This window comes from Schistocerca serialis, chromosome 5 (genome assembly GCF_023864345.2).
Source record: "Schistocerca serialis cubense isolate TAMUIC-IGC-003099 chromosome 5, iqSchSeri2.2, whole genome shotgun sequence".
NCBI lineage: Eukaryota > Metazoa > Arthropoda > Insecta > Orthoptera > Acrididae > Schistocerca > Schistocerca serialis.
In genome coordinates, this window is record NC_064642.1 from 104,031,463 (window position 1) to 104,175,641 (window position 144,179).

A 144,179-nucleotide genomic window follows, 5' to 3' on the forward strand; every position below is an offset into this window, starting at 1 on the left:
TACCAGAGTGAAAAATCCATGGTATTTCAGCTCATTCTCTGACACGAAAATGAACTTAGAGAAGTTTCAGATTCTTGTCGTTTTGTCGCAGTCGTATTTTTGCCTTCTTCTCATATCATTCTCTCACACGACCTCATAACTTTTAAAGGGTATCTCAGTGACACTCTCTTGCTCGATTTAATACTTCAGAGGTCGCAGGCATTACTGTTTTCCACGCAATATCTTTTAATGCATTGCTCTTTCCTGAAGAAAACTTAACGGTTATGGTTTATCAGCTCGTGTGTCGCGAGAGGAACTGTTGCAGAAGCCGTCCCTTCACATCACTACGCAAAATGCACTAGAATTCTAGTAAAGTCCGACATTTTGCATTATCCAAGTCGCACAATCTTCAATACAATAAAATAAGCTCTTACTCGCTGTGTAAAAGGTCAAATAATATTAAATTACGTATTTTATCAAATCTTCGAGCTATGTGAGATAAAAGGTCCACTCACATCGGGGAGAAATTAATCATATACGTCTCCTGAAGGTCAAATAACTTCTCTTGTTTCGTGAAGGACGAGACATTTTTTCAGGGATTCAAATTTATACTCATTTATATAGGTACCATCCGTTTCATTGAAGTCCACGTCAATTACGTTCATTACCGAAGGAAAAAGTAATTCTTGTATAACTGAGGTCGTTTATGAAACCATCGCCTATGGGCTACTACTTGAGAGTATCCCATATTCTCACGTGATACGTATCCTACACTATGTTACCGGCGTTCCTCTTAAGCCTTTAAGCGTTTTCCTCCGAGTGACAGCATATGGTCGCGTAATGTAACGACAGTCTTGAAAAATACTTCACGTTAAACTGTACCCAGGAGTAAAAATAAACGCTTCGCCTGCTGGTAAAGTTCTGTGGACTATCGTTAGTTCACACAGTGCAGTCGCTCAGCACCACTCATGAGCGCACAGCCGCTAGTGTTTGTGTAACGGTACATCATTAACATTATTGTTTTCATTAAAACCGTCTCGGTCGTTGAATATGTTTATTTGTATATTCTGTCATAATCGAAAAGAAACTCAGAAACTGTAAACTAATATTTTGTGTCAGTTTCAGTAAAATCTACGTTTTGTTGAAACTGATACTGAACTCTGATTTAAAAGGTCTAATTACTTTGAACGACAGTAGTCGAAACGTTGTCGTATACGAAGAATTACGTTAAGCGACCTAGACGGCTTTATTCTCAAAAATTCACAATGATAGCAAGATCCTTTGTTACCTAATTGAGATCGAATGGAATGCTAATATTAGAGTAATCATTAGTGACGGGATTTTCATTATTATAAAGATTCAGTCTGAGGAAATCTAAAAGATCTGGTATACGGGAATATTTTAATGTGCTTTTTCTAAGTATTTGTGTTCGTGTAAAAGACTAGGCTGTAATCAGAATCCTATGGCTCCTAAGATTCCCAGTTTTCGTTAATAGATTGTGTTACATGGGAATAACCACCCAATACGTTCAATGGTTGGCTGTTGTCAGGGGCCTACTCAAAGGTGAAAGGTGTTTTTATTTTCCCGGAATGTGGGACACTAGTTCCCCCCGAATTCTGTTATAGTCTCGCTAGATATCGCCAATCCATACATTAATATTCCGTTTATGGAGACTCTGCAGATCATACACAAAAATCTTTTGTAACATAGAAGGACGTGTTCCGGTGAAACGCTTGAACTGCTGGAATTAACATGTCTGTATCGATCTTTCAATTACTTTACTTTTAACCACAAAACATACTTTCAAAGAGAAGGCCATTCTGTGACTTGCTATCTATCAGTTCTTTGGTTGACATTTTCGTAAACAATTCACAGAAGAGTTTTTTCAAGAATAACACATCAGCTGCGATTAGTATTCTAATGAAACGCAGATATATTGATGATGTGTTTTTGCTACTTGGACGTTATGAGCATGATGTATTCGAGCTTGCTGAGAATCTTAGTCAATTGTGAATTGTGTCCTAATATTCTACTTACAATGGACGTAGAGAGCAATGGCTCACCAATACCTCAGTTACCCTGAAAGTAATAAGAGAAGGCACCAGCTTTGGGTTAGATATCATTCGAAGAACTACAACTAAAAACATAATAACTGGTGCGGATTCGTGCCAACACAGCTTACACAAAAGGACATGTTTTCAAGCAATGTTTCACAGCTGCGATTAGTATTAGCTAAACCTGAATACTGATTGCATAAACATAAAAACTGGATATTTAGATATGAATAATGTCAATACGAAAGATTCATCCGAGGCAATGGCAAAACCGATTTTGACAAACAAAACATAAGCCATACTCCATATGGTAGCTTCAAATTTGCTTCTGTTTCTCATTAGGGTCATTTGTGTGAACGAACGGCCTTTGCTTTCAGAGAGGGTTTCCGCGCGCGGAAGAAACTTATGTTCATTATAACCACTTCAGTAGACCAGAAAGTGCCAAAAGTTTCAAGGTCAGGGGACTACAAAATTAAATGTGGGTCTTGGGAAAGTATATACACTTCGTGGACAAAAGTATTCAGACATGCCAAAAAGGTACGTTTTTTATACTAGGTGCATTGTGCTGCTACCTGCTGCCAGATACTCCTTGTGAGAGACCTCAGTATTTATTAGACATCGTGAGAGAGCGGAATGGGGCGCTCCGCGGAACTCAACGGACTTCGAACGTGATCTGGTGATTGGGTGTCACTTGTGTCATACGTCTGTACTCGAGATTTCCACACTCCTAAACATCCCTAGGCCAACTGTTTACGATCTGATAGTGAAGTGGAAACGTGGAGGGACAAGTGCAGCACAAAACAGTACACGCCAACCTCGTCTGTTGACTGACAGAGACCGCCGACTGTTGAAGAGGGTCGTAATGTGTTTACGCAGACATCTATCCAGACCATCACACAGGTATTCCAAACTGCACCAGGATCCACTGCAAGTACTATGACAGTTAGGTGGGAGGTGAGAAAACTTGGATTTCATGGTAGAGCGGCTGCTCATGAGGCACACGATTTAGTTGCTCATGTTAAACGACGCCTCACTTGGTGTAAGGGGCTTAAACATGGACGATTGAACAGTGGAAAAACTTTATGTGGACTCACAAATCACGGTGCACAATGTGGCGATCCGATACCAGGTTGTGGGTATGGCGAATGCCCAGTGAACGTTGTCTGCCAGTGTGTGTAGTGCCAGAAGTAAAATTCGGAGGCGGTGATATAATGATGTGATCGTGTTTTCATGGAGGGGGCTTGCACCCCTTGTTGTTTCGCGTGGCATTGCCACAGCACTAGCGTACATTATTGTTTTAAGCACCTTCTTGCTACTCACTTTTGAAGAGCAATTCGCGGATGGCGATTGCTTCTTTCAGCACGATCGAGCACCTGTTCATAATGCACGACCTGTGGTGGACTGGTTATATGACAATAACATCCCTGTAATGGGCTGGCCTGCACAGAGTCCTGACCTAAGTCCTGCAGAACACCTTTGGGATGTTTTGGAACGCCGACTTCGTGTAAGGCCTCACCGACCGAATCGATACGTCTGTTCAGTGCAGCACTCCTGGAAAAATGAGCTGCCATTTCTCAAGAAACCTTCCAGCACCTAACTGAACGTATGCCTGCGAGGGTGGAAGCTGTCATCAAGACTAAGGGTGGACCAAACCATATTGAATTTCAGCATTACTGATGGAGGGCGCCACGAACTTGTCAGTTATTTTCAGCCAGGTGTACGGATACTTTTGATCACATATTGTATATGGGAAAGACACATCGTGATTTTGAAACCAAATTCATAGAGGACAATTGGCTGTCACCCCACGAGTGTGGCTCACTGCCTGGGACGTAATGAAAGTGCAGTCCCCGTCTTACACATTGAATCTCAAGTTTTAGATCTATACTTACTTGTAGAAAGAGAAATCTATGTACATCGTCCGAAGAATCCATAGAATGTCCTGAAAGAACAAACCACTTAAATTCGTAAATGGTTTTATGACATTTACAAGGCTCTCTTGGATGCATAAAGTTGGTTGTACTTTCTTAGCACTACCTTTGTGTTGCAAATGTGAGCTTATGTCAGCAAGGTTACTTTTAGCTATGCCTCATCCCTTCCCCTCGCTTCTTCCTACCCCTCCAGACCCTCCACACGAGCAGCCGCCCTCTACTAGTTCTATTATGGTTTGTTTCCCTTTCACCTTTAATCGTTCTATATGTATCAAGAGTTTGCTACAAATGTATTTTGATACGAGGTGGCGTTACGGCATTAGCATACTAGTGCTAAATGGTTTTATCTGTTATAACTTGTGTTACATGAGGTACTCACTTGTCAGAGTTAAAATTTAAAAATTTTGGCGTATATCAATTACTAGCATTCACTAACTGGTGGTATAAAATCCTTTCTTAGCATTTTGTGGTCTCCGTCCCCCCTCCCCACCACCATCCCCAAAAATATATCCTCCTCCCCTCCCATCCTTTTCCCCAACCTTCCCCAACCCTTTCAGTATTTCCTGTGCCGCCTCATGTTTTATTATTGATATTGCATTTTTCTTTTTGAGCGTATTATCCTATACTGGATATTGTACTTGTTTTGTGCTCCTTGCCCTTGTCGTAGGGATCACTGAGTTGGTTTGTAAATACAGTAGTAATATGCTGTTCCTTGTATACTCAAATTTTGTTGCCGTGTAGCACGTGTGAGCTCACCAGTACAGGCCATGGACGTTGTTATTGACGGTTCATTTTACTATGATACAATGAGTTGTTTGACATCGTATGATTATTTTTTGTGGTCAAGACGTGCACTTAATGTATTATGACGTTTGATTCATTCACCTCATACTTGGAATCAGTGATCTTGTAATTTAGGCACACATGTGTTACATATTTTATTTTCATAAATTATGTTTTTGCTCTTATTTTCTGTATTTTACATTTGGTATGCACTACGTATAGAAATTGCAACTGCACAGAGCACTGCTACTGCCTGAGCAAAACACATATTTCTTTATTAGCAGAAATAATATGGCATATTGCAAGCAACCTTTGCCTTTTTTTTTGAAAAAGTCTTTGTTCAAAAGTTGTCTTCTTTTCCTATTATAAATTAGAAATATTGTACTGTACTATTGTTATTCACAATAAAGTCTTCGACAAACCTGAAGGTTTGCTGTAACGCCATCTGGTGTTAAAATTTATTTCCTGTGTACACAGCTCAGGATTGTAGTTCAGTCTGTTAATGTTTGTTACGTTAATATCGTGTAACTATCAGGTGCACAATTGACCTTCAGTGCCAGCGTTTGTGCCTTATGTTTACAGTTAATGATTTATTACCATGGGAGCTACTCAACTTTCTACAGACTACTTACACAATACGAGAAAAGTTGGTAAATGGTTATTAACTGTTGTAATTATCGGCTCTTCGTTTTCCGCATCACAGTATCACTTGAGTAACTTTTTACAATACTTACGAAAGAGTTTGATACATTTATTAGGCAATATAGACTAGTTATTATATAGTTTAGGGAAGATAGACCAGTATTGGAACAGGAGATGAAAAGTGGAATAACGTGACGTTACCATATCTGTGGGACGGTCAAATATTTGTCAGTCACGGATTCTTAACAGGTGGAACAGAGAAAAAGCGGAAATTCAAAGAAGAGTAGGATGTTTCGTCATGGACTAGTTTGCCAAGCACGATGGTGACTCAGAAATCCCGATCCATTTCCAATGGGACAGGATTATTAAATCCAGTTTCGAGATTGTACTTTCCAAGAAAATTAAAAAAGTATAGTATGTCCCCACTCGTATATCTCGCGCAGTAACATTGATGGGAAAGTCAGATTCAGGTTCACACAGAGTCTTGCCGACAGTTGTTCTGTCCACGCGCCATTCTTAGCAGAAAGGACCCCGGGGAGATCACAACAAGGCGGCCATCAGAGAAACTGTATTAAGTATATTTCTGGAATATCACACTTTAAAATTATTTGTGACTGGTGTAATTCCATCAGTGAGCTTTTCGTGATAAAGGCAAACTACATGACCAGTTGAAACGTACCCTTACGTTATTTGATTTTCAAACAGCTGAGCAGAACAGAACGTACTCAGACATTTCGCTCTTTACTTACTCTGATCAACACTAAACTGACACAATATTTTTACCGCAATGCAATCTGACCTTCAATAATCCCCAACAAAAGAATGGGCCTGACTAACAATAACGTATACCTTTCATGAATCACTTACCTCACAAAAATCTTCGTTACTCGAACTACTGCAATACAGCGTGCGCCAATACTGCCATCTACATAAGAGATTCTAACTACTGAAGGGACTAACTACTGATAAGCATACTTAGCAAATGAAAGATTTAGCTTTTACCTTTTCCGAATACATGTAAACTTCGACACAAAGACATAATTGATTTGGCTATTAAAAATATAAAATATGGAGCAGACACAAGGAGAAACCTACACTTTAAAGCAAATGCAAAGAAATGATATACTGGTCAGAAAGTTCTCATTAAAGCTCATTCAGTGTCACATAAGAGGAAATACTTGAGTCACAAATTCTGTCTGATTTACAATGACCTCACAGAATCTGACGTATACCACATGATAATTGCGTTGAAGTTGAAACTCTGCGTACCAGAAAGAGTAAAGGATTGCACCACATTTCACATGTAAAACCGTTTATTGAGAGATAATCTGCCTTTTAACCTAGTCTTTGCTGTAAAATTTTTCACTTCACGTTACTAGTATGCTTTGTCACACATAGAAACTGTTAACATGCAACAATGTTTTGAAGTTAACTATCCAGTCTAGAATCTAGGGAACATATTTAGACAGTGACTACGAATGCATTGTTATAGTGAACAGAGGACATAGTGTTATTGTGTGTATATATTCTTGCTTGTTAGTTGCACGATTACGTAACGACTATAAGGCTCACATACTTAGAACATTTACCGCTACTGCTAATGAGATTTTAATGCAACATTTTGGTTTACTTGAAAATACAATATGGATTTAAAGTGCTTTCTGAGAGATGACACAGTGGTTAGTTTATTTGACACCTACACGATTATATCACGACGCTACTAATGAGTGACACAATTTATATTATTGCTTTTGCGGTGTATCTGTTTTATATCTGCTGAGTTTTTCTGTGTTATTCTGGAAAGTAAAACATGTTTTAGTAGCAACGTTTGTGGTGTAGCTACAACGAGACAGCCTTTTCCGTAGCACAACAGTACAGTACAGTTCTTTCTTGATCACGGTAATGTACGCAATAACTACGATTTCTATACGCATAGCATTTCGCTTTTGTTTATTACGAGGTAGGTACATTGACTTCTACAGAACTTTGCTTACGGACGACGATAATTATGACACTTGGCACATTTGTTACCCTTAAGTAATGACAGAGATTATCTTACTACAAGACGCACAGTTTAGCGCTGCAGTACACGTATTTGAGTGGTTAATTTTGTTCTTAAAACATTTATTTTTAAAGATTTTTTTAATTACAAAGATACGAAGGTTTTCCGTGATACATTTCATTCCATTTCTGTAATCTGTAACACCTGAGGGTATAATTACATTAATCCTCAGGGGGTACAGGCTTTTTTGTGTGCTAAGCGTGTAGCGAGCGCTAGGAGCCCTAGCTAATATGGTATTTGCTTATACAACTTTACACATATGCCATATTTCTCTAACAAAGAATTACACAGCTATCTGATCATTTAACAGAGAAACAAACATTTATTTACTACGTCAGTGACAGATGTTTTCGCAATTACACAGTTGGATAACTTCACACTTATGAAACTGTATTTTGTCTGTACTTTGTGAACTCTTCATATGTTTTCGGAACCATTGTGATAGTATGAGAGCTTTGAATGTTGTATTTGGTATGAGATCATGATTTTTAAAGTAAATTTGAGGTAGATGATACTACTGAAATGAGCAGAGAATTTTTTTTTTTTAGGTTTGTAATTATTGCAGAAGGTTACGACGTTTTTGAGATTTGACTGAGGTGTTATGATGTTATTATTAGACGACGATGTGTATTATGCTGTTGAGGTATGTTTATGATCAATAAGCTGATGCTATATGAGGAATCTGATTATGCTACGTATTTATTATGATGAAATAATGAAGAAGTGTCGACGAATATGTATATGAGTAATAAAGTAAGGAATAATGAGTAGTGGTTAGGGACGTTTCACTGTCAGTAATTACACATCGAACTTTTTCATCTCAAGCAAAGTGTATTTAGTAGCGAATATACTTACCTACCTGTTGCAACCAAACGTTTCTGCCTCATTGTTGGGAACTAATATTTAGTGCACTGTTGTGTTCATCAGCACAAGCCGCGAAAAGTATGTGGTGAGTGATCGTGACGGTCGGTCCCTGAAGAAGATTATGACGAAAACTAAGAGGACGACAGCTACAAAAGTCACCACCAAAGGCAACACGAATGCAGTTCCAGAAGCAGGAAATTGCAGAGGGAACTGGTTCAAATGGTTCAAATGGCTCTGAGCACTATGGGACTCAACTGCTGTGGTCATAAGTCCCCTAGAACTTAGAACTACTTAAACATAACTAACCTAAGGACAGCACACAACACCCAGCCATCACGAGGCAGAGAAAATCCCTGACCCCGCCGGGAATCGAACCCGGGAACCCTGGCGTGGGAAGCGAGAACGCTACCGCACGACCACGAGATGCGGGCCGAGGGAACTGGAATTCCAAAACCAGTTATCAATGATGAAAATTCCTGCGACAGGAAAGCATGCTCCCGAAGCTACAAAATGTAGGATGTACAGCAATGGAAGGAAATAATTTGTTCGGATGAATCTTCTTTCACACAGTTTCCAACTTCTGGGCTAACTTACGTCCCAAGAGTGAAACACAACAGAAGTCGATTGTTTCAGATGGTGCAAATGGCTCTAAGCACTATGTGACTTAAAACCTGAGGTCATCAGTCCCATAGGCTTAGGTCCACTTAAACCTAACTAACCTAAGGACAATACACACATCCATGCTCGAGGTAGGATTCGAACCTGTGACCGTAGCAGCAGCGCGGTTCTAGACTGAAGCGCCTAGAACCGCTCAGGAACAGCGGCCGGCAGAGGTCGATTGATGGTTCGGTATTTCATAAGCATTATGGTTACTTTCCTAGACTGTATAATTGTCGAAGAATATGTGAGCGTTTTGGCTGATTAGGTCCATCCCGTGATACAATGCATGCTCCCCAGTAGTGAGGCTGTGTTCGAAGAGGACGGGGCCCCTGTTCAAACAGTTCGCAGCGTCGAGGACTGGCTTTGTGAGCAATACGATGAGTTGTCAGATCTCCCTGGCCCGCCACAGTCACTCTAACGCAATATTACTCAGCCCTGTGGTCTGCTTTGAAGAAAAGATTGCTTGATCGTTATCCACATGCATCAATATTCCCTGAACTTGCCACTGTTTTGCAGGAATCATGGCATACGTTTCAGTCGAAAACCATGCAGGTTCTGTATGCATCCATTCCCGAAACGAAATTGTTTTCAATACCAACGAATTTCCTACACCGTATTACGTATGGTACTATATTGTGTTTCTTTTGTTTCCTAATTTGTGTCCTCCCCTGCATTTAATCTACAGAAGCTCAGTCTGCGCTTCTAATAGATGTTTTGTTCAGTCTCTGAGTGTGCATACCACTTAGACACTGGGAGTTTACAGTCCTACAATCACTCTTTATAGTGGCTCGCTATATCAGCGGAAACTGGTGACTTGTGCTGGCTGCCGGTAAGTGTAGACTGTAACTTTGCGAACTGGTGAATCACAACTGGCGAGTAGCGCAAGCTGACGATCTCCCAACTGACCAACTGGTCCGGTGAGTCTGCGCGTCTGCATTTGTCTGCAACCGGCAGAATAATCTGAGCGATCTCTTTGGTGGAAGCAGAAAGTAGTACTAGGTATTAGCTCCCTCTGTGGCGTCTGACATTACTATACAAGGATGTAGCGGACTATTTAAAGGTCTTTTGGCTGAAGCATAAGTAGCTTCCAGTTCATGGGTGCCAGCAGGGTGCGGACAAATCCGACTTCAGTAGCGCCTGGCTTGGAGAGTTTCTGGATGGTGGGGCTCTAAGATGATGCCGCTGTGCACCGTATGGCTGCGTACACATGTCCATTGTAGGAAACTAAAATGTTCGTTGTTTCACCCGAGTCGTTCTCTACGCTGCAGCTACTACCGTGCCGTCTTCGACGTTATTTTCTTATCGAATCAACAGAAATTTACGTACCACAAGCTCTGCGCAAACCTTCGAGAGTATTTGCCGACTCTTCACTAAGAATTCTCAGTAGGAACGAACTGTAATCGTAACATAAGAATAAATAATTGATTTTCCAACAAAGTCTGTACTGTTGGGAAACTTCCCGGCAAGATTATAACTGTATGCTATTCCGGTATATGAATCAGTATTCCTTAACTTCATCTACTTCGCAACCATAAATCCTGATGTTCTCATTCCTACTAATTCTCATTATCTTCATCTTCCTTCGATTTACTCTCAGTCCAAACTCTGTACTTATTAAACTGTTCATCCCGTTCAGCAGGTCATTCTTCTTCACTTTCACTCAGGATAGCAATGTCATCAGCGAACGTATCGGTGATATCCTTTCACCTTGAATTTTAATTCCCCTTCCGAACCTTTCTTTTATTTCCATCACTGCTTCCTCGGTATACAGATTGAACAGTACCAGCGAAAGGCTACATCCTTGTCTTACACCATTTTTAAAACGAGCACTTCGTTCTTGGTCGTCCACTCTTATTATTCCCTTAAGGCAGTGATAAACATTGTAATTGGCCCATCTCACTCTACGGCTTACCCCTACTTTTTCAGAATTTCGGTATCCTTGCACCATTTTACACTGTCAAAAACTTCTTCCAGGTCGACAAATCTTATGAACGTGTCTTGATTGTTCTTTCGTCTTGCTTCCATTACTAACGTCAGAAATGCCTCTCTCGTTCCTTTACCTTTCCTGAAACCAGACTGATCGTCATCTAGCGCATCCTCAATTTTCTTTTCCATTCTTCTGTATATTATTCTTGTAAGCTACTTGGATGCATGAGCTGTTAGTTAACCTGACTGTGCGATAATTCTCGCTCTTGTCAGCTCTTACCGTCTTCGGAATTGTGTGGATGATATTTTTCCGAAAGTCAGATGGTATGTCGCCAGACTCAAACATTGTTACGCCTTACAATCCATTATCTGATTTCGGAATCTCTGTCTGACTGTGATGTAATCTGACTGAAATCTCCCGTATCACCCTACCTTTTCCAAGTATACATCCTCCTCTCGTGATTCTTGAACAGCGTATTCGATATTACTAGCTGAAACTTGTTGCGAAACTCAATAAAACTTTCTCCTCTCTCATTCCTTGTGCCAAACCCGTGTTCTCCTGTAACCTGTTCTTCTGCTCCTTCCCCTACAACTGCGTTTCAGTCTCCAATGACTGTTAGATTTTCATACCCCTTCACATATTGTGTTACCATTTCAATATCCTCTTACACTTTCTCTATCTCTTCATCTTCAGCTTGCGATGTCAGCGTAATAACTGAACTTTCGTTGTCAGTGTTGGTTTGCTGGCGATTCTGATAAGAACAACCCTATCACTGAACACTTCACAGTAACACACTCATGCCCTAACTTCCTGTTTATAACGAATCCTACTCTTGTTATACCATTTTCTGCTGCTGTTGGTGTTACCCTATACTCATCTGACCAGAAACCCGTGTCTTCTTTCCACTTCAATTCACTGACACCTACTACACCTAGGGTGAGCCTTTGCCCTTCCCTTTTAAGATTTTATAACTGCCCTGTCACGTTCAAGCTTCTGACATTCCACGCCCCGACTCGTAGAACATTATCCTTCCGTTGATTAGTCAATCTTTTTCTCGTAGTAACCTCCACCATAGCAATCCCCTCCCGGAGATCGGAATGGGGGACTGTTCCGGAATCTTCTGCCAATGGAGAGATCATCATGACGCTTCTTCAATTACAGGCCACATGTCCAGTGGATACGCGTATTGTGCCTTTATTACAGTGGTTTCCATTACCTTCTTCATCCTCATATCGTTGATCATTCCTGATTCTTCCGCCTTATAGGGGCGGTTTCCCATTCCTAAGACAACAGAGTGTTCTGAACCTCGGTCCGTTCCTCCGCCCTCTTTAACAAGGCCGTTGGCAGAATGGGTGACTTTTGCCAGAACTCTTCAGCCGCCAATGTTGATCATTAATCAAAAACTAAATAGCAGCGCGATTCGATCCGTGACCAAATATGTTTTGATTATGAATCAAAGAGTTACCTCAAGGCCACAGGTACAATCCTCGCAGCTTACGACTTGCAAGAACAGTTAATGGAAAGTCAGCTTTTCGTGGGTAATTTCACAATATGGCCTCTAAGGATACAAAATTATAGATATTTGAGATAAGGTGTCCAATCAGGATTAATCTGTTGGTCGTAGTGGTTTCTTATTTACCGATTAGCTATAAAGAGTTAGAGCTTTAGTCAGGATTTACTCAGAAATATGTTCGGTACCCACTCAGGTATGCGCTGGGCAGACATGTAGAAAAAGGCCTCACATCTGAACATGGGATAATGGATAACGCAGATAAATAGGATCCACAGATTCTGTCCCAGGAGAGAGTGTTGGGTTCATAAACCGCATTTGGCTACCCAGTGGCGTTGCCACAATCCATATAATAGTGGTGACCCTGTAGAGACACAGAACAAGGCAAGAAAGAAGGGGAAGGAGAAGAAAAGTATCTGCCTTTGATTCACAGTGACCGGTGGAGGCCTGAACTGCTTCTGAAAACATGTTTGGATCCATCCTCGTAGTGTGTGTTTGATGAAGAGCGGTTCATCAGCCGGACCTTCTTGGTTAGCATGCTTCGACCTGTATTCTCATTTGCTGTTTCATAATGTAAAACCAGATATAGTCCACAGAGTATGGAATCTATTATTCACTTCTGGTATTATGGAAACTGTATTTATTACAACAGTTCGTAATAATGCTCACCACTTTACATTGATATCACCATCAGAACTAAAACAGAACAGAAAATACAGTGTAAATATTTACTATAAAATATGACTACAAAATGGCTGCATATTAGAGGGAACATAGCCATTCAGCTTGTTAAGTAGTAACATACCTCATAAATGATCACAAAAAACTAACTGCTTTCCTCGTTTTTGTGTCACGCTCATAACACAGCACCAAGTCAACGTATTATCATATTTTAAAAATTATACATTGATTTGAACAATTGTTTTGCATCTTTTATGCTTAGAAGGACTGTTTTACTCGTATAAAATTAAGATTTTACCTTAGTAGCCCATTCAGTTCCTGTTACTGCATTATGATTAGCATGTTACATGACAGTGTTATGTGACATTATTTTTAAGTGCTGGAAGTAGTAAGTGGGTACATTGAGGGTGGTTTGCATTTTTTATTGCCAACCCTATTTTGACAAATTAAGTAATTAATTATTAAAAATTAATATTATTTTTGAAAATTCTAAACTATGTAACAGCTATAAATGTATAATCACTACGTTTATTTTGTTGTGGTGTCGGTTTGTCGAACCCGAGACCCCATATGGGAGAGCTGATCCCGGGACCCACCTCTCCGTATTTTGTCAGGAGGCCGAGCACGTTCAAGAGCGTAAAGGGGCAGTGCAGAGTGGTACAGTGGTATCCAGTAACATTCGTTTATTCAGATAATTTACAGTACTCGATGGGTGAAGTGTAGTGTTGGCGTGCTGCCAGCGCATTGCACGGCGAATCTAGTCAGCTCAGCAGACTCCAGGTATGCCGACGCTGCTGCTGCCGTCGTCAAGGGTGACCCGCTGGAAGTTGGCCCCGCTAGAAGTTGGCCGCCCACCAATGTATTGCCACTTGCGCCACACAGCTGCCCACGATTCTGGAGACGCTACAGTCCCTGCTCCTCGCCACCCTCCACCCCATTTGGCCTGCTCTGTCCAGCCATGGGACGACCTAGGACCACCGCTGCTCCCAGGACAGGACCAGACTCGAACCCACGCCCTCCTGGATGCTGTGCCTCAGCTTGACACTAGTGGTGCTTTCCGGATGGCAACACTCGCCTCCGTCTCTGGCGCTGTTGCAGCGTTGCTGCGCCTCCCGCAGCATACACCTTGCCTGGACCCCGGTGTGCCAGGTGGGAAGTGAACGTGGCCCTTAGACTCGAGAGGACCGAGCCCCTCCTGGACTCACTGCAGGCCGCTGTCACTGCCCTCTTTCAGGCAGACCGTGCGATCTCCAAGTTCCAGGCTGCTGTTCCGTCCCGCCCCAGTGTTGTGTCCCTGGAGGTGGAATATAGCCCGAAGAAGTACATAGAAAACCGGACACAAGTTCATGCAGAATATTTATAACATTGTTGTCAGACTGGCACCTATAAGCGAAGACCAGCGTAAGTCCATCCCGACGCTCGACTGACCTGGCACTCTCTATCCCACGCTAAAATTGTCTGTCTCTTTATATCAGTTTTTCCCTCGCTTCTGACGTCGTGTTAGAGAGACAGAAACTATGTCAGGGATAAATTCCCACAAGTCACCTACATACAAATCGCCACTCTTGGCTCTGGCCTGGTGCCCCGCCTCATACATCGCAATAACTTAGAGCAATGCTGTAGTTTTCTGCCTCATTGTTGCTCCACTCAAAACAAATTGTGCGTGCAGTACTGCTGTCACAGCTCCGCGCCCGCGACTCCCATGTTTATCTTTCCTGGCCCGCTGGCTGTTGACTGACCACACTCTGCCAGTGGCCCCAGATTACATCGCCCAATCGTGCCTTCATTGAATTTCGACATAATTTCGATTTCCTTCGACTTGGAAAATTACTAGTGCAACACACCTCCCTCCTTTGAACAAGATCCGTCTGGAATCGAGATATAACCGACATGATCTGTGGCTGCGTAAACATACCTTGTTCACAAAACTTACATTCTATAGACTAAAACTAACGAGAACATCAAAACACCAACTCTACACCCGTACATTCTTTACACAGGTTACCCATGCTGTAGGTTACCCATGCTGCAGGCAACTCATGTGTTGGCACCTCTTCTACTGCCGGCCGGGGTGGCCGAGCGGTTCTAGGCGCTACAATCTGGAACCGCGCGCACGATTCGGTCGCAGGTTCGAATTCTGTCTCGGGCAGGGATGTGTGTGATGTCCTTAGGTTAGTTAGGTTTAAGTAGTTCTAAGTTCTATGGGACTATGACCTCAGAAATTAAGTCCAATAGTGTTCAGAGCCATTTTTGAACCTCCTCTACTGGTGCATGTTTCCACATTCTCCACAAAGCTATACTCAAGAAATATGCAAAAACGGCACACCCTGTGGCTGGAATGCTCACTGTCGTTATTCTGTCGCCCTGATGATGTTGTAACGTTCGAACGTGTTCCAATGCTTTATTAACCGTGATAGATCGTTCCTGTGCATTAATAATGCACGTTTCCAAAAACTCTGGGTTTAACATGAAGTATAAATATATCAGATTCTGCACTGGTAATATCTCTACATCCCCTTCCGGATAAAACAAAATGTGACAAAGCTAAAGCTGTTTCATCCGTACGTGATGCTGGAAGATGGAAATCCTCCCCCATAATCTCACAAACCTTACTTTTTATAATTATTCTACTTTCCTACAGTTGCAACCTCCTCATTTTTTCCGCTCTCTGGCTGGTATAACAAAAGACCGTCACCCATATCGGTGTAAGTACCGAATAGCCTGCCCGGTTAGCCGAGTTGTCTAATGCACAGCTTTCCAGAGCGGGAAGGAGCGCCTGATTCCCGGCAAGAATCCGCCATGCGGACTTGTTTCGAGGTCAGGTGAGCCGGCCCGTCTGTGGATGGTTTTTGGGCGGTTTTCTGTCTGCTTTCATGAATGCGGGCTGGTTACCCTCATTCTTCCTCAGCTACACTATGTCATCGATTCCTGCCCAGAAAAGTTCTCCATCATTACTCTACCACACAAACATAGGGGTTACACTCTTCTGGTGTGAGACGTTCCCTTGGGGGGGGGGGGGGGGGGGGGAGGAAGGTGGGGGGCACCGGGGGCCGAACCGTACAATAACCCTGGGTTTGGTGTGGGGCGGCGGAGGGGTGAAGTGGACTGCAGTATTCGTGGTGGGGTTGTGGACCACTGCAGCTGCAGTGGGGACGGAGCCTCTCCATCGTTTCTAGGTCCCTGGTTCACATGCAACATAAAACAAATATCGAATATAACCAGTGCCTCCCCACCTTCTGGAATTAGGAATGTGTCGATAACATATCTTTCTCACAACCTGAGCCATTTGTAGTGCCCAGGAACAATCCAACTTCGCAATTACTACTATCCGTAAAACCTGGTGTGTTATGGCAAATCATCACTCGTCCCTGCGCACAATGCTCCTACTCTGACAGTGGTAGTACTCTGTTTCTGTGTTCGCCGAAATAAAAAGTACGTCTCGCATCCTAACCCCATTTACTGATCTCCTTCCATTTCACTTGATATGGATGAATAGTGTAACACTAAGAACGCGAGTCAACTCCGACTACTGGAAAATTGACATCGATGTGAACTCGCGCCCCATCCGTCGTCACCTGTACCAATGACACATGAAAGAATATTGGTATAGTGGTCTGTGCTACTCCACTACATGTTCTATATCTGGTGGAAATTGCCTCTTCGCTAATTGTAATCCTTTCAGAAGATCGTCTGGCGAGATTAATACTGGACTAAGATGCCCGTTTACCCCAGGATATATTGATTCCTGTAACATTGTAACTTCTGTACGTGCGTCACTTAATTGTTCTGCTAATGCCCTGAGCAACCTGCGATAGCCAACTTAACACCCAATAAGTTTAATCGTTTCTGCAGAATCTCCAAATCGCTATTTATAGCTTCCTGTGTCCCTCCCGCATATCGAGTCCACTCCACCGCTGAGCTTCGGACGACCTTGGTGCTATTCAAGACCCTCGTTTCTAGGCTTGACAAGCGTGTTGCGTGCCACTCTATGGTTCCTCTAACCCCACTGACTGCTTGTTCCACCTACATTACTGACTGATTCAATGCTCGGACATCATTGTCATCTGCTGTACCAAACACCGTTTTCAATATATTTCCTCCTGCATTTATCCATCCCTTCTTGTCCCTAGTTACTGCCTGTGGCACACTCTTCAGTAAATGAGACAACTGCTTCCTAAGTTTACTGTAAGTCAACTGTAATTCTTGATACTCCCATTGTACTTCTATTAATATGTGATTCCTTTCCCCCTCAGTATACAATTCTGAGAATGATTGCTGTAATTTTCGTACTTCATTCCTGAGCTTCCATACCTCTATTGTTGTTCGTAGTGACCACTTATGACTTGTTACTAATATATGTGGCTGCCATGAATACAGTACCCTTGACAGCAAGGTCTGGATCATTATCCGTTGATGTCTGTCTCCACTGCTGTGACCACAGATCAACATCCCCATGGCTATCATCCAGCACGTCCACATATGTTCTGACCCTGCGAAGAAAAGGAATGAAACATGCCTGTACCATACGTTTTCCATTACAAGTTATTGCAACATCGTACAACATGCTGAAAAATTCCCGATCGTTCAATCTGCCCCTAAGAAATAGTTCCCCCATACAATGACAAAAAACTAAAACAACAAACAAAAAAACGCAACTATTATCGGACCCATCAAGAGAGAGAAAGAACAGATGCAAAAAAAATGCAAATGATCCCTTGATACAAAAACACAAAATGGAAACATGCCATACAATACTACACACAATAGTTTACTCCATCCTTGACCGTAATGCATACAGAAGTTAGGCGTCTGCTGTTTTCCTTCTGCCAAGGCCTTCTTCCTCCAATTGCCCTATCTAGCTTCTGCAGTCGGGTCACTTCCTTGTAATTGAGGTAATCCTTCCACCATTCCTTTAAAAGGCTTTACTCTACTCACGTGGATAATGGATGTTTTTGTTGGCAGCTGCACTTCAAAATTCACATGTGAAGTCATCTCCAAGACCTGGTACGGTCCGTGGTACTTCGTCAAGAATTTTTTCGTCTTTCCCTTAGGTGTATATGGATTTGTGATTAATACCTACTGACCTATCCCGTACTGTGGTGAAGTACCCAACTGCCTATTCAGTTCTTCCTGCCTCACTAATGCTTTCGTATTGGCCTTCTGTACCCTCTTCCCGACTTCCCATATTATCCATACAAATTCTCCCCCCTGCATCCCCTTTAGCTCCCGATTTTGGACATAGAGAGTCAAATGGCGATGGCATCTTTCTTCCATATACCACCTTGAATGATGACATTCCGACCCCCGAATGTATTTTAGTGTTATAACTCGATGCCATGTATGGAAGATAAACGTCCCAATTATCATGGTTCCCATTCATATAATAACTTAGCATTTTCGAAATTGTCTCATGCACTCACTCCGTTCTCCCATTCACCTGTGGATGAAATGGACTGGTTCGTAATTTTTTAATTCTCAATAAACGACACAACTGTGACATTAATTCAGGCATGAAGTTCATTCCCTGATCCATAATTATGGTATCAGGCACCCCAAACTTCAATAACCAGTTATGGACTAAAGCTTGTGCTACAGTGATTACCTGTTAGTCTTGTATTGCGACCATGGCTAGAAACCATGAAAAGTGATCAATTATACTTAAAATGAAACGATTCCCTGCCGATGTTGTGTTGAACGGCCCGCAAATATCTAGCCCGATGAACATGAATAGTTTTGAAGCCTCTGGTACCCGTTGCAATGGAATTCTTGCGTGCGCCACATCCGCTCACTGCACACACACCACACAATTTGCTACGTATGACGTTTTTCCATTCGTGCACCCAGGTTCGTCATTGAGTACACCATTGCGGACGCTCCTGTCTGTGATGCAGCATCAAGGGTAACTGCAGCCATGGTCTAAGAGCTGATAGTCCACGCTGCTTCAAACGTCGTCAAACTGTTCGTGCAGATGGTTGTTGTCTCACAGACGTCCCCATCTGTTGAATCAGGGATCAAGACATGGCTGCACGATCACTTACAGCCATGTAGATAAGATGCCTGTCACCTCGACCGCTAGTGATATGAGGCCATTGGCATCCAACGCGGCGTTCCATATTACCCTCCTGAACCCACCGATTCCATATTCTGCAAACAGTCATTGGAACGCGATCGCGATCTTTATCAAAGTTGGAAACGTGATGGTACGTATTTCTCCTCCTTACACATCACAAAAACAATTTTCTAGGCAACGCCAGTCAACTGCTGATTGTGTATGAGAAATCGGTTTAAACTTTCCTCATGTTGGCACGTTGTAGGTGTCGCCACTGGCTCCAACTTTGTATGAATGCTCTGAAAAGCTAATCATTAGCATATCACAGCATCTTCTTCCTATTGGTTAAATTTCGCGACTGTAGTCGTGGTGTAGCAATTTTAATGTCCAGTAGTGTAATTTTCTGCAGATGCAGGTCAAATATTTAGGTCATGTAATCAGTGAACAAGGGGTTCTAACAGATACTCGGTTAACAGAGCCAGTTCAAAATATTCCAACCCCACTTACAATGAAGCAATTACCATCGTATATTGGGTTATGTTCATATTGTCAAAAGTTTGTAAAAGATTTTACTAAAATAATCGACCCATAAACAAAGCTTTTAAAGAAAGGGGATAAATTTCAGTGGACAGAGGAGTGTCAGGAAGCTTTCGATAAATTAACACTAGAACCGCTGATATTTGGACATACCGAGAACTGTGACTGGGTCACAAATGGCTTGCGATCTTTTCCTTTATTTCCCCTGTGTCAGTGGGTTATTGTTACTGCCAATGAATCTATTGTTAGAAGCACTAGGAAATTTAGACTGAAATTAACAAAAATAAACAAGGTGTACGCTAATTACAATTTTATATTTTAAAACTTACATGTATTTGCTGAGTGTTTTTACTGGCTACCGTTACATAATGAACACAAATAATAGTCTTTTGGTGTACATTTGTTGCACACAGTTTTCTTGCAGATGTGACACTCTACAAACGATTTGTTTCCTTCACAGTTAGACTTTACATGGCAACGTGTTCGCTTTTTTTGTCTGTCAAAAATATCTTCAGGTCTGACAGGGACGCTAGTCTTTCTAGTCGCTGCATACTTCTCAGCAAGCTCCTCCCCCAGCTGCGGATGAAATCCCTGCGTTTCAATTTTTCATCGTTTAGAGAATTGAACAATACTCACGCATTTATCCCAGCCAAATCCTGCAAGTTGTAAAATGTGTGAACACTCCAACGTCTCGATAGTGCTTTGACAGACTATTTGCGAATCATTTGGTCGACCACGTCCACTCCATATTTAGAGCAGTTATAAAACGTAGCTATATCGGGCTTCTTTTTTATACCATCCTCAACTGTCACATAAGGATGCATAGTGCTCAGAATCAGGACACTCTTGTTGCTCTTACCCTGATGAACAGTCAGTGTGGTATTATCTTTTTTCAACAATACTGTGCTGTATAACTGTTCTCTTGCCTTCTTGATACAGACTAGTATTTCCCTGCGAGATCAATTTATTGTGCCCACAAGACTCGTAGAATTAGCTTTTAGTGTCTCACAGAGCGCTAAGGAGGTGAAAAAATTGTCACAAGTGACATTTATTCCTTTGTTGAGGTAAAGTTGTATCCATTTTTTTTTTTTACATAACAGTCACCAAGACGCTCATCACTCCGCCTAGTGTCATCCTTTCCTAGATAAGAGATAGCATTCACAATATATTTTGAGTCTTTATCTACCGCCATCCAATACTTTTGTCCGTATTTGTCCGGTTTTGAGGCCATAAACTGCGTGAATCTGCAACGGCACCTTCAAGGAAAAAGCTGTTCGTCGATTGTTATATATGGACCCGGTATGTAGCTAGACTGTGCATTCGCAATGAACTCATTCCAGATTTCTGATATCAAAGCAAACTTGTCTTCTCTTAGTCGTTCTGATCTTGTGGATCTAATGTCAAATCTGAGATAACGCATTATCTCTCTGAATCTGTCACGAGCCATTGTTGATTTCACAAAATTATTTCCCCACTTCAGTGACCACAATGTGTCTGGTTCTAAGCTCTTAGCTCCAGTAGCACCACGGACATACAATATAGCTATAAAAGATTCCAGTCCTTCAATTGTTATAATCCACTCATCTGAGCTCAGTACACGACGTGCTTCAGTTTCTGTACATTTTATAATATGTTTCAAAATTTTGTCCGTTATCATTAGATGCCATCCACTGTAACAGGTCTCATTCACGTTTCGTTTTACATGCGGAGATGGTCCTGTCCTATCTTTGAAAATATTCTGTTGTCCATATCTTCCAGCTGAACAGCCACCTATTTCTCCAACTTTCCAGTTTGTTCCATCGGGTGCTACAATATCGCTACCTGAAGGAAACTGAAGCAGCCCAGAACCCTGGGCATTTTGTTGTCCACGCCGACCTTGAGGACGTCCACTTCCTAGAGTTGACTTACTCTTTGTGGCAGTTTTTCCTGTAGTAGTAGTTATACGCTTTAGAACGTATTGTGTAATATTAGAACAAAAAAAACCTTCATAAATGTAATGTAATATATAACTTGTAAGAATTCAACGCGACGCAAAGTATAAACATAAGTGTTGCAATTGAAATTAGTGTCTGCGCGACATATACGTAAACAAAAATTATTATAAAACAAACACATAAACAAGCATACCTTTCTCATCAGCATTCACTAGAACCTTCTCAGTAGTAACATCGTCTTCTGATGAAGAATCCGGAACTATCTACGACGGAAATTCTTCCTCAGATGAAGACTCCAGCGGTTCGCCCTCAGATTCATTATCTAAAATCTCACTTAGAGCATTTATAATGTCCTTTCTGTGCGTAGAAATTTGGCCATAATATATTCGAAAGTTACAAGCACTATCTACACAGACAGAATCCACTACTAAACCCGTTTTCGTGGTACAAAACACTGGGTGCGCAATATCTGCATACAAGGTCAGACTTCTTTGAACATCTCTCCCTCTCGTCCCATGCTGAAAACTGGAACGTCAGCCGGAAGTGAAGTAAAAACGAGTTTTGCGATTGTTGATCAAACACACAATAACAACAGGCATGAAGCTACATGAAAAATGCGATTGTTATAACGACTGCGCCGGGCGGGTCAGAACTGACCCTTCCGCAGTTCTAGGTACATCTTCATATTTCCCTTTTATGTGTTCGCCATAAAATGTGAAATGAAGTATAATCACTAATTACCTTATTTCATGAAAAGTCACAGAAATGTAAAACTCTAGGCAATAAGACAAAAGAGTGACAAATAAATAATTATCAAGTGGGTCACGAGTGACCCCGCCGCGGTTCTAGTGTTAAAGATGAGATTAGTTTCCCGTCCAGTGTTGGTGTTTCCGAATGTGACGCTTCAAATGGCGCAGTAGGGTGTGTTTTGGGACAAATGTCGAAAGGACAGGAGCATCCGGTGTCATATGCTTCTTGACAGTTAAATAGGGCAGATCGGAATTATTCCACAACGGAAAAGGAGATGTTGGCTGTAATATATGGAGTAGCGTATTTTCGTTGTTATCTTTATGGTAGGACGTTTAAGACCGCGACGGATCATGCAGCATAGCGATGGTTACTGGGACTCAAGGATCCTTCTAGTTGGTTAACAGAGTGGGCTTTAAAATTAAGTGAAATTGACTTCGAAGTAATTCAGAAACCATGGAAGAAACACGGAAATGCAGATGCATTAAGTCACAAATAAGATGCATTAGAATTAATGGGTAAGAGTGTCGTGGATTGGCAAAGGGCACAATCAGAGGATGAGGAGTGCCAGGGATTTAGAACTCAACCACATTTCATTGTGGAGGGAAATGTGTTGTGTAGAGTTAGCAGGTATGGACCACAGGTAGTGGTACCAAAGAGTTTGAAAGAGGAAGTCTTAAAGCAGGCCCATGATCATATGATTTCAGGGCATAGCGGTTGTCAAGTAACAGAAAGACGAGTAGCAGAACGATTTTGATGGCGTACTCAGAGAAAGGATTTTTTCGGATGAATCCAGGTTCTGCTTACAGCATCACGATCGTCGCATCCGTGTTTGGCGACATCGCGGTGATCACACATTGGAAGCAGTGTATTCGTCATCGTCATACTGGCGTATCGCCCGGCGTGATGGTGTAGGGTGCCATTGGTTACACTTCTCGGTCACCTCTTGTTCGCATTGACGGCACTTTGAACAGTGGATGCTACATTTCAGATGTGTTACGACCCATGACTCTACCCTTCATTCGATCCCTACGAAACCCTACATTTCAGAAGAATAATGCACGACCGCATGTTGCAGGTCCCTTTACGGGCCTTTCTGGATACAGAAAAAGTTCGACTGCTGCCCTGGATAGCAAATTCTCCAGATCTCTCACTAATTGAAAACGTCTGGTCAACGGTGGCCGAGCAGCTAGCTCATCACAATACGCCAGTCACTACTCTTGATGACCTGTGGTATCGTGTTGAAGCTGCATGGGCAGCTGTACCTGTACACGCCATCCAAGCTCTGTTTGACTCAATGCCCAGGCGTATCAAGGCCGTTATTACAGCCAGAGGTGGTTGTTCTGTGTACTGATTTCTCAGGATCTATGCACACAAATTGCGTGAAAATGTAATCACATGTCGGTTCTAGTATAATATATTTGTCCAATGAATACCCGTTTATCTTCTGCATTTCTTCTTGGTGCGGCAATTTTAATGGCCAGTACTGTACATTTTTCTAATCTCAACGTTAACCGTGCCAACTTCAATCTTGTAAAGACTTCTCTTAAATGCGATACATGTTCTGGAATATTCTTTGAAAATACTATAATGTTGTTTTCAATCCCATCTAATCATCGCTGAATAGTTGGCAGTGCATTCTTCAACCCAAACGGCATTCGTTTCTACTGATAGTGTCCCCCATGAAAAGTAAAAGCTATCTTTGCCCTATTCTGTGACGCTACTTCAAATTGATGGAATCCACTCCATAAATCCATCGTTGTAAAATACTTACATTGTCCCAGATTGTCCAATGTGTCCGTGACGTTCAGAATCGGATATACGTCCAAAATGGTTTTCGCATTCAGAAACCTATAATCACAGCAAAACCTATATTTCATGGTACCTTCCACCGACTTCTTAGGTACGAGAACTCCGTTGCCCTCTAGTAGCCGTTGCATATGACGTGCTATCCTATATGGTTTCCTAAACACTAGTGTATGTGATGGTTTGTAATCGGTGTTGCCAGTGACCTACCCTCCGTTCAGAATAAATCTCTAAGTGTCAATAACAATTCCTCCAATGTGACTCTAACGTCTCCATGCAAATGCTATAATTTTCCCCTCAAATGCACTGTATCGACGTTTTGCTTATGGTTCGCCTCTAAATCCTCCCTATCGAGTTCATCTTCATGAAAAACTCCCAATGTGGCCAATAGTAACCCTTTCGACGTGCTAAAATCGGCTTTGCCGAAGTTATATATTCTTACAGGAATCCTATAATCTCCTTCCACATAGCTTGCGTGAACTCAACTCCTCTGCACACAACAGTGCTCATTATCCAACTCCTCATTACTCGAGAGTCGCTCCACCATGTGCTACATCTCCTTTGTTTGTCCGTATTTATCAAAACCCTAACTAATTTCCCTGTACCTGCCGGTATGTTATCCTGCTGATCGATCTTTAATGAATATTTTCGCAGTTGAACTGGCGTCACCTTCATGTTTAGTGCGCCTAGCAACATTCGTCCATTTGCTAACATTTCCCCCATGCGAAACATTGTTCCACCGAGTTACACTGTTTGCTGCAAAGATCATCCTAGCATGATGTTTGTCATGGAAGTCCAGTCCGAGGATCACCGAATACCCCTCATCTACACATGGTAACACCTCTACCTGCTCACTAAACTTAGTTCCTGCGATCACGAATTGAAGTACCGTCGTACCCAATGGCTGCACTTTATCTCCCAGCCCTTGCAACCTATAAAATGGTGGCTCAAGCCATCTTTGGATAACCAGGTCTAGACTAATAACAGTCACGCGTGCCCCCGCGTCAACCAGAAATATTTGTTCCCTTCCGTTCACCAAGTCTGATAAGCAGCACTCCGTCTGTGCACCTACAAGCTCATTACCTAATTTCACTGGGACGGCTCTCCGACAGTTGAAGGAAACCCGTTCTCGTTTAATGGCTGCTGCCATCGAGGTTCCCCCCTACTTTTGCTCCTGCAGTTCACTACCCGGTGACCCATTTTCCCACATGAGTAACACTGGAACTGACGTTGACATTGCCTCCTAATATGACCTACCTGGACACAAGCAAAATACATTCCGTAGCCAGAACGTTATGCTCCACCATTTGCTTCGTCGCATGATCTACCTCCTCTAAGTACGCCACAAGATCACTGGGATTCTCCATTTGTACCCGACGTCAAATCGCTTGTGATACTCTCTGCAAAAACACAACTAATGCCCTGTTCTCGGCCTCTTGTAAGAGCACTCTATTGGTCTCCCCATTCTGTGACCGTTCGAAAGTTTGCACATTCAGTTTTCCAGTCCTGTCTGAGAAAACCTCCACAGTCTCATTTCTCCCCATAACTAACACACTTAATTTTTCACGAAAAAACTGGTACTATTCTGTTTTTGGTGCATCTGGCGTAACCCAGCCTCAAGCTCTGGAAACATCCCCACATTGTTCAACGATTCATGGTACAATATGTACGAATTAGCATCCTCTATCAAGCGTAATTTCTCCACTCTCAACATTACAACATCCGACCACCCATTGGCCTCAGCCATTGTGATAATGTCGTTAAGGAATACCGACACATCCTCCATTGCTTTATCCGAAAAGGGGCTATCAATGCCGTGACTGCAAGGTCAAATGGTCTATGACACTCCACGACCTGTAATTTACTTTTACCCGACATCCCTTCCCCTACTTGCAATGCCTCAATTCTCCCTGCTAATTCTTCATATTTTTCCTTGTCCCTTATCCTCGCCTCTGATAATACTCGAATTTGCTCCATTAGAGCGGCTACAGCTTCCACTGCAGTCACTGCCACAGCCTCCGCTGCTAACTGTGTTTCCAACATTCTTGCTTATAGGCCTAATGTTACCATTATTTTCACTCTGCTACTCCTTAAAGTTAGTTGTTGCGGCGAATCATCGCCCACCTACATTCTAAACAATTGCTCGCGAACTTACCAAATCTATTACAAATAAGACAACTCTTTGGGTCCCACTTTGTACACAGTATTCCGTGATGTGTCAGGTTACAAAAATTACATCACTTAGGTGCTATGTTATTATGTCTCCCATTTCCCGCGAATCCAGATAAATCTATAGGCCCCTCAAGCCATACAAAGGACACCTCTAAAAAGTCTAGTCTAATTCACACTTAACCCTTAAAAACAGAAAACAATGACACATAAACAACAAATCAAACGTCACTCAACCATCCACATTGTGCTCGTGTGCAGGTGAACAGTCCCGCTTTCCTCCCTATACTGGTATGGACGAACACCTCCCGAACGACAAGACGTAACAGGAAGTGCACGACACCAATCACAAACACAACCAAACACCTCAACTACCCCGTTACAAAGGCACACCTCAACGCTACTTGCTCGACGTAAGATGTGGGAGTGTAAATTCTCAAACAACGTTGTAACCGGCACCACTTCTGACACCACCGTTGTGGGGTTAGTGTGTCGAACCCGAGACTCCAAATGGCAGAGCTGAAGCCAGGACCCACCACACCGTATTTTGTCAGGAGGTCGAACACATTCAAGCATGTCAAGGGGCAGTGCAGAGTGATACAGGAGTATCCAGTAACATTTGTTTATTCAGATAATTTACAATACTTGATTGGTGGAGCATAGTGTCAGCGTGCCGCCAGCACACTGACCCGTGAGTCCAGCCGGCTCAGCAGACTCCTGGAATGCCGACGCCACTGGTGCCATCATCAAGGCAACCCCACTGGAAGTCTGCCGCACTCTCCGGGTTGCCGCAAGCCGATGCATTGTGACTTGGGCCATGCTGCTACCCATGATTCTGGAGACTGCTACAGTCCCAGCTCCTCGCCACCCTTCACCCTGTTCGGCCTCCTCTGTCCAATCATGGGATGAAGGTGGGTGTACTGTGCACCCGTGGCCCTTGGACCACTGCTGCTCCCAGGACAGGACCAGACTCAAACCTGTGACCTCCTGGATGCTGTGCCTCAGCTTGCCACTTGTAGTGCTTGCTGGATGGCAACACCCGCCGCCGTTTCTAGCGCTGTTGCAGCGTTGCTGTGCCTCCCGCAGCATACTACTTGCCCAGACCCTGGTTTGACAGGAGGGAAGTGAACGTAACTCGTAGACTCGAGTGGAGCCGAGCCCCTGCTGGACCCGGTGCAGGCCACTGTCACTGCCCTCTTTCAGGCAGACCATGGAGTCTCCAAGTTCCAGGCTTCCATTCCGGCCCACCCTGCTGATGTATCTCTGGTGACGGAATATGGCTCGTACAAGAACATAGAAAACAGAATGCAAGTGAATGCAGAATCCTTATAACATTGCTGCCATACTGGCCCCTATAAGCGAAGACCAGTACAGTTCCATCCAGATACTCGACAAACCTAGCAAATTGTCCATCTATTTGTATCAGTTTTTCCCTCGCTTCTGACGTAGTGTCAGAGAGATGAATTCCCACACCTCAGCTACTTACAAATCGCCACACTTGGCTCTCTCCTAGTGCCCCGCCTCTTACATCACAATACCTTAAAGCAATGCTGCAGTTATCTGCCTCATTGTTGCTCCACTGAAAACAAATTGTGCATGCAATACTGCCGTCGTAGTTCTACACCCATGAGTGCCATCTTCACCGTGCCTGGCCCACTGGCTGTTAACTGTTACCATAATATGACAACGGCCCCAGATTTCATCGCCCAACCATGCCTTCATTGAATTTCGACAAAATTTCCCTAGTGGAGCAATTTTACATCATTTGTCTCGAGAATTCATCACTTATTTTAAGTTTATGTACAATATTTTCATTATAATTGTGAGTTATTACAGGTTTTATAATATATATTCCTGTTTGTTGTCGAGCTTAATATTCAAACCACATATGTGTTTCAGTAATGGTTTGGGATATATTTCTTACAAAATTTGAACTGTTCTCCTGTAAGTTACAGTATCACATTTCTAACATTCAAAAGAGTAATAACTTTCATATTCTCTGTCACTACAACAACCATTTTTACTCCATTTGTGACTACGTTTGACTGTATATTCTTTACTATATTTTCTTTCACATACATCACCTTTTTGCGTTTTTTATTGGATGTAACATGTATGACATTTAATTAGTACTTCTCCATCACACTCCCTACACATTTCAAAGCGAATATTATGTTCAATAGATTTCTAACAAATCCTATTAGATTCTTTATATTTGTAAACTATATTACAATCGACCGTTTAAGTGTTCCTCATTATAACAGTATCTACTGCAGTTTTCACAGTGTATCTTATTTTCTATAGTATTATTGTGTTCTTGTACTGCTGCATAATATACAAATCTTTATCTGTTTTGCATTTTTGTTGTTATAAGTTTTGTTACATTTATCACAGAATATGATGGTTTTAAGAACGCTAACATACAGTACATTACATTAAAATGATTGTGGTTTATATATAGAAGTATTTTTATTGCTTCCTCAGGACCACAATAGTTATACGAACTGAAAATTATCAGCACATAAAACATTTATTTGAATATCCAATAATTACACAGCATTTTCAATATAATCTTGAGTGAACTCTTCTCGTTGTATTTGTCTCGTTGGTTTCACAATATCTTGGTTAACTCTTTTTGTAATTTGTATTTATCACATTGTCTAATTTTCTTAATTTCTGCTGTATTTCGTTTGCTGAACAAGAAAAACTCATGATATGTTAACACAACTATTATTGCTCTAGGACAATGCAAGTTACTGCCATTAATAATTCCAATAATGCACTGTGATGTCTTTTTATAATCAGCTAAATTTATAATTTTATTACCTTTGCCACCTCTTGGAATTGTTTACATTTGAATATTGAAAGTAGTATTTGCTATATAAACAGACTCATAAGATGTTAATAGATCTCTGATTTTACTGCACACAACTTAAACAGATTTTTTAGCATTATTTGGTGCTTTACATCCTCTAGATGTTAGAGAAAACATTTTTGGATTAGCTGTTGTTACATTCAACTTAACTCCTTTTCTGAAGTTAGCGTTATTTTCAGTTCCTTGTGCCATACAATTAAGTGTTTTCGTTACATAATCAGTTTTCTCGCTAATGGTATTGAGATTACTAATATTAGCATCATTATGTATAGAAACATTAATTTCCACACACACAAGGAATTAATTTACTATTGTATAGTCATACATGATATTTATTTATACAATGCCTTCACATTGTTCTATATCTATCTTTTGTGTATTTCTGTGAGGTAAAATTATCAATCAACTTCTCAGTTTTGAAGTGTACCACTGTTTAGAATGAACCTGTGCCATTTATATAGAAAACCTTTTTGTTGTTGTTGTTGTGGTCTGAGGCTGGTTTGATGCAGCTCTCCATGCTACTTTATCCTGTGCAAGCTTCTTCATCTCCCAGTACCTACTGCAACCTACATCCTTCTGAATCTGCTTAGTGTATTCATCTCTTGGTCTCCCCCTACGATTTTTACCCTCCACGCTGCCCTCCAATACTAAATTGGTGATCCCTCGATGCCTCATAACATGTCCTACCAACCGATCCCTTCTTCTGGTCAAGTTGTGCCACAAACATCTCTTCTCCCCAATCCTATTCAATACTTCCTCATTAGTTATGTGATCTACCCACCTAATCTTCAACATTCTTCTGTAGCACCACATTCCGAAAGCTGCTATTCTCTTCTTGTCCAAACTATTTATCGTCCATGTTTCACTTCCATACATGGCTGCACTCCAGAAATGCACTTTCAGAAATGACTTCCTGACACTTAAATCTATACTTGACGTTAACAATTTTCTCTTCTCAGAAACGCTTTCCTTGCCATTGCCAGTCTACATTTTATATCCTCTCTACTTCGACATCATTAGTTATTTTGCTCCCCAAATAGCAAAACTCCTTTACTACTTTAAGTGTCTCATTTCCTAATCTAATTCCCTCAGCATCACCCGAATTAATTCGACTACATTCCATTATCCTCGTTTTGCTTTTGTTGATGTTCATCTTATATCCTCCTTTCAAGACGCTATCCATTCCGTTCAACTGCTCTTCCAAGTCCTTTGCTGTCTCTGACTAAATTACAATGTCATCGGCGAACATCAAGGTTTTTATTTCTTCTCCATGGACTTTAATACCTACTCCGAATTTTACTTTTGTTTCCTTTACTGCTTGCTCAATATACAGATTGAATAACATCGGGGAGAGGCTACAAACCTGTCTTACTCCCTTCCCAACAACTACTTCCCTTTCATGTCCATCGACTCTTATAACTGCCATCTGGTTTCTGTACAAATTGTAAATAGCCTTTCGCTCCCTGTATTTTACCCCTGCCACTTTCAGAATTTGAAAGGGAGTATTCCAGTCAACATTGTCAAAAGCTTTCTCTAAGTCTACAAATGCTAGAAACGTAGGTTTGCCTTTCCTTAATCTTTCTTCTAAGATAAGGTGTAAGATCAGTATTGCTTCACGTGTTCCAGTATTTCTACGGAATCCAAACTGATCTTCCCCGAGGTCGGCTTCTACTACTTTTTCCATACGTCTGTAAAGAATTGGTGTTAGTATTTTGCAGCTGTGCCTTATTAAACTGACTGTTCGGTAATTTTCTCATCTGTCAACACCTGCTTTCTTTGGGATTGGAATTATAAAATTCTTCTTGAAGTCTGAGGGTATTTGGCCTGTTTCATACATCTTGCTCACCAGATGGTAGAATTTTGTCAGGACTGACTCTCCCAAGGCCGTTAGTAGTTCCAATGGAATGTTGTCTACTCCGGGGGCCTGGTTTCGACTCAGGTCTTTCAGTGCTCTGTCAAACTCTTCACGCAGTAGCGTATCTCCCATTTCATTTTCATCTACACCCTCTTCCATTTCTATAATATTGTCCTCAAGTATATCGCCCATTTGTAGACCCTTTATATACTCCTTCCACCTTTCTGCTTTCCCTTCTTTGCTTAGAACTGGGTTTCCATCTGAGCTCTTGATGTTCGTACAAGTGGTTCTCTTATCTCCAAAGGTCTCTTTAATTTTCCTGAAGGCAGTATCTATCTTACCCCTAGTGAGATAAGCCTCTACATCCTTACATTTGTCCTCTAGCCATCCCTGCTCAGCCAATTTCCGCTTCCTGTCGATCTCATTTTTGAGACGTTTGTATTCCTTTTTGCCTGCGTCATTTACTGCGTTTTTATAGTTTCTCCTTTTATCAATTAAGTTCAATATTTCTTCTGTTACCCAAGGATTTCTACTAGCCCTCGTCTTTTTACCTACTTGATCCTCTGCTGCCTTCACTACTTCATCCCTCAAAGCTACCCATTCTTCTTCTACTGTATTTCTATCCCCCATTCCCGCCAGTTGTTCCCTTATGCTCTCCCTGAAACTCTGTACAACCTCTGGTTCTTTCAGTTTATCCAGGTCCCATCTCCTTAAGTTCCCACTTTTTTGCAGTTTCTTCAGTTTTAATCTACAGGTCATAACCAATAGATTGTGGTCAGAGTCCACATCTGCCCCTGGAAATGTCTTACAATTTTAAACCTGGTTCCTAAATCTCTGTCTTACCATTATATAATCTATCTGATACCTTTTGGTATCTCCAGGGTTCTTCCATGTATACAACCTTCCTTTATAATTCTTAAACCAAGTGTTAGCTATGATTAAGTTATGCTCTGTGCAAAATTCGACCAGGCGGCTTCCTCTTTCATTTCTGTCCCCCAATCCATATTCACCCACTATGTTTCCTTCTCTACCCTTTCCTACTCTCGAATTCCAGTCACCCATGACTATTAAATTTTCGTCACCCTTCACTGTCTGAATAATTTCTTTTATCTCATCATACATTTCTTCAATTTCTTCGTCATCTGCAGAGCTAGTTGGCATATAAACTTGTACTACTGTAGTAGGTGTGGGGTTCGTATCTACCTTGGCCACAATAATGCATTCACTATGCTGTTTGTTGTAGCTTACCTGCATTCCTACTTTCCTATTCATTATCAAACCTACTCCTGCATTACCCCTGTTTGATTTTGTGTTTATAACCCTGTAGTCACCTGACCAGAAGTCTTGTTCCAACTGCCACCGAACTTCACTAATTCCCACTATATCTAACTTTAACCTATCCATTTCCCTTTTTACATTTTCTAACCTACCTGCCCGATTAAGTGATCTAACATTCCACGCTCCAATCCGTAGAACGCCAGTTTTCTTTCTCCTGATAACGACATCCTCTTGAGTAGTCCCCACTCAGAGATCCAAATGGGGGACTATTTTACCTCCGGAATATTTTACCCAAGAGGACGCCATCATCATTTATTCATACAGTAAAGCTGCATGCCCTCGGGAAAAATTACGGCTGTAGTTTCCCCTTGCTTTCAGCCGTTCACAGTACCAGCACAGCAAGGCCGTTTTGGTTATTGTTACAAGGCCAGATGAATCAATCATCCAGACTGTTGCCCTTGCAACTACTGAAAAGGCTGCTGCCCCTCTTCAGGAACCACACGTTTGTCTGGCCTCTCAACATATACCCCTCCATTGTGGTTGCACCTACGGTACGGCTATCTGTTTCACTGAGACACGTAAGTCTCCCCACCAACGGCAAGGTCCATTGTTCTTGGGGGGAACCTTTTTGTTAGGAACAAGTAAAATTGGCTTGTACTTGCAGTGTATCTTATAATATATTTGCAACCTCAGGAACTAATGTATGGTTTATTGCAACCAACACCAAATCAAGGTAAATATCCCTAAGTAATTTTTTGTGAATTCATTACATTAATAGAATGTGTTATCTTTGGAAAAACACAACAAGCTGTTAATGTGACTACATGCAGAATTTATTCCTGTACACATACAGAAAAATGTCTCAATTTAATGTGACACATTACATTTGCAAAAATACATACATCCATTTCTGCAGAGAAGGAAATATAGATTTTTTACCTGGATATCTGTTTACTACAGCATTTAATTCAAATACTTGAAGGAATCCTCTGTAAGACTGTGGTTTTGGATATCTGGGCTTTTATTGCAATGTTTTCAAATCTATCATATATATCACATTGTCAACAAACTAAACAACTTCACCATTAGGTCTTTGATACAATAAATCTTTATTTTAAATCTTGTGTTAAAACTGTTAAGCAGTTGGTTATTAGCTGTGATTTCTTATTTATCCACACCCACTTCTGATAAAATGTGTATAAAATATCATTCACAAATAATAGGTGATCGAACTTTTTAATTTGACGTAATGATGAAATTGGTTCAGATATAATAACTGGAACTCCTTTTCGTATAGATGGCTGTGTTGTTCTCGAAAGTTTTAGGACATACAAGCTTTGTGCAGTGTCAATACAAACTTGGGATAGATCTACATCTGAACCATTTTAGTAAGGATTCATTATTGCTCCATAAACATAAATGTGGTCTTAGCATAATGCAACTCCAGTTTCATGTACCAAAGATTCTAACAGACTTGTTCGGTATTTTGGTGTATTCCTGTCAATCTCCGAGTACCACATCTCATCTTAACTCATATGTTTTTCTATTGGCTCATTGTTGATAGTTGGAAAAATGTATGACCTAGGACACTACTATTCCATATAGTCTCTTTGGACAGTGATGATCAAATGTATCAAAATTATTTGTTCATCATTTATTTGCAAGAAAAATATCAGGAATATATTATCATGAAGAAACTTAGTATCAATAAACTTTCGAGATAAACAAAATGATACCTCTGTTACTTCTAATCCTTTTATATACTCTTGTACAACATCACATTATAATTTTCTTATTCTAATGAAACATACTAGTTCTACAATCAGTATTTGCATCTTTTACAGCACATCTAGTTTTACTTATAAAATTTAATGTGTTAACTAAAATAACATCAATGTTTCTATTAATAAATCGTCACTTGAGTAAGTTTTGTATCATCTTGAATATCTAAATGATCAGACCCATTAAAATATTTTATTGCTTCACTCCTGTCATCTGCTACTAATATTTTCACAGACCACAATAGTGCAAGTACATGCATTTATGTGGACTTAAAATAATATAAATTAAAAATTATGTATTTCTAATAAAATTGTATTTCTTAAATGAAGTCAAACACAGATGTCATCAATAACAAGGTGACATGTTATAAAAAATTTTGTGATCGTGATGAAAACAGAAATTCATGGTTTCGAGTAAAATATGTGGCTAAACTCTCCACCTTTAAAAAGTAGCCAAAGCCTTCAGACATTTTGATGATGAAGATACTGTTACTTAAACCCCTCCAATTTGGAGGTACTGAAACAAAGACTCAACTATCTTAACCAATAAAGCAAGTGTCCATTGTTTAATTTTAAAATCACAAAAGGAAGAATTCAAAAAGTGGATTAGACACAAGGTTCTACCAAAAATTCATATACATGGACAACATAAAATGAAAGAAATGTAATAAGAGCAAATTACTCACTCGCAAAATTTTTAAAGAAGTTTGTGAATATTGCATACAAAACTTATACTGAATAACTGATAATCCTATGGGAATAACACAAGAAAGAAATAGGGAATAGACAAATTATTACCTCATGCAGTAACTGAACCAAATAATCAAGATACAAAAGCAATATTTGTTCTCTTCTAATTATTTGATGTTAACTAAGAATGTAATTTCTTTGTCATTAGATCACAAACGATTTTATAAAAGCAAACATACAGAACTGAAAATAGACGTCCAAATTTAGAAGAAATATTAAGACTCAATTATGCTATTAATTCAATGAATTTGTACCAAAGAATGAAAGAAACTTGGAGAATTCTTTGTTGGCACAATAAGTTCAAAATTTTGGATGACTGTACACAAGCACAATTCATTAATGATACATTCACTCTTCATCAAATCTAAGTCAATCTAAAAACATTGTCACAGCACTTCTACTCACTGGCCAAGAAAATTGATGTGCAAACATTTCATTAAGACATTCTTTATGTAATGTATGTTTACATTTCGTTTTAACAAATTGATGATTTTACTAACTAAGAATATAAAACAATATTCTCTGTAGTAGGTTATGTATCTATCATAAGGTTTTTTGTATGAAAGATTCTGATAACGTTTGATAGCATAAAATGTTTTCCCAATCAAGTTTATACTTAAATTTTATTACACAATCCACCAGACCATACCTGATCATTTGGTACATATACTATCCCAACTATGTCGTGAAATTCTCTTTTAAAATCTTGAATTAACCTCTAATAAATTGAAATATTTACTGAGTTTAAGATAAACTTTTATTCCTAGTCGTTTTGTTGTGAGATTTAATTAACTTACTTTTAGGCTCTTCGGTTATAAGAATAATTTTTATAAGAAAAATATAGAATACTCTATTTCATGTTTGGGAAAAAATAGTGTGGTGATTGCTGATAATGTTTTACCTTTTACTATGTTTAAGATAACAGAGAGTGCCATTAAAAAATTAAATCCTTAAAAAATTGCAATCTAGAATGTACTGAAAGATAGTATAGTAACCATTAGCTTAAGAATATGTGTGTATTAAAAATACTTTATGCTAATAAAAATTATTTTCTTTTAGTGAAAGTAATTCCAAGTACATCGGATGTAGAAGCATCTGTTGTGAATATACACTCCTGGAAATTGAAATAAGAACACCGTGAATTCATTGTCCCAGGAAGGGGAAACTTTATTGACACATTCCTGGGGTCAGATACATCACATGATCACACTGACAGATCCACAGGAACATAGACACAGGCAACAGAGCATGCACAATGTCGGCACTAGTACAGTGTATATCCACCTTTCGCAGCAATGCAGGCTGCTGTTCTCCCATGGAGACGATCGTAGAGATGCTGGATGTAGTCCTGTGGAATGGCTTGCCATGCCATTTCCACCTGGCGCCTCAGTTGGACCTGCGTTCGTGCTGGATGTGCAGACCGCGTGAGACGACGCTTCATCCAGTCCCAAACATGCTCAATGGGGGACAGATCCGGAGATCTTACTGGCCAGGGTAGTTGACTTACACCTTCTAGAGCACGTTGGGTGGCACGGGATACATGCGGACGTGCATTGTCCTGTTGGAACAGCAAGTTCCCTTGCCGGTCTAGGAATGGTAGAACGATGGTTTCGATGACGGTTTGGATGTACCGTGCACTATTCAGTGTCCCCTCGACGATCACCAGTGGTGTACGGCCAGTGTAGGAGATCGCTCCCCACACCATGATGCCGGGTGTTGGCCCTGTGTGCCTCGGTCGTATGCAGTCCTGATTGTGGCGCTCACCTGCACGGCGCCAAACACGCATACGACCATCATTGGCACCAAGGCAGAAGCGACTCTCATCGCTGAAGACGACATGTCTCCATTCGTCCCTCCATTCACGTCTGTCGCGACAGCACTGGAGGCGGGCTGCACGATGTTGGGGCGTGAGCGGAAGACGGCCTAATGGTGTGCGGGACCATAGCCCAGCTTCATGGAGACGGTTGCGAATGGTCCTCGCCGATACCCCAGGAGCAAGAGTGTCCCTAATTTGCTGGGAAGTGGCAGTGCGGTCCCCTACGGCTCTGTGTAGGATCCTGCGGTCTTGGCGTGCATCCGTGCGTCGCTGCGGTCCGGTCCCAGGTCGACGGGCACGTGCACCTTCCGCCGACCACTGGCGACAACATCGATGTACTGTGGAGACCTCACGCCCCACGTGTTGAGCGATTCGGCGGTACGTCCACCCGGCCTCCCGCATGCCCACTATACGCCCTCGCTCAAAGTCCGTCAACTGCACATACGGTTCACGTCCATGCTGTCACGGCATGCTACCAGTCTTAAAGACTGCGATGGAGCTTCGCATGCCACGGCAAACTGGCTGACACTGACGGCGGCGGTGCACAAATGCTGCGCAGCTAGCGCCATTCGACGGCCAACACCGCGGTTCCTGGTGTGTCCGCTGTGCCGTGCGTGTGATCATTGCTTGTACAGCCCTCTCGCAGTGTCCGGAGCAAGTATGGTGGGTCTGACACACCGGTGTCAATGTGTTCTTTTTTCCATTTCCAGGAGTGTATTTGAATTTATTCAGAAGAACAACTATCACTTTAAGTTAGGTACTTAATTTAGAGATATTTTGTTCACTTTATTTGTACAGAAAAATGTGTTGACCACAAATGATATTTATCTTTTATTCACTATGGATTAACAATTAATAAATGTACTACCATCATAGAGCCTGAAATAATAATAGAACCAAAGAAGAAATGGATATTTAAATTATTAAACACAGTTATTCAGTAATAGAATGGAATATAAATTTTGGCTCTAGTTTTTATTGTATATAATTTCTTCTCCATTTACACTGTATAAATAAGCTACATTCTCATTGGTTAATTGACCTATGAAAGTGAATATGTCATCACAGTAACATACCGATATAAAATATGAAAGTGATAATATTCTCATTCAACTTGTATGATACAGTATAAATATAACCTGAACTTCATCAAATTTTGGATATATTACACATTCATAACAAGGATTATTGATAAAAACTAACAAGTATGGTTTATATAAGAGTGTTGCAGAAATATTGGAATGTCGAAATAGAAGAAAAGAAGTTCGTGACTGTACTAGAGATACCATATAAAAATAAATGTGGGAACAAAATATAATATATAATTCGGTATTTGTTAATGAATCAGTTTCATACCACACATACCTCTCATAGCTGGAATTGCCTTCACCTAAAACTTCTGGGTTATTGGCTAGTTAGACATTTTACCTTTGACGCTGTCTCCCACAGTCAGAGAGAAAACATTTGGAGACAGTTTTATTCACTGAACATAGTATCATAGAACTAAACTTTTAAGTGGCCTCAGGTTTATATTTATTGATAATGTAATTGCTTTTCATTAACAGTTATTAAAATATACAAGAAATCTTTGACACAGTCTAAATAATGGACCCAGTCAAATGATTGCTTCAGTAATTACTGTCTTAGCTGTCACTTTTATAAAATAACTTAATCCTCCTTAATCCCATTATTATGTCAATTATCAAAACAAAACCATTTAACATATACTTGATAGCCTTTCTTTGTGAAAACATCTACATCTACAACATCATCTACATGGATACTCTGCATATCACACTTAAACACCTGGGAGAGGGATCATCATACCACCTTCTATATAATTCTATATTATTCCAATCTCAAACAGTTCACAGAAAAAGCAAACACCTATCTCTTTCCATACAAGCTCTGATTTCCCTCGTTTTATTATAATGATCGTTTCTCCCTATGTAGGTCAGAGCCAATAAAGTATTTTAGCACTCAGAGGAGAGATATGATGATTGGTGCAAATGATTCAAATGGCTCTGAGCACTACGGGACTAAACAGCTGAGGTTATCAGTCCCCTAGAAATTAGAACTATGTAAATCTAACTAACCTAAGGACTTCACACACATCGATGCCCAGGACAGGATTCGAATCTGCGACCATAGCAGTCGCTTTCATGATTTAAATTTCGTTAGAAGATCCCACCACAACGAAAAAGTCTTTGTTTTAATGTTGTCCACCACAAATCCTGTTTCGTGTCTGTTACACTCTTTCCACTATTTCTTGATAATACAAAACATATTGCTCTTCTTTTAACTTTCTCAATGTAATCCATTAATCCTATGCTGCAGATATCCCTCACTGCACTGCAGTACTGCAAAAGATTGTGGATAAGCATAGTGGGGGCAGTCTTCTTAGTAGATCTGTTACATTTTCTAAGTGTTCGACCAATAAAATGCAGACTTTGCTTTGCATTCTGCACAGCATTTTCTAGGTGTTCGTTCCAATTTCAGTTGTTCATAATTGTAAATCGCAGGTATGTAGCTGAATTTATGACCTTTGTATATGACTGATATATTGTGTTACTGAAGTTTAACACAATCCTTTTGGCACTAATGGAGATGACCTCACACTTCTCATTACTTAGGGTCAATTGCCAATTTATGCACCATTCGGGTATCTTTCCTAAATGGCTTTCCAATTCCTTTTGGTCTTCTCATGACTTTACTTGAACGTAGACAACAGTGACATCTGCATACAACTTAAGATGGCGTCTAAGATTGGCTGCTATACCTGTTATATAAATAAGGAAAAGCAGAGGGCCTAGAACACTACTCTGGGTTAATTTTTATTGTTGACTGTTTTGTATTATTGTATTTATAAACCTGAATTTCAACTGTCCAATCCATTTCTAACTATCTTGAAAAGTTAATTTTTTCCACCTTTTTCTGTATGTGTTCTATTATATCTTTCAATCAGAGATTCGTTTAATTCGGAAAACTTGAGTAATGATTATATTTTTTCATAACTTCTTGAAAACCTTTATTAAACATTTCTTTATGATTATTTGTTTTTAATTTCTTGGACACATTTGCCTCAAATGTATTTCCAAAATTTCTGAAACATTTTTGCTGGAAAAGACCAAGGAAACTATTAGATAACTTCGATTAAGCCGTTGAACTTCGGTTACACAGCAAACAAGATGAATCTAAAGGCAGTATATTAAACTAAATACTTAAGAAATACATTTATGAACAACTTAAATTGGAAGGAACACATTGAAAATCTTGTGGGGAAGGCTAACCAAAGACTGTGTTTTATTGGCAGGACACATAGAATATTTAGCAGATCTACTACAGTGACTTCCTACACTACACTTGTCTGTTCCCTATTAGAACGCTGCTGTGCACCATGTGATCCTTACCAGATAGTACTGATGGAAGAAGGGCAGCACGTTTTGTATTACACAATATAAGGGAGAGAGCGCCACTGATTTGATACATGATTTCGGGTAGAAAGCATTAAATAAAAGGTATTTATTGTTGCAACATATTCTTCTCAGGAAATTCCAGTCACCAACTTTGTCTTCTGAATGTGAAAAGACTTTTTTGGCACCAACCTACACAGTGAGACACGATCACCATGATAAAATAAAGGACATCAGAGCTTGTCGTGAAAGAAACATGTGTTCATTCTTTCATCATGCTATATGAAATTGAAATAACAGAGAATTGTGAAGGTGGTTCAATGAAACCTCTGCCAGGCACTTAAATATAATTTGTGGTGTATCTATATTGTTGTAAATGTAGACATACAGTCAATAAATATTTATATACCTTATTTATCTTCTTCGAGAATATCCTGTCCATCACAGACAAAATATTTTTAAGAAATTTACTATTTCTTGTTTTACATTTTGTACAGATTAATTCAGCTCTATGTCTTTAAGTTATTTTTGTTTTCATATTTGTGTAATGTGTCAGTGACCCTTTTTTTACATTTTAGACATCAAATATGTTTTCTGAAAGGCGATGAAATTTATTCATTTATATAAGATTAAATTTCAGAAAATGAAAATCTATTACACGTATACCAGTTTTAACTTTATCTTTTAAATTTGCAGTTAGAAAATTGGATTCACATAACGTTTTATTGGCTAATTGTGATTATTTTATTAAAATTATGAAGCACACTTAGCGATATATCAAAATCATTAAATCATAATTTTTTTCCAGTATTAATAACTTTTAAAGGGTAAATACATACACAAAATTATATTTCTTTATCATCACCAGTCATAAAGTAAATTCAGTTATTTGTATGTCAGAAACTTCACTTTTCAAATTATTAAACTCATCTACTGCATCATTAAGAGCTGTATTGGCATTATACATCTATTTATATAATGTCCTACAGCACTATCATAAATTGTATTTCTTTTTTTGAATTGTGTTATGTATTCAGCTTTTGCACCAAGACTTTTCAGATCTTCTTTGTTGACATAGTTGCTGATCTATGTTAGAATACTTACATATTCAGGTTTTGTAACAAAATTGCTTAGTCACAGACAAAAGTCTGTTTTAGATGATGCTGAGTCATTTTCTAAATGCTGTTTGATAACTGTGTCATAAAAATTTACAGTATCATTTATATCTTCCCTTCTTCAACGTTTAAAATCAATATAATGTGTAGATGATTTTAAATGTTAATGAATTTATTTTGAAACTGCTTAATTGTATTTTCTATTTCTGCATCTACTAATGACTGAAAATTTTAAACTTCTTATTTTACTTCTACAGTTGTATTATTAACATTCTTTAGACAGTTGTGGAAGTGCTTAATTAAATTTTTTGTATTTGAACTTATTAGTTATTTTAAAATTTGAACGGAAATCTGTTTTTTTTTCAGTGCTTTTTCGGTTTTCGGCTGTCCCCATTGAGGTATATCTACAACATGTGTTGGCAGCTGAGGGTTTCAATTAATTATCATTTATTCTAGAGAAGCAGCACAGTTATCAATGGTATCTGTTCTTTCGAGATCAGTTACTATCTTCATATGTATATTTCTCTATTCTTCCTAACATTACTTGCCATTGATCTTACTATGCAGTAGCTGCCTGAAGGTCTTGCTTTAGTTCCAAAAATATCCATTTACTAAATTCAAAACATCATTAAGCTTGTGGCAGCTGACAATGTATTTAGAGTGCAGCTTATAATTATCTGACAGCAATATCAACACATTACACAAATGGCGACCAATCACATCATTAAAATTTTGTATTCTCTGTCTCTTATAGTAAAATTCACTAGAGCTCAGATATTTGAAGCATGTGCACGAATAATGCTGTATGGCACATACAGTTATTGGGAGATTGACAAAAACTGTTAGTTCCAGAGAATCAATACGATATAATAATGTAATAGCAGATAGGTATTGTTTGTGCATACAGACTGTGGAAAATACGGATTTCTGGTTTTTAAAATAGCGCTAAGCACAGATTTTCCGAAATAAGTAACTTTTAAAATCGAATAACGCTGTATGGCAATGGATATACAGCGTTATTCCAGATCAGCCAGTGCTCTGCTGTAATTATAAGGTATCTAGAATCCAAAAATAGTCAGTAAGAGATTTAAAACAAGGTACTAAATAATATTTATTGTAAACCGAATTGCTTGATCTTAAAAAAAAATACAACATTAGTTTACCAACTTTAGGCTGAAATCTAGTACATCATAGTCAGTTGTCACACAGCAGGTTTTCATGAAACTGCCTGTATTAGGTTCCATATATTTCGTCATGTCAAATAGATCCCTTTTCTTCTCCTTGTGAATTTTCAGTGTTCCATTATAGAGCAACCTGAATTCAGAAGGCAATGGACAATTTTTTACTTTATGTTCACAACCATGCTTTACAATACAGTGTCTTTCCCATGGGCAAAGCACATTGTGGGTACAGCGCACGCTTAAACCTCGAGGATCGTCACTACACGGCTTCAACCAAAGTACATCGGTCTTCAAAAGCAACCCGATGGATCCTATGTCCTTGAAGTCTTCCATCATCATCTCGTGAATGGTCAGTTTTGAAGGATCGACAAAGGCCTCAGCAATGACGTGCTTCCATTCTGAAGGAACCATAACTTTCGACACTTTCTTTCTTTTCTCGATGACTGCGTAAACCCTGTCACAAGGTAGGAAACTGTGACCCCAACATAAAAACTTCTGACGTATTTCTGTAAAGTACTTGCAGCTGATCAGATAGAATTAAAGCACTAAAACTCTCCAGTTGTTGTTCTGCCCGACACAGTGGTCAGACCAAACAATCAGTTTTCGTTCCATACCTTTTCAAGCGTATCGTAATTGTGCGTCACAAATTTAAGCACACAGGCAACTATTTCGGATGAACCTCTCCTTGCGGTGGATTCATCACACAAATTTACGGTGATGTTTCCAGTACCAACGTCATGAATCGTGAAATTATACGACGACAGCTGTCTCTGGTAGAATACCGTGGAATGAGTCAATGTAGGACAAAGTAAAACCTATTGTAGGTCAACACGTGTAACATGTATATTGTTATTCCTCTTAGCCATTTCCATATCGTTTTTTAGGGCTTTGTATGCTTGGTCTGCCCTTGAATGATGCAACTGACTCTCAATTTCGATCTTGTGCAGTTCTATTTCAGCTGAAGCTGCAATCATTTTGTTAAACCACAAATCACACAGTATCTGATCTAGGTGTTCCGAAACGCAGATTAAAATCTGTTTGAAACACACTTTGATAGTATGACGTGCTTATTGACTTATCAGGAAACTTTTCGGTAAACAACCGCTACATTCTACAGAGGTTAAGATCGGGGTGCAGATTTTATTTTGAGGATTTATTCCTGCTGTAATGGCTCATCTGCTTTGACAAACTGGATATGTGTTGCCGAATAAGAGCCCTGTCGTAATTGGATATGGCATGTGGCCTATTGCAATGTTTCCCTCTACCGACTTTAGGAGTGATTATTCCACCTTTTACTTTACGTTGCAGAGTCTGCATTCGTCACTGGGTGATGGAGAATATGTCAAGCAATGTTTTTCGACACACTTCTTTTGAGTAAACTTTGTATTTGAAAGTAGCCTGTTTGCGTGAAGTACCGTCTGTCTTACCTCTCTTGCGCCTGGCTGGCACGCCTATTTCCAAGGATTTTATTAAGTGTATGGACTGCTCATCCGATGTAAGGCATGATATTCTTCGTACATGTTTAACTTCATTTCCAGGTTTATGTCCTTGCATCTCTCATTTGAGCACACTTCTGCATTGCTTACACGATCCTGAATCGCGAAAACAATCACTATTACTACCTAGTATTCAACTAGATTGTGAAATTTCACATTCTCTTTTAATAATATAGCATTACTAAGACTGAGTATTTCATTTTCCCCCAATGATAACTACAGAACTGTAGTTAATTTAATTCATGTTACATACTTTTACTGTAATGTTTTCAGAAGATACACATAACATGTCATTTGAGCCATGTACTCTACAGGTCACGTCGCTGCTTTACAGGACACATATGCTTCTCTGAAGAAATACACCTTTTTACAAAACCCATACAGCATTATTCCACTCACCTGTGTTGGAGGCTGTTTCGCAGGAACTACCTATCCTTTCCGTGATTTATGTTCCAGTCCAGCATCACGAAGCCTTTTCTACTTAATATCCTGCCAACTACCAATGTTAATTTTCCTTTTACGTGCACTATTTGCACATTTCAAACCACTTGCGGTAATTGTCACTTTGCTGCACTCCGCCATTCTTGTAACATACGGCATTGTTCACGCAGAGGCGCGAAAACTGTGGGCGTCTCGTCGCTGTTTAATGCTGCCCTCGGACGATGAACATGTCAATTATAACAGCAGGCGATGCAGACTGCTGTATACAGCATTATTCCACGCGATTCTAGGATATGTCAAAATGTGCCATACAGTGTTATTCATATGCATGCTTCATTTCACTAATTCTTCAGGAATATTTCATCCAAACGAATCAACTAATTTTTTATATTTATTCTTATAAAAAAAATCTATTGTGCGCCAACATGGCCAGATATATCTAAATTTACTATCCCAGTTTAATATTCTCTAGGGCGATTAGTTACTTCATCTGTCATAAAAGAAATTTGTGGGGTTCAATATTAAGGTTTCAGTAAGTTTTTCTATAGCAAAATTACTTAATGTTTTAAGATACATCTCAAACTCTTTTTCTTCCTGTGCCTTCCTTCTCTGCTGCTAAATTGTTTGTTTTCTGTTCTTCTAATTCTGTATCAGCTTTTTCCTCGTCCTTTACTGCTTTTGCAATACCAGATACTTCAGAAGCTCGTGATTCAGTATTTGCTAGCTATGGCATTGCTGCCAAAAGCTATGGAAAAAAATCATGTTTTGTTAATTCTGAACTGTCTTCCTCTTTGTTAGATATTAAATATCTTTTTTTATTTCAGGAGTATCTAGTGTAATGGGTAAATTGCTACAGTTTTTTTATCATCCTTACAGTTTCTTAAACATCAGATGCTGTCCTAAACTGCCTCAGCTCCAACTCGTCTCTGCCTCACTGTCTGTTTGTTCACCAGTTAAGGAATTGTCAGTATTTAATTGATCATTACCGAGTTTAAATTTCATTGACTTTGGTTCAATTTTCAGAACAAGCATTTAGGTGTGATCAATAGTAAATTAATCATTTATGTAAATTAAAAATTTATGCAGGTGTAGTAAAATTAATATTTTTTGAATAGGTGTGAAGTTATCTTTTTTTAAAAAGTGTAAAGTCCCATTGATTTTCATCAAGTTGCAGTCCAAAGCCTGCTTCAGATGCGTGAGATCAGTACCAGTGACAGGTGAAGCAGTGAGAGTAGCACCCACACCTAATCTTCTCTTTCCATACATTACTCCTTTGACTTTTGCAGTAGCTAATTTTTCTGAAATTGATGCATCTGATGCATGTATTCTTTGCTTTCCAATCACTTGCTTCACGTCTAGATTCTTAATCTTTGTGATATCTGCAGGCTATATCACGTAGTTTACAAGTTTCATCTATTGGATTTATTCCCTTAGCACCATGTGCTAACATTTCATCTAGCTTGGTAAAAGGTCAATAGCATGCGTAGATGGACTTCTGAAATGCTAAATCATTTATTTATTTAATAAAATTGCAGCAAAATAGCCATATACAGTTACTTTGCTTAACATTTTAGATTTACATTTTACATTTTTGCATATTCATTTATCTATTTCACTCTTTTCTGCACAGTTCTATGTGATATCGTTCACAGGCTTCGTTACACAGTTCACATACACATGTTGTGGTTGGGTCATGATAAGTTTTGTTTTTGCTGATTGGATGAATAGAAAGTCTAGGTACTGCATGTCGCTGTTCGAAGTTTGGTGCTGTCCATGAGCGGTTCATCATTGCTTCGGTGCCATATAACTCCGGCCATATTTTTTTCTCGTTTGTCCTCCATGATCGTCTGTTGCTTTGTGGAAGCCCTGGTGTGTGGCACCATATATCGAAGTCTGATGTCTTCATTTAGGAATGTCTCTCTCGCTAGCAGGTACACTAGTCTAGATATTGTTGTCTTTGAGAGACATAGTGCTCTTTTTAGATAGGTCGATTTTACCTTTTCTAGCGTTTCTAGATTTTTTTCTGTCAGGTGGTCCCATATAATCTCCATCCCATAGGCCAGGATTGGCAAGATTTTTGTGTTGAATAATTTCATGGCTGTTTCTAGACTGATTTGGCGGATGTTTTTGATGTCCTGTATCGCTATTATTGCTTGGGCTGCACGTTCTGTTGTATGTTTGTGAAGCATTTGCCAGTTGGTTGCAATGTCACTCATAGGTATTTATAGTCTGATGAGATTCTTTTTTTTTTTTTTTTTTTTTTCCCTCCGATGCTGATTTCCGCATTCTGGGGTGTTTTGCCTACTTTTTTGAAAATTACAATTTCTTTACTTTGTTATGTTTATGTGTACTTTGTGTTCACTGCTCCATCTGTCTATTTTCTCAATGATGCTCTGCAGCTTCTGTATATCTGCTGAACCTACGGCTATGTCGTCAGCATATGCATATACATACACATCTTCATTTTCTCCAATTCTAAGTACTTCTTCAGTGGCAATAATGTACAGCAAAGGGCTCATTGGGTCACGCTGTAAGACTCTGTTCGATTGCAGAATGGGGTTCGAAAAAGAGAGGTTGTCTGCTATTGTGATTAAGTTGTATTCGAGGATTGACTTGATTATTCCTGCCCATATGCCTATCTTCTCCCATTGTGTTTTCCAGGTTTCGGACTATGGGATCTCTTTCCAATAGGTCAAAGGCATTGGTAAAGTCTAAGAACACTGTGTAGAACATTTGTTTCTTTGGTAGGGCTTTGTCGAGGTTGTTTAGAAGAGGCCTGATTGCCGTAAGTATTTATCTTCCAGATCTAAAACCCATTTGTCGTTATGGGAGATGACTGTCGACGGAGGCTTGGATCTTTTGTGTTGTTATCTTGGAAAACATCTTGGATTGTGTATTTTCCAGGGCTATGCCTCTCTGTTTGTTTGGGTCCATTGGGTCTCCTCTACCTTTGTACAGAACTTTTATTTTCGAGTGTCTCCATTGTGTCGGAATTCTTCCAAGTTCCAAGAATTTGTTAAATAGTTTGGTCCATGTGTGTTGGAGGGCCTCTTTTGCATCTTTTATATGTTCATTATTTATATTATCGGGTCCTGCTGCTTTCCTGTTCTTCAGCTCTTTTATTACTTCTTCACGTCATCTTCATTTAGAGGGTCCCATATATTGTCTTCTTCCTTAGTTTGATGTTGTTTCTCTTTCTTTGGGGGTGTTTTGATTCCTCGTTTGTTCCGTATCTTACTGAAGTGCTCTTCCCATTTCTTCAGGTCTATATTTGATGTATGAGCCATTTTTCTTGGTCTTGCTGCTATGTATGGGTCTTTCTCTGCTTCATCCCCTTCTCTTTTCGCCCCTCTTTCTATGTATTCCTTCTCTTCTCTTCTATTAGTTTTTTGTAGATTATCCTCTCTTCTGCGTACAGTTTGTATGTTTTCTCGTCATGCTGGTGTCTTAGTCTGTGGAGCATTCTTAGAACAGTGTTCCTTTTGCTGTAGCATTCAGCATTGAACCTTCTTTTTGCCGTCCTTGTTTTGGCGATTCTTTATATCACAGAATTTTTTAGGTCTTCTATTTGGTCTGTTGCTTTTTCAAGGTCTCCTTCCTCTATGAAAGTTTCTATTTGTGCCAATTGTTCTTGCTGGTTTGTTAATTTTTCTATATCAACATATCTTTGTGTGATTTGGTGGGTCTTTCTTGCTGGCAGTGACGTGACGATATCTATTTTTTATCTTCATTGGACTGTGCTTTCGTATAGGAGTAATGGAGTCATGCCATATTGGTTGTATACTTCCTTCTATTTCTCCTCTTGTTAATGCGATATCACTGGTGGTTTTCCCATTGTGGCATATGTATGTAGGTATCTGTCTATCGTTAAGTAGGATGAAATCATCTTCTTCTAGGGTTTCAACGACTAGTTTTGCTTTATGGTTTTCTGTGTCTATTCTGCAGTTGAGATCGCCTGCAATATTGGTGGGTTAGCTGTCGCATTGTTTGATGAGTGTGACTATTTTGTCAATTATTTCTAGAGCATTTGCGTGCGATTTAAAATAGGCTATAATTCTATTTACGTTTACTGCTTCTACTCGCATATTATTTTCTTGTTTCATGATTTTTTTTGGTGGGCGTCATCCAGGGTTTCAGTAGGATAGATATTCCTCCCATGGGTTGTCCTCTTTCTCCCTTGTTTCCCATTAGGTGATAATTATAGAAATCTTTATGTTGCCAGCGGGAAGGTTTCTGTTAGAATTGCAAGATCTGATTTTTGCAGAATGTCTGTTGGTGTTAAGTTAAGAGCACTTTTTAATCCCTCTGTATTCCACAAGACTGCTTTTATTTCTTGATCTTCCGGTTTTCTTCTTAGTGTACTTGAGCTCTGCTCCGCCTTCCATTGATCGTCTTGGGAAACGAAATCGACGTACTTTTATGTTTTCTGGCCAGAATTCTGGTTCTTGTGTGATTTGAAGCTTTTCAAACGGAATGCCTGCTTTGATGGCTTTTTTGTCGCTCAGTGTGCGCAGTTTTTCGCATTCTAGTTGTTCCAGTTTCCGTTCTTGTTAAGGTATTTCACTATTGTAGCACTTGTGGTGGTTCTCTTTAAGTTACCGACGTATAGCCACGCTGTTGTTTCTGCTGCTTGCATTTCTTTGTCTTTTTTTGCACCCATTATGGTTTTATTATTACTCTTGTTTCTTCTGTACCAGCTCCTCCATACCACAGTACTCCAAGTCGGTTCCTCTGGTTCATTAACCATGCTAAATCATTAAATCCTAGTCTACTAATCCTTTCCCATTGTGTCTTGTGTATTATGCATGGAAGCAGGGACCTAGAAATGATGGAGAGTTTTTGTCACAGCCCTCAGTGGTTCACAACCCTACAACAGGACGCAACAGTTTACCCATCACACCGCCGCCTATCACTGAATCCAGGATCCTTTCCCATGCTTTTCAGTTTTCCAGAATGGTTGGGTATTGAGTAAAATTATCAAATACGGAGTACATTTTGGATGAAGTCACTAAATTGGCTCGTTCACATATGTGTTATTCCAACTTTTCTGTTGTTAATTTTATTTCCAGCTATTTTTTCTCCATGAATTACTACCGATATGCCTATTCGAAGTCTAACATAATTCATTCAAACATATTCAGTAAGTCTTCTGTATATTTATTTATCAAAACTCTACCTAGTTCCTCATCTACCTCTGAAGATTCTGTATTTGGCTGCAATTATCTTAACTTTATCTAGAAGTTGTCAACAATTTTTAGTCAAATTACTGTATTTAATACTTCCACTTGGTGTTACTTTATCTGTATTCTTTTCAGAATATAATATGTTTCAATGACATAATGTATATGCATAATTTGACAAATCAACACCATCAGATTTTTCATTCATAGTGACTATAGTAATGTGTTTTGTTAGTTAAAGGTACATTAGAAAATCTGTACCTTCATATTCCTTTCCATTGACAATTAATGTGTCTCCATCATAGCTTATACTGGTTTACCACCAATATATTAAAAGTTATCATCATGGTTGATATACTTTAACTTCCTTTTGCTTATATTTATTTATCTAACTTCACCCTCCTTTTCTTTTAAAGCACCCTGAGCCTGAGTTTGTTTTCTTAATCTTTAACTTCTCCTTCATAGTTACTCAACGCTTTCTGTATTTATGATTCAGTTAAAATAGAATCATGTTGAGGAGTATCACAGTCTTTAATTTATGGTATGTCTCCAAATTATTCTTGATGATGAGTGTAAGGAAGAATTTCTTTTTCAACTTCTCTGTCTTCTTCAATAGCTCTCAGTGATTTATAGCCTAGTACCTCAGTTTCTTCTTTAAATATTTCCGCTGCATCAATAACAGATTGATTTTCCTTTTCATTTTTTTGTATTCTGTTCTTCATTGTTTCTTCCATTTTTTCTAATTCTTCCTTCAATTATTCAACCTTCTTTCTATTTTGTTTCACTCTCTGTCATATTTCGAAAATATTCACTAAGGATACAAAATATTAATGAAGTTTATTTTTAATATTTAAAATTTATATTATAAGAAAAATGAATTTATAAAAATTATCAAGTTAATGCATTCTACTTTCACACTTTTTAAAAAATATGAACCACATGTATGTCACCCACAGTTAGCTTCTTTATGAGCCCATGACTCTTTAGTATAATATTGAACATTTTTTTCTAATTTTATGTATTCTTAATCAAGAGCTTGCATAAATTCAGTTACTTAATCAAGTAAAACATCATCATGATGGTCTAGTAGATACGCAGCATTGTATTTACAGTGGTCACTTCATAATAATAGGAAAACATTAGGGTTTGGATATCATTTACTTCCCATTTGTATTTCCCTTCATTGGTTTCCTAGTCATATTTACTGTAAAAATCCAGACTGATTATTCCAAGATTTATTACAAATTTCGTTAAAACCCAACAAATTATTACTCATCACCAACAAACTTATTGTAGCTATGATTTAAATTTTTGTCATCCTGTCTAAAAATATTTAAATAATTTATGATTAATTGTTTAGATATTATAGACTATGTCTGGGCTAAATCAAGGCAATCTATTCATTTGTGTATATCTGTAGTAAAATATTCTCTAACTACACCTAGACTTAAAAAAAATATAGCTCAAGCTCTGTGCACTGTTAAGAAAATGAAATCATCGAATACTACAAGCGAATTAATGTGGCATTGATCCAGGTGTACGATTTCTTTATAAACTTTTCTACATATTTTGATAAATTCTTGATATTTTGGTGAATCTAAGCTCATTATTTAAACATACAAGTGATTTACCTCATTCCAATTTCACCACCCTCACATTAAAATTTTATTGCCAATCACTAATGTTGTTTTTCTACAACAATTTGTTCCTATTATTGCATATCGAATAGAATTTGAAAAATAGATTAAAATGTTTATTTTTCTTTTTTCTCTGGAATTCTTAGTTTTGTTTTAATTTCATTTGATATATTTTTATTGATATTAACAGTTACCTATTGCAGTTGAGTGGCTATTCATCTGTTCACAACGAAAAGATTGACTTTAACTATACAAGAAAGTTTTAGTAATATTGTGCAATTTGACTTTATCCAATATTTCTCACTTAAAATATTAAAACAAATTATAATACATTATAAGCCATTGGAGAAGTTACAGAAATTAATGTAGGTAAATATAGTTGAAAAAGCTCGGAAAAATTTATTCACTCAAAACACCCTAAAATACACTTTGTGCTGGTGACACATTAAATATAATAATTATTAAAGAGTGATGCTAAATTATATATACATAAAGGAGATAGCACCAGAAGTGTATTAGGATTTAGAATCTAGATTATTGAAACTGACAAAAAACTGTAGCTCATAATGTTCCTAAACTTATTCAATTCAGTTCATTAACATTAATTTAATTCAGCTGATGATATGTTTATGAAGAATACTGATAACTTTCATTGAGAAACAAATGTAATTGCTTAATTCAAGTGTAATGCTGAATGTGGTGGACCGCTAACTCACGAAAAACATTATCCTTCATTTATTCCAATTTTTGGTACTACATTACAATTAGAAATAACTGCAACTGCAGAAAACGATAAATTTTATGGACTTCAGTGGAACGTTTCTGTCAGTTGTTTTGAAAATGTTTAAGCAAATAATATTCTTTAATAAATAATGAGCAAAACTGACAGCTATCACTTGTACTCATTCCCTGTGAATGAGAAATGTAAAAATAATATAAATCCTCTTAATAGGGATACTAAGAAATATTGATGATGCATGGGTACATCATTACCATGCTCAGTTGTACATGAGCTTTAGGACCGTTACGGCTGATGGGTCGGATTACCCATCATACAATGGAAAATAAAAAAAATTATAACTGATAATTTTGTGACAAAGATATTTATTTTTATAACCATAATGAAAGGAAATGATGTTCTATCTAGAATTAACCATCTTTTTAATACACCATCAGTTTTGTTCCATTTAACTACATCATTTACTATTAAAATAAGGGTGAAAGAACATATACTTTACAAATAAAAAGTAAATAATAAGAAAAATTAGATACTTTATGCACTTCGAATGCTTGGTGTATTTTTCAAAGATTGTGAGTAAATTATGTGGGTGGGAGATATTACTGTAGTTTTTGCTTGTAGTTCATGTGTTGGAGGGACTGTTCTTCAATGGGCTGATTTCAGTGACAATGGAATTGAAATAAATGGTATATTACCAAGTTAAGGCAAAACTATACAAGAATCTATTGAAATTAGTATGCCTATTCTTAAATATAAATATAATTACGACCTTCAACAACAAGAAACTATAAAAGAGAAATTATAACAAATAATTGTAAGGTTCTTATAATATTTTACGAACTTCAAATTGTTGTGGTAGCAAGATGAAGTGGGAAGAAAAATTTTGGATGAGGTATCATGAATTACTATAATTTAGTAGAGCTTCATATGCATTATTTTCCTTCTGCTTCATTCATCATTATACAGTTATGTTACACTACAGAATATCTATTTGGAAAATAGGAGGAATGAAATATACCTTCAAGATGCATGGAATTTAGAACCGGCAAATAATTATTTGAAATTATATGATGTTTATATAGACTTTAAACGAGTTACTCACCTGAAGGAGATGTTGGTATAAATCCTTATAATTTCATAAAAAAATAGCCTACACATTTGGTTAATATGACAGATAGATAAAATGGTTAGCAGTCAAATGATAAAACTCCCAGTACATTTAATGATAAGGCACCAAAACACACAATTATCTATATAGTCCCATGAGTAAGAAAAATTTAACATTCAATTTGCAACACAGAGTACTTACTGAAAACTCTTAATTAGTAGACCTTTTCTGATATTATTCATTATATCTTTTTCTAGATAGCCATTTCATGTATGTTATGTGAACATTTTAAATTTTTAAAATCGGTTAATATTTGGCTGAGAAATAAACACTAAAACTTTTGCCTCTTGCTCCTGCTAGTTATAAGCCCAATGTACATCCATGTATTGCATGTTGCAGTTTCTCAGGGCCGAGGTTTATATCTAAAAACTCAATCAGAATTCATTTATCTGTAAAAATAAAGAATTTATAACAAACACAAGATCCACAGACGTTATACTTGGGATCTCTGAAAGAGTCTGGGCAATAGCGTTGCAGAAACATGTAACCAGATGACATTGTTGTGAGCTCCATTTAAATTAATAGGAAAATTTACCTCATTTTAAACACAAATAAGTATTTTGTAATTTTAATTTCAGTATTGTAATTTACATTACATATTATTTGTATTTAGTCTTCAAATAAAATACAGTAACGTGAAGAAAATAATTTATTTGCCTCAAATTGCTGAAAAATCTTCATTTCAATCGAGTTTTTAATGTTAATACCAACTACATACACAATGTTCGAAGCTCTTTACTGAAGTGAAACTCTATTACATACATTGACCAAGGAGAGTGCATTACTGGAGGTCACTGTGATTTAATGTGTAGAGAGTGCTGCAACTTGGCTGTAACAATGAACACCCTCACCCATTTGTACTTAACAATGTCTTGAATAAATGGAACACTTTTGTTAACTAAGGATTTAGTCTCCATATAGTGCCATGTACGTAGGTGTTCACACATGAGAAATTTCTTAATAAAATTAATTAGTAATTAAAATTAACTTAATGTAATTAATTCATACTAAAATGAAATATAATTAATTCCTCAAAAAAGGGCATGCAATAAAAACATGCAAACTGCACTCAACATACCCTTTTACTGCTGCCATATGTTATTCTTGTTAAAAACCAAAACCTTCAGGCTCTTAGATTAAGACCTATGTGAGACTTCTGGATAGCAATTTCTATAGTCGTGCCATTTCCATACCTCGGCTTTATATTTTTGTCTTCCTAACTTATGAAAGATGGGCATACTTCTCTCCTACCCCCTCCCCCTGCTGATATATGAGGAAATTCAAAAAGTGTGTTACACGTTATTATGGTATGCCAGATTACTTTTTGAATCTTGCACCGCCCTTCACAGTAACAACAGATGCATGTTACTATTTAACTTAGTCACCAAATCTCTGTAGTCATTGGTCAGAATGTAGTACAAATCATTAAGTTCCTCAACAATAGAAATCCGCTCCTTGGTCATGTGGTCTTCCAAGAACAGCTGTGAACATTCTCTTCATTGAGAGATTTGTTACCCCCCCCCCCCCCCCCCCGGACATTCTATCAGCAGAATTTCGGAAAGATGGAAATCGCATGTTACAAGATGTAGGCTTTCCCACAAATAATTGTACCACCCTCAGTAATTTATGTACAGACCACTGTCTTGCCTTTAAAGTCACAAACTGCAATGCATCTGTTATTCGCGTCAAAGTAGAACCGTGTGTGAAAGAAAACTGGAACATATTCTCTCGCCGGCCGGGGTGGCCGAGCGGTTCTAGGCGTTACAGTCTGGAATCGCGCTACCGCTACTGTCGCAGGTTAGAATCCTGCATCGGGCATGGATGTGTGTGACGTCCTTAGGTTAGTTCGGTTTAAGTAGTTCTAAGTTCTAGGGGACTGATGACCTCAGAAGTTAAGTCCCATAGTGCTCAGAGTCATTTGAACCATATTCTCTCTTCTGACAAAGTTCCACTTCAATCTCTGTTGTTCCGTTATGGCCAGGGGACATAGGCTGGTACATACTTTTCAGTTCAATAAACTTTGTAACAGTCGAACAATGTATGCTATTGTATTTTATATTGAAAGCAACCAGTTTCGCCAATTAATTTTGGCATCTTCAGGCTCCATAAGCATTTTTCGAATCAAGGAACTTATCGCATCGCGCCATAAAACTGGATTGGGATTCACGACGTCCAGTCTTATGACGCCATACGATAAGTTCGTTGATTCGAAAAAAGCGTTTGGGACCTGAACATGGCCAAATGAATTGCCGAAACTGGTTGCTTTCAAAACAAAATAAAATAAAATATCTTAAAGTGTGCGGCGTTTGGTAAAGCGTATTGAACTCAAAAGCTCCACTTCTGTTGGCAAATGATCTAGGCAAGGGATGACATGTGTAACTTACTTTCTGAGGTCCCTAAATAGTTTACGTTGCTGTTATTGGTGTGACGCAGAAGCCTAACGGCAATTTGTAATGTTTACGACAGTAACATGCTGCTTGAGTACATTTGCACTTATCTGTTTTTGTATAACAGTTTGATTCAGTCCCTTCAGTCATTATTAATTCAATCGAGAACTGCTTAACAGTTGAAACTAGTTAGTATTATTACTAATTTATGTGAACATAACATTAACTATAGAGGAAGTTCACCAATTACCGTTACAAACGTCTAGGACTTGTAGAGAGCAATGAGTGCATAATATTTTAATTGGAACACGTGTACAAAAACGTACAAATTCCGTTCTGCGAAGGTTTAAATTCAGACGTTCAACTCACCCACGTCTGCTTGAGGAATTTCATTACGCGCAACACGGTAAAATTATTAGGTAACGTTCGAAAAGAAACACAACAAAATATCCATTTACCACTTAATTACATTTGTTATGTTAACACTTCAAGATTACGTATTTAAATTATTCCCAAACAAAAATAACCCAGCATACTGCACGTACAGAACAGCATAGAAGCGTTAAAACAGTGGCTCGATTTGGTGACTACCAGCATTGATACAGTCGTTGTACCTACGAAGCATGCTACGGTACACACTCTCCATCCCATCTGGTGTCTCTTCAGTTTCTAGTGCAACTCGTACCAGCAGATCCTCCTCTGTCTCCTAAGGAGCCTTGTAAACAATGAAAAAAAAAAGTTCATATGGCTCTGAGCACTATGGGACTTAACTTCTGAGGTCATCAGTCCCCTACAACTTAGAACTACTTAGACCTAACTAACCGAGGGGCACCACATACATCAATGCCAGAGGCAGGATTCGATCCTTCGACCGAGCGGCCGTAGCGGTTACGTGGTTCCAGACTGTAGCGCCTAGAACCGCACGGCCACTCCAGCCAGCCTAAACTTTGCAAGCGACCCCACCAATAGTCCATAGGAGCTAAACCCTGCGATCGCAGCGGCCTCGCCGTTGGACCACCTCGGCCTATCCATCATTCACAATATCGTCTCTTGACAAGTCTCCGAACTGTACCATGATACTGAAATCACATTTCCCAACGAAATTTTACTGGCACAGCTTATAAGAACGGGCTCAATACGTTTTGTGTGAAGATCTAGTACGCACGACCAGTAGTTAGCCTGAGTGGAAGGAGATATGGCCCAGTCGCATACTGTGCAGGATACCTACACAGACGTTAAAACCAAATCGGTGCGTTAATCCCTGAACATGCAAGACGCGAGGGCTTTTGTAAGCACAGACATGGCTGTTTCTCGAATTCAGAACACAGTGGCTAGTGAAATTACATTCATCTGTGAGCAGAACACGACATTGCAACAGGGATATGTCGATACAAACGAGCTGAAACACCGTACAGTAGGCTACGCTTTGTGGAAAACTGGCTGGATCTGTAGTGTGTATCCTTTGCAAGTAGTACATATAAAATTGTTAGTCATGTAGGGCTCTGCATATGAATAATTCACTGTACGCCCAGTTGTTCGAGTACTGGTTCACTGGTTCTCCTCGACACAGTGTAGTACATCTTCAAATGCTGGTGCGCGGTGTTGCCATCTACGTGCGTTGTTGCCATGGAGCATCAAAATCGTGCCTACTTGCGGTGAAGGTACCTGTTTCTGGAGCCACTGCGTAACATGGGAAAAAAGTTTATAAGATGGGTGCTACGTCCCTCATACGTTCGTGATACAGCCGATTGGCGGCTCTTCCGTTACCTTCTAAACATGCTGCGTGGTGTCTGTTTGTTGCTGGTATGGAGACGCCAGACCACACATGACATGTAGAATTCAGAAGAGTTCAGTGAGACTAGCGATGATATAACCAAATACTTAATGATTTCCGCGTCAGCTCCACTGCACTCCCTGTAAAGGAATCTTAATACTAACTAAATTTAGTGGAAGGGGTTCAAGGCTTTCCTATTTTTAGTTAGCTGGTAAAATAACGTCGAAAAAGCAGTTAAGATTACCACTGGAAAATTTATTCTACTCACAAAACATCGTTTGTAGATTGCACTATTGATAAAAGGAAATGTTTTAATACAGGATTGTAAAAACCAACTGTGTTCAACAAAAATGTGAACGAATATTCCCTGAATGGGTTTCCAAGTTCTACAATGGATCGAAGGATGACCTACGCCATATCACATCTATAATCTAGGTTTAAATTAAGTTTCACAAAAAACCAAATTATCAAAATGGTCTACAGTGACCCTCAATTATCTTTAATTATTTATCTAACTTGTCGTAAATTACAGTGGCTGATGTGGCTTCTCAATAACTATACAACAGAAAAATCATCGTGTTTCAGATTTTTACTTCGAGTGGCAAATGTCAACACCATGAGCTTTAATTGACGATCGACACTAATATTACGCAAAAAGGGGATTAACAGATGAGACTACTGCAGTTCTGAGTGAAGCTTTATGCGCTGTTATACGGCATCGCATGCGTTCATTACGTTGTGGGTGTTCGTCAGCGGGCGGCGGCTGGCGCAGCTCCATCCAGCTCGCCCTCTCGGAAGCAACTCTCCTAACTTCTTATTAAAATTTACCGAAGTTGGTTTAAAAAAAAAAAAACTGTCTGGCCGTGTTTTCATCTGACCAATCAAAGTCTCAATGTTAACCTTAAGCTCCGTCTACAAAAATTCTGTCTATCCAATGAGAAACGTTATACTTTTCGTGGTGGGGCAATGTTTTTAAAGTTTGCAACGTAACAGAGACGCGAAAAAGTCTCACGCTAAAACTTGCGGGTGGTGTAGACCTAGCGGTTAGCTGGCGACGTGGGTGTCCGTCCGTCCCTTACCGTAGGGCCTTTCAGCTTAACACGGTTCTCCTCTCGGCTTCTTTTCTCCTTTCTCCCCTCGGAACTGCGTCTGTCTCACGGTGGGAAGGTATGACACGCATTTAGGCATTCTTGTGTTAGTCTGTGGTGTTCCATTTGCTCACTCATTACTCGTATTACTTTGGTTAATTTAATGTCACGATTTATTCGGAGCTATGTGACATACTACTGGATTTGCTTATCATGTCAGGGTTTTCATGTAAGGTGTTGGATTTGCCTGACACCTTACAACCTCGAGCTTCGCCGTACACAATGAATATGTCTGTGTATCTCGAAAACATGTACCGAACCATGTTTGCTATATCGGAGATGCACAGTCATTGAATAGGCCTCCCAGCAAGGCAGACATTAAGTTATATCAGGTGCCCGTCTGACGTAGTACACGCCATCCTGCCCACGCCACTGCATACAGGATAAGCAACTCCGAGACCTTTCTCTTTCCATCATCAGTCGTGGGCGCGTTGCGCATCTGAATCTGAAACCGTCGTAGAAAGATACTTTTCCGGACATTAGATTAGATTAATTATTCATTCCATAGACCCATAAAAGAGGGAATCCTCCTGGGTGTGGAACATGTCAGATAAACAAATTACATAAATGTAATTAGAAAAACTTCAGTTTCATTAATTTTAATGGACCTCAGTCAATAAACAGTAAAATTATGTACATGAATTAAATTTAAACTTCCAATATTTGCAGGTTTAATACTTACATCTGCTTTCATTAAATCCATCATTCAGATATTTGCTAGTTTCTTGGCTATTACAACCAAGTATTGTCAATAATTAAAGTAAAGTATTCATTTCAGTGATCCTCCGTTAAGAACAGTCAGATTATGTACAAGATTTAAAATTAAACTCCCACTATTTACAGACTTAAGACTGACATCTGCTTTCCATACGCCCATCATTCACACAGTAGGTAATTATTTGGCTGTCACAGCCAATTATTGTCAAAAATTAAAGTATGATAAATTTTCATTAATATGGTCTACTGCGCTTGTTGAACAAGAGTTTCTATTCAATATAGTGTGTACTCATTCATCTCTACAGGTTCTAGAAGTTGTAACAGCAATCTCCGAGCACCTTGTATATGCGTTTTCCGTTACTGTGAAATACACCAACACAAATCTGAAACTGGACTTCCAAATTTAATTCGACTGCACTAGTTAGATGCTTAAAATGCTGAGCTAAATTACTGACAGACTGTTAACTGTTTATTTGATATCTTTATATTAGAGCTTATTGATGACGTAGGGGTATTTGTAAGAGATCTTCTCACAGGTAATTAGAATGTACATCTTTCCTTAAAGTAACAGTGTAATGAAACAAGAAGCACGTAATAAAGCCTTTGTCAGCATCCTCATATCCCAGTACAATAACAAACAGACCTTACAGTGTGAACCTGCTAACGTACGCCTAGGGTTAGAAGCCACCTTATGGTAGGCCAATTTTACCTGTAGGGCGTTTATTTTCGTTTTTTTCCTTTTGTTTTGTCCACGTTCAGCACTGGAGCTGCCGAAATGCAGCGCGAGGCGTGACACCTTTTGTTGGGCTGCCATCCGGAACGACGGGACCAGCGCCGTGGGCACAAGGGAATATTTTAAATTAAAATTTTTGGCAGCGCTTCTGAATGGAACATGGGACTCGGGATTTTTTTAAATATGCGTTCATTGTAAATTAGAGCTCTGGCAGGTATTTTTATGAATAGACTGCCTTTTTTAATGCTTTTCTCTACTTGGCTGGTGATGAGAGACAGAGAAGGGAGGTGAAGCCGTAAGAACACAGACTAGGAGCAGCCCGAGGGCAAGCTAAGCCTTAACAGGAAGTTGTCGATACCTTCATAGGAGATGTGTTGGCACGAATCACTACCAACAACATACGAGAGTTACAGGCAGATAGGCATTTGTGTCTGCAGGTCACTTATCGTTCCCTCCTTAATTTGTCAGCTGTAGCGTTTATTGTAGCTATAGGAACATATCATGCAGTTTCCTGCGGTGAAATGAAATGATTGATACCAACATACTGACATGACAACTCTGCCGCATATGTACGAGTAGATCAGGAAAAAAGAAAAGAAAATAAACCACTGAATGAAAAAGTTTAAAACATAACAACTGACACAATTTTCGAAAATTCAAGAACTACGCAATATCCGTCCATTGCACATTCCTACAACCATATTACAAAAGTCTGGATTCTGATTAGCCTAGATAATTTTAGAAGTGGCTATAGCACAACTGACAGTCAGCAAATCTAGAACAAAGCTGTGGAACGGATTTATGATTATGAATGTCGAGGGAATGTCAACTAGCCATGTACTGATACACTTTGCAACAGGGTATTCGTTACGTATATGTCAGTATAATGAAAAATATGTGAGTCAATTTTACAGCTGCAAGGATAGTCTGAACATAGTTGGGGGAACACAGATAAGGATTTTCCATATCGCCATGAATATCTATAGCGGTGCTAAGCAACGTTTCCGGATGGCTGAAGTGGGAAAAAGACGAAGGAGTAGGTCTTAACGTAACATGTCTTACCCGTTTCTGTTTTGTTCATGTCATTCCGCTGTTTACTTCTTGTGCAGCGGAACACCTACATGCAACACAAGACCTTAATAGCGCAGGTAGTTGTCCACACCTGATAATCAGTTTTACGAAAACTAAAACACAGTGTCATCGATAATTTGCACTCATTAAAATAAGTAAGTTTGTAAACGGGAGTTACGCTACATTTCATTCGATAGGCCACCGTAAGATAGCAACCAGTACTACCGACGACAAATGAAGGTGCCGATGTAACCAGTACAGGTCACATGACGCCTCTAGTATGTTACTAAGTAAACATGTACCGGGTTGTTATAATTAAACTGGCGGTGTTAAGAATACCATAGCGCGGGGTACACGTCGCAGGACACTGAAACATCGTAGGCACGTACATTAATCGATGTGATCACGGAATATGCTGAAAAATAACAGTTCCACTTTCTGTCACTAAGTGAAAATACAGCATTGTAAGCACTCAGGATGTGTGGTATGGGTGCAGGAAATGGGGGAGGGGGCGATCAAACACATGGTAACAGAAGGAACTTCCAGCATGCTAGGATAACTGTGGGCAACAACTTAATCGTACAAAGAAAAGCCAGCAATAGTTGTAAAATTTCACTTTTTTATTCACTCAGTGACTAGTTTCGGGCTGCGACCCATTTTCAAATCATCTTCCCATAGTCAAAAATGGTATTTCCGAAAGCAAAAACATATGAAAACAAGCAAACGAACATTGGCAGTGAATGCGTTCTTACTTAAAGTTAATTCATGATGTTGTCTTCCTTAAGTTCCAGCTGTAGCTACTACGTTAAGAAACAGTGTGTTAATTTATGAGATATTTTCGTAAAAATGATCAAGAAGAAAATCATGAGATCTGTGGTTTACTACCATCACGAGTGTAGTCTGTATAAGCTGGGTAAAACTCTGTTTGGCGGTTTGCTGTTCAACCTATAGAATGTTGAGATGAACCCGCCGTGTTTGGTATTACGTTAAAATCTCTTGGGAGCAATGTTCATTATCTGAAGGTCACTTCGGTCGGCCACCTTGTGTGTAGGTGATAAGGATGGGTCTCCTGGCCACACAATGATGGTGAGTAAAATGTGAGATGAGGCAGTGCAAAAAGTGGGGAGATTGCCATAGCGTATGTAAGTTCAATTAAACTGCCGTCCAGAACAAGATCTGGAATTTTACGTGGTCTTTCGCCACTAGGAGCATAGTTTTAAGTCGCGCACATGCCACAGACGGTAAGTCACCTAGAGATGTGGCCGTCGTGTGACGTTACAATTAGTTATTCTGGGGGTTTACTCCTTGTATGTAGTGCAGCGACATACTTGGCAAGCAATCGCCGTTATGATTTCCTGTGTGAAAACTGTAACGATCGCCACTTGGTGCTGATTAAGATGAGTCTTCGTTTACCTATTGCCAATCTGGAGTAGCCCCCTCGTTACGTAATACTTTTTGTAATGAACCTCTTTGAATGCAGATTATCTGTTCTCGTCGTGCCAATTGCCTAGTCACTTGTTGCCATTCGTTCTCCAGGGTGAAGAACATTTTCTCACATAATTTCGCTGAAACATCCACTCGTGTGATGGAGTACAAGAATGTCCACCCGTAACTGTGAATTTAGATTCTCCTATAATTAGATAATGTTATAATTCCCAGAGTTCGGTATATCGGACTCCATCTCAACATTCCATGCCCATGAAATCATGAGCTCATTTATTCAACTAAATTTAGTAGGGCGTTAGGACGAATTTAATCTTACTCTTCATGATTCAGTGATGAGTACGACAAAGGAAACGTGAGTTATACGTTGAAGAGCCATAGAAACTGGTACACCTGCTCAATATCGTGTAGGGTCCCCGCGAGCAAGCAGAAGGGCCGCAACACGATGTGGCATGGACTCGACTAATGTCTGAAGTAGTGATGGAGGGAACTGACACCAAGAACCCTGCGTGACACTCCATAAATGCGTAATAGAGCGAGGGGCTGGAGACCTCCTCTGAACAGCACGTTACAAGACATCCCAGATATGCTCAGTAATGTTCACGATCTGGGAAATTGGTGACCAGTGGAAGTTTTTAAACTCGGAAGAGTGTTCCTGGAGCCAGTCTGTAGCTGTTCTGGGCATTTGGGGTGTCGCATTGTCCTGCTGGAATTGCCCAAGTCCCTTCGGAATATACAATAAACAAGAATGGGTACAGGTGATCAGACAGGATGCTTACGTATGTATCAGCTGTCAGAGCCGTATCTAGACGTATAAGGGGTCCCACATGACTCTAAATGCACGCGCCCCACACCGTTACAGAGCATCCACCAGCTTGAACAGTCCCCTGCGGACATGTGGCTGTCTCCATACCCGTACAATTCCATCCGCTCGATACAATTTGAAAAGAGACTCGAACGATGAGGCAACACACATCCAGTCATCGAGAGTCCACGTTGGTGTTGACGGGCCCAGGTGAGGCGTAAAGCTCTGTGTCGTGCAGTCATCAAGGGTATACGAGTGGGCCTTCTGCTCCGAATGCTCATATCGTTAAAGTTTCTTTGAATGGTACGCAAGCTGACACTTGATGAGGGCCCAGCGTTGAAATCTGCAGCAATTTGCGGAAGGGTTGCGCTTCTGTCACCTTGAAGTTTTCAGTCATCGTTGGTCCCATCATTGCAGGATCTTCTTCCGGCCTCAGCGATGTCGGAGATCTGATGTTTGACCGGATTCCTGATATTCACGGTACACGCGTGAAATTTTCGTGCGGGAAAATTCCCACTTCATCGCTAACTCAGAGATGCTGTGTCGCATAGCTCATACGCCAACTAAATCGCCACATTCAGACTCACTAAAATCTCGATAACCTACCATTGTAGCAGTAGCAACCGAGCTAACAACTGCGACAGACACTTTTTGTCTTATATAGGCGTTGCCGACTGCAGCGTCGTATTCGGCCTGTTTACATATCTCTGTATTTGAATACGCATGTCTATACAAGTGTTTTTGGCGCTTCAGTGTATGTGCAGATCAAATGTTTCAAATGGCTCTGGGCACTATGGGAGTTAACATCTGAGGTCATCAGTCCCCTAGAACTTAGAACTACTTAAACCTAACTAACCTAAGAACAGCACACACATCCATGCCCGAGGCAGGATTCGAACCTTCGACCGTGGCGGTCACGCGGTTCCAGACTGAAGCGCCTAGAACCGCACGGCCACACTGGCCTGCTATGTGCAGATCACAGCTGCTTATAAATTCAAGTCAGTTATAGACCTATCTTTTAATGTTCGTCATTTCCATATCAGCATGCTTGTCAACACATCTTCCTCGAGAATATCAGGAACTGGTGAAGAGGAGCGACATTTCGGGGCCTCATGGACGGAAGTTCGTTCCCTCTCTTTGTCTAATTAATAACACATGAAATGGAGATGGGGGAAACTTTCACAGCATTACTTCACTTACAAGTACGTCACTTATATTTATTTGATTTACCAATCTACGTTATGTTGATATTATGACATGGCATAGCATCTGGAAGTTTGAAAAACATTTAATTAATTTTGTCACTTTTGTGAATGTTTTTATTACCATAAATGTCTGATTTGAGTAAAATATTAAAAGTGAAAATGTCGACAATAAACAGACACATTTCGTCATTAGTATTTTGACCACGCCGAAGTACAGATCATGAGACTCCTTGCTGTGTAGAACAAAGGACTGCCACGCTAAATGTTTTCGTATTAACGCTGATTTTACATCTTGTGAAAAATGTCGGTGATATAATGTTTCCTGAATAGCAAGAAGAGGAAATAAAAAGTGGGCATGCACAAATCAAGAATTATTACTTCAGTTATCTTTGTATTAAGTCCCAAGATACATTTTTAGTTTCAGTAAGGTTATGAACAGGACAAGAAGCCTAGAAACTGGCGCCAACTGCCAAACAAATAACTTTAATTTCATTATAGTGCTTTTCTATTAAATCATCTCTACAAACATTGTATTAGTTGTGTTGGTCACTAATATGCAATAAATCTGCATTTCTATAGTACGTCGGTAAATATTAACGCGTAACTTTATAATGTAAATTGGTGTGAAAGTTAAATCTGACAACTCCGAAGTGGAAGTATGCGGAGCGTTAAGATACTCACGCGCAAAATGTCGAAACTACACACAGATCGACAGTGAAACTTGGCACTGTATAGATCAATAGCAATGTTACCTCCAGCCCATTGAAATGATGCGAGTGATTTTACTAAGGACGCACTGATGTGAATGGAGCTGATCCGCTGTACAGTTCAGACCCTGCGCCATGCGATTTCCATTATTTCGGCAAGCTGGAAGTACAGCTGGGGGGGGGGGGGGGATGAGATTTTCCAATTAGGAGATCTTGTACAAGGCGGTTATCAAAAGTCCATGCGACCAAGGAGCGGATTTCTGCCGTCGAGGAACTGAACTATTGGTAGAAAGTTCCGACCATTATTTATAGACACTTGACAACAGTTTTGAAAAACAGTCATGTATCTATCCCTTTGAAGTGAATTACAGCTTTAACAAAAGCGTCTTGGCCGCCTATGATCAAGTATAGCTTACTTTTGAATGTAACCTCGTGTAAATAAAGTGTGTGACGTAAGAAATATAATACATGTTCTAAATATATGACGATTTTTATATGCACTCTTTTATACAACACACACATTGAAAATAAATCTGTACAAATAACACCGGAGCTTTCAAACTGTTGATGACTGTGATCACGGCAACTGTTGACGACTATGTCTGCAAGACGAAAAAACTAAATAAACAAACAGGAAAACAATGTCTTTGTTAAGTTAGACAGCGTTGTTAAAAGAAAGTCTCCCACGAATCTAATGTGGAACGTTTATTATCAGCGTGAAATGCCAGTTCTGACTTACGACTGTGAAACTTGACAATTTAAAGTGAAAACAATTCAAAAGTGGAGAATTGCTCAGCAAGGATTAGAGAGGTTCCTGTTAGGAATCAACCAAATTGAATAGTGAACTAACCAATTGTATTGGAAGAAAATTTGGTGTCTGTAAAGAACGTTAGTAGTATGTGGACGGGGCATGCAGGCACACGAGCGGGTAACAGGTGGACACTGGAAGTTCATTGGTGTATTCTGAACGGTACGAAGACACCGAGAAAGCGGGTTACTTGAACAACAGATGATGTTAGGTGATACGAAAGAGTAACATGATCTATTATAAGACCGTCTGTAAAAGGGGTATGAAGTAAGTAGAGAAGTAGGTGTATATCACCTACGAAACTGGAGAGATATCATAAGACTTAGAAGGTACCGTTAAGTGCGAGAACTACAGTATGGTCATCTCACGTACCCAACTTTATGACAAAAATAACATAAAGAAAAATGGACAAGGAATGTGAGGGATTGTTACATGACGAGGAATATGGCATAAGGAATGATATAGGAGCCAGAGAGACCGTTTTGACGTTGGGCTTTATAATGTAAGCAAGAATTAGAAAATGCCAAGAAGCTTCCGTACGGCATGACAACCAAGAATAAGCGCTCGAAACTGAAAAGCGGTAAAATATATTCAAAATTATCAGAAAATAGATGTAATCTACACAAAGAGACCAAGAATAAAATGCTTTGCTTAAAAAGGGTGAAAGGCAGGCGTAAAGCGTTTCTCATCTTCTGTTAATATTGTACATGGAAGAAACAATGACAGAAATAAAAGAGAGTTTCAGTGGCGGGTTAAAATTCAGGCTGAAGCGATACAAATGATATGACTTGCTGGTGACCTCGGTATCCAAAATGAAAAAGTGGTGCAAGAACCTATGTTGAACAACATGATCACTCTAATGAGCACAGATTGAGGAGAGAGTAAACCTAACAAAATCGACAGCAACGAGGAATAACAGAAATTAACGATGCACTTAATGTCAAAATTTCGGACTACGTAGTGCACTGACTGAAGAGATTTGCTGACATGGAAATTACAGTTTGACAATTACTGAAGTATATCAAAAATATGTAAATTAGTTAAAAACTACTACGTGTAGGCTCTTTATCCAACACGTAAACGTAACTACAGATATTCAGATTTAGGTTATGACATGTTTGATATGCCTGCCATCATTGGCGATGATGTGGCGCAGACGAGTAGCGAAATTATTCTTCACCCGCTGACGTGTTGGAACTCCGATGGTGTCGATGACGTCCTGAATGGCTGTTTTCAGCTCCGCAATGGGTTTTAGGTTATTGCTGTACACCTTGTATCCCAGAGCCTGAATGCGGTCCGCAAAGTGCTCCTCCAGAACATCAAACACTCTCGTGCTTCGATGGAATCGGGCTCCGTCTTGCATGAACCACATCTTGTCGAACTCAAGATCACTTTGGATAATGGGGATGAAATCGTCTTCCAAAACCTTCACGTACCGTTCGGCAGTCACCGTGCCATCAAGGAATATCGCACCGATTATTCCATAACTGGACATCGAATACCACACAGCCACCCGTTGCGGGTGCAGAGATTTCTTGGTCGCGATATGCGGACTCTCAGTCCCCCAGATGCCCCAATTTTGGTTATTTACAAATTTGGAAATTCGTGGTTGGGACTATGGGACCAAACTGCTTAGGTCATCGGTCCCTAGGCTTGCGCACTACTTAATCTAACTTAAACTAACTTAGCCAAAGGACAACATACACACCCATGCCCGAGGGAGGACTCGAACCCCCGACGGGGAGAGCCGCGCTAACCGTGGCAAGACGCCTCAGACTGCACGGGTACCCAACGCAGCTCTACTTATTGACAAACCAACCCACATGAAAGTGGGCTTCGTCGCTACACAAAACCATATATGCGCATACTACTCCCATCATTCGCCACGGCCAATCGTAGAGATTGAACGTTCTAACGCAAACCGTTCAAAAGTTATGACGATTTTATTTCATACAGTTGAATAATTGTCAACCTCTAAAAACTACATGATGGACGAAGCAAGGAGGACGTAAAGAGATCATTATTACAGGCAAAAATATATTGAGGACGAAGTCTACCAGTATCAAATATAGGCCTTAGTTTGAAGAAGTTTCTACGAATGTACGTCTGTAGATCAGCACTTTTAGTCATGATCAGTGGGAAAATCGGAAGAAGGGAATCAAAGCTTGGACTTGTAGTGCTATAGAGGGATGTTGAAAATCAGATAGACTGACAGGACATGACGAGGTTGATTGGCAACTGGCGAGAGAGGCTCATGTTGAAAACATTGACAACGAAAAGGAACTGAATGGTTTAACTTGTGTTGCTGCATCACCGAATCATGTTGACAGCTAAGTCATCTTTATTTATTTAACAGGTTAAGCAAACTCAATGGAGACGCATCTGACTAACCTGAGTGGCGAGTACACTTAATCACCGCAAGCGCAACGGGATACAGACTCATTAGTCAGAGAAGGAAATAATTAGTTAGTACCATAAGATGGGTCAGCGGAACTGAGGGGGTACTAAGACCATGAACTCTTAGCGGATTAGGGGTCGTTTCATAGATGATAATCCGCGAAATTAACATGTTATTGCAGGTGGTACAAACTGAAACAACCTTACTTAAATACGAAAATATTGATCCCTGAGCACTTGTTGAGAGCTGATATGTAGCGTGAGCTGACTGCAACGTTGCATTTACTATCGGTCTGCTGCACGAGTGCTTACCTAGAAACGATGGAAAAATTCATAAATATGCACAACAACTTCGCATCGTATCTGTGCAGCATGCAGTATATATGTCAGCTAACGATTATTGCAGCCTACTCATTGAAATTAGTTTCAATAAAGATATTTTGCTGCTAAATAGTACACTGTCTGATGTGACAGTCTTTGCCATTCCACTTTCGCAACAACTTCGTTAGAAAGAAGCCTGCTGCCACATCTTTGCACTGGCGTTTATCCTCACCATGGCAACCACTAGTTTGCCTATCAACTTTACTGCAACTTCAGTGGAGAGAAGCCTGCTGCCTCATCTTTGGAACGGCAGCCAATTTCACCATGGCAACCGGTGGTTCACTAACAGGCCTTGAGAGGGCAACCCACGTACTGTCAAAACGAAGTGCATTTATCCTACAAGTTTAAATATTTTTAACGCTTCTTAATTGACAATAGCTGTTAAATAAGCTAAGTTTAGCGTGTGTTTATTTTTATTTCTTGACAGTGTTGGCCGGCCGAGGTGGCCGAGCTGTTCTAGGTGCTACAGTCTGGAACCGCGCGACTGCTACGGTCGCAGGTTCGAATCCTGCCTCGGGCTTGGATGTGTGTGATGTCCTTAGGTTAGTTAGGTTTAAGTAGTTCCAAGTTCTAGGGGACTGATGACCTCATAAAAAAGTCCCATAGTGCTCAGAGCCATTTGAACCATTTGTCAGTGTTCTTTTAACCAAAACATTTTGCATTGTTATTCGACTTATAACCCATTGGTTAGTAATGACATCATTCCGTCAGAAGTGGGCGGAGCCTCCATTATATATAGTAAGCCGTGCACTGGTTTCTCTAGCAGAAGCAGTTTCTTACTCATTGGTAATTCATCGTTTTACAGCTTTGTAACTTTATGTATTTTCTTTAATGTATGTAGACCTCTAATTAAAGCTTTGTATACTACCTGTAGCTCTGAAGATGACGACAATAGTGGTCTAAACCGGTCACCATAATAAATAAATTGTGATCAAGACTGTTTTTGATAGTAAATATTTGTAACACATTTATCACAGTCACTTCCATAATGTATTCAAAAGTAATGTTGTATAGCTGTCTGAAGGAATTTATGTGTCCATGCTAATAATTGCATCTAAACATGTATGTAGTGAATTCAGACTGGCTATTGAATTTTCCGATTTTCCGAACACCACTGCGCTACGGCAGGACTGAATAGTTTGAATAGTATGTTACTGTTTGATTGCGAGGTTTTGCTGCCTCTGACAAGTTTGTAACATCATTATGTGTTTGAAATTTCCGGATGTTTGTAACAGAAATACCTACAGGCGAAAGCAATTAAAATCAAAGCAAGGAAACAATTGTACGGCGCATGTGATGCGCTAGCAATGTCATCTTTCTAACGTTTTCAATTCACGGTAATTGGCGACGTTTTTTCGCAACTGTTTTGTTTCAGCTTGTTGTCAACGTCAGAAGGAGAGCCATGTATATTCTGTCTCGACGCAGAGGAATATTTTCACAATTTGTTTTCAGAAGAAAATTTCTGTTTCGTAACTCATACATTCCAGAAATGTTATGAGAATGATAGCAGCAAACAAGTCGTAATACAATTTACCTCGTCTTATTTTCCCTGTCCTTTCCTCCATGAACAACGGTTTTAAAGGACGGCTGGTCCAGTGGTAATTATGTGATTGTCCACCCTGCTGTTGAATATCAGGTAGCCTGGAAACAGATTACTGAGAATTCATAGAAGTATCTTAATTAAAAACGAGTATGTTTCACTGAATTAACGTTGATATTACACGCCTTTCAACCGTTATAGTTTATTGATACTAAAGGGTTGTATATTTACGCATTCTGATACCAGTCAGACTCCTTTAGTTATCACTAACAGTAGTCATCCACTCGAAGAATATACACTGCCTGACAAAAATATTAAATAAATAATGCAAAAGCCAAGATCGCTTAAACACTGTTTATTGGATGACCGGTTTCAACAGACTAAAGGTGCCATCATCGGGCATGACAGGTTTTTGAGGGAGGGCTTACATGAGTTACACTATACACATTGCAGTACAGTACCACATACCTGAATGTAGCTTAACATTTATAAATCATTTGGATAAAACGATACATGACGCAGACCAGCTGATATAAAATCATTGTCGCAGAAACAAAAACTGAAAAACAACTGCTCTCGTGATCATTGTATTCCATCACATATATAAATACGAAGTCAGAAGATATCTTTTGACTTCGATGTTATGTATCTGATGGAATAAAAGATCATGAGAGCAGTTGTTTTTTTTTTATTTTCATTTCTGCGACGATGATCTTATATCAGCTGGTCTGCCTCATGTATCGTTTTATCCAAATGATTTATAAATGTTAAGCTACATTCAGGTATGTGGTACTGTACTAATACTAATGTATGTAGTGTAACTCATGTAAGCCCTCGCTCAAACCTGTCATGTTTTATCTTCACAGATCCGATGATGGCATCTTTAGTGTGTTGAAACCGGTCATCTAGTAAACAGTGTTTAAGCGATCTTGGCTTTTGAATCATTTCTACAACTGAGTGATCGCCCTACAACACAATATGTGTCCACTGCAAAAAAATTAAACACTCGCGAAATACTTTCGGATGTCAATGTAATTTCGTACACCTTCGCATCTTCGGCTGTAAAGTAAACGATTAGACTTGCAACTCTTTGTGACATGTAAAACCAAACACCGAGTGCATGGGTATTGTTAGTAGGCCGGGTAAAATACATACGAGTACAGTGTCAGATGCTGAGTGGTGGCTGTGGAGGACATGGAGATGCCACGTCGATGTGCGAGACAGAATCAGCACCACGATACAGAGTTTGAAGCGACCTCATTGCGGGTCTCCATTTGACCGGCTGGTAGAATCGTGCAATATAGGTTTGAGGGGAATTCGTATGTAATACTGGCCCAACACTTGACTGCCTCGGAACGTGAGAGCAGGCATAACCGTCGTCAAGGTTTTGGTCGAATACTCACATTTACGCCTACCATCGGGGTACACGTAATGTACTCCCTGCAAAGTTCCGTGTCATCCGCAATCGCGTAGGATGCCGTTAACACCACAATACAAACAGCCGCGTTTGGAGGGGTGTCGTGACCAGGACATCCGATGAATGGCACCCCATTATGTTCAGCAATGAATAGCGGTTTCGCATAGTTTAGTTGGCAAGTATGATGGTGATGTGGGGAGAGGTCCCAGTCCTTCGATGTATAATGGTGTTAGTCCAGGCGTCATGGTGTGGCAAGCCATCGATTTTGACTTTAGGTCACGGCAGATAGTAATTGAGGGAACTCTGACGGTTTAACGATATGTCCTTGACATCGTGCACCTTCAGGTGTTACCTCTTGTGTGACAGAACCACGATACCATTTTTAATTAAACCATGTTAATCCACTCGTGGCACGGGTCTCTAACAACTCTCTGCCTTATGTTGAGCCACCCCCGTGGACAGCAAGATCCCACAATCCCATAACAGTCGTGACGTTTGTCGGCCCACTATCGAGAGTAGCATTCGCGCTGTTATGTCTCTGATGTTACTCCCTAGCAACGCGTGCTATAACGTCATGCTAGAGACCGTGGCATTTTCTGCCTACCCGTGTTCAGGCTGCGTACACAGCCCTGGCCCCAGCGTGTTCTTCGATTAGTGGCTCTGAGACACTGTGCCACCGCTGGCTCTTGTACACGACGTCAAGCTGAGGTGCTCTTCAGAGTAACACCATAGGACGAGACGCACTGGTGGACTGCATCTCAGGACACTTCAAGCTGCACGTGCTACACCATGTGATAAAAAGTATCGCGACACCCACAAAAGCATACGTTTTTCATATTAGGTGCATTGTGCTGCCACCTGCTGCCAGGCACTCCATACCAGCGACCTCAGTAGTCATTAGACAACACGAGAGAACAGGATGGGGCGCTCCACGGAACTCACCGACATCGAACGTGGTTAGGTGACTGGGTGTCACTTGTGACATACGTCTGTATGCGAGATTTCCACATCCCTAGGTTCACTGTTTCCGATGTGACAGTAAACTGGAAAAGTGAAGGGAAACGTACAGCACAAAAGTGTACAGGCTGACCTCGTCTTTTGACTGATAGATACCGCCGACTGTTGAAGAGGGTCGTAAGATGTAATAGGCAGACATATGTCCAAACCATCACACAGTAATTCCAAACTGCATCAGGATCCACTATGAGAGTAAGGCGGGAGGTGAGAAAACTTAGATTTCAAGGTCGAGTGGCTGCTTATAAGTCGCACATTACGAAGGCAAATGCCAAACGACGCCTCGCTTGATGTAAGGAGCGTAAACAATGGACGATTGAACAGTGGAAAAGCGTTGTGTGGAGTAACGAATCACGGTACACAATTTAGCGATCGGATGGCAGAGCGTGGGTATGGCAAATGTCCGGTGAATGTCTTCTGCCAGCGTGTGTAGTGCCAATAGTAAAGTTCGGAGACGGTCGTGTTATGGTGTGGTCGTGTTCTTCATGGAGGGGGCTTGCACCCGACCGAGCTAAGTGGCGCAGTGGTTAGCACACTGGACTTGCATTCAAGAGCAATTCGGGGATGGCGATTGCAGCCTTCAATACGATCAAACATCTATTCATAATGGAATGCGAGGCCTGTGGCGGAGAGGTTGCAAGACAATAACATCCCTGTAATGGACTGGTCTGCACAGGTTCCTGACCTGAATCCTCTAGAATACCTTTGGGATGTTTTGCAACGCCGACTTCGTGCCAGGCCTCACCAACCGACGTCGATACCTCTCCTCAGTGCGAAGAACGGTTTGCATTCCCAAGAATCCTTCCAGCACCTGTTTGAACGTATACCTGCGAAAGTGGAATCTGTCATCAAGGCTAAGGGTCGGCCAACGCCATATTGAATTCCAGCATTACCGTTGGAGGGCGTCAAGAATGTATACGTCATTTTCAGCCAGGTGTCCGGATACTTTTGATCACGTAGTGTATATTCCCAAGGGTCTAGCCAGCTGCCAATCTAGTTCGTTACTGCGCCGCCGTCGAGGCACCCAAGATGATTAATCTCGTAAGCAGTCAGCCTCCTGGTGTGACGCATCGAGGTGACTATTGTGTTTGCATGGTCGCATAAGACAGGTTTTAGCAAACATTAATTAGCTTCTTTAGTGTCCTTGGTCTTGAACCGGTTGTACTTTCCATTTCTCCACTGTAATGATTATACCTTTATATCTTCCTTATTCGAGTGTCACAATTGTGCAAATCACTGCCACTCGGTTCAAGAAGTGTTTGATATGGACATGTAGACACTATGTTATGTGTTATTGTAATTATTCTTTGTCTTCGTCCTTGACTACTGCCTCTTCTATGGTTTTTAAATGTTGATTTTTTAAATTTAATATTGTTACATTTTTTGCAAGCTATTATTTAGATCTCTACAAATTCTGGATTTTACATGTGTCAACTGGAGTTGTCTTTCTTCATATTGTGTACATTTTACTTACTTCAACGTTTAATGTACACGAATTATTCCAGTTGCTCGACGAAGTAAAAGTTTTGGATCTTACGTGTGTCATCTGGAGTTCACTGTTTTCGTATTGTAAGTGTTTCATCCATTTCGATGTCCAGTTGTTCGGCCAAGTGCTATAGCTAAGCCGTCAAGACATGATCTTAACTATCTTCCGTTTTGTCTCCTGTAACCTACCGAGGGCAGTGCGGTAGCAGTCAGGCATGAAGTACTTGAATAATGATAACTGAAAACAGTAGCTGTATTGCAACCCAATGCCGTTTATTCACAACCTGCTACCCGTTTCGACGCCAAAAAGCGTCATGTTCAGGCTCCTATGTATGGGAACATATGAAGGACAAGACTGTGAACTAATAGAGTGCCTACAGCAAAAATCGCAGTTTGTGAATGAAAGGGGGATGAATCGCATTACGAAATTACACAACAAAAATAAGCTATAGTTACCGATACAAAACAAAATTCGGCATCCAATATTAATTCGCAACATTCTAAACATGGCTGATTGGTTCAGTAACCGTTTATAAATGAAAGTGGCAACAAATGAGCCCTCGGTCACAATTTTTAGTCTTATTAACCAGGTTTCAATACTTCTACGAGTGCCTTTATCAGAATTTAAATGTTTTGAGTGGCCTGTAACATGATTACAAATTTATGATAAAGGACATTTTTATATAAATTTTTAAGTACTGACAAAAAATACAAGACATACACAGTACTTATACGTGACATGTAAGTACAGTCTCTGTCTGGTATTGTTTGCCAGTACTTACACTTTTATATAAAAATTTTCTTTTCCCATAAGTTTTGTAATTATATTATAACCACTTTAAACATTTAAATTCTGAGGAACGCACTGTTAGAAGTGTTGAAACCTGGTTAATAAGACTAAAAATGGTGACCGACGGCTCATTTGTTTCAACTCTAATTTATATTTTTTTAAATCCATTACTCACATACTCCGATGACGTAATGCACCAGAGGGGAACCTACACATACGACGAATTGCAGCAGCAAAACATTGGTAGCCACATACATTTGTAACCGGAACACCTAGGAATATTGGGTATGTATTGAGGGCTTCTTACTTACACAGGTTAAACCTTTGCAACGCTACTGTCGTCGTGCACCATGACTGGGTTGCTGTGTAGTAATATCAATGGAGCGCGTGTTTATAGTTTTCTGTGACCTCATCGCTATTTGTATACTAGGTTTTTGAATGTGATTTACATTGTTCATGTATTAGAGGTCATTAGAGTATATGTTATTACTGCGGTGTGTTTGTACTACCCAAGGAACGTTTGTTCATTAGGTTTTTGCTGCATTTCTTTACTCCAGCCGTTTGGTGTTATGCTATTAGGCTGTTTCATTTTTTGTTTGTGGCGTGTCCTACATTATACTGCTGACAAACATATTCAGGGAAGATTTTGCTAATTCTTTCTTTATATTCGGTATTAAAAGTTCCTATTTTTTTTACTACTTTCAGTCTACGAGTAGATTGTGATATCCATTGCTTCTAAAAATTTTTTCAAGGTATTATACATTCATTTCAACTGCTAATCGAAGTCTTTTACCGTCTCTGATAGAATTACGATGTCATTGGTCAATATTACTGTCTTTCAAAGAGTGCCTTTCAGTTAACGCTTTTAAAAGAATGTTATAAACTTAAAAATTCTGTATTTGTTAGTTTTGTTTATTCTATGTATCATCCATGTCGAAAGGGCAGTATTGCCTTGCTTATTCCTATATTTCTCCAGAGTGGAGACTGATTTTCTGCCATGTCGATATCTACTAGTTGATCAATTCCTCTTTACATAATGTTTGCAAGTTCTTTTTTTTTCAATAATGGTTTATTAGACTCATGGTTCAGTAATTCTACACCTTTCAGCTTCTGACTTCCTTGGTACTGAAATTATGGTGTACTGACTTCAAATATCCGTCCTTTGTATAGCCCTTATTGTAAAATATTTAAAAAAAAACAGTCCTTCACATAATGCATGTACTACACATTTGTAACACAACATGTTCTCCCAGTTATCCGCCCGTTAACAACAGTTGCAGCTTGGGTCAAGACAGCTAACATCACTATCGATGAGACTGCAACAGACAAAAACGTGTTGTATGTGCATTAGAGCATACCCTATGACGGTATTATACTAGGTATCATGTAATGTGACCATTGAACACGAATCGCCAAATAGCACCCAGGACCCATTGTAAACAAGCAGCTGTAAAAAGAAATACCTCTAACAACTGTATTATACAAGTTTCCATATACAGCTGTACCTACTAATTTCGTTTTATGCAGCCCGAAATTCTATATCTGGCCTTCAAACACCACGCGTGAACTATTAATCCTGCAGATGAACATATACGTTCCCGCTAGAGGCTATAGTTTTCGAGTTATCCAAAGTAAACGACGAAAATGACCTTCAAGCGAACCCTCCGCTCCCACACACATCCTTTACCGTGCAGGATCTCTGTTATGTTGCTCTGTGGCACTCAGTCTTACCACCACAAGAAATCTGTGACTGAACTTGCCTTGTTACTCCACCTACTTAGTCGAACATTTATAAATTGTAAAACCGACGTTTTTGTAAGTTTTACTCAACAGTTTTGTAAATCTGAACATCATAAAGTAAACAATTACATCGTTATATTCGTCAGGCCTTCTGATTACGAAACTACTGTGCTTGTAAGAGTTAAGTTTTGAGAGAATTATTACCGTAATTGGTTTCAATGTAACGATTACAAAGGTCGTTTTCCTGTTATTACGCTCACGAGCACGTTAAAACTAATAATATTAACGGAATAACCAACTAAGCTGGTGACATCATAGCCAAATCAATAAGACCAAAAAAGGTCGAAGTTCGGGAACAGTACGTGTAGTCGGATGTTTAGTACAGTGATAAGAGGAAGTGTCGCGAACAATACACTAGCAAAAATGTGAGGGTGGAGGTGCATTGGAAGAACACTTTTGTACGTTTTTCTTGAATGACTCGAAAACCGTGGTCTGCAGGGGAATTGTGTCCACGTGTAAATTCAAATACATTAAATTTCTTACAAAAATGTCCTGTTAATTTTTTCTGGAGGACTAATAATTTGCTGGTATAGAGCACGAAACTAAAAAATCTTGCACGGGGTCTTTGAAGGACAGAGATAGAATTACTGGTTGGATAAATCGAAATCAGTAGAGGCAGCTGAGTCATATTTCAGATGGGTCCTACCCGGGCAGGCTGCTGTGACCGAGCGGTTCTAGGTGCTTTAGTGCGATACCGCACTGCTGCTTCGATCGCAGGTTCGAATCCTACCTTGAGCATGGATGTGTGTGATGTCCTTAGGTTACTTAGGTTTAAGTAGTTCTAAGACTGATGACCTCAGATGTTAAGTCCCATAGTGCTTAGAGCCATTTGAACAATTTTCAAGCCGGGTCATATTCTTGTCTAGGAGGGACTGGTTCTAACATCCGGCAACGTAACATCGCAGTGCTACGCTCAAATTGTAATACAACATTTAATACTGTAAATGATGCTTAACAACTAGTTAGTGCAATCCAGAAAACAACCCCGCTCTGAATACCATTGAGAACATGTTGCTTTCCTAACAAAACGCATTAATATTCAGAGAATTCGCCTGTTGAGGGAGTAGCGGACCCAAACAGCTGCACCATTCACAGTTCCAACAAATTCATGGCTTTAATTAATAAAACATTATTTAATAAAATACACAGCAAGATGTGACAAGACATTAAACCACTGCGTATTTGTGCCAGTGAGGTGACAGTGATGAATTATTGCAAGAAAATCTTACTACAGTTATTTGAACTATATCTCATGAACGGTGGAAGTTTTCGCTTGAAACTCGAGATTATTTGCAATTGCTATGTCAATGAACTTATCAAAAGTAAAATTAAACAAAATTCATAATCTTAATACCTTTGACTTAAATAAGTTGCTAGCGGAATCAATTACTAAAAAAAGCACCTAAATAAGATAGAACAATACTACAATGTTTGACCAGACTGCTTAGCTGCCACAGATCCGTTTGAAGCCTCAGAGACGTTGCAATCAGGCAAGTTGCTGATGCAACTGGTCGGGACACAATGGCCGAGTCCGCGTAGCAAGGCAAGTTAACAACTGGACACACGACACCGAGCACTACCGAAATGTGCAAAAAGCTGAAACTAAAGTTAAATTATACAATTTCAGACCGATTAGCACACAAAGCAATCACCGATAGAAGGAGACCCCGAGAGAGGCTTGATAGTTAAACTGTCCAGTTCAACGACAAGCATAATTATACAGAAGGCCTTTTATAAATTGTCAGTAGCCACAATAAAGTTGTTTAGAATATTAATAAAAAAATCAAAAGATCATGTCATAACTCGCCACACAGTGATGGGCTTAAATAAATGGCCTAAATATTTCATAAATTGCAGCAAAATTATAATTACGGCTTGGGCGGATTTTCAGGGAACATATTACTAGTCTCAGAATAATTTGGCCTCCAGCTAATGGACGTTAAGTGAGGGTAAACAGTACACACCTAGAGGCCAGATTAATACAATGCACACACTCACGTCGTAGTTTACTGATAACCATGAATCCATGATACAGCAAGTGGTCAGAAAGCTTATTCAATTTGTCTACTTGCAGTTTCTTACACATCTCACAAGGAAGGATATCATAATTTCAAGACTCTTTTAAAAATAACATATAATAAGATGGCCGTTATGGCATGTATCTCAATACCAATTAAACAAGTAGAATAGTGATTAAAACTCACGAATTCACTTGAGCTTAGTATAATTTAGTGTGGCACAGCCTCTGATCTATTGTGGTAGAACGTCTTTCGGCCCAGCATAGAATAACTGAACACAATTTAACGACTGCAAGATTCATATAAAAATCGAAGGTTTTAATTCACTGAGGCAAGGTTCAAAAAATGTTCAAATGTGTGTGAAATATTATGGGACTTAACTGCTAAGGTCATCAGTCCCTAAGCTTACACACCACTTAACCTAAATTATCCTAAGGATAAACACACACACCCATGCCCGAGGGAGGACTCGAACTTCCGCCGGGACTCGAACCTCCGCCGGAACCAGCCGCACAGTCCATGACAGCAGCACCTAGACCGCTCGGATAATGAGGCAAGGTTCAGACAGTAGCTTCACAACAAGACACCAACAGTCCGGAATGTAAAACAGACTCTCCAACTGCTCCCCATGATTTTCTTTTGGCAGAGAATGGCCACCAACTATGTTTGAGGTTGACCCTCATAAGTTTACTTCCAGACTTTTAGCATGCCAAGCACATGCAGTGGACGCATCTTAGTCCCGTATCGTTCCTTGTACACAACTGTAAGGTGTCAAACAAATAACACACCTTACTCTGAATTCCTGGAACAGTTCCGGTTAACTCGATATAGGTACATGAAAACGTACGAATTTTAACGATAGGAAAAGCGAAGAAACACACCAACATCTCATCAATTTCATCAATATAAACCACCAACACTCACACTAGTAATTGCATGGAAGTAATTTCCCAGTTACGAGCAAAGGAGAATTTTACGACGGCAGGAGCCTCCCGCGTTCAGCTGAAATCTCACAGCAGGACACTTAACGGGCAAAATAAGACGCTGGAGCCACTGCGTAAGTCATCAGAAAAAGTCGACTCTTGTCACTGTTTTTAACGATGACGCTTTGAAAAGCCTTTCTATGGGAATGCAGCCAGAGACTGAAGATAAGCATCTGGGGAAACCCAACACAAAACATTGGTCAATGTTAAAACTCGCATGAAGGGAAAAGCTGTTTATCTCAGTATTACGTAACAGAAGTTAATCTATGCCCTACGAAAGAGAGGACGGCTGTGATAGGCTACAGGAACTCAAGTGGGTGGTGTTGTAGTAAGGACGAACAGAAAACGCGTGGCCACCAGCTTTGATATAGGCAAATTTCAGACACAGTAAATCGCCTCTTCTCTTGCAGAAAATCGAGTGTTGAGCAAGGAGATCGCACCTAACTGAGTCATTGTGTGAACACTTGTTCACAGGCTCATCTTAAGCCGTAAGGAGTTAACCTGCAAAGTCTCCTTGTATAGAGAATCGCACCGTGCACTGACAGTTAACGCTTGTGAGTGATTTGAGGGCATCGACAAACGCGCTATTACAGCCAAATAGTGTGTGCTATGCCAGGTAACTTTACTAGGGAATACCTAGGTGTCTAGGCTTCACAGAAGACGCAGGAAATGTATCCGACTGAGACTTAAAGTCTCAAAAGAGACAGCGCTCTGTGCCCACTTCCTTTACACCGCTGTCCTTCCTCCTACCCCTTGCTGCTTGGAGTCCACCTTCCAACTACCGAGGCTGCTGTCGCTCCGAAGACGTGCGCTCTGGCGACGATGGCCACACAACGATACAACTGACGATTGAGAGACCGAAGCGAGCCGCACAGGCAATCTGGGAAAAGATTTTCTTACGCTTCTTATCTTTCCTGTCAAGTGATAGTGATGCACCAACTCGAAGCCGTTATTCCACCATCAAAAAACTAACCTGAGGAAGAAGTGAACAGGTCCAACGAGTAATAAGAAATAAAAGCACGCAATTAGAGGCGAGGGTAATTAAGTAAATAGCAGTGTATGAATAAGCATGTTTTTTGAGACTTTACGAACATAAATTACTGCACAATTTTGTGGGGATTATATTTCTCTTTTCCGATTGCTCCTCAAGCATAACGGTATGTGATTGTAAATAGCGGGAGAAAACAGTGACCTGTCGCCACCGTCCACATACTAAGCGAGTTCTTACCAGCGGCCGTAACTCGACACCCGACAACGTGTACCCTACAGCATCCGCTAGACTGCCATCAGTCTACAACAACTCGCCAGTCGTACGGCCCGTCCAGAGTTCGGACCGCACGCACTGCTCCGAAACTACGTTGCCAGTCATTTTGAAAGCAGTTTGCTACACTCATGCTCATAAATTAAGGATAATTGCAGAATGAGGTGCCACACAACGTGGTATTACACAAAACTGGCGCTAGTAGCATAGGCAGATAGGGAACACACACGACACAGATATGTAAGTCCACGGTATTGGTGATAAGTTGAGAAAACCGTCCCGAAACACATCTACAATACGCCACTGTTCCCTGCGCGTGTACCCCGACATCAATATGGGATACGATCACCATGCACACGTACACACGCCGCACAAAGGGTTGGTATACTTTGGATCATGTGGTCGAGCAGTTGCTTTGGTATAGCCTCCCATTCTTGTACGAGTGCCTGCTTCAGCTCCTGAAGTGTCCTAGGGGTTTGAAGACGTGCAGCGATAGGTCGACCGAGAGCATCCTAGACGTGCTCGATGGGGTTTAGGTCTCGAAAACAGGCAGGCCACTCCATTCGCCTGATATCTTCTGTTTCATGGTACTCCTCCACGATGGCAGCTCGGTGGGGCCGTACGTTATCATTCATCAGGAGGAAGGTTGGACCCACTGCACCTCTGAAAGGGCGGACATACTGGTGCAAAATGACCTCCAGATACACGTGACCTGTTACAGTTCCTCTGTCAAAGACATGCAGCGGTGTACGTGCACCAATCATAATACTAAAATGTAAACTTTCACGGCCGGAAATATCATGTCCATTATAATTATCCGGGCTGTTATGCCGTGGTCGGTTGATGAATTCTGAGGTGATTCCCAACGTTTCGTCTCCGACTGCGGGAGACATCTTCAAGGGGGTCCGTAGCTTGATGGAAGGTCCAACACACACACACAGTAGCGAGCCAGTGTGTGTGTTGGACCTTCCATCACGCTACGGACCCCCTTGAAGATGTCTCCCGCAGTCGGAGACGAAACGTTGGGAATCACCTCAGAATTGATCAACCGACCACGGCATAACAGCCCGGATAATTATAATGGACCAATCATAATCTCACCCCACATAATCAAACCATGACCTCCATACAGGTCCTTTTCAAGGAAATTAAGGGTTTGGTATCTGGTCCCTGGTTCACGTCAGATGAAAACCCGGCGATAATCACTGTGCAGACTATACCTGGACTCGTCCGTGAACATAACCTGGGACCACTGTTCCAATGACCACGTACTGTGTTCTTGACACCAGGCTTTACGTGCTCTCCTGTGACCAGGGGTCAGTGGAATGCACCGATCAGGTCTCTGGGCGAATAAACCATGTCTGTTCAGTCGTCTGTAGACTATGTGTCTGCAGAAAACTGTTTTAGTGGCTGCGGTAAGGTCCAGAGCAAGGCTACCTGCAGTACTCTGTGGCCGTCTGCGGGCACTGATGGCGAGATATCGGTCTTCTTGTGGTGTTGTACACTGTGAACGTCCCGGAATTTGGCACACGAAGGTCCCGTGCTACGACCTATTGTGTTTGACCAGCTTCCTGTCGCCCTAGTGTTCTACAACTCATAACGTCATCATATGTGTTCTTTGAGCCATTTTCAACACACAGTCACCATTAGCACGTCTGAAACTGTCTGCACACTTACTCGCTGCACCGTACTCTGACATGCACCAACACACCTCTGCTTATGTGGACTGCTGCTAGCACCACCGTGCTACGACCGCAGGTCAAATGCAACGCATGGTCATACCCGAGGTCATTTAAACCCGCAAACCGCCAAGCAGAGCGTTGTTTCACGATGTATCAGCATTATCCGTAATTTATAAGCATGAGTGTATAAACTATACTCATGTCATGTATTCGTACGTGAGTCGCTAAACATCGGTGTGACTCAGACACTATACGCTAGATTTCCGTCTGCTAAGAGTACCTACATCTTCAGTTCGGTAGCCTACGCGTTTTTCCAAAAAATGGTTCAAATGGTTCTAAGCACTATGGGACTTAACACCTGAGGTCATCAGTCCCCTAAGCTTAGAACCACTTAAACGTAACTAACCTAAGGACATCACACACATCCATGCCCGAGGCGACCATAGCAGCAGCGCGGTTCCAGACTGAAGCGCCTAGAACCGCTCGGCCCCACCGGCCGGCGCGTTTTTCTGCCAAGTTCTTTGAACGTTGGCTCACGCCATCCAGTCATACTAATTGGCACTGAATATGAGTTGGCTACGATTGCGTAGCAGAGAAGACAAAGCACTCTCATTTCCAGCCTGGAGTTGAGAACATCTTCCGTTTGCTGATGACTTACTTGCTTCGTGATCGTTCAGGTTTATGCACGGGGCACACTTTGCAATTGCGTTTAACGTCAGCAGTGTTAGCTATTTATTCGTGTCTCGCATTCGTTAGAATACGCCGGGATCGGTAAGGTATCTGCTCTTCAATGGGTCAACTTTCAGCAGCTCCTGGTCTAATGGTACCGGCGCGGTAGGTGCCACTCTCATCAAACTGAAATCTTTGTGTCTTTGAGTCGGTGTTTGGTCACTATAGTGTGAGGAAGTAGTACACCAACACGATATTATTGTATTTGACCTCCCGTGGCCATTATCGTCAACACTGTGTGACGTTACTGCAAACAAGTGCAGTGGTGACCAAGAAAACCGCATCGCAGTGTGAATAATTTTAAGACATTTGTGCATGTACTATCAAGTGATTCAGCGTGTTCTCGTGAAATATCACGATAAAAGGTGACAGCAACGCCATCACTCCCAGGTACAATAATACTGTTGTCGATTAGCACTCTGTGCATGTCTGCAGCGGAGAGCCCGTTCACTGCGGAGTGCCGGTTGTGCTGAAGGTATGTGTGAAGTAACTGTGTATACAAAATGTGCGAATAACGAAGTTTCGAGCTACCATTTATGCTGATGGTAATGTATTTTTAAGGGTAATGATGGCTTTATCAGCACTGCCTTAATAACTTTCGTGGTTATTGGCTTGCTATCTGTGAGAATCTATACTTTACCGTTGTAAGTGCTTCTCGAAAAGATCAGATAAGTGCTTAGCTTATAAGGGATACTTCACGGTAACAGAGAAGAAGGGCAGACTGAAAACTTCTGGTATGAAACGCTAAATGACAATCGAATAGCTCAAGTAAAATTGAAAAAGGGCAAACTCTCTTTACGTGACTGTCACAGGACGTATGTTGTGCGTGAAAACCAATCCACACATTCTCCACGTGCAATTACGCTAAATACTTGAGGGAAAACTGTACTCGTAGATGGCCTGTGCAGTTGCCTGTTGGAACAAATCAACCGGTACAAATGAAATATGCAACTGTTCTGTCAGGGCGGGCTGACTGTACGGCAACACGTCAGACTTCAAAAGTGGAAGAAATGTGAATGCGGACGTTTCAGAAACTATCGTCGAAGATCAGGGGAGCGAAGTGGTGTGCGATAATGCTGACAGTAAACGTAAGTCAACCAGTGAGGTAGCTATCAGCGTCACTAACAATATGCATGATGTAGAGCATCAGAATGGTCCTACGGAAGTTGATTATCATGTGGACACTACCGGCGGAGCGTAAGGTAACGGAATACGGAGTGGGGTAGAAGATAAAAGTAAGTCAATCGACGAGCATGCGGTCAGCGTCGCTCACAATGCACAACATTAGGAACTTCAGAATTCGAATATAGGAGTGGAAGACACTATCGAGATGGCAGCAAGAGTTAATGAAAGTTTAGAGAAAACAGAAATATAGTGAAACTAGTTACTCGAAACTTACAGCAAACAAATACGACAACGAATCTAGGACCGATGGGACTATCCTCGAAATATGCGTAGGCAGTTGTAACACATCATTACAACTCAGTGTTAAATATTTAATTGTACTGCATATACTACTGTCGGTCGGAATTTCATTACTCTGTTGTCTTAAAAAATAAAAACTATGTGCAACACGTTTCTCCCTAGTCAGTTTCAGTTGAAAAAAATTCGAAATTTGTCGTGGGACATTGTGGAATATTCTCCCTTCAGTTGATATAGTTTCATAAAGTTTCGGTAGGTGGCCTTGCCATGCGTAGCCTGAGTTCCTTTTGAAGGAAAACCACAGCATCGCAGAAATTGATAGGCGCTTGCAGAATGTCACGGAGACCTAAAAGCAAACAAAAGCATTGTGAGTCGTTGAGCGGGGCGTATGTTCACAAGGTCTCGCAAACCTGTAGAATGTCCCACCTGCCGGACCGGCCGCACACAGTTGTAACTCCTGCAATGTTGGAACGTGCAGTCGCTCTCATTCTAGGTGATCGGCGGATCACAGATACATCGCTGCTCCACTGGACGTCTCTGTAGGTAGTGCTGACTCACTCGTGCACCAGCTAGAATGCTCGAAGGTATGTGTCTGCTTGGTTTCTCGTCGCTTAAGAGAATACCATAAAGAGCAATGACGAAGCATGTGTGTAGAACTGTTTGCGTGGGAAGCAGTATGTGGATGATCGGAAGGTTATTATCGCAGGAAGGTTCTCCGACGTCGACGAGTAGAATGGTACCATGTGGGCATAAACCCGTAGCATAGAACGGAGATTATGTTGGAGCATAAAATTTAGTAGCCACAAGACTGGAGAATAAGACATTGTTTTGAAATCCTGAGTAAAACCAACTTGCTTTCAGCAACAATCCCTTAGTTTGCTTCCTGTTAAAGCATACAGACGAAAAGTTTCTATGTCATTTGTTAACGTAAATACTAACGAAATAACAATTAAATGGTTGAAACGTGTGTAAGTAGGCTGTTTAGGTTTTTACGTTGGCAACGTCACGTAGCGCTCTGTATGAAAATCAGTGGCTGTGCTGTGTGCAGTCTGTGGCTGGTTTGCATTGTTGGAATGTTTGCTATTGTAGTGTTGGGCAGTTGGATGTGAACAGCGTGTAGGTGGAGGTGAGCCGCCAGCATTGCTGGATGTGGGTAGAGAGATGGCAGACTTTTGAGAGCGGACGATCTGAATGTGTAAATTTGTAAAACTGGATGTCATGGACTGATATATATATATATATATATATATATATTTTGAACACTATTTAGGTAAATTCATTGTTTGTTCTTCATTAAAATCTTTCATTTGCTAAGTACACCTGTCAGTAGTTAGTGCCTTCAATAGTTAGAATCTTTTATTTAGCTGGCAGTATTTGCGCTCGCTGTGTTGCAGTAGTTCGAGTAACGAAGATTTTTGTGAGGTAAGTGATTCATGAAAGGTATAGGTTATTGTTTGTCAGGGCCATTCCTTGTAGGGATTATTGAAGGTCAGATTGCGTTGCTCTAAAAATATTGTGTGTCAGTTTATTGATGATCAGAATAAGTAAAGAGATATATCTGAGCACGTTCAGTTTTGCTCAGCTGTTTGAAAATCAAATAACGTAAGGGCTTTACCAGCACAGTAATTCATAAATTTCTCCAAGGGGATGTTTCACGTGCATTATGTTTCATTTAAAGTGGTGTAATCAGCACCATCCTCCCTAATCTAAAGAACATTTGTGTATTTTTCAACCTGTAAAACTGGTTGTAAGTGGTCGGTTGGGTGACGCAACAACGGCACTGTTAGCACGCCACCGCATTCAGATTACCACGTACATCATTCCAATCTCCAGCTATATTTTTAATGAAATCCAGTTATATTACTGCTTTATGCAAAGCTAACTCTGTTGCATAAACTATAACAACCACGCGGTGGGGTACCAACAAACTTACTATTTTCTAACTACGACCATTGGCTATAAAAATTCCTAGGAGAAAGGGTTTGATGGTACCACAGACAAACTTGCCTCTTGTCAGCTATGCAACTCTGCTCTCTGCTTCGTCACACGTATTTTACCCAGTTTGTAGCGTTACACAATGGGTACAATTACAAAACGGCTTTTGCCCTCCACCAGTCGTCAAAATATTCAAAAAAATGGTTCAAATGGCTCTGAGTACTATGGGACTCAACTGCTGAGGTCATTAGTCCCCTAGAACTTAGAACTAGTTAAACCTAATTAACCGAAGGACATCACAAACATCCATGCCCGAGGCAGGATTCGAACCTGCGACCGTAGCGGTCTTACGGTTCCAGACTGCAGCGCCTTTAACCGCACGGCCACTTCGGCCGGCTCAAAATATTCATTGCGACGCTGTGAAACCGTAGCATTTGCCCATTAAAACAAACAAGCCAAGCATTGAAGAGGCTGAGAAATGAAATGTTGACTCCTGCCTCGAATACAAGAAAAACATAAAGGAGAGAAGGGCGATGAACTCGAGCCAATCTCTTTGTTGCATGCCAAAGAATTCCATGGACGGCGAAAAACGGCTGAATGGACGAACCCATGGGCTCACCGGACAAAGTTTCGCTTCAATTGTGTAGTCGACGATAATGGTAATTTGACGCAGAATGATATGCACGATGTTGCAATGGCTTGTGTTATGCACCGAGAGGAGTGGAACCTGAGCGAATAAAAAACACGCACTTGTACGTTCAAATGTGACGTGTTCGGTGGTGAAGTAAATGTAAGTAATGAAATGTTTGAACAATATCTTACTTCATCTGAGCAGCTTTCTTGTGATACAGTGCAAGTACAATTTTTTCTCTTTTTCGTGACTGCTAAACCCGTCTTACTTCCTAAGAGTCTATAAGGTAATAGAAGGAAACTTAATACTTCCAATGGCCTTGCATTTATCTCTTCGTTACTGTAAGGAATGGAGTGTCCTGAAGTTCATATTTTGTTGAGTTGTAGTGTACAAACGAAGAATGCTAATTTGTTTGCAAATACTTACCGACAATGGAACGAACTTTTGATATATTAAGGTACCCCATAAATCGCTTTCTTAAAATGTGTTTATGAGTTTGGTGACAAAACATGCAAGTAGTATGGAGCTGTGGCTGTCTCGTTTTCTTACGTCTGTAAAGGCTTTATCGCCATCCTAAAACGTAAATAAAAGTTTTCAATAGTAAAAAACAGGTAGCTCATCGTCTTCGGTTAGGGGACTGACCACACTCTGTAATAAACAGAACTGTGTGTAGTTCTCATCGACGGAATTAGAAGCGTATCATGCGATCCCAGCACAGAACCACCGATGAAAAATAGCGAAGAAACAGATCGAAAAAGACGAGAATGATAGAATTTCCAGAATGAGATTTTCACTCTGCAGCGGAGTGTGCGCTGATATGAAACTTCCTGGCAGATTAAAACTGTGTGTCCGACCGAGTCTCGAACTCGGGACCTTGGCCTTTCGCTGGCAAGTGCTCTACCATCTTTTTTTTCATTTTTTTTTACCTTTGCCTTTCGCTGGCAAGTGCTCTACCACTTTTTTTTGCTACCTTTTTTTAATTTTTTTTGTTTTTACTTTTTTTCAAGGGAACCACTTTTTTTATTTTTTATTTTTTTTTTTTTTTTTGTATCCAATGTCAGGCTTACCACCTTTGCTGACATACATTTTGTTGTACTATCGCATAAATAGTGTCTACAAAGTCCATATGTTGACAAATAGTGGCTAATTAGAAAATTAATTAATTAAGGAAATGAATAAAACTGAAAATGCCCAAATGAAAGACATGAAGACATTGCGGATAGTACAAATACAAAAGAAACATGCTCCTGTAGCAATGAAATGAAATTCGTGTCGGGGGCGACACCTGCTCACGACCCGACGTTCGATAGAGCAAGAGAGCCATCTATCGACTCGTTCTCCAGACGTTGGTGTAAGACTGGGTCGTCTTCTCGAAATTAACTAAGGGTCCGTAAGTGTGATCGATGTCTATCTCGGCTTCTTCGTCTATCTCATCTCTCACCCGTCACACCCCATCTGGCCGGCGGGTCGGTAAATGTAAGTTGCAAGTAATTTGCGAAGTCTTGCCTATATTTCTTATGCTGTTGCAGCTTCGTGTGTCCATCCAGGAGAAAATGCCAAAAATCAATATTGTCCTTTTCCGATTCGTTATACACGTAGCCCACCACCATTCCCCGCACCCATGTCATTGCATTGGTTTTTTGGACCGGGAAATAACACTCTTGGGGGAAAAAAAGTGTGTCTGATGAAATTGTGTGAGGGGCGGAGCGTAACAGGAACGCCAATATCTGTTGTGCCAAGTACCACACTGGAGCCGTCCCACTACATGCTAAACGATGTTCATCAGTGTCCACTGTTGCGCAGCCTAAACATAGTGGAGTGTCTGCCGCCGTTGATTCGTTGCGAACTTCCTATTTATCACCACATACCATATTGAGCGTACCGACGTTGGGAGGTAAACGTTCCGTATAATGCGCCATATCTGTCGCCAGTTCTTGTCTGAGTACCTCTTTTCCAGGGTATTCCTGGGGCACCGGCGCAGTAAGAGTTGGTATACGTCTCGCGTCGTCGGTAGTCGTGTTGTTGGGAAGGAATCTCTGACATAGCTAAGCTCAAAAAAAAAAAAAAAAAAAAAAAAAAAAAAAAAAAGACTTGAAATGTGACAGCTTCGGTGAAATATGGCCCACATTGACTGGGGGCAGCATTGAAGTGGGCGCTAGAACATCGGCCAACGCACCCGAGATATTGCGAAATTGACCGCGCCACTGTCGGAAAATCGTACTGACGAATAACGCCCGTGCCTTCTCATATACGTTCAATAGACCAAGTCCACCCTTTCCAGGTGGTAGCGTAAGCGTTGTGTATCGGATCTTAAACAGGTGTCCCACACTCACTTAGGTTCCGAAAGTTGCTTGTATCCGTGATGCCATTGTGCGCGTTAATGGCAGGACATGCGCTACGTGAGTGAGTCTCGGTGCTAGGTATACGTTAACATAGGTCACCCTCTGAATCAAATCCAACGCTCTTAATTTCTGCAACAGCACCATTGTCCGCATCAGCTTCAATATGCGTCGGTAGTTATCCGCTGCTGTCCGCTGCACATCCGTGTGGAACGTAATACCTAGGCATTTTATGGTCTTAACTAAGATGAGCGGGCCTTCCTCCCCCGGTTGTAATCCTCGACCGACATTCATGCAGCGTGATTTTTGTAGATTAAGCACGCTTCCTGCCGCTATCCCGTATCGCTGTATCCATGCCAACGCCGTACGTACTTCTTCGCCTGTCCGTGCCACCAGCTTAAAATGGTTCAAATGGCTCTAAGCACTATGGGACTTAACATCTATGGTCATCAGTCCCCTAGAACTTAGAACTACTTAAACCTAACTAACCTATCATACAACACCCAGTCATCACGAGGCAGAGAAAATCCCTGACCCCGCCGGGAATCAAACCCGGGAACCCACCATCTGAGCTACCGAAGCACGACTCACGCCCGGTACTCACAGCTTTACTTCTGCCAGTATCTCGTGTCGTACCTTCCAAACTTTACAGAAGCTCTCCTGCGAACCTTGCAGAACTAGTACTAAGCCATGTCTCCGCTATATCCTTTCTTTCAGGAGTACTAGTTCTGCAAGGTTCGCAGGAGAGCTTCTGTAAAGTTTGGAAGGTAGGAGACGAGTTACTGGCAGAAGTAAAGCTGTGAGTACCGGGCGTGAGTCGTGCTTCGGTAGCTCAGATGGTAGAGCACTTGCCCGCGAAAGGCAAAGGTCCCGAGTTCGAGTCTCGGTCGGGCACACAGTTTTAATCTGCCAGGAAGTTTCAAGATAGAATTTGATTAGCATCTTCACCTGCGGATGTCGGAGGCCGGGGTTCTATTGACAGTAGCTTCAGAATTTGCATTTCTTTTTTTTTCACATAGGGACTGGGTGTTTGTGTTGTCCGGCTTATTTCATCGTGTCTTCATCGATGTGCGTGTGGCCAAAATGGCGACCAACAGAAATACTTGCACGAAGCAGCCGAATAAACAAAGATGACACATCAGTGTTTTACTAAACTGCTATCCCACTCATTAACTTACAACCCGTCATTTGACCATCGCAAAGACTCCTGGTTGGAGAACACGATAAAAGGCGGCCATCGCACAGAGAAGCAACTGGAAGAGTTCAAAACAACCAAGTCACTAGGTCCAGATGGAATCCCAGTTCGATTTTATAAAGAGTACTCTACATCATTGGCCCCGTATTTAGCTTGCACTTATTGCGAAAGTCTCGACTAGCACAAAGTCCCAAGCGATTGGGTAAATTGTGCAGGTGACTTCTTCTGTATGTAACGATGGTAATAGAGTGGCCCTGAGAAGTTAGAGATCTACATCTACACAGATACTCCACAAGTTACCGTACGGTCCGTGGCCGACGGTACCGTATAACACTGCTTGTCACTTCCTTTCCTGTTCCACTCGCAGAAAGACCAAGGGAGGAACGACTATACATATGTCTCCGTATGAGCCCTAAACTCTCGCATCTTCGTGGTTCTTATGCCGTTGTTCTTATGCTCATTATACGTTTGCGGCAGTAGAATCATTCGGCAGCCAGCTTCAAATGTCGGTTCTCCAAATTTTCCCAATAGTTTATCTCGAAAAGAACGTCACCTTGCTTCCAGGGACTCCGATTTGCGTTCACAAAGATCTCCGTAACACGCGTTTTTCGAATCTGCAGGTAACAAATCTAGCAGCCCGCTTGTGAGTTGCTTCGCTGTTTCCTGTCAATCCGACCTGGCAAGAATCCCAAACACTCGAGCAGTACCGAAGAATAGGTCGCTCCAGCAACCTATATCCCGTCTCCTTTACAGTTGAACCACTCTTTCCTAAATTTCTCCCAATAAACTGAAGTCGGCCATTCGCCTTCCCTAGCACAGTTCTCACGTACTCGTTCCACGTCATACCGCTTTTCATCGTTTAATCTCGCATTTTTAAAAGATTTGGCTTTGTCAAGCTGGACACTAGTAATACCGTATCCGAACATTAAAGGTTTCATCTTCCTACCCATTTGTATTAGCTTTAAAGGTTTCATCTTCCTACCCATTTGTATTAACATTTCCACATTTAGAGCTGGCTGCCATTCTTCACACCTAGTAGTATTTTGGTCTAAGTCGTCTTGTATCTTCCTGCTGTCACTCAACTTCGACACTTACTCAGCTTCGACACCTTACCGTACGCCACGGATTCTTCAGCAAAACACCACAGATTGCATGAGTGTGAATGTGTGGTGTCTTTTCTTTCGGACAAGTCCAGACGAACAGACACCACGTGGAATCCGCAGCTTTTATACATTATACACACATCAAAAAAAGTTTTGCATCACCTCGGTTCCGAGAGTTCCGGAACCTTTACAAAAAAATTGGAATAGAGATCAACATAAACATCATCTCCGCACTTTTTATTGCTCATGAAAACAACACATTGCATGCTGTACTACCACACACCGAGACCTTCAGAGGTGTTGGTCCAGATTGCTGTACCTACCGATACCTCTAATATCCAGTAGCACGTCCTCTTGCATTGATGAATGCCTGTATTCGTCGTGGCATACTATCCACAAGTTCATCAAGGCACAGTTGGTCCAGATAGGCCCACTGCTCAACGGCAATTCGGCGTAGATCCGTCAGAGTAGTTGGTGGGTCATGTCGTCCATAAACAGCCCTTTTCAATCCATCCCAGGCAAGTCGATATAGTTCTTGTCTGGAGAACATACTGGTACTCCAGTTGAGCGATGTCGTTATCCTGAAGGAAGACATTCAAGATGTGCATGATGGGGTGCGAACTGTCGTCCATGAAAACAAATACCTCGCCAATATGCTGCCGGTATGGTTGCACTATCGGTCTGAGGATGGCATTCACGTATAGTACAGTTACTACGGCGCCTTCCTTGACCACCAGCGGCGTACGTCGACCCAAAATAATGCCACCACAAAACAGCATGGATCTTCCACCTCGCTGCACTCACTGGACAGTGGGTCTAAGGCAGTCAGCCTGACCGAGTTGCCTCCAAACACGTCTCCGGCGATTGTCTAATTGGAAGCACATGCCACACTCATCGGTGAACAGAACGTGATGCCAACCGTGTGCGCACCATTCGGCATGTTGCTGGGCCCATCTGTACCGCGCTGCATGGTGTCTTGGTTACAAAGATGGACCTCGCCGTGGACGTCGCGAGCGATGCTGCGCATCATGCAGCCTATTGCCAATAGTTCGAGGCGTAACACGACGTCATGTGGCTGCATGGAAAGCATTATTCAATTTGGTGGCATTGCTGTCAGGGTTCCTCCGAACCATAATTCGTAGGTAGTAGTCATCCACTGCAGTAGTAGCCCTTGGGCGGCATGAGCGAGGCATGTCATCAACAGTTCCTGTTTCTCTGTATCTCCTCCATGTCTGAACAACGTCGCTGGTGTTCACTCCGAGACGCCTGGACACTTCCCTTGTTGAGAGCCTTTCCTGGCACAAAGTAACGATTTGGACGTAATCGAACCATGGTATTGACTGTCTAGGCATGGTTGAATTACAGACAACATGGGCCGTGTACCTCATTCCTGGTGGAATGACTGGAATTCATAGGCTGTCGGACCACCTGCATGCAATAGGCGCTGCTCGCGCATGGTTGTTTACATATTTGGGCGGGTTTAGTGACATCTCTGGTCAAACGCACTGTGTCTCTTATACAGTATCCACAGTCAATGCCTATCATCAGGAGTTCTGGGAACGGTGGTAATGCCAAACCTTTTTTGATGTGTGTATGTAAACTGAATGCTGTGAGGGGATAAAGGAAAGGAAAGTGTGTGGGATCTCTGCTATCAGCTTCAATGGGACATTACGCAGAATCGGTGGAAACAAGTAAAAATGGTAATGCACAGTGATTCGAAACTGGGATCTCCTGTGCATTAGACATGTGCTGTAACCACTGTACCATCAGGGACACAACGTTATCACAACTGCACGGAATATCTGGGCTCCCCTCACCACTGATTCACGGTCCCAAAGAGTGCCACCTATCCGCAACCCCTGTTAATTTCCTCCATATTCGCTCCTCTGAGATTCCCACAGGAGGTCGGACGTATTTATGCATCTGCACTGAAGAGGGTGGATTATTTGCCAGCTAGGCCTTTCAGATTATGTGAATGGGGGCGCCTGTTCTTTCACACATGTTGCGATCGAACTGTGTCCTGAATGTTGCAGTGGTTGGCGCACCTACGTGGTAAGCAGGTGATCCCGGGTTGCGGCCGGCCGCTGTGACCGAGGTGCTTCAGTCCAGAACCGCGCTGCTGCTACGGTCGCAGGTTCGAATCCTGTCTCGGGCATGGATGTGTGTGATGTCCTTAGGTTAGTTAGGTTTAAATAGTTCTAAGCCTAAGGGACTGATGACCTCAGACGTTAATTCCCATAGTGCTTAGAGCCAATTTTGAACGGGGTTCGATTCACGGACCGGTACACATTTTCATTCGTCGCAACCTACTCGCGTAATCTCCCAACGCAGCTGACAGCAGTTATCGTTCCGCTTTCTTTCCTTTATTCTCCTCTCCACCTTCAGTTTACATATAACCAAAAATTGCTGCCCATCCTGTCCACCAAGTCATTTTCGTATATAGAGAACAACAACAGTCCTATCACATTTCCCTGGGGCCCTCCTGATGAAACCATTGTATTTGATGAACATTCGCCATTGCGGACAACATAAGGGGTTCTATTGTCTAAGAAGTATTCGAGCCAATCAGATGTCTGTGAACTTATTATGTAACCTCGTGCCATCATTTACAGCCTGCGGTGGGAGTAATGTGACAACGTGCAGTCTAGTGAATGCCAGGCATAGTCGAGGTGCAACGGTAGAGAAAGTGGACGCTTATGCCATCTGTGGGCCAGAATCGAAGGCAAAGCGGAAGTGCTTTCGCCTGGTGGCAGCTAAATTAAAGAACGCTATGCGGGAGGTAGTGTCTGGCTTGTGCTGCACTCTGACAGCGAAATAGCAACTGAATTAAACTAAATAATACTGTTACTTGTAGTAAAAATATAAATGTAATATTGCTTTAATATATGAAAATGACTGTAATTGAATATTGTAATGCTATTGTATGTTTAATTGTAAACAGAGAACTTGGCGTAATGTAAAATAATGTTAAGGTGTTGGGGGGAATCCCCGTGAATGAGAACAGTGTACAGGTTGGCGTCTAATATTGGCGGTAGTAGTAAGTTGACGTAGCTTTGAGGCAAAACAAGTGTTAAGTGGCGTAAAAGTGACTGCCGGTGTGTGCTACGGTAACGTTGCTAACAGACCATTTAGAAGTGAGCTGAAACAAGATATGGACTTCGTTTATCGTATAGGTACAAGTTAAATGGACACTAAGGCTTGCAAGACGCGGTATTTCGACTGAGATGGGCTGTGAGCGGCAAAATAGTACGGCTTCCCGCTCTGAGGTACATGGCACTGCATGGTGCAATGCTGAGTTAATTGTGACGAGTTGCTTGTGCCAACGGCGAGGTGTGAAGGGACCAGTAGCCGCATCCAACGGCGTATTGTGATCTCAATAACTGATGAGGTCCATTGGTGAGCTCACTTCGGTAGCAACGAACTAGAAGTTGCCTTACAAGAGAATTGTTATGAACAGTGGTTGTTATACCTACGCCATTACCAGTACATTTATATTTTGTGAATTAGTTTGTGTAATCGTCAAACCACGTTCTCTACAGTGTGTGAGGTGTGGAGGCAATAATAATTTAGTGGTTTAAATTGCATTCCCCGAGTGCAATCAGTTATTTAAAGGAAATATCTCATTATTACCCCATATCCAGTGATTTCTATCTGCTGCAACATCAGTGAAAAGTTATGGTGCATGAGTATCGGCGTAGCTATATTAAAAGAGAAAATAGTCGGAATTAACCCCGAAATTGCCAGCAGACGCCGCTTCATGCAACGGATGGAAGATGCCAGGTACTGTGCCACCTTAATTACTATCCATCTCGATGTGCTGGCTTTTCAGTACATTGCCACAGTCAAAAATTACTCGGTTCCGTCCAAGCAACGTGATTCTCAATTAGTTTTCTCAGTAACTATATTGACAAGCAGATCTATATTGTTCTTTAATTAAGCGTTCGAGGAAATTGCTGCTACCACAGTACACATTGTGCCTTTAGCACAATGCAACCTCAATAACATTAAATTCAGCAATTACAATTTGTGTAGTTTACATTAACCTAAAACAAGTTCAAGTGTTTATCATGTGTATTCATGTATTGTGAAAGGATTTCAGGCTGTGGTATTGTTTTAAATGAATAATGTCCTCGTGCTAGGCAATATCAAACATACAGAATTAAGTGCTCCCTCTTCAGTCACTCCAAAAAGAGATTATCAGTCCTACTAATAATCAAATATAGACGTAGAAATGAGTTTGTTACGCGCCATTATCATTATTTATTCCAAAAAATCCGTGTAGTACTCTATTCAAACCTATTACACGCGAGAGCCGCTTTCCGGAAGTCCGATGCCGCATGATGTAATAATAATACAGTAAATTCGGGCAGTGGCATCGCACGGGGCACCACGTCAAAGGCTTTCTGGAAATCTAGAAATATGGAATCTGCCTGCTGCCCTTCACCCATAGCTCTCGGTGTATGATATGAGAAAAGAGCAAGCTGAGTTTCGCATGAGGGATGGTTTCTGAAACTATGCTGATTTGTGGACGCAAGCTTCTCAGTCTCAAGAAAGTTTATGATATTCGGAGTGAATATATGTCGAAGGATTCTGCAGCAAACAGAAGTTAGCGGTGTTGGTCTGTAATTTTGCAGGTCCGTTCTTTTACTGTTCTTATAGACTGGATTCATACGCGCCTTTTTCCAGTAGCTTGGGACTTTGTGCTGGGGGAGAGATTCACGATAAATGCAAGCTATGTAAGGAACCAACACTGTAGAGTATACTTTTGTAAAATAAAACTGAGAGTCCATCCGGACCTGGTGACTTACTTGCTTTCAAATATTTCAGTTGTTTCTCTACGCCAAGTATGATTATTACTATGTCGTCCATATGCGAGTATGTCTGATAGTCACATGAAAGTATGTTTGTAAGGCTTTCCTGTGTGAACGGTTTCTCGGACGTGTAATTTAAAACATCAGCTTTCGTTTTGCTATCTTCCACTGCGGGACGCGAGGGGTAGCCGCGCGGTCTGAGGCGTCTTGCTACTGTTCGCTCGGCTTTCCCCATCGGAGGCTCGAGACCTCCCTCGGGCATGGGTGTATGTGTTGTCCACAGCGTAAGTTAGTTTAAGTTAGATTAAGTAGTGTGTAGGCCTAATGACCAATGAACTCAGCAGTTTAGCCCCATAGGAACTCACCACCACGACCACCAACATTGCCTCACCAGACTGGTCAACAGAGGACCATAAAAAAGCCTTAGGTGCATTCAGTTACTTTACTTAAGACCAGAATATCTCAGCTTCACTGCCAGATCTTTTCCCCAGGTGTGACGATGGTAGTTTCGCTGTATGTTTCGGGCATTGATCTTTTCACAGAGTGACGAATATCTACTAATCTTTGCTTGTGGTCGTTTGTGCATTGCTTTTTGAACCGAGAGTGCAACAGCCTCTGCTTCCTCACCATCCGCCGAATTTCGTTATTAACCCGTCGTGGATTTTTTCTATCCTTTATCCACTTACTAGGCACATAACCCTCGAGACCACGACTTAAAATGTGTTTAATTGTTGTCCATAATTCGTCTTTATACATCTTACTGGAATTAAGTGACGCCAGTTCACTAAGTGCTCTATCTAGCAGAAACAATCTCCTAGCCTTCTTGACTGATTTATCACCAGTTTCTATACCGACATTGTCGATAAAATCCGGCCTGGTTTTGCCTACAAGGTCTAAAATATTTTAATTGCATGTGGGCCTCGTAGGTAGCTTCTTAAAGCAGTTTTCAGAAAATGTGTTCAAAAGTATTTCACGTGACTGTTTCTCTGTAGCCTCCCGTAGTGCATCCATAGACATTCCAGTCTGTACTTGGAAGGTTAAAATCGCTTCCAACTAGTATTGCTGATCTGGGTATTTACGTGCTATTGATCGTAGACTTGCGTTGAATAACACTGCCCGCATCTCGTGGTCGTGCGGTAGCGTTTTTGCTTCCCACGCCCGGGTTCCCGGGTTCGATTCCCGGCGGGGTCACGGATTTTCTTTGCCTCGTGATGACTGGGTGTTGTGTGCTGTCCTTAGGTTAGTTGGGTTTAAGTAGTTCTAAGTTCTAGGGGACTGATGACCGTAGATGTTAAGGCCCATAGTGCTCAGAACCATTTGAACCAACTAGGGGACTGATGACCATAGATGTTAGGTCCCATAGTGCTCAGAGCCATTTGAACCACTTTTTTGAATAACACTGTCACAGCAGAATCCGGTGGCCGGTGTAACATCGAACTATTGACTTGGTTTCACCTACACCTGTTATACGCGACCAGATGACTTCTGCCGGCCGGAGTGCCCGAGCGGTCCTAGGCGCTACAGTCTGGAACCGCGCGACCGCTACGGTCACAGTTTCGAATCCTGCCTCCGGCATGGATGTGTGTGATGTCCTTAGGTTAGTTAGGTTTAAGTAGTTCTAAGTTCTAGGGGACTGATGACCTCAGAAGTTAAGTTCCATAGTGCTCAGAGCCATTTGAACCATTTTTGACTTCTCTGTCACACTCAGCTTGGGGCTCACTAGACACAATATATCTGTTAGCTGCAATAAACAGACCCCCTCCTATGGCCCTAATCTGTCTTTCCGATACATGCAGCGGATAGAGCGTCTGCCATGTAAGCAGGAGATGCCGTGTTCGAGTCCCGGACGAGGCACACATTTTCATCTGTCCCCGTTGACATATGTCAACGCCTGTAAGCAGCAACGGGTGTTATATCATTGTAATACCATCGGTGACCATGCAGCTCGTTAGAATGAAATTACATGTCCGAAAGAACAGATACCATCTCAGTATATATATAGTTATGCTCACCGGCCACAAGACCACCTTCATCTTCTGTGCGAATTCACAAACAGTGCCCGAACTCTTACGGGAATCGGCAACGCCCCGTGAATAACGAGCACAATAGGCGGGGGCACTACGAATGTAGTGCGGGACAATACGTTGAGAATGTGGGTTTCGCGGGAGGCGTGCCAGAGATAAATCCCTGCAGTCGGCTATGCTCTGTTTTCGGTGGCTCAGATGGATAGAGCGTCTGTCATGTAAGCAAGAGATCCCTGTTACGAGTCCCGGTCGTGGCACACATCTTCATCTGTCCCCGTTGACGTATATCAACGCCTGTAAGCAGCTAAGGGTGTTCATTTCATTCTAACTTCCATATATAGCTATACTCCATACAAATACCTCCAGAAAAGCCTTCCTGACGCTTAAATCTACACTCGGTGTTAACAAATTTCACTTCTTCACGAACATTTTTCTTGCCATTGCCAGTCTACATTTTACACCCTCTCTACTTCAACCATCATCAGTTATTTTGCTCCCCAAATAGAAAAACTCCTTGACTACTTTAAGTGTCTCATTTCCTGATCTAATTCCATTAGCATCACCTGATTTAATTCGACTACATTCCTTTATCCTCGTTTTGCTTTTGTTGATGTTCATCTCATATGCTCGTTTCTAGGCACTGTCCATTCCGTTCATCTGCTCTTCCAGGTCCTTTGCTCTCTGTGACAGAGTTGCATTGTTGTCGGCAAACCTCAAAGTTTTTATTTCTTCTTCGTGGATTTTAATTCCTACTCGAAATTTTTCGTTTGTTTTCTTTACTGCTTGCTCAATATACAGATTGAATAACATCGGAGATATGCTACAACCCTGCCTCACTCCCTTCACAACCACTGCTTCCCTTTCGTGCCCCTCGACTCTTATAACTGCCATCTGGTTTGTGTACAAATTGTAAATAGCCTTTCGCTCCCTCTATTTGACCCCTGCCACCTACTTCCTGAATAATAACTGAGTTTAAATTCAACTCTCCCCTGAATTCTTTTTCTCTCGAAGTCATTATCCAAATCTCCAATCTTTGACGCTCGTCCGCGCATATGCTCATTGAAACTTTGGTCGTGAAGGCACCACTTTCAGATGAGAATTTTGGGGAAGTGTGGGTTATCTGTAAAGTACACTGCGTGTAGAGCGCAAGTGTGTCCTATTCTTGAATATGCTGACAATATTTCTTAGATTGCCTTGAACAGAGGCACTTTCCTTTAACTGGTTTCGGCTACAACACTACTTTCTGATTTTATACTCGTTTTTCCGGTAAGATGAGCGTGAGGTGCCGTGATTTTGAAGACACGACCTTCAGCGAAGAATACTTTGCGACTTTGTTTCCAAATGTATCATTTTCCATTCCTTAGATGTTAGATAACGCCGTGTGCAGTTGCATGGAACGTAACACTCCTAGAACTGGTGATGCACTAATAGTTATACGTTGTAGTAAAGGAGTCGAAGATTATTGTTTCATCTTATCTTGATTTAACTTAAGGTTAATGACCCCTTATTATTATTCTGTTGCGCTTTGAAAGTCGGTTTGCTATTGCGTATTTCACTAAAATTAGTCAGATCTAGTTATTATTCATTCATGGGTCTACTTTCAGACGATGACTAATGTTCTCACAAGGGAACCTCCCCATCGCACCCCCCTCAGATTTAGTTATAAATTGACACAGTGGATAGGCCTCGAAAAACTAAACACAGATCAATCGGAAAACCGGGAGAAGTTGTGTGGAACTAGGAAAAAATAAGCAAAATATACAAACTGAGTAGTCCATGTGCAAGATATCCAACATCAAGGACAAAATAAACCGAGGAGCGCCGTGGTCCCGTGGTTAGAGTGAGCAACTGCGGAACAGGAGGTCCTTGGTTCGAGTGCTCCCGCAAGTGAATATTTTACTTTCTTTATTTTCGCAAAGTTACGATCTGTCCGTTCATTCATTGACGTCTCTGTTCACTGTAATAAGTTTAGTGTCAGTGTTTTGCGACCGCACCGCAAAACCGTGCGATTAGTAGACGAAAGGACGTGCCTCTCCAATAGGAACCGAAAACATTTGATTGCAAGGTCATAGGTCAACCGATTCCTCCACAGGAAAACACGTCTGATATATTCTTTACGACACTGGTGACGGCATGTGCGTCACATGACAGGAATATGTTGTCGACCCACCTAACTTGCACACTTGCCCGATTTAGGTTTTCTTGTGGATGTGATAATCACTCACAAAAAAGTGATGAAAACATAAGAGTTTGTCACATAAACTGCAACAAATGAATGCAACAGCTTCACTGTCGCACAGTTTTCCCTGTGCTCTGTCAAAATCCGTGCGTAGACCGTCAAATCCTGCATATGTCCAAGCAAATCTGAACATGTCCTGGAATTTTGGAGAGCGAAGTTGATTATGTGTGAGTGCCTGAACTTTGATAATTATCTGAAAATAAAAAATTAAACTTTCCACCCGAAGGAAGATTTGAACCAAGGACCTCTCGTTCCGCAGCTGCTCATGCTAACCACGGCGCTCGTAAGCTGACACTCTCCTTGATGTTGCCTAGCTTGCGCATGGACTACTCAGTTTGTATATTTTGCTTATTTTTTTCATAGTTCCACACAACTTCTTCCTGTTTTCTCGATTGATCTGTGTTCAGTTTTTCAAGGCCTATCCCTGTGCCAACTTATAACTAAATCTGAGGGGGGTGCGATGGGGAGGTTCCTTTGTCAGAGCATTAAATCCGAAGACCTAATACGCTATTTAGTCATAGGTTAAAGTTGGCAGGCAGTGGCCACATTCACACTACGACATCTACGACCGCAGGTGCCGGCGAAGCCACTGAGGCGCGATTACCAACAGCCAACTTAGCACGGAGCTGTGTTCGTTTGGTCAGCAACATGCTGTCATCCGCTCGGCGCACCGTGGCGTGGCTTCACTTCCCCTAATCTGGATTTCGATCCTGGACCACGCCCGTGGAACATGGACTTCTATCCCTCTCCGGCAAGTGCACCTGAGATCTCGTGTTAAATAATGAGCATTGCCCACCTGTTGGGGTCCTGCTGACTGTTCCCGATCTCCGCTTCTAGCGTCGAACACGCAACGTCCGGGTGGGAAAGCAGCTACGTCATCCGGAGAGACTGGAAGAACGGATTACCATCCCACCCGTAACGGCCGTACCACGATATACGGTTACACGTTCTAATTGTTGTTATTAATATTACCAACGAGAATATTAAATCAGGAACATTGTGCTTTATGTTTGTTTTATTTGTTAGAATAAATAAATACAACCCCATCACTGACATCAGCCAAGAAGAAAATGTCGTCAAAATAGGTGTTGACTGTAAGCAAACTGCAACATGGACACATGGACAACTGCACAAATAAGTCGGATGGCATACATCAGCTTCTATTCCCACACATCACCACCCTTGTGCAGCTTAGACATCTTCTTTTAACATGTGAGTCATGATGTCACTGACGGCCGAAGTGGCCGTGCGATTAAAGGCGCTGCAGTCTGGAACCGCATAACCGCTACGGTCGCAGGTTCGAATCCTGCCTCGGGCATGGATGTTTGTGATGTCCTTAGGTTAGTTAGCTTTAACTAGTTCTATGTTCTAGGGGACTAATGACCTCGGCAGTTGAGTCCCATAGTGCTCAGAGCCATTTGAATCATGATGTCACTGTTATAGGTGGTATACTTCAAAATGACAAGTAGTTTGACAAGCTGCTTGCTAGCTTCTGTCTCGGTTCTTCGGCCGACGTTTTTTTGATGACTTTTCTAACGTTTCGCCAACACGAGTGGATAGCCTTGTCAAAGCTTCGCCCTCCATTGCTGGTGGTGGGCTGGAGTCGAGCTCGCGGCCGCAGATTATATGCACCTGGCGCGCCAGCGTCGATGGGCTTTTCCGTGGTCATTTCCGGTGCAGTTCTGCTCCTGCTATTTGCAACGGTCGTTCGCTGCAGCGTGGATATCCAAGATGCGTTCACCTTGAGGCTTTCTTCTTTCCTGTTGAAGGTATTCTCATGTTTGTGTATTTCTGTTGATTCGCTGAAAAAGCGGGTGTGATAGTTCTTCTCTGCAACCACAACTTCCGTGTCTACGAATTTTACTACATGGCCGGACTCACACGCGCGTGCTCCTGCACGGCCACCAGTTCGACTGCAGTCCACCATCAGCAATGGAGAATGAAGCTTTGACAATGGAAGCCACTCGTGCTGGAGAGATGTGAGAAAAATTATGAAACAAACGTTGGCCGAAGAACCCGAGACAGAAGCCAACAGGCAGTCTGTCAGCAAGTGGCCACGAAAGCCTTAATAATTTTGGACAAATTGTTTGTTACATCATTTTGTAACATATTCACGATTAATTTGTGGTGAACACAAGTTTAGCCTGGGTGCAGTAAAACATAATCAAAAGAATCTCTTACAAAGTGTCAGTTCTTAACGCACGCAAGTCAAGAGTATAAAGTAATGGTGGAATCATGCTAACATTATAGTGGCAGTGTCAAAAACATAGAAGTACGAGATTTAGCGTAGTGTTATCAAATTAAAATTGAAGTCAGTATTATTTTCCTGCACATAAAATGACATGATTTAATGATTTAATCCAGGCAACATACACTCCTGGAAATTGAAATAAGAACACCGTGAATTCATTGTCCCAGGAAGGGGAAACTTTATTGACACATTCCTGGGGTCAGATACATCACATGATCACACTGACAGAACCACAGGCACATAGACACAGGCAACTGAGCATGCACAATGTCGGCACTAGTACAGTGTATATCCACCTTTCGCAGCAATGCAGGCTGCTATTCTCCCATGGAGACGATCGTAGAGATGCTGGATGTAGTCCTGTGGAACGGCTTGCCATGCCATTTCCACCTGGTGCCTCAGTTGGACCAGCGTTCGTGCTGGACGTGCAGACCGCGTGAGACGACGCTTCATCCAGTCCCAAACATGCTCAATGGGGGACAGATCCGGAGATCTTGCTGGCCAGGGTAGTTGACTTACACCTTCTAGAGCACGTTGGGTGGCACGGGATACATGCGGACGTGCATTGTCCTCTTGGAACAGCAAGTTCCCTTGCCGGTCTAGGAATGGTAGAACGATGGGTTCGATGACGGTTTGGATGTACCGTGCACTATTCAGTGTCCCCTCGACGATCACCAGTGGTGTACGGCCAGTGTAGGAGATCGCTCCCCACACCATGATGCCGGGTGTTGGCCCTGTGTGCCTCGGTCGTATGGAGTCCTGATTGTGGCGCTCACCTGCACGGCGCCAAATACGCATACGACCATCATTGGCACCAAGGCAGAAGCGACTCTCATCGCTGAAGACGACACGTCTCCATTCGTCCCTCCATTCACGCCTGTCGCGACACCACTGGAGGCGGGCTGCACGATGTTGGGGCGTGCGGGACCGTAGCCCAGCTTCATGGAGACGCTTGCGAATGGTCCTCGCCGATACCCCAGGAGCAACAGTGTCCCTAATTTGCTGGGAAGTGGCGGTGCGGTCCCCTACGGCACTGCGTAGGATCCTACGGTCTTGGTGTGCATCCGTGCGTCGCTGCGGTCCGGTCCCAGGTCGACGGGCACGTGCACCTTCCGCCGACCACTGGCGACAACATCGATGTACTGTGGAGACCTCACGCCCCACGTGTTGAGCAATTCGGCGGCACGTCCACCCGGCCTCCCGCATGCCCACTATACGCCCTCGCTCAAAGTCCGTCAACTGCACATACGGTTCACGTCCACGCTGTCGCGGCATGCTACCAGTGTTAAAGACTGCGATGGAGCTCCGTATGCCACGGCAAACTGGCTGACACTGACGGCGGCGGTGCACAAATGCTGCGCAGCTAGCGCCATTCGACGGCCAACACCGCGGTTCCTGGTGTGTTCGCTGTGCCGTGCGTGTGATCATTGCTTGTACAGCCCTCTCGCAGTGTCCGGAGCAAGTATGGTGGGTCTGACACACCGGTGTCAATGTGTTCTTTTTTTCATTTCCAGGAGTGTATATGAAAAGTGACTGATATTTACTCATTCACGTATTATTCTGTGTTGCTTAAAATGTCGTGACTAGTTGGAAAGAGGTGCCAGCATCAAGAGTTTCTGACCTTCGACTCAGACAGCACAATTACTTCAATAAGCTATTGCTGAAAAATATCGAAACTGTCACATGGAATCCGGAATCAAGTAACAGTTACAAGAGCACCACCACCAACGAGAACGAACACTCTTCACTGAGAGGATTCAAAAGCATGAAGTGAAAATGCTTCAAATGGCTCAGAGCACTAAGGGAATTAACATCTGAGGTCATCAGTCACCTAGAACTTAGAACTACTTACACCTAACTAACCTAAGGGCATCACACACATCCATGCCAGAGGCAGGATTCGAACCTGCGACCGTAGCGATGGCGCATTTCCAGACTGAAGCGCCTAGAGCCGCTCGGCCACACTGGCCTGCTAAGCGTGAAGTGAAAACGGAGTTGAATTACGGGTCTCAGAAAAGAGAACTTCAGTTTACGTATACATGCAATGTTCTAGTAAATTACAACAATTCATAATTATGTACCAGAACCTCTCATAAATCAGAAACCTGAAACCACGAGTAACTGCAAGAGGCGGGAAATGAGCCGATGAGCCGCACGTTGCCTGCCTACAATTATAACTACTTCTCCACGGTGGAGGACGCACTGCATGCCATGTATACAGGTGGTAGCGTTCTGTCTTATCACAGGCTTAGCGAATTTATCTCACGGAAACTTTAGCGTCCCAAATCTTATTGTGTCGCTGCGAGTAAAATGTGACTGTTACTGCTAACAGGTATTAGTAAGATGGGAAAAAGTTTCAAGAAAGGAAATCAAAAGGGATAGCTTATTCGTGTTATGACTGCTGGCTGACTAAATGTATGGGAAGGTAATTTAGAAGCAATCTTCTGTCCCACTCTTAAGTGAAATATTTCGTCAAAAGAAACACTTAATATGTGAAAATCTAGGTTGAAGAAACCAAAGTATTTAGCCTGAAACAGCCAATCAGGTATCGACCGACTGCGTGTTATGGATCCTTGAAAGATAAAATCAGTAAATTTATGAGAAATATTTCGTAAATTAAGATACTAAGATAAGATATGAAGACAGAGACGAATGGATTTTTTAAACTGGGCGCACATGTGGTGTACTAGTGTTACATTTGTTATTCATTCAGCAACATTTCGATCGCTTCTGTATAATTCGTAGACAGGCTATGGAGTGAGATCTCTACATCACGGGATAACTGCTGCCCGTGCGACGTTTCATATTGTACAGCAATGAACGCTACAGATACATCCTCCTTTAAATTTAATTTGCAGCCTTTCCCAATTACCGAATGAACACGAACCTGCAGACATTACAATCTATTAAAAGTATCATTTTTATTACAAACCAACAGCGCTATAGATACAATACTTTTGCAGGTATCCATATTTATACAAAGCAGAAAACTTTCACGTCTACGATAATAGTCAAGTGTTGATACACATGCAGTTTACTGTCCATGGACGGAATATACCTACGCAGTTTTTCTGTAAACAACATACATCAGACAAAAGAGCATACAGATACATCTGGCGTAGTATTTACGTATTTTCACCTAATGAGTGCGTTTTATAATACAAGGTTTTATTTAGGATGACAGAATGAATGGTAATTTATGTGAGTGTTAAATGATGTTATTATTGTTAGTTATTTGGGTGAAAGCGTAGTAATAAATTTTAGTGGAGCATGGAGTAAGAATCGGAAATCGTGCGACTGACAAAAGAAGGACTTTTTACCCTTGTCCTTTAGACAGGAATAGATATGATTACCTGGATGTCAATTTTACTTTTTCTCCGATTAAATTCCGGAATTAGCTAATTAATTTTAAAAAGCCATGTGGTTGGCTGAACAGCAGAAGAATAAGTATAATGTTGATTTTTTTGCACGGGCGTGTTGTGATACTATCCAGTTAGTAAGTCTCCGTCTTCTGCGAGCTTAGCAGGTGGAGTCTACGTTTGTGGGGGCAGTTGTTCGAAAAATGCTTCCGATTAGAAAAGATGAGCCACCTAGTGCTCTGTAAAATACAGTAGTATGTCTCAAGAGCACTGTGGAAGGAACATCGAATCGTACGTACGAAATTATCAATTAGCAGAACTGTGGATTTAGAAGTTCAGTTGCATTATTTGTCCATTTTTGTGAACAGTGACACTTGCAGCGTATTGTTCCGTGTGAAACCCAAACTCTGTGTCGCATAATGCACAGAACTTGGCCACAAATCACGTCTTTGTGGAACAGGAACAGTGCAACATAGTGCGAGTGATAACTGTGACTGAATATCGAGTGGACCCAGATTTGGTTGCGGAATATTTGCAGTCATAATTTTTCCACCGCTAGGGCGTGGTTTTATGGTAAACACTGGTTGTTATATGAGATGCGAAGGTAATACTGCGTCAGAAAAACAATTTAACATCTTGCTGTGTACCAGGAGCTGCGTAGATACTGGTAAGGTTGCAGTAGCTTCGTTTTTGAAATGAAAATGAGGATATTAATGCATTTAAAATGCAAGGTTTGGGTATTTAGTGTAGATGGGAACCCCGACCTTTCAAGATTATAAAAAATGGTTTCTAAAATAATTTTTAGAGTAGCCTAAAGACACTATAGATGCTGTTTTTATGTGTTAGTGTAGTTTATGTGAGTGTATGAGATTTGAATAGCATTTTATATTGTGTGTGTGTGTGTGTGTGTGTAACAGTGCAGGCAGCAATACGCTTCTCCCAGATGAAGGGAGGAGCAAAAAATATGGGTAACCTAGCAGCGTATATATATTCTTCACAGATAATATGACCTTTGCATCAACATAATTAAACACTAATTATTTCCTGTCTCTATCTTTCCATCTCCCTTCGACAGTGTACACGCTGTGTCATAGACTGGCAAACACAGTTAAGACCTGGTAATATGTTCAACCGAGAATCAGCAGTGCCGTGGTGTGAGAACTGTTTTTTGCAATGGACTGTGCCAACACCGGTGAAAAACAGTCGTCTTGCAATTAACTGAACAAGTTGGTGGACTTCTGCCAACACTTCGTGCCCCGCTGTACATGGAAAAGAACTCATCGATAGCATGCTCACTGCGTCGAACGATATCTACAATCAAGTAGACAATACGACAAAAACAATTTGTGCATACATGTAGATAACATCTGATGAGAAAAAAAAAGGTTAATACTTCTTCCATCACTAAAACGCGAGATCTGCGCACTGCAGTAATTGAAGAGGGTGAACTACCTCACTGTTTATGGGGCAAAGAGAGTACTTACTTGTAGTTAATGGTTAGTGTTGCAGTGGAATGAAAATATTTCCCCTTTTGACACACTTGCCTCTATAACAACAGGCAAAAAACAATGAAAGTAATCGAACATACTATTCAAGCAAGGAACAAATCTCAGAAATAAACAGATTTTTTGTTACATTTCTCTTTTAAGGAGGAAAGGCAATCGGAAGTAACATACCAACAATTAGACTCATCAAACTGTAGATTTCGTAGTCATTTTCTCCCAGACAATCACCGATATGGCTCGTAATACGTGCATATACGGTTGCATGTTTAAAATGACAGATGCGTTTGCTCCATAAAGTGTCTTTATTCCATAACGGGAAAAACAGAGGGCGGAGCGGGGACGACTCGCTACGGGAGACATTTATTATTCATATCCCTCTCTCCTATTGCAGCTGCACCGTAAAAAAATCCAGTTTTTTGTTCGTTCATGGCGTAAAAAGGGATCGTTACTCTGCGTTTAATTTGCAGAGCTTTTAATTATTAATGCGAATTTCCTCTCAGACTCTTTGTGCCTTGAAGTGGATTTTTAGGTGACTGAAATGACCAGTAGTTTGAAAGAAGTCGACCTTGAACAATCATAAACAGCCCTACTGTCATGAAAATTATTCATGACTACTTCAGTAAGGATTCGGCATTCATAGCTGGCGAAATAATTCAGATGTCATTTTGCAGGACCTTCATTGATGAATGACTGGTCTTATCTACTCGAAAAGGGAATAAAATAAATGAGAATGAACTATATCGAGCATATGTTTGGTAAAGTACAGTTAGACGGGAAAATTGCCGGTAACTCTGGGGCTGGCCGCTGAAGGTTTTTAATTGCATCCGTCGCTTCTTATACAGTATGTCCGGGCTATAGCTATGGAAAATCATTTGTTTATATTTCAATATCTGTTAAGGTTCATAACTTTTTGTCTGACATCATACATAGGATCTTAAAGATATTTATGCATACTGGTACTGTTCACTAGATACTGTTTGTAGATATCGAAACGGTACCCCTCGGCACATGTCCATAAGCATGACTAGTGTTATGACCTCTACCACGGCGTATATTCGTCGTCGCAAATCTGCCAGGTATCTTTGTTCTCATCCACGATTAAATCCCCAATGCACTGAAATCCAGCAGAGTCATATCGGGAGACTGAGGGGGCCAGAGAATGATAATCTCCCCAACACCCCCCCCCCCCCCCCCCGCTCATCCCCAAAGCTCAGAAAACGTCTCACACAGAAATATGGTAACATCCCCATGGTAGTGGGGTAGGGCACCATCTTACTAGAATATAGCGTTGGGATATATCTGTGGAAATACACAGTTCCCAACGTGTCGAGATAGGTAAACCCTGTAGACTCCATAAAAAATGGACCAATCCGCTCAGTTTATGTAATCCCAAACATGCACTAACTTTTGGTGTGTCCCTTTCGTCCTCTGTAACTTATCCTGGAGCTTCACCTGCTCATATTCACGGGTATGACGATTATCTTTGGCACATACGTGGAAGATAGTTTCATGACTGAACAGCACTCCGTTGGGATAATCGTTGTTTTCATCTGTACGATGCAACATTTCAACAGTATAATCACATTGTCTGCTGCGATCCTCAGGTTTAATGTAATGCAACCATAGACGTTTGGGAACAATGTCGTGCAGCGTCGAATAGGAGACGGCTAGTTCTCTACTAGCTGTCAAATGGATTTTCGTGGGTTTCTAGCTAATGCTTAGCGCACACGTTCCACGGTCTCTTCATTCATATGCGTTTTACGATTTTTCTAGTATCTGAATTCAAACTTCGCGTTTCTCAAAGAGTTCTGCTCCTCTGAAAAGTACATTTACTTGTGGGAAATTCCACGTTCAACTCCCTTCTTGTACGCCGCTGAACGTCTGTCTACTGCACAGTAAACACTGGTGCGCATTAGGACATATGCGGCATACGGCTCAACATTGTTCAAGAAAATGGTTCATGGAAATAGTTCACGAAGTGGTAAGGACCTCACCTTGTATCTGAATTCAGACTTCACGTTTCTCAAAGAGTTCTGCTCCACTGAAAAGTAGATTTACGTGTGGGAGATTCCACGTTCCATTCCCTTCTTTTACGCCGCTGAACGTCTGTCTACTGCACAGTAAACATTGGTGCGCATACGGACATTTGCGGCATACGGCTCAACGTCGTTCAAGAAAATGGTTCATGGAAATGGTTCACGAAGTGGTAAGTACCTCACCTTGCAGAGTGTCTCTAAAATGTCGAGTTCTTTTGCTATAAGCATTTGTTTGTGTGTACTTCGAGCCCGGACACCCTACACATTCATTGTTTTTCTTCTGGTCTGTATCTCGCTAACACTCTTAAATCTATAGAAGAACTTGGAGCAAAAGTCAGAGCCCAGAACTGCAACGAGGCCGCAGCTAGACAGCAGATGCCGGTTACTGAACTACGCGATCGGCTTCCGTGTCGTCGGACTAGGAGTGCCGAAATCAGGCCTTCGCTCCTGATTAATCTGCGTGCCTCAGCAGCAGCAAGACTTCCGTGACACCGTCCCGGATGCCAATGCCCTCGGCCAGCCTTCTCCAGAAGCCACTTCGCCTCAACTACGTACCCTGTCGCCTGACCCCTGTCATTGTCCTACTCCATATGGTTCGCCGCGACTCACAAGCACAGCCCTTCCGCATTTCAGCGCTTATTGAGTGCGACGCCACATTCTGCGACTTGCGCGTCGACAATGGGGATGAAATGGTGATGAGGACAGCACACCACCCAGTCCCTGAGGGGAGAAAATCTCCCACCCCAGCCCGGAATCGAACCCGGAACCCCGTTCGTTGTATTCCAACGCGCTGACCATTCAGCTAATGGGGCGGACATGTGACTAATATTTTTTGTTCATATCAAGCTCTCACTACCGTACAGTGTTTCTGGCTGGCATTTAGCCGTGCGAAGAGGCATTAATTTTTCTAAAACTGTTGATGACCTGATCGTAGTTTCTCTTGGCCCATCTTAAATCTGACTTCTGAAGAGATTATTGTAAGTTTTCTGCACTTTATAGATGCGCATAATAGTCCTATTACGACAGCTTTCGCCTTGGATACTATGAGGCTTAGCGAATGATTTCACCTCGGCAGTCCAAGCGTAAGATGACATAGTGAGAATGATTTACTGAACATGTTTGTGACAGTACGTATAGAGCGTTCTATAGCGCTCCCATTGTTTATTATCACCAAGGTGAGACACAGGGTGAAATAAGGCCCAGAGTCGTCGAGAATAGTATCAACAAATGCGCCGACCATTTTTGTTTTAAATACAGTCATCTGCATTTGAAATACTGAAGCCAAATTAAACATTTAACATGTAAGACTCCGACATATTCTCCATTTTGAAATTCACTACTGGTATACACTAAGGTGACAAAAGTCGTTTGATACCTCCTCGCATCATCTCATATGTCCTTTTGTCCGGTGTAGAGCAGTATCTCGAAGTGGCATGGAGTCAACAAGTAGTTGGAAGTCCCTTTGCAGAAATATTGAGTCATACTGCCTCTATAGCCGACGATAATTACAGGATTTTGAGCCAGAAATGACCTCTAGATTATGACCCATAAATGTTCGATGAAACACGTTTCGGGCGATGTGGGTGGATAAATCATTCGCTCGAACTGTCCAGAACATTCTCCAAAACAATCGCGAACAATTGTGGCCCGCTAACAACGCATATTTTCATCCATAAAAATTGTATACTGGAAGGTCTCACATAGATAATGGTAAGACAGAGATTCAAGAACCAGGTTTTAAATTGTAAGACATTTGTATTGGCAGATGTGGCCTCTGACCACAATCTATTGGTTATGAACTGTAGATTAAAACTGAAGAAATTGCTAAAAAGGTGGGGTTTTGAGGAGATGAAATCTGGATAACCTGAATGAACAAGAGGTTGTAGAGAGCTTCAGGGAGAGCTTTAGGGAACGAAAGACAAGAATGGGGACAGAAATACAGTAGAAGAAAAATGGATAGCTTTGAGAGATGAAATAGTGAAGGTAACAGAGGATCACGTAGGTAAAAAGACAAGGGCTACTAGAAATCCATGGGTAACAGAATAGGTATTGAATTTAATTGATGAAAGGAGAAAATATAAAAATGCAGTAAATAAAGCAGGCAAAAAGCAATACAAACGTCTCATAAGTGAGATCGACAGGAAGTGCCAAATGGCTAAGCAGGGATAGCTAGAGGACAAATGTAAGGATGCAGAGGCTTATTTTACTAAGGACAAGATAGATACTGCCTACAGGAAAATTAAAGAGACCTTTGGAGAAAAGAGAGCCACTTGTATGAATATCAAGAGCTCAGATGGAAACCCAATTTTAAGCAAACAAGGGAAAGCAGAAAGGTGGAAGGAGTATATAGACGTTCTGTACAAGGACGATGTTCTTGGGGACTACATTATGGAAATGGAAGAGAATGTAGATGAAGATCAAATGGGAGATACGATACTGCGTGAAGAGTTTGACAGAGCACTGAAAGACCTTAGTCGAAACAAGGACCCGGGAGTAGTCAACATTCCATTAGAACTGCTGACAACCTTGGGAGAGCGAGGCCTTACAAAACTCTACCATCTAGTGAGCAACATGTATGAGACAGGTGAAATACCCTCAGACTTCAAGAGGAATAAAATAATTCTAATCGCAAAGAAAGCAGGTGTTGACAGATGTTAAAATTACCGAACTATCAGTTTAATAAGCTACGGCTGCTAAAAGCTAACACGATTTCTTTACAGACGAATGGAAAAACTGGTGGAGGCCGACCTTGGGGAAGATCGGTTTGGGTTCCGTAGAAATGTTGGAACACGTGAGGCAATACTGACCCTACGACTTATCTTAGAAGAAAGATTAAGGAAAGGCACACCTATGTTTCTAACATTTGTAGACTTAGAGAAAGCTTTCGACAATGATGACTGGAGTACTCTCTTTCAAATTCTAGAGGTGGCAGGGGTAAAATACAGGGATCGAAAGGCTATTTACGATTTGTACAGAAACCAGATGGCAGTTATAAGAGTCGAGGGGCATGAAGGGGAAGCAGTGGTTGGGAAGGGAGTGAGACAGGGTTGTAGCCTCTCCCAGATGTTATGCAGTCTGTACATTGAGCAAGCAGTAAAGGAAACAAAAGAAAAATTCGGAGTAGGAATAAAAAATCCATGGAGAAGAAATCAAAACTTTGAGATTCGCCGATGACATTGTAATTCTGTCAGAGACAGCAAAGGACCTAGAAGAGCGGTTGAACGGAGTGGACAGTGTCTTGCAAGGAGGATATAAGATGAACATCAACAAAAGCAAAACGAGGATAATGGAATGTAGTCGAATTAAGTCGGGTGATGCTGCGGGAATTAGATTAGGAAATGAGACACTTAAAGCAGTAAAGGAATTTTGCTATTTGGAGAGCAAGATAACTGATGATGGTCGAAGTACGAGTAGAGAAGATATAAAATGTAGACTGGCAATGGCAAGGAAAGCCTTTCTGAAGAAGAGACATTTGTTAACATCGAGTATAGATTTAAGTGTCAGGAAGTCGTTTGTGAAAGTATTTGTATGGAGTGTAGTCATGTATGGAAGTGAGACATGGACGATAAATCGTTTGGACAAGGGAAAATATAAGCTTTCGAAATGAGGTGCTACAGAAGAATGCTGAAGATTAGATGGATAGATCACGTAACTAATGAGGAGGTATCGAGTAGAATTGGGAGAAGAGGAGTTTGTGGCACAACTAGATAAGAAGGGAACGTTTGGTAGGACATGTTCTGAGGCATCAAGGGATCACAAATTTAGCATTGGAGGGCAGCGTGGAGGGTAAAAGTCGTAGAGGGAGACAAAGAGATGAATACACTAAGCAGATTCAGAAGGATGTAGGTTGCAGTAAGTACTGGGAGAAGAACAAGCTTGCACAGGATAGAGTAGGATGGAGAGCTGCTTCAAACCAGTCTCAGGACTGAAAACCACAACAACAACAACAGTCCCTGATGAAAATAGATATTCTATAATTTACTCCTATATAGTGTATTCGAAATAAGCTGCAGCAGCCCCTTTCTTTATCCATTCCAAGAATGTACTGCTGTTTACATAGTATCGGTATTTTCTAAGACAAAATTTTGCCAAAAACGGTGGTAAGAGTGACTGACAGGCTATGACGTCAACTCATTATAGACTTATGGTGATAATAAGATGTGTCAGTTGCATTCAACTGTCTTGAGTTGATGGAATGGTTTGAGTGAAGGGTCTGTATATGTAATTTACGTAGCCGATTATCGCCGTGAGTGCTACCAACAACTGCTGGTTTACTGCATTTCACTTATGAAATTAAGATGCCTCAATTCACTGTTAATGCTCCGTGGTGTATATGCCTAGCCCTGAAGTTAGCGTACATATGTTACAACTAGTTTGTTTCCGTGAAAGAAGTAAACTCGGCAATAGTGCACCAGTACCTCCGAAAAATGTAAAGGACACTCAAAACTACGGAAGGGATTGGAATGTGAAGCTAAATTTAAGTGTTGTCTAAACGTAGTAAGAAGAGCACCAATTTCAGGTCCACTGATTGAGAAACTACTGTAATAGTAATTCTCTAATGTAATCTAAGTTTGGCATATATATTTCTTCTCCTTATTTCGAGACTGTTGCATCTGGCATCACTGTTTATAGCGGTAAAGTGAGAGAAAGATCTGTCACACACAAAATTGCTTTCCATTTTTATGAGTGTGCTTTCAGTCCCACGTTTTGTTGGAGGTAGGTTCAATATTCGAATATCCACTGCGGGCTGAGGAGATGTTAAGTGGAAGTTAAATATTTCGTGTTGATTCCAAATCATACAAACAAAATCATACTCGAAGCCGTTACTCTGACAAATAATAAAAAAAGGCGCGCAAGGAGACTACTGAAGAGCTACAGTAGAAGAACGAAAAGGTGATTATGGGCATAGTTGGAGGTAAAAAGGGATATAGTACCTAAAAAAGGGAAAAAGGTAAATAAAAATGTGTCACATCATAAGTACAGGAAAAAATTTCTAGGGTGGTATCCATCCTAAGAGCTTTAATTTGTCGTAAGGAAAAAGGTGTGCACTTAAAAATCATAAACTTGCTCCTTATTTAGACATCTGCTTTACCTTTCTTCATTTGCCGCATTTTTATATTTTCTCCTTTCGTCAATTAGATTCGATACCTTATCTTGTATGAGTCAGGATTTCTCTGGCTGTTACGTACTAGTCATTGCAAGAGATATAAATTGTAGAGATCAGTATCTTCCTTGACTCGTTTTGAAACGTGGTGTATTTCTTCAATAGACACTACCTGACAAAAAAGTAACTTTTTTTCTAAGGTAGAAGAGCACGAGGAAATGAACTACTACCACTCGAGAGAATGTGTGGCGTTACAAAATAGAAATACGTGCCAACTTGCCAATATGACGTTGCATCCCCTCTGGCCTAATTGCATGAATTGATTCGGTTGAGAAGGACGTCATACAGTCATCATATCCTCCCCTGAGGCAAGCTAGCCCACAACTGTGGCAACTGTGGATCCTCAATTGATGAACGAAAGGATTGCGTTGTTGAAACTAGAAGTCTACGATAACAGTTACTTAATGCTGCAAATGATGTTGGATTCCTCCCACACTTTGATCAGACATCCTGAAGATTGCTAGTGACACATCGGAACAGGTCGCATAAATAAATACATCACATTCAAAATATAGGCAGCTGAAGGTGTTTTTAATGTTACATTTTTTACTGTTGTAAGTGGACGTTGATACCCTGGTTATTAGCACTGGGACGGAATTGATGTCCCAGCTGGTAGCACACGTGCTATATCAGAGACAGACTTTGAGATCTTGCTGGCCATGTAGGTTCTTCAGCCTAACGCAGTCAATTTATAGACATACGTGCAATGTGAGGGGGTGGATTGTCCTGTTGAGAATAGGGCATGCAGGAGTTGCACTCGTCCGATGTTCGTGGGCTAGTAAGTAGCGTTTTTGCCTCTGGATCACGGGATCACGGGTTTTGTGTCTGCCTGGAATGGCAAACATAAGTTGGAAATGGTAGCAGGATGTGACCTGGGTGTAACGCAAGATCTGATGGCCGAGAAAAGATAAGTCTCAAAGTAAGGGGCCAGCGATCAGGAAGATTACTTATCTTTACTCTCCACACTGAAGCAGGCACCGTCTATTGCCCTCATAGCAAGTAACTACGCAGTTAAGTTCACAATACAATTCACAAATCCACAGTGCAATCCAAATCGTAACTAAGTTGTAAGCCCAAGGTTGTCATATAAGATCTATACAATTACGCTTCGATATTAACACAGGTAGAAAGCAAGAGCGATTGGCTCCAGCGTCAGGTCTGTGCTCCCGTTATATCTTGTGGCCACAGAGGGAGCTGCAGGCAAGAACTATTGAATGGCGCGACGTCTTCAGCCGGAGATAACGCCATTAACCTCCGGCGGCCGCGACGTGAAGCTAAGGCCGACCGCCGCGCATGTGCGGCCGGGCTGAGCGACGGCAGGGCGCGCGTGATTCAGTTAGGTCCGCGGACATAGCACCGGGTTCGATTCCCGGCCGGGTTGGGGATTTTATCTGCCCATGGACTGAGTGTCCGTGTTGCCCTCATGATTTCATCATCATCATGATCATTCTTGACAGTGCCTAGATTGGACTGTGAAAGAAATTGGACTGCGTAAAAATTGTGACATTGTCTGGGAGCTGATGACCGCGCAGTTGAGCGCCCCACACACCAAACATCATCATAATGAGTTGCGCTCGAGCAGCGGAGGAGAAATTAAAGGAAAATTCCAGGCAAAAATTGGAATGATAAAAGATAGAAACGGGAAAGATCTGAGTGAAGCAGAGGATGTTAAGGAAAGATGGGCAGAATATGTAGAAGACCTATACAAGAAAGAACTGCATCATGACAGGGCTCCTACTGCTGATGTTAATGTTAATTTAGAACTAGAGCCAGATATTTTGGAGAGCGAAATCCAGTGGGCCCTTGAAAATATGGCTGATAACAAAACTAGTGGACATGATGAAATACCAGCAGAATTGTTTAAAGTCATTGGAAAGGATGCAGTGAAAGTGCTGCACTCAATATGTCAAAAAATATGGATCACGCAGCAGTGGCCAGAAGACTGGAAAAGATCAATATTCATCCCCATTCCAAAGAAGAAAAGTTCTAAAGAATGCTGAGATTACCGAACAATAGCACTTATTTCACATGCTAGCAAAGTTATGTTGAAAATCTTACAAAATAGACTTCGCCAATATCTAGATCGAGAGCTGCCAGAAGAACAAGCTGGATTTAGGAAAGGAAGAGGAACTAGAGATCAAATTGCCAACATTCGGTGGATTATGGAAAAAGCGAGAGAATTCCAGAAAGATGTGTACCTCTGCTTTAATGACTACGCCAAAGCCTTTGACTGTGTCGATCACAACAAATTATGGAACGTACTGAAAAACATGGGTGTCCCAGATCACCTCATTCATCTGATACGGAGTTTATACCTTGACCAAGAAGCCACGGTGAGAACTATGTATGGAGCAACGAAATGGATAAAGATTCAGAAAGGGGTCCGGCAAGGCTGCATACTGTCACCGTACTTATTCAATCTGTATGCAGAACATGTCATGAGGAATGCGAGGCTAGATGAAGGAGAAACAGGAATTAAAATAGCTGGAATAATTGTAAACAACCTCAGGTATGCGGATCATACGATCCTGTTGGCAGAAAGTGAAGAAGAATTGAGAACACTCTTACTGAAGGTGAAAGACGAAAGTGAAAAGGCTGGTCTTATGCTGCATGTGAAGAAAACGAAATTTATGGCAACTACACCTACCAATTCGTGGGATATAGCAGGAGAAACCATGGAGGTAGTGACCACATTCAGTTATCTCGGTTCCCAGATCTCTGCTGACGGTGACTGCAGCCATGAAATCCGGAGACGCCTGTTGCTCGGTAGACAGGCGATGTCAAACCTTGACAAGGTTATAAGGTCCAGAGATATAACACTAGCAACAAAGATCCGTATTGTGAGGGCTATGGTCTTTCCAGTTGTGATGTATGGATGTGAGACCTGGACCATTAGAAAAGCTGAACGGCGAAGAATTGACTCCTTCGAATTGTGGTGTTGGAGGAAACTTCTTAGAGTTCCATGGACTGCAAAGAGAACCAACAGATCAATATTGGAGCAAATTAAACCAGATTTCTCCCTGGAAGGTCTAATCTTAAAGCAAAAGCTGACCTACTTTGGACACACAATGCGAAGGCATGCCTCGCTGGAAAAAACATTAATGCTGGGGAAGATTGAAGGAACTAGAAGAAGAGGACGTCAGAGGACGAGATGGATCGATGGCATCACAGAAGCAAAGTGTTCCAACCTGGAAGGTCTACGGGAGAAAGTGCAAGACAGGAAAAAGTGGCGTGATTTGGTTCATGGCGTCACGAAGAGTCGGAACCGACTAAACGAATAGAGAGAGAGAAAGGGAGAGCGGAGGCGTGCGAATCACTGGTGCTGTGCGTGCTTGGCCGGAGGAGGAGCTGCGAAGCTCTGCGCTCGAACTGTGACGTGACGAAAAGCGAATTTTCATGCGTCGTTATTACGACACAGCAAAACTGTCGTGGAATCACGCCACGGCATGGGCAGAAACGGCTAGAGGAAGAAGGAAGATACTGAGAAGAAGCTTTCGACACCACAACCCAGTCGGAACGCGAAACGGAAGCATGATGATGGTTCAAATGGCTCTGAGCACTATGGGACTCAACTGCTGAGGTCATTAGTCCCCTAGAACTTAGAAATAGTTAAACCTAACTAACCTAAGGACATCACACACATCCATGCCCGAGGCAGGATTCGAACCTGCGACCGTAGGGGTCTCGCGGTTCCAGACTGCAGCGCCAGAACCGCGCGGCCACTTCGGCCGGCGAAGCATGATGATCCTCACACGTCTGTACCCCCTCTGTACAACCAGTGGAGTAGAGGGTCGTGGACAGGGTGCAGAGAAGAAGCTGGCGTGGAGTCTCTCTACTCAGACGCCGTCATTCAGATGCAGGCAGTGAGCGTGGCCGTCCTCCGCGTACTGAACAGCGCTGTGGCCGCCCACGTAGTTGATCCACCTACTGTGGAGAACACGGCCGCGCCGAAACAACGCGAGAAGTCCTCCAAGGCTCTGCTCAGTGGATCTGCGATGAGAAAACGGTCCAAGAGGGGCTGTTACTTCCCGGATTCCGAGGTGCAACTGTAAAATTGCACAATCGGACGAATAAGAAGAGACTGCCGCTGCACATCGTCGTAGCGGAAACTGCGACGGATGGTGGCGACATGTTTGGGCTGTGGAAGCTCTTAGTGGCCACCGAACCTCTCTCCCTAGGCACGAACACTGAGAGCCAGTGCCTTAGGTGCCATGTAGAGGGACACGTGGCTAAATACTGCCGCAACTCACCGCGTTGCGTCAAGTGCGCACACGATACCCGCTCCTGTGACACACGACGAGACGAGGCGCCAGCTTGAGCTCGCTGCAGTGGGCCACATGTGGCCAACTGGCGTGGCTGCCCGGCGTTTGCCAGCAACGGCTGCGCTGGAGACAAGGCGCAAACCGAGAAGAAACGACGAAGGCGCTGCAAGCGCCGCCGAGCAAAGACGCAACCGAGTACAGAGAAGACAGCTTACACTGTGCGTAAGAGGCCTGCATACCGTGCCAGTGAGAGCGGTGCGGGGAACCGGCCGCCGACAGTAGCACAGCAGGCGCCAGAAGTGCAGGAGGCGCGCGCCATGCTGTCGGCCGCGGCAGAGGAGGCACAGTGTTTTGTAAGCCACCTCCTTTGTTGATGGACTACATTTTCTAAGGACTCCCCCAATGAATCTCAACGTGGCAGCCGCCTTACCAACAATTAATTTCATATGATCATTCCACTTCAAATCGTTCCGTACCCATACTCCCAGATATTTTACAGGAGTAACTACTACCAGTGTTTGTTCCGCTTTCAATGCCGCCATGGACGCAGATACGGCAGCTCTTTAAGGCCACTCTGTCTGCAGAGATGCGGGAGGCATGCAGCCAGCTGCCACAGTAGCGCTCGCAGCTGGCGCACGAACACTGTGCGGACGCGACAGAAGAAGTGACATCACCTACATCTACGTTTATACTCCGCAAGCCACCCAGCGGGGTGTGGCGGAGGGCACTTTACGTACCACTGCCATTACCTCCCTTTCCTGTTCCAGTCGCGTATGGTTCGCGGGAAGAACGACGGCCGGAAAGCCTCCGTGCGCGCTCGAATCTCTCTAATTTTACATTCGTGATCCCCTCGGGAGGTATAGATAGGGGGAAGCTATATATTCGATACCTTATCCAGAAACGCACCCTCTAGAAACTTGGACAGCAAGCTACACCGCAATGCAGAGAGCCTCTCTTGCAGAGTCTGACACTTGAATTTGCTAAACATCTCCGTAACGCTATCACGCTTACCAAATAACCCTGTGACGAAACGCGCCGCTCTTCTCTATCTCCTCTGTCAACCTGACCTGGTACGGATCCCACACTGATGAGCAATACTCAAGTATAGGCCGAACGAGTGTTTTGTAAGCCACCTCCTTTGTAGATGGACTACATTTTCTAAGGACTCCCCCAATGAATCTCAACGTGGCACCCGCCTTACCAACAATTAATTTCATATGATCATTCCACTTCTAACCGTTCCGTACGCATACTCCCAGATATTTTACAGGAGTAACTGCTACCAGTGTTTGTTCCGCTATAATATAACCATACTATAAAGGATCCTGCTTTCTATGTATTGGCAATACATTATATTTTTCTATGTTAAGGGTCAGTTGCCACTCCCTGCACCAAGTGCCTATCCGCTGCAGATCTTCCTGCATGTCGCTGCAATTTTCTAATGCTCCGACTTCTCTGTATACTACAGCATTATCGACGATAAGCCGCATGGAACTTCCGATACTATCTACTAGGTCATTTATATATATTGTGAGAAGCATGTTCCCATAACACTCCCCTGTGGCACGCCAGAGGTTACTGTAACCTCTGTAGACGTCTCTCGATGCTGTGTTCTGTTTGCTACAAACTCTTCAATCCAGCCACATAGCTTGTCTGTTATTCCGTAGGCTCTTACTTTGCTTACCAGCCGACAGTGCGGAACTGTGTCGAACGGAGCAGCAGGCGAGAAAACACAGCGCGATGGACACGTCGAAGAAGAACACGGGTGCCGCTGCAAGAACAACGAAATCCATCGGCTCTGAGCAGCTCTGTTCCGATGAGTGGGCAACTACAGCGATCAGGACGCTGAAGGGTATCGGCTGCATCGTCCGCTACACAGGGAGATTCTACTGCGGCCCTCACTGAGAGTGTCAGCCCAGCCAACGGAGGAGGACTGGTGCCACTACGCCACCGTACGTGTCCGATCATTTGGCTTCGACGCTCGTCCACCAGACACCGATGGAAGACCTACGCCTTCCCCAGCGACCAGTCACCACTGACACAGCGCGATAGGGGGATCTCAGTGCTTAAATAGCAGCACACCATTTTGGCGCACCATAACGGACTCATCTCTTATGGCGAACACATGGCTTGACATGATATCCGCTGGCTTGATACCCGCTATTACTTTAACCTACCCTTGCGTGACCTGTCGCAGTCAGCAAGATTCCGCTACTGCTCCTATCGCTCGACACAATTACCGCAGAGGATCTTTTCCCTTGACACCTGCCTTGGCATTTATATTCCTCTGCCCTTCAAACCGCCACCCTTCGTTCAATTCTAGACCCAATCTACATTAGTGGCCATTAAAATTGCTACTCCACGAAGATGCCGTGCTACAGACGAGAATTTAACCGACAAGAAGACGATGCTGTGAAATGCAAATGATTAGCTTTTCATAGCATTCACATAAGGTTAGCGCCGGTGGCGACACCTGCAACGTGCTGACATGAGGAAAGTTTCCAACCGATTTCTCATACACAAACAGCAGTTGACCGGCGTCGCCTGGTGAAACGTAGTTGAGATGCCTCCTGTAAGGAGGACAAATGCGTACCGTCACGTTTCCGAATTGATAAAGGTCGGATTATAGCCTATCGCGATTGCGGTTTATCGTATCGCGACATTGCTGCCCGCGTTGGTCGACATCCAATGAGTGTTAGCAGAATATGGAATCGGTTGGTTCAGGAGGGTAATACGGAACGCCGTGCTGGATCCCAACGGCCTCGTATCACTAGCAGTCGAGATGACAGGCATCTTATCCGCCTGGCTGTAACGGATCGTGCAGCCACGTCTCGATCCCTGAGCCAACCCATGGGGACGTTTGCAAGACAACAACCATCTGCACGAACAGTTCGACGACGTTTGCAGCAGCATCGACTATCAGCTCGGAGACCATGGCTGCGGTTACCCTTGACGCCGCATTGCAGACAGGAGCGCCTGCGATGGTGTACTCAACGACGAACCTGGGTGCACGAATGGCAAAATGTCATTTTTTTCGGATGAATCCAGGTTCTGTTTACCGCATCATGACGGTCGCATCCGTGTTTGGCGACATCGTGTTGAACGCACATGGGAAGCGTGTATTCGTCATCGCCATACTGGCGTATCACCCGGCGTGATGGCATAGCGTGCCATTGGTTACGCGTCTCGGTCACCTCTTGTTTGCATTGACGGCACTTCGAATAGTGGACGTTACATTTCAGATGTGTTACGACACGTGGCTCTACCCTTCATTCCATCCCTGCGAAACCCTACATTTGAGCAGGATAATGCACCACTGCATGTTGCAGGTCCTGTATGGGCCTATCTGGATACAGAAAATGTTCGACTGCTGCCCTGGCCAGCACATTCTCCAGATCTCTCACCAACTAAAAACGTCTGGGCAATGGTGGCCGAGCAACTGGCTCGTCACAATACACCAGTCACTACTCTTGATGAACTGTGGTATCGTGTTGAAGCTAAATGGGCAGCTGTACCTGTACACGCCGTCCAAGCTCTGTTTGACTCAATGGCCAGGCGTATCAAGGCCTTTATTATGGCCAGAGGTGGTTGTTCTTGGTACTGATTTCTCAGGATCTATGCACCCAAAATGGGTGAAAATGTGATCACATGTCAGTTCCAGTATAATTTGTCCGATTATTGCCCGCTTATCATCTGCATTTCTTCTTGGTGTAGTAATTCTAATGGCCAGTAGTGTATCTCCAGATGTGCCCTAATTAGTTGTTAATCTTAACCAGATGTAAGCAGTAAGCAAACATCACAGTACTCACATCCTGCGAGACCTCACTTTAGTGAAAACTAAACCGTAGGCAGAGATGACAGTAGACCTTTAGTGTTGGCCATCATGCCATTGTAGGCGTGAAGGGACTCCATCTCTAAAAAAAAAGCTGTTGAGAAATGACAACCACATGCAGTCGTATGACAGATAATACATGAGGACCCCAGATGTGCCGTTGTTTCGTCACTAGTAGCGGTGACATGAAATCACACTCGATAGCTCATCACACCATGAGCCCTTCATAACATCGGCAGGCCTGTGAAAAACGTTGGAGGAACGGGTGTCTCCCGAGGTGGCCGCAATACTCCTCGTCGATGGCCATTTCTGGGCGCGCCGAACAGCGATACATCGCTGAACAAAATGCGACGCATTTATCGCCAGACCATGGTTTCTGGTCAGCTCACCGCTCCAAACGCAGCGCGGCCTGATTTGCTATCGGATATCGTATGCAACTGAGAAAGGATTACCATGACACTGGTTCACAATATGGTGATCATGCCTTGCAGTGGTCAACTATAGTCGTCTGGAACTTTGACGCCGTCATTGCCTGCCCTCAGGTTGCCACGCAGTCCAACATCGAACCACCGTCACATCCGAATTCTGTGCGAATCTCGAATTGCACAGTCCGACCAGCGGGCCAAGTGAAGACCTAAAGAGATTCCTTTCAGACTACGTCATTATCTGATAACACTGTCTCACAGGATTACGCTGCATTTCCGTGTCTTCACATTGATAGCTCAACATCTGATGCTGTGCACGCCTCGCACATACCTGTAAACATAACACTAAGCTGTCATAGAGAACTGAAAATCTAATAATTTGCACACCCGCTGTGCGTACGCGTACGAACGTACATTAACACCTAACTACGTATTCTGGGTGCTTTATTTACTTATTTATTTATTTATTTATTGGCAGGCAGTGTAGTTCTCCCCAATGCCTACAGTATTTCAAGTAACCTGCCCCGTAGAGCAGGCTGTTTCTAAATTAGTTACACTAATACTAGGTTAGTAACTTACAGAAAGGTTTTATATAGCACTGAATGCAGTATCTCTTCCAGTTTTATTTCTAAATGTTTCATGTGGTACGTTTGTAACACGATAAATGTCCCATTCGTAATCAGTTTCCTGCCAAATCCTATGAAGCAAGTCTTGATGTATGGTGGTGACTGCTTGTGTTATCCGTTGATGCACCTGGTCGATATATCCCGGAAGCGGAGGAGTATACACCCTGTCTTTGATGTAACCCCATACACAGAACTCTCACTGATATATCCGGACCACAAATATAAGACAGCCGAACTTTTTCAACTGCTGCGTCAGAGACTGTTGGCCAACCCCCATCCCGCTTCCTATGTGATGTGCAGCCAGCGAAGCGATTGTACCCGTTAATAACACAAGCTGCGACATCGTTGCGAAAAAACAGTGACCCGTATATATCATAGGTTTCCTTTAATTTACGTCTATGGTCACAAACTTTTTGTTAACCGGTTCCCGGTTTCGGTCTTTAATGACCATCATCAGGTCTGCAGCAAAAATGTGAAAAAACGTAAATACACTCGCAAACTGTATACAGCTTAAGAACAATACATAGGTCATAATGAAAAGTAGTACTGACAAAATTTACATTTGTGCGCTTTAAATATGAAGAGGCATACCTGTTTGATAAAAACAAAGTCCTAATGTACTGCAGCCATAGTGGCATCGTAAAATGTTAAATGCGGAATCAGCACCAGCATCGTCAAATACATATAAATAAAATCAAATGCCCAAGTCATGTTGTCAGTAGTACTACTGTTTAAAACAAGCTGCCGTACAGTAGCCACAAGATGTTTGTGTTGTGAGTTCACCAGATGTCGCTAATGTCGGCATACACTAGTTTTCAATAATTAATTGAAACAACGAAAATATAGAGGGAGATAATAGCTGAAGTCTGTAATAAGCTTATAACGTATAAAAGACATTAAAGTAATAAAAAGAAGAACACGACGAATGTAATAGTGTTAAAAAGTGGAAGAGTTAAAAAACAGTGATTGACATGTGCTCTAGTGCCAATATTGTAGATAATGACAAAAATATTGAACACCTTTAATAGTGCACCGCATAATATCAAACAACCATGAAACAAATCGTTAAAGAAGCCAAAAATGAAAGAAACTGTAGTGCAGCACATAATCAGCGCCCTCTCTTAGCGCTAACGCCGGAAATCCGCACAGGCGGGAAGTGGTTGGAGGAATGTGACCGGCCGACGATGCCACTATGGCTGCAGTACATTAGGACTTTGTTTTTATGAAACGGGTATGCCTCTTCATATTTAAAGCGCACAAATGTAAGTTTTGTCAGTACTATTTTTCATTATGATCTATGTATTGTTCTTAAGCTGTATACAGTTTGCGAGTGTATTTTTGTTTTTTCACATTTTTGTTGCAGACCTGATGATGGTCATTAAAGACCGAAACCGGTAATCTGTTAACAAAACGTTTGTGACCATAGACGTAAATTAAAGGAAACCAGTTAATAACAGTTTGTCTTTGACGCAGTGGCCTGCAACTTTTAATCCTGAACAGTCGCTGAAATCTAGTAGCGGATTTGGATTCATGAAACCGTAAATTACATTGCACACGCTCTGCACCGTTAAACGACTCCAAGATGACAGTTGGGATAACCGATTCGCACATGTGACCTAGCGGGAACGTCGGGTAGTAGGTGTTAGGCCAGAATAAAACTTGAGGATATACTGCATTCAGCTCTGTTACAAACATTTCTATAGTCTGTACATCGTTTTCGCAAGTAAAGGTTACTTTTGTATAAATAATTTATAACCACTCTGACGCTCATTTTATCTCTTCAGTTAAACCACCTCCGTAAGGGTTCCGTATGTGGAAACAATACCGAAGGCCTGCTCGAGTGAATGTTATGTAAGTGGCCTTTTTCGTTCGTGAACTGTACTGTTTCGCGATTTTTTCAATTAATCTGAGACTCGTATTTGCCTTCGCGCCGGTCACATGTCCCCTCTTTATTCAGTCTGGATAGAGAGACCTAAATGCTGTCAAAGCTTCCACTCATACTTCAACTAATTTTAATTTTATGTGCAACTTAATTTTCCACACAATCAACTTCACATTGTAACAACCCTGATCAATGCTGCATATTCAATAACTTATCCTCATACCAAACGTCAGTCACTATTTTGAAGTTAGTTGCATCGAGGAGTATATTCACACATTAAGAGATAATTGCCTAGATATTCGAATCGTTTTCTTCCTTTAGACGCAGGATAACATCGCTGGCAAGTCTACAACGTAGAAAATTAACTGATGAATGTATTGTAAAACTATGGTAGTTCTTAAATAAAGAAACGAAGTAAAGAATCTGAAATTTTGACGTTTGCATTCTGAAACCTTTCACACATTATGATAATTTGCACTAACATTTCGAGAAACACGTGTGCTCTCCGTAGCCTCACGAAACGACTACTGTTAATCACCATTTCCCGCCAAGTCTCTAAACGATGAATTAGGACAGAGATACTATACAAAGCAAAGAGTTTACACCTTTATCAGAGACAATCACTGATACATATTTACCAAACTTAATTTTGACTTAATATTTGTGACCGAGGGCATATTTGTTCTAATATAATTCTGACACGGTCACTGAATCTTAGCAGCCATGTTCAAAGTTTTTATTAATCGAAGTGAATTTATAAAATTTTATTTTAAAAAGTTTCAGCATTGATTTAGAAAGAGGCGTGAAGTAATTATTTTTGAGGACGTAGTTTGGGTATGACGCTTTCTTTTTTAAATGAAGATATCGATACCGCTTGTGACGTAGGGTTCCGAATGTGTCCTGCGATTGAATTCATTACAAGGTACACCTCGAAGGCAATGTCGTACCCGGTGAGAAGCAGGAGAGAGCCACTGAATTCTCACCTGCTCACCTGACCCTCCCTCTCCCACTTTTGCCCCATCGCCGTCCTCCCTCCCCTCCCTCGCCCAAAAACAATAGTATTTTCGCAAAGTCAATTTGCACCATGACCTTCCGAACACATATACTTATAAATTCAGTATCACTTTGAAGTAATGCCCAAAAACGTCACCCGTGAAATCTCAGTACTATTCCGTCACTCACAGCGAAACTAACTCGAGTGGCCCCGTATTCCTAGTTCAGATCATGTTTATGCTCTTGCGTCAACTGGACTGATTTTGCTATCTACTGAGTCCCATACAGTGGCAACAAAATACGCAGAAAAGTAACAAACGAATCATAAAATTTGTCGAAGTGCATGGCGCCTACATGTTTCAGAACAGAGAAAGTCTCGTTAACCGTTCAAGTGGTAGGGGCTGAGAGAGCTTATGGCGAACTCATAAATTCACAGTTCTTACTTGTTGCGGAAAATTTTGGAGTACCGTGCGGCTGCGTCGCTTTCCATTTGACGACGTTCCTCTTCCGCCAGTGCTCGCAATGGGTCGTTCCCGATAACTGCTAATGCTCGCCCGCGCAGTTCACTCAAACGAGGTGTACCGCCAGACCAGAATGACACGTGCTTTGTTCATTCATTGTGTCAATTCCGAATGCCCACATCATGTCCCTGACTACACCCTGCATTTCATCGCCGGATTTAATATCGCGAAAGGCAAATTTCCGGGTTTTGCTCTCAATACGGAGCGCAATTCCATTACACCGCGGGCTGTTCAGTAGAATGGGAAGTTATTTCTGGAATTATGATCGTGTAAACGAAACGGAAACGTATCTATAGGGTCTCACAGCTCAGATGCACAAATATGTGTGCGTTCTTTAGTTACTGAGTGGTTTCTCCACCGTACCAGATTAGATTCCTGAGGTATCGTCCAGAAACAACCCAACTTGTATTGTTACATAGTTTTCAAGCGTCTCAGTTCTGTTCTCTTACCTTAATATTACTATTTAATATCCATTACAATTTTTGTACTGCACAAAGTTATTTCGAAATGCTATTTTTTCTGCATAAACAAACAGGGATCAGTTACATTTCAAATTCTGAGCTGTTCAGAAGACATGATGTGTATTTTACGATAAAGGAAATGTACTTCTGGTAGCCATCGGAAAAGCAATTTTCTTAAATTATATGGTACACGTTAACCTACAATATCTGTAATTGTATATTATACGACCTGAGAAGGTATATAATACTAGCGCAAAACCTCGCATCGTACTTGCCTTTTTGTAAACATCTGAGTCACTTTGGCAACAGACGTCCCACTTAGACAAAAGTACATTTATCACTGAACTTTGTTTCGCGAGTTCTAAGTTATATTTGGTATATTTTACATTTTTTAATTTTCCGTGTTTAGTTTTCCGAAAATGTGTACTTAAAACCTCCCTTTTAGACGTTACTAGAATCTTATTTAAAGATCAGATTATCCAGTTTTCTAAACGTCGCTATAAATTAATAAATATTTTAAGCATGTAGATGACCTTATTCTCAAATAAAGGTGCCTGATTTTTAGTCTTTTTAGCAGCTTTGTCTGGACGTTATCTTCTTCTATACGTGTATTACTGTATGAGGTAGGTAGTTCTAATTCTGAAATCTGGAATATTAATGACAGTTATCTGAATTTTCTAGAGTGACAGTGCTATACACTCAAATCTGCGATTTGACGTCACCAAACACACACGTTTTTTGCTTGTGAAACTTATGCTGTAACGTCCCTCATGGAAAAAAAAGATCCTCTATAGAAGCGAGCTCCCGTGTGTAAAAATCCTTGAAACGTCTGATAACTTTACGAATGTGCTAAGGGGTTAAATAGTTGATGCCAAGCACGTAAGACCTATATGGTTGATGACGCAATAGGCTATTATTTTATAACATTCCGATAATTAGCCCCATAGTCTAATGGAAAAGTTAAAGGCTTAGCTGTAGCCGCGAAAAAAGCTTAGAAACGGTTTGAAACTATGTTTAAAGGTTGTCGGAAGTCACTAAGTGTCCTTATTACCAAACAATGGAGGAATATACACTGCAAAATTTGATATAATTTTGTAGATCTTTATATGAATACTGTTTGCAAACTGTTTTGCGAATAAAGTTAGTTGTGAGCAAACAGTGAATCGAAACGTCATGCCAGCCGCTGAGATTTGTCGGCATGAACAGCGAAAATGTAGTAAGTGATCAACCTTTTTCTTTATTTTCAGAGAAAAAAGCTTTAGAAACTGTTTTAAATTATTTTGGAAGTCGCACAGTGCCCTATATTCTCAAATACTGGATGAACATAAACCGGGTAATTTTCTGACTTTTATGCTGACTCAGTGCCTACCAATTTTCACATTTACTGGAGTTTAAGGTACTGATAAATATTGATAAATCAGTTTGTTGTCATCTAACCATCAGAGGGGACATACTCAATTTTAAATCTGTTTATGGCTAATTTTCAAATTTTGGAAGTAGGTTGTAAACAGGTGCATTAAGCACTTACAGAAGTGTCATTAACTTCATGGCCAGCCAAGGAAGAATCTGTCCGGAATCAAGAAACACATTACAAAATAAAAAATAAAAAAAAATACACACTAAAAGTTTTTGAGTCCCGAATACGTGCACACTGGAATTAACACTTAAACACACGCAGCTCACTAACTGCTCAAACCTTAAAAATCTACTTACTCAATCAGAAACTAATATTAAAAGACAAATAATTATGCTGTGCTTGCCTGTTAAACATTTCCATCATGTGAGCGACCATTACAGTCATGTAATTATTATGAAGTTAGACCATCATTCTACTGAATACAAGATCTAGAATTTTAAATACTTCAGATGCACATAGCATACATCTTCAACAATTTTCAGACGGATATTGTGTCATTACAATTAAACACTATATGATATTTAGTTACGATTTACATCAAATACACTGCAAAACAAAACTACGCGATCCAGTCAACTTCCTAACTTTATGCAGCTAACCAATTGCGCATTACGCTACTCAAATATCCGTCATATGAAAGTTACTTACAAAAATTCTTTTTGTACAGATATAAATTTTGAGTAATAGGACAGATTATTGATGTTAATACTAATACGAGTATACCATGTACCTGCAGCGAAATCTTTTTTTTTTTTTTTTTGACACTCAATTAACGACTATTAAGTATTAAGTTCAATATTCAATTCGAGAGGTGCCATGACTTTAGACACACACAGTGACTTGCCCCCTCTCGTATTTATATCTTACTCTGAGTAATTCGATTTGGGTAAGTATGGCTGAGTATTGTGATTACAAGGCTTGTATTGAGAACTCAGAAGATATGAATATTATCCTCTCTAATTGCATGTGGTGAAAAGTTGCTATTGCTTCACATGCAAACTTCCCACGCAGCGTCTCTCATCACCTGGGTGGTCCAGTGACAGGCAGGTTCTGCTGATCTTGAAAGGGTTATGACGACGGGTGTGAGGGAGTCGAGTGGTTGCTTTCCAGATGCCGACATTGTAATAAGAGCGGGGGCGACACGCACGCAGGGGCCTGAAGGAGCGGCTGGGGCTAGAGATTCCGTTACTTTGCAGAAACTTAGTGAAAACACTTTCTGACGGACTTCCAGCGAGGCGTGGGAATGACTTGTGTTCCCAGGCAGTCTTGGCGGGCGAATTCGCGCGTTTTCTGCAAAATCATAACTGTGATTGGCTTGCTCAGGGGATAGCTCGGTGACGTAGCAAAATCGGCGCAGAAATTGGCGCCAAGTATCTCCATTGGTGGAATAGTAGTGCTTCGGCTATGGAGTGGATTTTTCCGCCGGTTTTCGAGTTGCTGATTGGCACGTTTTAACCTCAGCCACTGTCGTGGGGGCGGGAATGTTCCATGTTCGGCTTATATGGATGCTCTTGAGAGGATCGGCTCTCGCCTTTCGGTCGGAGTAGGTTACAAGACTGAGCTCTCGCTGCTCTGGACAGTCTGCCTTCCATTGGCTGCCTAATATACTTTTATTTAATTGTAACTGTTTGACCAAGTTACTGAAGTTTCGACGTCAATGTAACTTTCAGAGTACAGTTGGCAATTTAGCGTTCTATGTACAAGTGGCCTATGTTGTCCGTCTTGAGCAGTTTTGGCTAAAGTTGACTGTATGGGAATTACTTTGCGACTTCGCTTGTTAAAATCAATCACTGTACCGTCAGTGATGGTGCAGCGAGCCTTCTTCATCTCCCACAGATGCGCATTTGTGTTGCTAGGAAGTCTTTAATCTGGAACAACCAGACCAGAATAAATTTTTTCTGGCTATACTCACAACATTATCATCACCACGACCGGACGTCGAAGCAACCAGCCATCGCCTCCGGTATGCCAGATTGTGTCCTTGCAGTTAAGAAGACAGTTTGGTAATGTATGTCTGCAGCACCGGCAGATTAGGGAATTAAACTATGTGACAATCAGAGCTCAGCAGAGCGCGCCTGTTCCCGTCTTTTCTAACGTGGTTCTGTCTTGGGAGTTCATTGTCTGAGTTCTTATTACTGTAGCAGCAATTAATGTTGGGTTGGCTGGGTGTTACTCTTAAGAATTGAGTTGCAAGGAGTTGGCTCCACATACCACTTGGTCATAAATGTCACAATCTAGTTTATGGACAACTTCACCTTCACAGCATTTATTTGAGTATCCAATTTAACGCATTGTAAATGTTTCATGTGCTTTGTTTATTATTTTGAGTTTAGTCATAATAAATCGAATTGTTATTTTGGACATAAATTTCATTCTGTTGATCGGTAGAGCAACCCTTTCATTTCTCATTACGTTAATGAAACTTTCCTTTATCAGATTAACTTCTATCAAATTAAATTATTGAAGGTGCCTATCTCTCTTCTACTCCACTTGCAGGGTCGATTGCAGTCAGTTCGCGTTTTTTCTTAATCCATGTGCAACAGCAAAAGTCGGTGTTAGAAAAGGGGGGGGGGGCTAGAGAGTCATTTTCATATGAAGATTCTAGAAGAATTTAGTGTTAATTACACTACTAGCCCCAACACCTCTCAAATGTTAAGATGGACATGGTCTTTCTACAGTTGACTTTAATACGTATCCAATGATGCGTCCTACACCCATGTAATGTCTCTGTAGCTTTTCTTACCGTTGTTGTAAGCAATTATACAAGTAATTGTTAGTAACTTTGTTAATATTTGCTATAGAAATATAATAATGATTTTCATGAATTTCTCTTCATTGAAGTTTCACGGCTGACATCACATTTCCTGAGGCTCGTCTGAAAGCGAATTAAGAGATTTTTTGTGAATGTTTGAAGCATTTGTTTTATCATAGAATCTGGCTATGTTGCTTGGTGGCTGTAACGACACCGCGATAGAGTTTATCGTTGCCACTGCGGCAATTCCAAGTTGCTCCCGCCCAACGGTGATCTGAACGTCGCTCCATCTTCTCTAACCATTGCTGCACCAGCTTTGAGGTTCGAATCCTGCCTCGGGCATGGATGTGTGTGATGTCCATAGGTTAGTTAGGTTTAAGTAGTTCTAAGTTCTAGGGGACTGATGACCTTAGATGTTATGTCCCATAGTGCTCAGAGCCATTTGCACCATTTTGAACCAGCTTGGAGTTCTCTCCAGCTTTTCCGTACCTGCCTGATCTAATCGCTTCACCATATTTCATCGGCTGTATGGTGTTCAACCAAATCTTCCATTCCTTCAATAATTTGTACAATGTGTTCATATGACTCGTAGTGTCATATAGTTTGCAGCATTAATACTTCAGCTAATGCGTTGTATCTTGTACGTTAGGTTATACTTCTTCATGGTTAGATTATGTCAGTTAATTAAGTTTTCAAATTCAGTCAATACTGGTATTAAGTACTGAAAACCATATTTTTGTTGCTCTGGGAAGCCGTTATTTAGGTAACCTGTGAATGAGAGAGGGTGACCACTTTAGCCATTTGGTAATAAAAATAGTTAAGGGTTTCTGCATTAGTTAAGTTTACACCTATGCGAGCAACTAAACAAAAGTTTTTGTACATCTTTTGTAGATCTATGTACATCTACATAAATACTCCGCTAGCCACGGACCGGTGTTTGGCGGAGGGCACAATTCGCGCCAAAGTCATATTCCCCCCCTGTACCACTCGCAGATCGCACGAGAGATAAGCGACTGTCTGAACGCCCCAGTACGAGCTCTATTTTCTCTTATCATTGAATGGTGATCATTGAGCGATATTAAAGTTGGTGGTAATAATATATGCTCTACATCGTCGGCGAAGACCGGATTTCGGAATTTAGTGAGCAGCTCCTTCGGTCTAGCGCGTCGTCTATCGGCAAGTGTATCACACTTCAAACTTTCTATGAGATTGGTAACGCTCTCGCGCTGGATAAATGTAGCAGTAACGAATCTTTCAGCTCTTCTTTGGACCTTTTCAATCTCTTGAATGAGACCCAACTGGTAAGGGTCCCATACAGACGAACAATACTCAAAGACTGGACGAACTAACGTGTTGTAAGCAATTTCCTTTGTTGAAGGACTGCATCACTTCAGGATTCGACGAATAAACTGCATTCTAGAGTTCGCCTTGCCCGTTACTTGTGTAATCTGTTCATTCCATTTGTGATCATTTTGATTAGTCACAACCATGTACTGACGGATGTTACCGCTTCCAAAGACTGAGCATTTATTTTGTACTCGTACGTTAATGGGGATTTTTGCCTTGTTATACGCAGTAGGTTACACTTACTACTAATATTGAGAGATAATTGCCAGTCATTACACCACGCATTTGTTTTCTGCTAATCGTCATTGATTTGTTCCCAACTTTCGTGTGATAATACTTTCCTGTAGACTACGGCATCATCGGCAAACAGTGTACTGCCACTGTCAACACCATCAACCAGATCCTTTATGTAAATCGTAAAAAGCAGCGGACCTATTACGCTGCCCTGGGGCACACCTGAAGTTACGCTTGTTTCTGTTGAAGTCGCTCCATTCAGGACGACATACTGCTTTCTGTCTGATAGAAAACTTTCTGTCCAACCGTATATGTTATCGGATAGACAGTAAGCGCGCACTTTCTGGAGTAAGCAACAGAGCGGAACTGAGTCGAACGCCTTTCGAAAGCCGAGAAATATGCCATGAACCTGGGAGCCGGTATCTAGAGCCTGTTGTATATCATGCACAGACCGCTGTTTCCTAAAACCGTGCTGGTTTCTGCAGATGAGCTTCTCAGAGTCTAGAAAGGTGATTATGTCTGATCACAAAATATGTTCCATGATTCTACAACAAATCGATATCAGTGAAATTGGCCAGTAATTATGTGCATCCGATTGTCTACCCTTTTTATAGATTGCTATGAGCTGGGCCTTCTTCCAGTCCCGTGGAACTTTCCGCTGTTCCAATGATCTCTGATAGATGATGGATAAGAATGGTGCTATATTTGTAGCATAGTCAACATATAATTTTACGGGTATACCGTCTGGGCCAGGTGCCTTCCTGGCGTCCAAGGATCTTAACTGTTTTACAATCCCAGATACACTAAACACTATGTCAGCCATCCTTGCGTTTGTTCGATAATTGAAAGGGGGAATTGAGCTGCAGTCCTCTACCGTAAACGTGTTTTGAAAGCTAGGTTTAGAATTTCGGCCTCCGGTCTATCATCAACCGTTACATTACCCGTAGTGTCAGCAAGAGAAGGTATTGAATTATTTGTATCGTTCATAGATTTTACGTACGACCAAAATTTTTTAGGCCTATTTTTAGAATCTTCAGATAAAATATTGCTTTCAAATTCGTTAAAGGAATATAGAAAATTAGGAAGTAAATGGCATTTTTCAATGGGTACAAACTTAGATTGAATCGTAAAAAGTTGTAATATTTATTTGGGAGAAGTTATGCTTACACTTATAAATAAATATACAAAGAAAGATGGCAAGTATGTTTTCTTTGGTTATGTTTATTGATTGCTTGTGTAATGAACGCAGCTATTCTCATGTTGTTGTCAATGTTGTTGTTGTCGTTGGTTATGATAGAGATGGAGGTAGCCGGCCGAAGTGGCCGCGCGGTTCTGGCGCTGCAGTCTGGAACCGCGAGACCGCTCCGGTCGCAGGTTCGACTCCTGCCTCGGGCATGGATGTGTGTGATGTCCTTAGGTTAGTTAGGTTTAACTCGTTCTAAGTTCTAGGGGACTAATGACCTCAGCAGTTGAGTCCCATAGTGCTCAGAGCCATTTGAACCATTTATTTTTGAGATGGAGGTGGTGATCACTGTAAGTGACTTTACACAGGAAATCTGTTACACAATAGCCGATAGACAAGTGGAATATGTTTCTCTCCAAAGCAATTGAGGAAATTTAGGAACAGTTGCTGTTTTTGTGTAATAAGACTAGTCAGCAAGTGATTGATACATGTAGAATGTTGTCTTTGTCACATAGATTGACATTAATGCTACCGGCTATTCTTATGATATCATATTAACTTCATAGGTATCAAGTGTATATGCAGCTGCATCAGCGGGAGTGTAACTGTGTCGTGTTATGGAAAATGTGTTACAGACTTATAATACCAATACTGATGTATGTCTCTTTAAGTCAGTATGAAGGCAACTGTACTTAGTATCTTATGCATCAAGGTGCTGAAAATACTTCTTGCCCAGTAAGTAAACATTGACACGAATTTAATATATTATACACCAATAGAGTTTGCAATAGTTGTTTGAAACTGAATTAGGGTGACACAGAATAACGGGAATCTCTGAAATGTGGCAGCCATGGGCAAGTGGCAGTACTGCGCGTTCGTGACAGCTAGAGAGTAAACAGTCCGCCATTTCAGTAATCATGGATTAGTGGAACAGACAACAGCGTACGTTAGCCATCAAAATGTTTTATAAAATCAATTATAGTTTGGTAGCGGCGCAGAGCGGTTTTCGACGTTTTTATAATTTAGGACGCCATGGTGCCGTTCCGTCGAAACACTCCATAATATGAGGGATTAATAGCTTTTAAGAGACTGGATCTGCCTTCTTGAAGAAACCCACAGAACGACCAAGAAGTGTGTGTTCTCCAGCGAACATTGATGTTGTACGTGAGTCTGTCATACGGAGCCCAAGGCGTTCAATTCGTAAGCAACCAGCAGTGGTTGGAATGTCTCGGGAGAATGTTCGCAGAGTTCTTTATCTTGATTTAAAATTTCATCCGTGCAAACCACAGATGGTGTAGCAATTGAAGGACAACGATTACCGGTTACGATTAGAATTCTCTCAACAAATGATAACAAAAATAAACAATGACGATGAATATCTGAACTAGTTGTGGATGTCAGATGAGGCACTTTTTCATCTCACAGGTTATGTGAATAAATAGAACTACCGTTACCGGGCAAACACAAATCCTAATGACGTTCATGAGAGCCCTTTACACGCTAGTAAAGTGACAGTATGGTGTGGTGTTTCATCACATGGGACTATCGGACTGTATTTTTTCGTAAATGAACAGGGAAACACAATAACTGTCAATGCCGATCGTTACGTGGAGATGTTACGAACTTGCGTTACACCTGCATTCAGCAACTTTCTAAACGTTCAAGAAGCCTGGTTTCAACAGGACTGACCGACATCACACACTGAACGGCAATCTGTGGCGTATGCGCGAGAATTGTTTGGGAACCGAGTGATCTCACGATTCGGTTACATTCCCTGGCCCCCTAGATCGACAGATTTATTCGTTTGTGATTTTTTCTTGTGGGGCCACCTCAAGAGCAAAGTCTGCACGATTCGACCAAGAACCCTGGTTGAGTTAAAACAGAGAATTTGGGATTAAATACACAGCACCCCAGCTGAGATGTTGCAGAAGTCAATCAGGAATCTCAACAGAGGTTTTACGAATGTATTCGTACAGGAGGACGTCATCTAAAGGAAGTAATTTTTTTTAAAAATATATAAATGCCATCAATGTTTTGTAAATGGCAAAGCTGAAAGGTTTCACTTACTATGAATGCAATTTCTTTCCTTCATCACATCTAGTTTTATTGGCTTGTGGAAATGTTCCCATTTTTCTGTATCACCCTGAGTAGTACACGCTTTTGCAGGCGGAAAAGTTCAACTTCGCTTGAGGATCTACACCGAAAGATGACGACGTGAGTGTGCTCCCTGCCGCCGTTGGATAAGCAGCTGAGCAGCAAGTCGTTTACTCCTAGCTCACTCATTTGTTACATAGTTTAATTCTTAATTTCTTTGCGTGTTTTTGGTTCTTGCATTGTTTAATTCATAAATTTCGGGCGTATTATAGTATTTGAGAGTGTAGCATCGTGTTTTAGTACCTGAATAGTGTAATTTCGCTTAGTCTCCTTCCGCCGCCGAGAGTGTCAGCAGTGCGCAAGTAGCAGCATTACTGCATTTACTAGGCAATCTTGTATTTTAATAACCGTTTAAATTTTGTCGATTTGTTTGCGCTCTCTGTAGATTAGTTCAGACGTTCTTAGCAAAACAGTTCTTAGCATGGATAGGGACTGCAACTGCTGTGTTCGGATGCAGGCTGAGTTGGCATCCCTTCGCTCCCAGCTTCAGGCAGTGTTGGCTTCGGTCACACAGCTTGAGGCTGTTGCCAATGGGCATCACTGTGGGGGTCGGGATGGGGGTTTGTCGGGGACGGCCAGCTCGTCCCACGCATCCCCTGATCGGACTACGACTGTGGTTGCCCGGGATACTGCCCGCATTGAGGCTGATCCCTCACCTGTGGTAGAGTGGGAGGTCGTTTCAAGGTGTGGCAGGGGGCGAAAGACATTCCGGAGGGCTGAACGGAAAGCCTCTCCAGTTTGTCTGACGAACCGGTTTCAGGCTCTGTCTCAGGCTGATACTGATCTTCGGCCTGACATGGCTGCTTGTCCTGTTCCAGAGGTTGCCCCTCAGTCTGCAAGATCCGGGCAGTCGCAGAGGGTGGGCTTACTGGTAGTTGGGAGCTCCAACGTCAGGCGCGTAATGGGGCCCCTTAGGGAAATGGCAGCAAGAGAGGGGAAGAAAACCAATGTGCACTCCGTGTGCATACCGGGGGGAGTCATTCCAGATGTGGAAAGGGTCCTTCCGGATGCCATGAAGGGTACAGGGTGCACCCATCTGCAGGTGGTCGCTCATGTCGGCACCAATGATGTGTGTCGCTATGGATCCGAGGAAATCCTCTCTGGCTTCCGGCGGCTATCTGATTTGGTGAAGACTGCCAGTCTCGCTAGCGGGATGAAAGCAGAGCTCACCATCTGCAGCATCGTCGACAGGACTGACTGCGGACCTTTGGTACAGAGCCGAGTGGAGGGTCTGAATCAGAGGCTGAGACGGTTCTGCGACCGTGTGGGCTGCAGATTCCTCGACTTGCGCCATAGGGTGGTGGGGTTTCGGGTTCCGCTGGATAGGTCAGGAGTCCACTACACGCAACAAGCGGCTACACGGGTAGCAGGGGTTGTGTGGCGTGGGCTGGGCGGTTTTTTAGGTTAGATGGCCTTGGGCAAGTACAGAAAGGGCAACAGCCTCAACGGGTGCGGGGCAAAGTCAGGACATGCGGGGAACAAGCAGCAATCGGTATTCTAATTGTCAACTGTCGAAGCTGCGTTGGTAAAGTACCGGAACTTCAAGCGCTGATAGAAAGCACCGAAGCTGAAATCGTTATAGGTACAGAAAGCTGGCTTAAGCCAGAGATAAATTCTGCCGAAATTTTTACAAAGGTACAGACGGTGTTTAGAAAGGATAGATTGCATGCAACCGGTGGTGGAGTGTTCATCGCTGTTAGTAGTAGTTTATCCTGTAGTGAAGTAGAAGTGGATAGTTCCTGTGAATTATTATGGGTGGAGGTTACACTAAACAACCGAACTAGGTTAATAATTGGCTCCTTTTACCGACCTCCCGACTCAGCAGCATTAGTGGCAGAACAACTGAGAGAAAATTTGGAATACATTTCACATAAATTTTCTCAGCATGTTATAGTCTTAGGTGGAGATTTCAATTTACCAGATATAGACTGGGACACTCAGATGTTTAGGACGGGTGGTAGGGACAGAGCATCGAGTGACATTATACTGAGTGCACTATCCGAAAATTACCTCGAGCAATTAAACAGAGAACCGACTCGTGGAGATAACATATTGGACCTACTGATAACAAACAGACCCGAACTTTTCGAATCTGTATGTACAGAGCAGGGAATCAGTGATCATAAGGCCGTTGCAGCATCCCTGAATATGGAAGTTAATAGGAATATAAAAAAAGGGAGGAAGGTTTATCTGTTTAGCAAGAGTAATAGAAGGCAGATTTCAGACTACCTAACAGATCAAAACGAAAATTTCTGTTCCGACACTGACAATGTTGAGTGTTTATGGAAAAAGTTCAAGGCAATCGTAAAATGCGTTTTAGACAGGTACGTGCCGAGTAAAAGTGTGAGGGACGGGAAAAACCCACCGTGGTACAACAACAAAGTTAGGAAACTACTGCGAAAGCAAAGAGAGCTCCACTCCAAGTTTAAACGCAGCCAAAACCTCTCAGACAAACAGAAGCTAAGCGATGTCAAAGTTAGCGTAAGGAGGGCTATGCGTGAAGCGTTCATTGAATTCGAAAGTAAAATTCTATGTACCGACTTGACAGAAAATCCTAGGAAGTTCTGGTCTTACGTTAAATCAGTAAGTGGCTCGAAACAGCATATCCAGACACTACGGGATGATGATGGCATTGAAACAGAGGATGACACGCGTAAAGCTGAAATACTAAACACCTTTTTCCAAAGCTGCTTCACAGAGGAAGACCGCACTGCAGTTCCTTCTCTAAATCCTCGCACAAACGAAAAAATGGCTGACATCGAAATAAGTGTCCAAGGAATAGAAAAGCAACTGGAATCACTCAATAGAGGAAAGTCCACTGGACTTGACGGGATACCAATTCGATTCTACACAGAGTACGCGAAAGAACTTGCCCCCCTTCTAACAGCCGTGTACCGCAAGTCTCTAGAGGAACGGAGGGTTCCAAATGATTGGAAAAGAGCACAGATAGTCCCAGTCTTCAAGAAGGGTCGTCGAGCAGATGCGCAAAACTATAGACCTATATCTCTTACGTCGATCTCTTGTAGAATTTTAGAACATGTTTTTTGCTCGCGTATCATGTCATTTCTGGAAACCCAGAATCTACTATGTAGGAATCAACATGGATTCCGGAAACAGCGATCGTGTGAGACCCAACTCGCCTTATTTGTTCATGAGACCCAGAAAATATTAGATACAGGCTCCCAGGTAGATGCTATTTTTCTTGACTTCCGGAAGGCGTTCGATACAGTTCCGCACTGTCGCCTGATAAACAAAGTAAGAGCCTACGGAATATCAGACCAGCTGTGTGGCTGGATTGAAGAGTTTTTAGCAAACAGAACACAGCATGTTGTTATCAATGGAGAGACGTCTACAGACGTTAAAGTAACCTCTGGCGTGCCACAGGGGAGTGTTATGGGACCATTGCTTTTCACAATATATATAAATGACTTAGTAGATAGTGTCGGAAGTTCCATGCGGCTTTTCGCGGATGATGCTGTAGTATACAGAGAAGTTGCTGCATTAGAAAATTGTAGCGAAATACAGGAAGATCTGCAGCGGATAGGCACTTGGTGCAGGGAGTGGCAACTGACCCTTAACATAGACAAATGTAATGTATTGCGAATACATAGAAAGAAGGATCCTTTATTGTATGATTATATGATAGCGGAACAAACACTGGTAGCAGTTACTTCTGTAAAATATCTGGGAGTATGCGTACGGAACGATTTGAAGTGGAATGATCATATAAAACTAATTGTTGGTAAGGCGGGTACCAGGTTGAGATTCATTGGGAGAGTGCTTAGAAAATGTAGTCCATCAACAAAGGAGGTGGCTTACAAAACACTCGTTCGACCTATACTTGAGTATTGCTCGTCAGTGTGGGATCCGTACCAGGTCGGGTTGACGGAGGAGATAGAGAAGATCCAAAGAAGAGCGGCGCGTTTCGTCACTGGGTTATTTGGTAACCGTGATAGCGTTACGGAGATGTTTAATAAACTCAAGTGGCAGACTCTGCAAGAGAGGCGCTCTGCATCGCGGTGTAGCTTGCTCGCCAGGTTTCGAGAGGGTGCGTTTCTGGATGAGGTATCGAATATATTGCTTCCCCCTACTTATACTTCCCGAGGAGATCACGAATGTAAAATTAGAGAGATTAGAGCGCGCACGGAGGCTGTCAGACAGTCGTTCTTCCCGCGAACCATACGCGACTGGAACAGGAAAGGGAGGTAATGACAGTGGCACGTAAAGTGCCCTCCGCCACACACCGTTGGGTGGCTTGCGGAGTATCAATGTAGATGTAGATGTAGATGTAAGGTAAGATCGCAAGCCGTGAGAAATGACAGACCGTAGTGCAGACGCAGATGTCTGAAGAAGGTGATATTTTCTTTACTCAAGTGATATTCCAGCGTGTGTCCTATCGAATGTACAGTGCACACGAATTGAAGATTACCATATTCTGGGTCTCTTTTTTGGTGTGGTAGTGGATAAAAGCTACAAATATTATTCAAAGTATATGTAGTACAGGACACAAATGTAATAATGAAAGTGACGGTAATAGTAAGGGATTACTTGTGTGTATGAATCTGTTCAAGGTTTAAATGATAGAGCAGAAATTTACAGTTATCGGGTTGTTCACCGCTGAATAAACTCTTTTTCCCAACTTTAACTTGCCTTAAGCTTTTGAGCTGCGCGCATCCACGCTGCTTCAATACGTTTTCTAATGTTATCCACTCATATCCCTTCAGATCGACTCTAGGTGTTTCCTTATCTCTTTGAAACCCAGAAGAAAATTCGTTTCTCAGTGAGTCTACCACTGGCTAGACTTCATGTCTCGCCCATCTCTACTACACATTTATTACAGTCGCAGTACATTTTCTGCCGCAGTCGGTTCACCTGACCTGTCTCACCTGTTAATTCCTAACTGGCGCCTTCACAATGCTCATCGAAAATCCCACAGTTCTTTTGAATAGTTTCGGAATTAAAATCTTATACCCCACTGCTACACTGAAGAGCCAAAGAAACTGGTACACCTACCTAATATCATGTACGGTCTCCGCGAGCACACAGAAGTGACGCAGCAAGTCGTGACATGGGCTCTACTAACGCGTGAAGTAGTGCTGGAGGGAACTGACGTCACGAACCGTGCAGGACTGTCAGTAAATCAGTAAGAGTACGATGGGAGGAGGGCTCTGTTGAACAGCACTTTGCAAGTCATCCCAGATATGCTAAATAATGTTCGTGTCTGGGGAGTTTGGTGGCCAGCGGAAGTGTTCATACTCAGAAGAGTGTTCCTACAGCCCCTCTGTAGCTATTCTGGACGTGCGGGGTATCACATTGTCCGTCGGAACGCGCAATGGACACGAATGGAGGTGATCAGATAGGATGGTGACGTACAAAGAATTTGACGACACCCCATAGCAACGTCTCTTTTCCAGTCGTCCAAGGGCAACGAGACCATTTGGGATTCGTGCCAAGCATTTGCTTGAGTCCCTTGGTGTGGAGGGTGTGGCACCCCAACTCCAGGGTTTTACCCGCCTGCCTCCCTGGTCGCTCCAGAGGCCCAGCGTCCTTTTAGACTTGTCATAGTACCGGAGGAGCTGCACTCCTGCGTTTGTTTTTACCTCCTTATTTTACGATATTTTAAACCAGCATGCCGACCATGTACCAGTATTTACGGATGGCTCTAAACAGGGGGACTCTGTTGGTTGTGCTGTTGTTTTCCCTGATCGAGTCATCAAGTTACGGCTTCCTGCAGCGTTTACCATCTTTGATGCCGAATTGTTTGCGATCTTGCGGGCATTGGAGCAGATGAGATGTGTTCCCAGTCTTAAGTTTCTCATCTGTTCTGAATCCCTGAGTGCCCTTCAGACCATGCAACACTTGTACCCAGCGGATACGGTCGTCCAGAACATCCACGATGCCCTACTCGACCTGCAATGGCAGGGGAAGGAGGTTTCTTTCTGCTGGGTGCCGGGGCACGTGGGTATTAGGAGAAACGAACTGGCGGATGTGGCTGCCAAAGATGCATGTTCCCTCCCTCACGTTGTTGAATGTGCCGTCCCCCTCCATGCTGTTACCTCCCTTTTGCGTTTTCGTGTTATCCGTCATTGGGAAGAGGAGTAGCTGGCAGTCGGTGAAAATAAGCTGCGTTTGGTCAAGGCCACCACGCGGCCATGGCGTACGTCCTACTAGTCATGCAGGCGGGATGAGGTTCTCCTCACTTGCCTCCGCATCGGGCACAGTCCCTTAACGCACGGTTTTATACTCCGATGGGAGGACACCCAATCTGCAGTGCTTGTGGCGTCCAGATAACTGTCCGCCACATTTTAGTTGACTGTCCTTTATTGTTTGACCAGGGGGCGGTGGTTTCCTTGCCACCGGATTTGCCCTCTATTTTGCAAGACGACGCAACGACTGTGGTTAAGGTCTTACGGTTTTGTGTCCTGTCCAATTTGTTGCATCGGATTTTAGGGAGAGGATTTTAATGTGCTGCTGGGTGACTGGCTCACCCAGGCTTTAGGTAAGAGGTCCGCCAGTCACGATTACCTACTTGTTTCACTTCGATTGCTGTTCTCTTTTCCTTGTGTTTCCTTTCCTTTTTTAGAGCGTTTCTTCTCTTGTTTTGCCGCTGTATGTGAGGATTTGTAACTGCGTCAGGTCTGTGTCTTTTGGCCGTTCTCCTTGTTCGCTGTCCGTCTTCGTCCCTTCACTGCATGTGTTCCTGTTTCTATGCGTTTGGGCG